General features: G+C 38.4%; 1 protein-coding gene and 1 long non-coding RNA gene across 3 annotated transcripts; one reads left to right on the top strand and one right to left on the bottom strand.

The window, feature by feature from the left end:
• Positions 1-40,013: 40,013 nt before the first annotated feature.
• On the bottom strand, positions 40,014-116,894 carry LOC130654847 (ELKS/Rab6-interacting/CAST family member 1-like). 2 transcript variants are annotated; one of them, XM_057457489.1, is made up of 17 exons: positions 116,754-116,847; positions 92,784-92,855; positions 91,394-92,011; positions 83,020-83,448; positions 82,721-82,795; positions 82,460-82,627; positions 62,993-63,136; positions 62,553-62,705; positions 59,320-59,613; positions 58,856-58,975; positions 58,551-58,741; positions 58,347-58,476; positions 57,812-58,104; positions 57,591-57,732; positions 43,611-43,697; positions 41,358-41,531; positions 40,014-41,288 (listed from the first exon to the last, which is right to left on the bottom strand). In XM_057457489.1, the coding sequence occupies exons 3-17, from the start codon at positions 91,970-91,972 to the stop codon at positions 41,196-41,198; spliced, it is 3,072 nt and encodes a 1,023-aa protein (XP_057313472.1). In that variant the 5' UTR covers positions 91,973-92,011; positions 92,784-92,855; positions 116,754-116,847; the 3' UTR covers positions 40,014-41,195. The 2 variants fall into 2 exon arrangements, with proteins under 2 accessions (XP_057313472.1, XP_057313473.1); XM_057457490.1 differs by lacking the exon at positions 92,784-92,855 and having other exon boundaries at positions 116,754-116,894.
• On the top strand, positions 114,562-114,867 carry LOC130654848 (uncharacterized). The gene is made up of 2 exons (XR_008984507.1): positions 114,562-114,617; positions 114,701-114,867. It is a non-coding gene; the product is annotated as an uncharacterized LOC130654848 (long non-coding RNA).
• Positions 116,895-144,179: the final 27,285 nt, after the last annotated feature.

Genomic DNA, 144,179 nt, shown 5'->3' with positions numbered 1-144,179 from the left:
TACTTCGTCTCATTACTATAACTGCTTTTAACACTGCCATCCATGTATCTAAAGCGCAAGTATTATGGAATGTGATCATTTCGTTCTCGTATTTAATTGAGCCACCAAAATTTCTTAAACGTAGAAATGTTTATAAAAAAAATAATTGTGACTTTAGTTTTTCCAAAATTAGATATATATAAAAATGTTCTTATATCGGGAAATGGAGAGCACAAAACATCCGATATACCAAGTGCAGGATAACTCATTACTTGGAATTTTTTTCTTCGCAATCTTCTTTTCATAGCACGTGGAACGTTGTCTATTCTTCCACATAGCAAATACACCATTGTTTTATAAGTTTAGTCCTTTTAACTTCCAACCATTCCTGAAATTTTTCTTCCGTGTACCTCTTTTCAATTTCCATTGTGCTGAACATAAAAACACGCGTTAAAAGTTTCAATGTAAATTTAAATATGTGCGTTCGAAAAAGCACTCGAAAAGGTCGAAATTTACCTACCTTTTCCTTTATCGAAATAACTTAAAAGGTTAAAAAAAATAATATATTAAAATTACTTGCGTTCTTCTCCGTTCTCACTCAATTATTAACAAACAATGTTTACAAAAACAGTTTCGTACGAGCCGCGCAAAAGCACTGGGGACAAGGGTGATTTGCAGGTTTTTCGCACGAAAATTCAATATGTCATTAGAATTCAAAGGTCACTACCACAAAAACCATGAAAAGGTTAATAAAAAAAAATCAATAACAATATCATACCTGATATAACCTTATTTGAATCAAAGAGATCAAATTTATACTTGCGAGCAGTAGTACCATTTTTCAAGGACATCATTGTTTATTCTCTGTTAATATAAAACAAAGTATAAAAATATATATATATGTATATATCATATTCATACTTATCATACCATTTGCATAAAATTTAATGAGATCCAGACAGGAGCCTAATCTGCTCGCCTAATTAGTATTTTTTCAAAGAGGCATCCAGATCGTAAAACGAATGTGTGTTTTTTTTAAATGACTTAAAAAAAAGAAGATATTTCAAAAAAGTTATTTTTTTATTATAGAAGTTTCATTTTTTAACGATATTCGCCGCTGTACGAAGATGGCCAGTTTTGTACGAGGATGGTCACTCTCAGCGCTGCGGCAAAAAACAAGACAACTTCGCCTCGCTAGCTGTCTTACTTTTTGATTATTTTCCTTTGTTCAAACAGTTAGTCGTTTCCTTATGGAGACAGTACCAGATCTAGACAATCAGAATATCTAAATTTTCAGAATTACCATGCTCTAAATTTAATTATCTCCATAGTGCTTCAACTATCTTCAACTATCACAATGAGCATTTTCCCCCGTTGGGTATTTTAGCTTATAATATGCAGTAATCGTGGTCAAGCTAATAAAATAAGAAAGAGCGTGATAAGCATTAATTATTATAATTAATAACCACGAGGCAATGCTGTGATTTCTTCTTTCTGTTTTGTTTTGTCTGGTCTCCAAAAACAATGACGAAGAGAATAGAAGAAAATTAAATCTAAATGGAGAAAGACTTCTTTAAACAGAACCAAAATTTCTTTCCACTTTTTGATGCCATGTTTTGCAAAGATAAAACAAGCCAAAAAGAACAGCATGGTAAACAAAGCCTACCATATTGACGATTTTATCGAACTCCATCTCAGAGCTCATTTAAAGTTAAGGCTGTTTGTTTACGTACGGTTTCACACGAACATTTTGCGACGACCCGCTTGTACGTTTTACGTCCTCAAATTTTCAGGAAAGTCATAACTCCGTCTGAACTTTGAAATAAATAAATAAAATGTATATGTTTATTTTTTTCGATAAGAGTGATTACGCGCCTTTAACTGTTCCACCAAGCGTTTTACGCCAGGTAACACAGTTACTTGTGGCTTAACCAGCATTTCTCAAAAGGTTAATTAACTAGGCTGTGTGATGTAAATTCCTAAGTGTAAATAATATTCACCTGTAAAGTTTTGTATTATATATATATTTATGCCCTGCTGGTCTAATGGCTATGACACTCCTTCAAATAAGAGATCCAGGTTCAAATCCTGGACAGGACTAGGAAAAACATAATTATCTTGCACCTACAACAACCAGGTTTTCATATAATAGGTAATATTTGAGTCGTAGGGGGGGGGAGTTGCATACTTTTATCACTTTCATTTATAGAGCCCAAAAGTGCTTTGTTTTTTGTAATAGATCTATCACTTTATGGTAAAAAGTTTTGTGTTGACATAGCTGGTAGGCACAATAAACCAAAAACAGGCGTTTTTTAATAAATTTTTTTTGCGGAGTGAAGCGGAGTGCGTCAGCGCACGGAGCGTAGCGGATTCCATAGCAGGACAAGAACGATGAAAATTTTCGTGGGTGTGTGGAGCCACGGGATTTACATTTAAGGTCAATATTAGGCAGCAAAAGGCCTTATTACAACCTTTAGAAGCCTGTGCACGTAGTTGACGTTGTTCTGCAGCTATGGCGCCAAGGTAAACGACTTCAGAAGTCGTAGTCCATTGAGAATCGAAGGACTAGACCGATGGTAACTTGCTTGTGATTTACGTGAAAGGACTTTATTAAGCGGGAATAGGCCCTATTACAGATTTTAGAGGCCCGTGCAAGTAGTTGACGGTGTTCTAAAGCCATGGCGCCAAAGAGAACAACTTGACACGTCGTAGTCCATTAGGATTTAAAGGTCTAGATCGATGAAAACTTGCTCTGGTGTGTGGAAGCAGGGGATTTACGTGTAAGATCCTTATTTGGCCAAAAGCGCCATATTGCAACATTTACAGACATGTCCAAGTAGTTGACGGTGTTCCAAAGACATAGCGTGAAGAAAAACAACTTAAGACGTCGTACTCCATTGATAGTTGAAGGGCTAGCCTGTTGGTAACCTGCTTAGGCACGCCGAACCACGTCATTTACGTGGAAGGCCTTTATAGAGCAGCAAAAGGCCATATTACAGCATTTAGGGTCCAGTGCAAGTAGTTGACGGTGTTCTAAAGTCCTGGTCTCAAGGAAATCAACTTAACACATCGTAGTCCATTGCATTGCATTGCAGTCCATTGCATTGCAGAGCATGCGATAATGCAACTTATGGAGGACATTCATCAATCTTTTAGTGATGGAAAATTTACTTTGGGTATTTTTATTGACCTATCTAAGGCTTTTGATACCGTTGATCAAATACATTATTAAGTAAACTAAATGCGTACATATCTCAATCTTTTCCTCAACCTTTGCTATTTCCCTCTCAAGGATAGCTTGTTGTCCCTCTCGGTTGCCCCGTCCTTCTGCTCCTCGAGTTGTTTCACCTTGGCCTTTGATTTGCTAATCTCACTATCATATGAAATCATCTTGCTTTTCAGTTGCTTCAAGTTACCCCTTAGCGTTTGAACTTCGAGGTTAAGCCCTCTTATTTCACGTTCGGTGAGAACTTCGTCGCCACCAAACGAAGTTTCTTGTATAAGGCTCTCCGTGTCATCTACAAATATGTTGATACCCTCTAACGATTCCATCGAAATGATATCATCAGCCGTGATTTTCTTCACGATGTCATCAACCTCTTGCTCAAGTGCCTAGGCCTCTGCCTTACCTTTGTTGGGTGTTTTATAGTCAGCAAAACCCATACCCCGCACGAGATCTGCCTTCAATTTTGTTATGATAGCTCCAGAAGATCGTAACCCACCCCTATCTTTTGTAATGGCTTCAGTAATATCGACATCGTTGAAAAAAAGACGTTTCCCTTCCAGCCTAAACTCATCGTAAGGTATCACAATAGGACTCCCCAACTTCTCCCTAAGATGATCGTAAAGGTCGTCGACCTTTGATTTTAGTATCTCTCCCATCTGTCTTGTTGTAGTGTTTTCATGGCCCCGTTGTTCTCCCGGTGTTGGTACTGGCCTTGGCGTTGCTGGGGGTCTTGGCGTATCTTCAGGTCTATCATCTGGAGGCTCCTCCCCATGTGTAAAATCATGTTCAAATATTGGATTATTTGGCATATCTTTAAAAATATTGAAAATATGATATAAATAAAAGATAAGAGTAACGTATTCAGAGATAAACTCAACCCCTACGCAGAGACGACGAACTCTTCGGTATTAAAGGGAGAAAGCAGCGCGTCCAGATCAATAACACACCCTCGAAAATCAATCAGAATAAGGACTTGTACGTAAATATCCCCAACATGCGACACAGCGAGGTTATTTTTCCAGGGAGTATCAAGCTACTGTTTGACTTGGAAGTGACGGCTACGAATACTAAACGCACCATCGTCTCGAATATCGGCAAAAGCCTGGTGCGGGACCTACGTATCACTTTGAATGGCAACGAGGTGCAAAATATCAATGACTATTCCACGCTCGCAGTCTACCAGGATCTCTGGCTACCCAAATTTGATCGTGACAAAAACCTAATTTTAGAGGGTATTAACCCCAACGACGGTACTATCCGGGCTCTGCAGGTAAAAGCTACCGATTATGCTGGGACAGACGAGAAAAAGGCCATTGTTGCCGCGTACGGTAACACCTTTTGTATTCCACTGGGCATATAGATGTTTGAAGATATAGATGTTTGAATTGATGAAGGATCTTCCTTTTTATCCGCACGGCCTGTACGATCGACTCCAGTTCGTACTGCATTTCGCACCACATAGCGACGTTTTATAACCTCAGGTTCATTTTCCAGGTCAATATCCTTCAAGTGTCTATCTTCTATGGTAACTAGCGCCTATTTTTGTCAAGTCAGCCAAAGCCGATAGCTTCAAGTACTTATCTTTGATGACCTGATAACAGAGTGGACCATACTTATTCCTTTTGACATCAACAATATGCAGTCCTAGACGTTGAATATCGACCTCTAGATCCTCGTCAATCTCCCGTCTCGCGAATGTACCCCAAGCCTTTTGACCTGACGCGACCCTATCTAACAGATCATCATCATCGGGATATTCAAAGCCTTCGTAGAATTCTCCTCCTCGAAACCTAAAATTTTCTAGGCATGTTGGGCAATAACCAGTCACTGGATTTGCATTGATACAACATTGTAGTACAGGTACTTGAATATCATACATGTTTTTCGGTTGTTGTTTCTGTACATAGACTTCCATCTTTTGATATTCCAATGGTCTTCAGCATGGGACCAAACGGGTCTAAAATCTCTATTTTTCCAAAGTCGCTACACTTTGGAAAACTTGTGTTTGGCTGGGTGTGGAGACCTGCCTACTCCGCGAGCTTTACCTCGATACATCCACGTTCTCGAAGCCAGTTATAGTGTACGATGACATTCGGGGTCTCTGCTAGTACGAAAATCTCAACTTTGGGTTAGTCAACAAGCTTGTTCCGTATTTGTTGTGCCACATACCCCTGTTGACCACAAATGGCAAGGTATGGAAAGGGGTCGTTGTTGTTTTTCTGGATAATGACCATGCCGTTATCTTTTCCAAGATCTTCGAGGTAATGCATGGTACGTTGCTGTAATGTTCCCACTTGGTCCTGTAGCGCTGCAAGTTCATCTCCCAGCACCACAAGTTGTTTGTCTCTGTCGTCTAGGTCATCCTCGAGGATGGCAACGGCAATATCCCTGTCCTTGATGGTCTAGCGCTGCTCCCTGACCTCATCTTACAATTTTTCGACACCTTTTCGAGCTAGCCATCTGGTAAGTTCTACAGCCCTGGTTTTTTTCTAATCTGACCACAATTTCTAGCGCGCCGTCTAATGCAACGAAGACGTCATACGGATTTTTCGTTTTTCCAAAGGGGAGGGTGGCACCCCCTTCACCTTTTCCCATAATTTCTTGCCCTGTTATAGTTTCTTCGGCCAAATATTGAAAATCGCTTTTTATATCAGCAAACCCTAAAAATCTTCCTAATGAGGCACGCTTGAACAAAGGCTGGTTTTGTTCATCGAACAGAGTTTCGATGGCCCTAACAGCTCTTGTAATTGTCGATTCATCACCACTGAGTACCCATCGCTGATACGGAGCCTGCAGTAGCCATTTTTAAGTACAAAAAGCTTAATCTTGTCCTCTGTTTGGCTATTCACAATAGTCGCAATATCCTCTATCCTGTATAAGAGATAGGAAAATGTGCGTTCTAGCGCAGTCGACGACGACGACGACGACAAGGGAAATTCCCCAAATTCCCGAAATCCGAAATCACCCCGAATTCCCCGAATCCGACAATTCCGGGAATACTAACATTCTCGAGCATGCGCAATAGCGACTAACGGGAATAATGCTGACATTAACAATAATAGAGATTGCGCAATTGAGTAGGGGAAAGTCCCTTACTCAAAATACGACTGCGCTAGAAATTTTGTTGATTGAAATCAAAAATCTATATAATAGATATGAATACACATACTGTGAAACAGTTACAAGCTATCGCGAAAACCCGTGGGCTTATGGGCTATTCCAGGCTACGCAAAGCCGACCTTATTGATTTATTAGAGGCACACCCAGGACCTGTTCCTGCGCCAGAATCAAGGCCACAAGCATTTACACCAGATGTCTTGGATGTATTCGAGCGTCAAGAGATGGCAAAAACCAGTCCAATTAAGAGCAAAATTAAACCTCGACTCCCCACACCCAAAACCATGAATGTCTTCGAGCGCCAAGGGATGACAAAGACACGTCCAGTAGTAAAGAGTAAACTGCGAAAGTGGTCTGACTGGCTTGTGAACTATGTACCAGAGGGTATTAGAAAGTCGGTGCAAGGTATATATGAATCAGCAAAAAATCGCATCCTTGCTCTATATGATGGGGCAAGAAAGACCCTGATGGGTGAAGTTGAAGAAGAGACAAAGGAGGATCATGTTGAAGATAAGCAGCAACCGAACCAAGATTTCACGCCTCAAGAACATAAGAATGCTCACCATAGAACCTTCCGAAGTTTCCGCATCCCCGGATAGACGGTACGGATGTCGATGGGTACTTGGGGATGGTGCGATCACACGTAAAAACCCTGGTTGAGAAGCAGGTTAAAGACATGGGGTCTGCTAAGGTGCAGTGTTCCCCCTCGGAATTCTATTGAAGAAACCAGTGGAGGGTACCAGCGAGGATGATACCAGCAAGTTTATCGAAATCAATAAGGTCTTCCACAGCAACATGACACCGGTTTTTCAGGGTACCGTCGTGGACGAGGTGCTAGACATGATGTTTGCCCAAGACAAAACATCCTACATCTTGACGTGGACTTCCACAAGCTCAAATTGACGAGAGGCTCCTCATACATTGAAGCACCAAAATGGATAGCCACCAAAAAGGCCATCATTAATCCACAGAACAACGATGAAGAGGGTTTCAAGTGGAGTATCATAGCAGCGCTACATCATGAGGAAATAACCAGGGATCCACAGAGAATCAGCAAGCTAAAACCTTATTTGGAACAGTATAACTGGCAGGGCATCGAGTTTCTCACAAGCATCAAGGATATCACCAAATTCGAGAAGAACAACCCAGACATCGCGGTGAACGTCTCGTACGTGACGGGGAAAGCGATTAATATCCTGCGTCGATCCACACACAATGGACGCGAGAAAACACAATGGACGGACGATAAAAAGAGTCATTATATAGCCATCAAAAATCTCTCACGGCTCCTGGGCAGCGAGACATCAAAGAATCATGCAAAGATGCACTTCTGTATGAACTGTATGCAAGCCTTTCCAACAATCGAATCGCGAGACAAGCACTATACCTACTGCAGGGATAACGAAGCGGTTAAGATCACGATGCCAAGCGAAAAGGAAAAGTGGCTATACTACAAGGATGGTCAGCAGCAGTTCAAGTACCCTTTGCCATCTACGCGGACTTCAAATCCCTGCTCGTTCCCATGACTGAAGTAAGACGGAGACCAAGACAAAAAAGCTGAACAAGCACGTGCCATGTGGCTGGTGCACGTATAGTACCTTTTGCTATGGTGATATATCATATTCCTTGCAGAGATACCGTGGTAAGGACTGCGTGAAGATGTTCGTTCAACACCTGGAGGATGAGGTAAAGCGGGTCTACGCTACCTTCCCACAGCATGACATGCTGCCCCTAACGGAGGTGTTACAAAGAGAGCACGGAGCGGCAAAGACATGTCACATCTGCATGAAGCCCTTCGACGACGACCTGAAGAACCGCAAAGTTCGAGACCATTGTCACTACACAGCCCTATACAGAGGTGCCGCGCACAACACCTGTAATTTCAACTACAAGATACTTAGCCACGTGCCCGTGATCTTCCACAATCTTTTGGGGTACGACGCCCACTTGTTCATTCGAGAATTGGGGGAGAAGTATGATACCCAAGACATTGGTTGCATTGCTGAAAACACTGAAAAGTACATCTCCTTCAACGTAAAAATCAAGGTACCCATTGCAGGCATTGGGTACAATGATGGTGAAACGTGTAAAAAGATCGAGATCAGATTCATAGACAGCTGTCGCTTTATGGCATCAAGCTTTGAGAAATTAGCTAATAATCTCGATGATGAGCAGTGCAAAAATCTCCGTTGGTTTTCGCCGAGGATGACACCTTTAAACTCATGCGAAGGAAGGGTGTATATCCCTATGAGTATATGGATGGCTGGCGACGATTCAAAGAGACTGAACTACCTCCAAAGGATGCTTTCTATAGCAAGCTATACATAAAGGGGATTAGCGATGAAGAATACGAGCTCGCTCAAAAAGTGTGGAACGTAATCAATCCAAAGGGTGATGAGGTTAATATGGGCGACTACCACGACCTATATCTTAACACGGATGTCCTTCTACTAGCCGACGTGTTCGAGACTTTTCGGGGAGTCTGCCAAAATCAATACAAACTCGACCCTGCTCACTTCTACAGCGCACCTGATCTCGCCTAGAAGGCAGCGCTGAAGGACACCGAGATCAAACTGGCGCTCCTAACGGATGTCGAGATGCTCTTGATGTTTGAAAAGGGTATTCGAGGTGGTATAACCCAGGCTGTACACCGCTACGCGAGACCGAATAACAAATACATGGGTGATCAATATGATCCTGAGAGGGAGTCGTCCTACTTGCCGTACCTTGACGCCAACAATCTCTATGGCTGGGCTATGCGTCAAGATCTGCCCACGCATGGGTTCAAATGGCTGTCGAACGTTGAGACCTTTACGGAGAAGCGCATCGGGAAGCTCGTCGCTGACAACAAGCATGGATACATCTTGGAGGTTGACATTGATTATCCAAAGAGTCTGCACGACAAGCACAACGAGCTGCCTTTCCTGCCGGAGCGCAAGGTGGCCCACAGGGTCGAGAAACTAATCCCAAATCTCGAACATAAGCGGAAATACGTGGTACACATCGGGGCTCTTCATCAAGCCGTGAAACACGGGCTCGAGCTCAAGAAGCCTTGGCTCCGTGACTATATAGACCATAACACGAGGCTGAGAACTACCGCCAAGAACGACTTTGAGAAGGACTTTTATAAGCTGATGAACCTCTCGGTCTTTGGGAAAACCATGGAGAATATCCGTAATCATGGGAATATCAAGCTAGTCACGAATGAAGCTGCCTATACGAAGCTCGTCATGCAACCAAACTTCAGAGGCGGGAACCGCTTTAGCGAGAACCTCATGGGTGTTGAGATGGGTAGAACGGGAATCAAGATGAATAAGCCCGTGTGTATTGATCAAGCTATTTTAGATCAGCCAAAAACCGTCATGTACGAGTTTCACTACGACTATATGCAGCCCAAATATGGCAGCAAGTTACGGATCTGCTATATGGATACGGATTCCTTCGTCTATCACATCAGAACGGAGGATTTTTACCGTGATATTGCCGATGATGTAGTGACACATTTTGACACGAGTGCCTATAGCAAAGATGATGGTAGGCCTCTCCCCATCGGCAAGAACAAAAAGGTGGTAGGTCTAATGAAAGTGTACTCTGAGTACATTCAACGTGAGATCCAGGAAAAGGGTACAAAGACAGCCAAGCCACTGTCAACCCATGCGATAAGCATGTACACGAAGGCTATAAGTAACGTAGTGGCCCTCGATAGCCCCGAAGGCTTGAGGCAAGATATCGATGAGGACCCCATCATCAGGGATAGTATGGCTGACTTGGGGATTCTCATGTACTCAGCTTTTGGTATGCTATTGACACCTCTGCTTATTGCTGCGCACACGATTAATCACACCCAGCTCTCAACGTCCAAGGTAGTTGAAGAGAAGGTTGATGAAGAGCAACAAAAAGATGAGCAGCGCGTGTAGTATTATTATCAACCAACAAAAACAACAAACCGAGATCGTCGAAAAAACTGTTGAAGTACACAAAAAGCACCCGGTAAGGGTTGCCCAGGGGCACAGACTAGCGGCACTGATGAGGGAGAGAAAGCTTGGAAGAGCTCCGCCCAAGAAACAACCCATGACGTTTAGAGAGTTCTTAGGATATTTTGAGAGAGATTTAAACACTCCTGAAGCCATACTCACGGGGATAAAAGGGACCATGGACCTATAGAAAAGACGTTTTCCTTGCACTTTAAATCTATCATAGGGGATCACATGGACTTCCAAAGCCATCACCCTAGGATCCTTTCTAATTTGATTATATAGATCGTTGACCCTCATTTCTAACAGCTTCTTGCCAGTATTAATGCCCGTAGCCGTGGTGTCTTCATGCTGTTGTTGCCCCGATGCTGATGGAAGTTGCTGCGTTTCAGGGAGTTGTTGCGTTGATGGCCAATCGTCCTTATCATTCCTCCTGCCACCCTTATCCTCCTCAATAAGATCGTGATCAAATACTGGATAAGTTGGCATTTAATAGAAGATTTCCCCTATATATAAATAAACATGAGCATATTCGGAATAACCCTAGACCCCTATGCTGATACCAAGCAACTCCTAGCTATCAAAGGCAGGAGACAGAGGGTACAAATTAGCCATATACCAAGTACTATTAATTAGAACGAGAACCTCTATGTGGATATTCCCAACATGCCCCAGAATGATGTCTTTTTCCCGGGTAGTCTTAAGCTCTTATTTGACCTGACACAAAACACAAAACGTACGATCGTATCCAATATAGACAAAAGCATTGTAAAGAATCTACGCATTACCCTAAGCGCCAAGAAGGTCCAGAATATATCAGATTACAATATCCTGGCAGTGTACCGAGATCTCTGGCTACCGAAATTTGACCGTGACAACAACCTAATCCTCGAAGGCATCAATCCTAATGATGGTACCATCAAAGCTCTGCAAGTCAAAGCAAGCGATCACGTCGGGACAGATAAGGAGAAAGCGATAGTTGCGGCGTATGGCAACACATTTTCCATCCCATTGAGAGATTTACCATTTTATCCGGCTGACTTATACGACAGGTTGCAATTTGCAATACATTTTGCGCCCCACAGCGATGTGATAAAAGATGTTGGGACGCAGCCTCGGGGTTTACTGCGGCCAAGGCAGCAAATTCAACCTACAAAAATACCAACATTAAGTTTGACAAAATCACTCACGAAAGCCTGGTAAGCGCTATGATGTCAAGATATAGCCGTATCGCTTTTCCCTACGGCGGATACCTGCTATAACCTCCAGATTGATACTTCTGCCAGGTCCTTGAAGGGTGTCTTGCTACTTTTCATAGACCCTGGGAAAGTTAAACCCTAAGTAGGCGTTAATGAGGTGTTCTACAACCCTAAGATCGCGAGTATTAATATAACCATTGAGGGTGAACCTAATGAACTCTATAGCCATGCCATGTTTCCCAAGGATCACATACAAGAGATTGTCAATATTTTCGGTGCCCATGACTCTAATGCGACCATAGGCCAGTCACTCAATGAAAGTTATGTCCTATTTGTAGACTTCCGGGCCTCCCCCGACGATGTTTTTCATGGCTCTCGAAGACCCCTGGAGAGGCTTAGTAACGGCATCACGTTACATATGACGAAAAGGGCTGATGGATTTTAGGTGTTACGTGTACTTGTTTCAGGATGCGCAAATGAACATCCTGGATGGTAGGCTCGATGGTATGATGTATTGAAAATAAAGAGACATGGCGACAATAGCTGTACTGGTAGCAGGTGCGGCGATCAACGTCCCTTGCATTTTCGGGGACCAATTTTCTATTTAGCAAGCTCTCGGAGCACGGCGAGGCGGAACAGAAACGGCACGACGAAGCTATGGAAAAACTCAATGCAGCTCAGGCACAGTGGATACGGGATCGACAGACTAAGCTTGACTGGTTTAATGAGCAACGCGAACTGCAGCTCAATGCCGGCAAAAGCCTAAGAGAATTAGACGATAGTATGTATCAGTATTACATTGCTTCGGACAAAAAAGCCCCGCAATTGAAGGATTTTTACGTACCTTCCAAGCAGCAACAGGATGGGGAACTCACATTCATCATTGGCTTCCTGTACCTGCTAGGGTTCGTGGTACAAGTATCTGTAAGAACGTTTTTGACATATAATTAACATGTCAAAAGCATCACATATCGTTACGGAAGAGGAGGCCGAAAAGCTAAGCCAAATTTACTATATGACGAAACATCTGTGGAGCGGACGGAAATCTATTAAATTACCCGCCGCAGAAGCTGGCCTCTCCAAAAAGAAGGTTACTCATTGGCTGAGTAGGCAGCTGCTCTGGCTACGACACATTTTAGGTCCGAAAAAGATGGATTATCCACACTTTACCATTACGACACCGAATGAAATGCATTAATTCGATCTATTGTACATGCCCCATGACAGGCTATATGGTAGTGCATATAAATACATAATCACAGGGACTGACGTAGCTTCAAAGTATAAGGTAGCGAGGCCTCTGCGTACCAAAAAAGCCGGCGACATGGTCAAAGACATTTACAAAGCCGCTCCCTTACACTACCCCAGGAATTTTTAATGTGACAATGACTCCGAATTCAAATCGAATGTGACGAAACTGTTAGGGGACAAGAGTGTAGAAATTAGGCGGGCCACCACAAAAGTACCACCAAATATTCACGGCCTTCGTGGAATCTTACAACAAGGTCCTTGCGGAAAGGCTCTTTAAGCCTCAAGATGCCCAGGAGCGGAAAAAAGAAAACTCAGAAAACAAGTAAAAGTAAAAAAGTAAAAAATGAGTAAAAGTGTTATGTTTTTTTGTATTTGTATTTTTGAAAGTTTTATCATCACCAGCTAGTATTCTCTCATGAGTTCTGCAGCGCCGCGCGTCACCATTATTATCAAGGTGTCAAAACAATGAAATAACTTCTGAATAACACATCATCAAGCTGTTGTGAGTTTTGATAAAGTTAGTTGTGTTGTAGCAGGTTATAGAGAGGTTTATAGCATATTATTAGCATAAAAGATAATTTATTACTTACATCAAATAAACTTGGTTTTTTGGACGAGACTGGATAGGATAAGATTTTGGATATCGGCATATACTTAATTTAACGGATTTTGATTTTAGGAATAGTTTTTGGACCAGACATGTTTTGCAAATTTCTTATTTTGATTTTGTTATGGAAATTAAGGTTCGTATTGTTGTTAAGTTACATTCATCCAATGCGAGAAGACGAGTATGAGATAATAGCGGAGTTGATAATGACGATGGACAATCCATAATCCCAGTGAAAAACAGGACTGCCACTCACAGAAGCGCGTACATCAAATACTGGAGATTAAAAAATGATCTGAAAATAGATTCGAATGGATTAATTTTTTTTCAAGGTAAACGAGTTTTGAAAAAAAGTGAATTAAATAAAGTGGTAGCGAAAACATTCGAAAAAAGTAAATCCGCTGGATATAAAAAAACTAAGGAACAGAGCTGCGAACCGATATGCGGGAATCAGTGGCAGAAAAATTCTCAGTATAACATCAAATGATGCTGAGTTTAAAAAATTTACTGTGAAATTCAGCAACAAAGCAGTTCCTAAACCAGTCACTGCAAATGAGGTAGGTTCTATTTATACTGTATTAAATGTAAAGGCATGGGGAAGAAAACCTCGCCCTCTAGTTTATTTGTGACGTTTGGTCCCCCTTTCTTATCATCAAAACTTAAGAAAACTGTGATCAAGGTTGCTGAATTGATTTACATAATTGTGAAATGACGTTACTTTGTATTTTTGTATTACCTTTATCGTTATCGACAGTTGACTTGTGTTAATTACGCTAGATAATGAGACAATTTAAAAAAAGTATTGTTTGCATTTCAGGTTCATCATATCCATCAAATCGATCTGGTCGACATGAAAAATATGCAAGTTGAATATCAAAGAAAAACGTATCGTTATGTACTGTCCTTACTCGATGTCTTTTCTGGCTTTCACTGATTAGTACAACTGACTTCAAAACATGCAAGCAAGGTTAGAATGGAGCTTGAGAAAATTTACAATTTACATGGGACCCCTAGTATTTTACAAAGTGACCAGGGTAAAGAGTTTTATGGATCAGTTCAAAGGTATTGTCAGAGGAAAAAAATAAAAATGATTAAAAGCAGACCTTACTACCCTCAATCACAAGGGAAAGTAGAAAGATCGCATAGAACTTTACGAAAAAAGATATCATACGATCTCGTAAGTCAAGGTCGTGTTGGTGTAAACTGGGTAGAAAACCTTTCAAAATATGCAAAATGCTTAAATAACGACAAGCGAGAGGAACTTGGATGGAAGTCAGCATTCGAGGTATATTATGGACGGAAATCAAATTCTAAAACGAAAACAGCGTATCGAAAAGACCAGGGATAAGGTGAAAGCAAACAACAAGAGAATTGGTGATAGAACTGTAGCTTACACTTTCGTAAAAGAAATAAGTGTTAACAGTATTATATCGGCGATGAAGTGTTGGTCAGACATGGAGAAAAACGAAAAGGTAAAAAAGCACCCAAGCATCGATTAGTTCTGCATGGAAAAGTGTTGAAGGTGGGTAAATACAAAAATAGGTATTTTGTGGAAATTAAATCACCAAAGACTGACAGGAAAGAGGCCGAATGATTTCTGGTGGAGGACATTGCAGTTTCAAGAAATGTCATAAACGAAAGAAAAATGGAAAAAGTCTGAAGCAACTTCATAAGGAACAACAAAAATTATATCAAAAGAATTTGTTAGTACCACTTACAAAGCAAGATCGTTTGATGTTTTTCAAGATCAAGGGTATTCCGTTTCATACGACCCCCTTGGTGATGGAAATTGCCAATTTAGTGCTATAGCGCATGCGCTGACTCTATATGGAATTTTCAGATCTGCCCAAACAGTTAGAGCCAAAATTGCGAGGTTTTTAGAGGAAAATCCCTATGATAGTCAAGGGTGGCCACTCGAAATGTACGTTGAGAAGCCGTTTAGTGAATATTTAAACAGAATGTTTTCAAATGGGACATATAGTGATGAGGACCTGAAGCTCAAGTTACCATAACACTAACAGACTTTTGCCCTTTTAGTAGAATAACATTAGGACATTTTGCCGAAGAATGTGGAGAACACTATGTTGTCTTGAGTGAAAATGAAAAAGAGACAGTTGAAGGTGGCGAAGAGGATAATGAAACATTTGAAAGGACAGAAGAGGTTAATAAAGCGTTAGAAAACAGGGAAGAGAAAAATGAGACAGATGAAGGTAGCGAAGGAGGGACTGTTACTTTAGGTAAGAAAGTATCGAAACTCTTTTGTGTGTTCAATAAAATCTTATCAGTCATTGTGTTTTACCTATAAAGTGAAAAGAATGGTAAATAGTCTTATTTTCCATATTATAAAATTCAATTCTGAGTTTATTCAACTTAACTTTTGGTATAATAATTTCCCCTAGATCGTCCACAACGCGACACAAGAAAGCCTATGATGCTCAGACATTCAATTAGAAGTCCGAGCTTATCTTACTGGACACGGGAAGGGAAGCACATTCGTTATTGCATCATTTTGTATTGTTATCCTGTAACAGAAACAATATATATTTTACAAAACATATATATTTTATTCACACTTTAGTTCGCAATTTCAACTTCGATGATTTGCCACCAGAAATTATAGAAACAATCTTGATGTTAGTATTGCAATGCAGCGATTACAATTGGCCCCTCGCATATCGTTGCCACATATGCACAATTGCGAAACGTATGTAAATTTTGGAGAATTGTTTGTGATTCCGAAAAATTACGCAAATTTTTGCCAAGAGTTTACGTACCGTATAAAAAGATCCTTCCACAAAAAAAGCTAGAATAGCATCAAATTCAATCCGGGTGGGCATGCAAAGGATTATAAAAAGTGCCGGCTCATTCTCTGGAATGGTGATAGAGCTGAATACCATCCTGAACCATCCGAAATGGAACACGGCATGGCTAAATTTACAACTGCTGGCCTATGGTTGGTATATAATAGAAAACATTGTGTGGAAATCGAAGAAGTGATTTTTAGTCTTTTTTTCATTCCAGCTTTTATTTTCGATAGTCTTTGTTTATGTTCTAATGTTTTTTGACAAGTAAATTGCTTCCAAAAAATCACACAGGTAGAAATTGTCGTATCTTTGTTCACATTTTTTATCTTTCTTTCATTCTATTTAGAAGTAGTGCTTTTTTACCTGAGTTTGATTTGTAGATATACCCGAGGTGACACGTTGCTTGCTGTAAAACAGGTCACGTTGAAATCCTCGAACTGATTAGTCTGCATGTTATGTTAAGATTGCTACAAGTTTATTTCTTATGTTATGTTATGTTATGCAAAAAACACATTACCTACTGTTTGTATTATATTTCTGTTATGTTATGGTATGAAAACACTTCAGCTAGTACATTTTTTCACAAAAAGAAAGCCAGTGCTATAATGTTACAACGCTTGCTAATAAAAATTAAAAGTAATCATTCTACTAACGTGTGACACGCGTTTCATTGCAAATAACAAGACAGAGCATCCAGAACACCGATAACATAACAAAAGATGACGTCATAAAAATTGCATATTGGTCAGCATGCGAAAAATCGAAAATTACAAAGTGGGGCAAGACATTATTACAAAGTGGGGCAGCTCCGAAAATTACAAAGTGGGGCAACAATGAATTGCAAAGTGGAGCAGCTCCAAAATTACAAAGTGGGGCAAAAGTTATTACAAAGTGGGGCAGGTATTACAAAGTGGGGCAAGATAATTACAAAGTGGGGCAGATATTACAAAGTGGGGCAATTATTACAAAGTGGGGCATAACAACAGTTTATAGTTTTTGTTGTAAAAAATATAGGGAAATGATCGGAAATATCTGTTTGAATGATGCCCGAAGTAGTATTTTCAATTAAAAAACAATTTAGGAAAACATGGTCAATAATTGTACTGGAACTAGGTGTTACTCGTGTTGGTTTATTAATTATCGGTATAAATCCACCAGAAAATAGAGTGTTGAAAACATTTTGAACGTTAGTGTTTGTGTCGTAGGTTAAGGAATCTATGTTAAAATCACCTGTTAGGAACACGTGTTTGTTTTCACGATTCATAACATTAAGCATTTTTGTTAATATGGAATTAAATTTGATGATATTTCCACTAGACGGCCTATAAATCACGCCAAGTAAACCATTTTCTTTCTTTTGTTTTCAATATCTAAGGAAAGGATTTCATTGTCATTATTAGAAACTGAGAGATCCTCTCTAACTTTGAATGAGAGGAAATCATGCACAAACGCACATATTCCATCACCTTTTTTGCCTGTTTTGCGCTCAAAATGGATGATTTTATAACCAGTGAGCTGGTAGTTATGATCACAATTAAAGGATGCGTTAGTTAACCATGTTTCTGTTAAGACAATGACCTTAAATGTTTGATTTGTCTGTATAAGAAAATGTCTAAAAGACTCAAAAAATTTTTGCATGCTTCTGATATTTAAATGGAGTGCGGAAAAGCTGCCTGTCGTGATACTAGAGTCTGAGCAAATTTGTTCCACATTATAATGCGGTGTATTAAGACGCTCTTTATTTTGGTTTTCAAAAAGATTTTTTTCCGCATCTAGATTGTCTGAATGCGTAAGAGTGACATCATTAAAAAATGTTGGAAATAGTTTTTCATATGTGGTCACAGATTCCATTGTAAAGAGAATGTTAATTTATGTATCATCTTGAAATTTTTTTAAGAAAATTTGTGTAAAAGTACAAAATATAAAAAAAAAATAAAAAACTCTGAAAAACAAGTTCTTTCTCAGGGTAGCAGCGAAAATGGTCGAAGATGCAGCGAAGCACTTGTATATGGCAATCGTAGCCGCTGTTGCTTTTGTGGTGGCCTACGTTGGTAGGAGAAAATAAGTCTAACATGTCTAAGAAACACATTGGACCTTACCTTGTTTTGGTATCCTCATGTTGTTCCCCTTGTAAGGGATGTTTAGGTGTAGTATGCCTGGGAGGTGTTGTATGCCTAGGGGGTGTAGTATGCCTAGGGGGGTGTAGTATGTCTGGAAGGTGTAGGTGGTATAGTATGTATAGGAGGTGTAGTATGCCTAGGTGGTGTAGTATGTGTAGGGGGGGTTGTTTGATGGCCCGTTCCGTAGGCTTTGCAATAGGCTTGTTATTCACATCAACTTGGACACCAACGCTTACGTTGGCAGGTGCTATGAGGATGTTGTTGTTATACCCCTTGATTTTACCAATACGCAAGTTCATGTCTGATGGCACCATGTACACGCTGGGCATGACGGCAAAATTAACAGAAGTTCGGGCATATTGAAGCACTTTCTGGAATTGTGTGATGTCTTGGCCCACATTCTCGTCCCTCCTCAACATACTTAGAAATTCTTGCAACAGAATTTGCCTTGCCGTATAGTTATCTGCACCGGAACCGAGTAGGGATGCCTTGGCTGCCGCCTGCGACCCCAGCAACAAGACCACGTAGACGTGAATACTCTCACTTAGCTTTGTCAGACCTTCCGACGTCAAACCCTGGTTTGTAGGCATGATAAACTTTGCATAATCCCCAGTAATTTGGGGCCACCACGATCCATTTGTTAATGAGGACATTACAGCCTTACATTTGTACAAATCGTTAGGATTCGCACCGTATTCACGGCACACTTGTGCATATCCAGAGGTTGAGTAGGGATTTTTGTACTGATGAAAGCCATCCTCATACGGTATAGGTGCCTTCATTCTTGCCAATATACGATGCATGTGGTAATAGACGTGGAATTTAAAGGTTGAGTTGACAAGGGGTACGGAGCCCGTCATGTGCTTGGCGGAGATGCCTAATGCCGTAGTTGCACAATGGGTACCAAAATTAATCTGGATATTCCAGTAGTCAAGGCTTGTCCTGTCCAACCCACCTGAACGGGATCATTGAGGTAGGTTATTGCAACTTTGATGGGGTATTTGGTAAACTCAGGGAATGCTATAGGAATATGTAATTCTGTAGAGACATATAGATCCTGATGTTCCAGGTTCTTAATACCAAGGGGTCATTCTCCCCTGTTGGACTTGTACTTTGCCTTGGGGTTGTATGAGTATATGTTCATCCTTTCTTCTAAGAAAGGATGAAGCAACTCTACATCACCGATATTGAAAAACCTACGATATTTGAGGATTACCTGGGACAGGATACTAGGATTGCCTTGAAATCGATAAGTATTCGGCCTATATGGTTGAACCTTTACAGCAATAATGACTTCGTCATCCGTAAGACAGGGCCTGATCAGAGGGTTACTCCAATTGAGATCATGAACGGTCTGTACAAGATCGAGGATTTGTCGTCTATTGTGAATAGTCAGGCAGAGTACAAGATTAAGCTGTTTGTCCTGAAAAATGGACTCTGCAAGCTCCGTGTCAGTGACGGGTATGCGGTGGTGATTCATCGACAACTGCAAGAGCTATTAGGCCTACAATACGATCCTAGTAAAAAGTACTATACAAAGGACGACTACGATGCCTTCTACAAGACTGACGTCTACCACAGATTGAGACTTGTTTGCACCCAGTTGGATGAAGACGACTGCCTACTGGATGGGAAAAAGTCTAAAATTCTCGCCTTGCTTTCCATCAAAGAGTTAAACGCTTGGGTGGACATGTTGACCTGGAGTTTTGATACTCCGATATACCTTCCCCTGAAAGGCTCCACGGATCGTCTTGAGTTCATGCTAACAGACGAATATCACCATAACAAAAATGTTTCCTTTACTGGCATCACGATTCATTTGCTTATAGAATAAATGAATGATGTGAGTAAATTATATCCGAATTTACCAAGTGCGTCCGCGGAGGACGATGCCCATGAAAGCCAGAAGTATAGACTTGACAAGATCGGAGAAATTGAGAAATATCTTCGAAGTAAGATTAAAGAGCGGGATGGGCTTTCGAAAAAGTTCAAGATGCATGGTACATGGGTAAGGTATTGCGACCATCGACTGTTGAGCGTATTATCACATCGAGTATTGGAATAGGAGCATTAGCCACGGATCTTGGTGCTCCTCTCTGTATCGCGATGGGGGGTATTACAATAGCGATAGGGTTTGGACAGGCGGGTCTTAGAAATGCTTCAAAGCGATTAGGTGTAAAATCCAAGAAACATAAGAGGCTACTCGTTGAAAATGCCGTCTTCAGTGACTATGAGTTTAGTCTCATTATGCAAGAGAAGCAACGGTATATGTTGTTAAAGGAGCAAATACGTCAACGCTTTAAGCGGCTTGTTGACGCCATCAACGAACGAGAACGTGCCCATCTAGTTGCAAAAGGTCGGAAGGAGGGCAGAAATGACGTTTTATAAAAACTTCAATCTGTACAGTATGCCAGCGGTACCTAGAGTCTCCACCTGCTTACGAGCCTTAATTTTGTATACTTTATAGGTCTTGTGGGACCTATAAAATGTATGGTTTTTTAATAATCACTCAGCAACCATTCAACTTTAAAGTCCTTGTACCGACATTCCACAACATGTACCTGAGGGTAGTAGTTTTTGCCCTGCATATATACTGATGATATGACCAGGATGGCACTGACTTGGCAGGGTTCATCGTAGGGTACTCCCATACCATGGAATTTAGTTGTTATCGCGTCCTTGTATTATTTGAGCTTGGCGTTGATGTAACGGTCTTTCTTCACAGACTCCGTCGTCAGGTTTTGAGAGATCAACTCTTCAATTTTGTTCCAGATTTGACGATACTTCGCAGCCCAATCGGGGTACTCTTCGAAATCAAGACTCATCGCTGCTACTGCACTAGTGTTGTATCGGCTGACCCCATTCGGGGACCAGATCTTAGGCGTCTTTACCCTCAAAGCAACTACGAGATCCCGTGTATGATACCCTACGATGTACCGATTGTCCTTGCCTCCATTGGCAGGAATGTGATCTGATACCGTGAGGTAATCTATGTTGATATCATTGATATCTGTAAACGTAGCAGCAAAGTTGTAGAAATTTCTGGGGTTGACAAGCTCATTCTCAAATTTCAGCATCTTCTTTATTGAATTTCAAACGACTTCAGAGGATTGCCTTCCTCGTACATACGCAGCTGCCACCGTTATACGTGATATACTCCTGATAGCAATACCAGCATAGCATTTTAGCTTTCACCACAAACCTTCGTCCACAGGTACATCTATCATATGCATCGAGTACCCGTTCACAGTCATTACATTGTTCCATTTATCTTAAAGCCCTGGGGTATGCTAGCTATTCTAAGGCATGAATACGATCCTCTAGCTCTGAAATCTTTGTTTATTCTCCTTATCCTTCGATGATTCTTGCACTAATGCTATGGCTATCAGTGGTAGGAAGATATCAACGCTGGTTATAAAGATTATAGCTACTACATTTTCGAAAAGCTCGAATTTTGATTGTGTGTTGCACATTTATTATAGTTTTTTTTTTATCTTACAATCCTTCAGGGTTGAAGGATAAACTTGGTTTCAAACCAACCCCAAAAATTCCTTTGCGTCAAGTCACCCCCAAATCTTCTGAGGAGTCTCCAGTCTGGGGCGGCCCTTCCTTTGTAGCGCCTTTTCAACAACCACAGCGACATTTCATATGCGCTGTCATACACCTTTCGCTCCTCCACGTAAGCCAAGCAACACGCATTTCCACAAAAGTAGCCCTCGTACACGTACTCGCCGCCGTCGTCGATATGGGCAGCCATGTTTTTTTTTGACAGGAAAAAAGTCAGATTTCGTCGTATACTTTGTACGCACCTGTGGAGGGTTGTATTTCATAGGACACCTGACTTTGTCACACAGTTCTACAGAGCACCAGTAACAAAGTACCATCTTCTATATACATTTCAACAACATCTAAGGATTTCACCTACATATTGGACACATGTTGCTGCGCATGTCCTGCGTTTAGAGATAGAGAAATGTTCGTTCTGGCGAAGCGCACGCACATCAAAGGGAAATTCCCTATAATGCCAATAACCAACACAAAATAATATGAAATGATATATACCAGAAATATAATGCCAATAACCAACACAAAATAATATGAAATACCAATAACTAACACATAATAATATATATGACATCATCAGCGCAATAGCATATATATTATATATTCTATTATACAAAATATGAGTAAAAAATTATCATGACCGCGCCAGAAAAACTGTTGATTGAGATTAAAAAATATATAATAAATGAAGAGAACCATTAAAGAATTGAGAGCAATCGCTAAAGCGCGAGTCCTACATGGATACTATAGGCTACGTAAAGCTGACTTAGTTGCTTTATTAGAGACGCAGTCTACCCCATTCACGTCTGATGTGATGGACATTTTTGAACAACAAGAGATGGCAAAGACTCGTCCCATTAGGAGTAAGATAGAGCCACATGTACCCACGCTTGAGGAAATGAACGAGTTTGAACAACAAGAGATGGCAAAGACTCGTCCAGTAATCAAGAGTAAGCTGCGGGAGTGGTCAGAGTGGCTCCTCGAGCATGTACCGGAGAGTATCAAGAAACCAGTGCAGGAAACATTTAAATCTATAAAAACACAAATACTTTCACTATATGATGGTGCTAAAAAGACACTGGTTGGCGAGGTCAAGGAAGAAGCGAGGGAAGGTCATGCTTCTGAGCAAGCAAACCAAAATATTGCGCCCCAAGAACACAAGCATGCATTACATAAAACATTCAAGAGTTATCGTATAGCTGGCATTGACGGAACAGATATTAATGGATACCTGGGCATGGTTCGATCAAATGTAAAAACACTCATTGAAAACCAGGTGGATTACATGGGATCTTCGAAAATTCATTGCTCCCTATGGATTTTGTGGAGAAACAAATCGATGGTACAAACGAGTTTATTAAGGTTGATAAGGTGTTCCACAGCAACATGACATCAGTATTTCAGGGCACCATAGTGAATGAATCGCTGGATATGATCGAAAACCCCGCACTACCGAAAAGTGGCTTTAGTATCGGTCGTATTCAACACCTAGATGTTGATTTTCATAAGTTGAAGTTGACGAGAGGCTCTTCATATATCGAAACACCTAAATGGATCGGTATGAAGAAAGCTATAATTAATCCGAATAACAACGATGAAGAATGTTTCCGATGGGCCATTATAGCCGCATTGAATCATGAGTATATAGTAAAAGATCCTCAAAGAATCAGCAAGCTGCGACCTTATATAGATCGATACAACTGGCAGGGTATTGAGTTTTCTACTAGTATTAAGGATATTACCAAATTTGAAAGAAACAATCCAGACATTGCCGTTAACATTCTATATACAACAGGGAAGAGTTTTAATATCTTGCGGCAATCAACATTTAATGAAAGAGAGAAGCATGCTAATCTGCTATTGCTTACAGATAATAAGAAAAATCACTATACAACCATCAAAAATATTTCGAGATTATTGGGTAGCGAGATATCGAAGAATCACGGGAAAATGAATTTTTGTCTGAGTTGCTTGCAGGGGTTCCAAACGATAGAATCTCGGGATAACCACTATACCTACTGCAAAGATAATGAAGCGGTAAAGATCACGATGCCCAGCGAGAAGGAAAAATGGCTATACTACCAAGATGGTCAGCAGTAATTCAAGGTACCATTCGTAATATATGCGAACTTTGGAAACTTGCTGATCCCGATGAATGGGAATGCTTGAGATATCAAAACCAAGACGCTGAACAAACATGAACCATGCGGCTGGGCCACATACTCTACTTTCGCATATGGAGAAGTGCCGGACCCGTTAACAGTATATAGGGACGAGGACTGCGTAACGCGATTTGTCAACCACCTGGAGGATTAGGTAAAGCGGCTCTATGCTATATTCCCACAGAAGCCTATGATGGAACTAACCCAGATGCAGAAGAATTCATATGATGATGCGGAGAAATGCCACATATGTATGAAGCCGTTTAGCGATGAAAATCGCAAGGTTAGGGATCATTGTCACTATACAGGGCTGTATCGAGGAGCAGCACATAATAATTGCAATCTTAAGTATAGGATACCTAATCACGTACCCGTAATATTTCACAACCTATCAGGGTACGACGCTCACTTGTTCATCCGTGAATTAGGGAAAAAGTACGACACTCAGGATATAGGATGCTTTGCTGAGAACACGGAAAAGTACATATCGTTTAATGTAAAAATCAAAGTACCCTTTGCAGGCATGGGGTATGGCGATATTGAATTTTATAAGAAGATTGAGATCAGATTCATAGACAGCTGTAGATTCATGGCATCAAGCTTGGAGAAATTGGCAAGTAATCTCGTTGGTACAAACGCTGCGGGTATGAAATGTCAGCAGTGCGCAGATACATGTTTGGAATTTCAGAGCATTAACGCTGAGTATATAGCAAGATTTTGGTGCAAAAATTGTGACTCTAGTACCACGAAGCAGATAGACAAGGATCGAGTGCAGACCAATACACCAGCCATGAGCTACTACTTTAGCGACGATGATTTCTTCAGACTGATGCTTAAAAAAGGAGTCTACCCATATGAATACATGGATAGTTGGCGAAAATTTAAAGAGACTCAGATACCACCTAAAGAAGCATTCTATAGTACCCTTAATATGAAGGGTATTAGTGACAATGACTATGAACATGCTCAGGAAGTATGGGATGCTATCAATGCCAAGGGGGATGAAACTACCATGGGCGATTACCACGATGCGTATTTGGTGACGGACGTTCTGTTGCTTACCGATATCTTTCAGAATTTTCGCAGTACTAGCCACGCGAACTACAAGCTTGATCCCGCTCACTTCTACAGCGCCCCAGGCCTAGCCTGGAAAGCCGCCCTTAAATATACGAGTGTAAAGTTGGAGCTCTTAACAGACCCCAATATGTTATTGATGTTTGAAAAGGGTATTAGAGGTGGTATAACCCAGGCTGTACACCGATATGCTAAGGTTAATAACAAATATATGGAGGACCAATACGATCCCGATAAGGAGTCGTCATACTTGCAATACCTCGCTGCCAACAACCTATACGGTTGGGCAATGCAACAACCCCTTCCAACTCATGGATTTAAATGGATATTAAATGTAGAGGTAATAGATGAAAAGAAGATAGATAAGCTCGTCGCTGACAACAAGCATGGATACATCTTGGAGGTTGATATCAACTACCCAAAGAGCCTATATGATAAACACAATGAGCTTCATTTCTACCAGAGCGCAAGTTTGTACATAGAGTTGAGAAGTCTATACCAAATCTCGAAAATAAGGGGAAATACGTGGTACACATCGGGGCTCTTCACCAAGCCCTGAAACATGGGTTCGAGCTTAAGAAGGTACACCGCGCTATACAATTCAAACATACTGCATGGCTTAAGCCATATATAGACCATAACACGAAGCTGAGAACTGCTGCCAAGAACGACTTTGAGAAGGACTTTTACAAATTGATGATATGCAGATAAAGTGTGGTAGTAAAATACAACTGTGTTATATGGATACGGATAGCTTCATTTACCACATCAGAACGGAGGATTTTTACCGCAACATTGCCGATGATGTGGAAGCACGTTTTGATACGAGTGCTTATGACAAGAATGACAACAGACCTCTCCCGATTGGTAAAAATAAGAAGGTAGTAGGTTTGATGAAGGATGAGCTCGGTGGCAAAATTATAACACATTTCATAACTCTGAGACCCAAAGCCTACGCATACAAAAAAAGCCGTCCTGTCAAAAATCGCGCTTAATAGAGCTGATGATGAAAGGATTGTACAAGCTGATCAGATCACCACATTAGCCAGAGGTCATTACCGGTTGAAGGAGAAATAAAATGGAGGATGTATTGCTATTTATCGCTATATTGCTCCCATACGTATTAATCCTTGCTTTCCTCTATCGATACAAACATATAATAAATAGTATGTCTTCATTATATGAAATATTCGACGATGTTACCAATACTCCAGCAGAGGCTGTTGAGCAACCTATAGATACACGTCAAATCCTGAAAGATATACGAAAGATCAAGCCACCTTTACTGCCTAAAAAATGTAGCGATAGCTTCATCGATAAGGCATCAGATGAAATAGTCGAGAAAATACACGTCGAGGTAGTTGAACGCGACCTCCATGAGAAAGGAGAGAAGACTGCAAAGGCATTGTCAACTCACGCCCTTGGTATATAAAGCAAAGCTATCGGTAACCTTTTACCACTTGATAGTTCTGAAGCCCTCCGTCATGATTTAGAAAACGATCCTATTATCAGGGAGAGCATGATTGATCTTGGTATATTGGTTTATACAGCCTTTGGTCGATTCCTCGCGCCTTTGTTGGTAGCCGCTCATACAATTATTCATACAAAATTGTCTAAACAGTGTTCTCCCGAATCGGAGGAACCGATTGATACAAGCTCTCCGTCATAAAAATGGAAGTGATTTTGTAACTCCAAAGAGTTATAAAAAATGAGTGAAGAACCTAATCAAGTAATTACCAAGAAGAATGAAGGTCGTTTAGCAGCTGTCAAAAGACTTGCTGAATGGAATCGCAAGAACAAGGCCGACTTGGAGAAGAACATGGGTAAAAGTACCTCCCAAGAGAGTCAGGTTCCTGCAGCAGGTCCCTCCAAGTCCATGGGCAGTAAAGCATATATTGGTGGAAGCCTTATTATCCTCACATGTATTGGAGGTGTCCTATATTTTACTTGTAAAAAATCCGCGAGTACTCAGCAGCCTTCACCAGCGGTTTATCAACCAATCGCGAGGAAGGAGCCTAAGGAAAATATTGATATTTTTCACATGCGATAGGGTATAATAAAACATGAGCAGTAAAGAATATCAAAAGGAAGTTATTGATAGCCTGTGGGAGTCCGTAAGACTAGTGTCATATACTATCCTACTAGCGCTAGGTGCGAAAAAAGCGCTAGGGGTTTCAAGACCAGGTGCGAAAATGGATCTTGAGGACGGGGTTAAACTAGCTGGATATATGACTGGTGCGATCTTATTTGACGATTACGCAATAAAGCAAGGCTGGTACAAGCGTTCGATGATGCCTCCAAAATAGAATAATAGTCCAGCGAAAATTTTTGTGTACCTGGTGGTTTACACAAAAACAACATGGAATAGGCCAAATGCTCGAGATGTAATCACTCTTTATCTTTAAGCAATTTCAAGATCAACAAGCGTAATGGGCAACGGACGAAATATTGTATCAAATGCCTGGATAAAAAGAAGGAAGCGCAAGAACGCAGTAGATGCATCGAACATGGTAGGCGGTTATCCCGCTGCAAGGGCTGTGGAGGTGGATCTATATGCGTCGAACATGGTAGGATAAGATCAACATGTAAGGACTGTGGACGAGGAGGTAGAACCAAATGTCTGCATAAAAAACGGGGGAACAATTGTCATATATGTGATTTCCCTGGGTATCAATATCACCTCATTCTAAATAGGATTCACTATGCTTTAAACCATGATACAGAGTATCTCGGTTGCGATATCGTTACCTTCATGAAGCATATCCAAACTCAATTCAGGGATGGGATGAACTGGGGAAACCGTAGGAAGTGGCAGTTTGACCACAAGGTGCCACTAAAGTATAGGGAGAATGGAGAATATCCCAGCGATGAAGTACACTTAGCGAGGCTCCACTACACTAATATGCAACCCTTGTGGGCGGATGAAAACATGGTAAAAGGTCATCGACATATCTCTGAATAAGCACATGCAAATTTCGTATATATACCCGTGGTATATATACGAAGAATAAAATGCTAGATATTGTCAAGGAACCCCATACGGCTATTTTTACAGGACCCATAAGCTGTGGCAAGACGCAGCGTGTTCTCGATCTTTTGGAGCATGAATACCGACACCATTTCCATTAGATCGTGTTTTTATGTCCAACGATTAAATACAATCGGACATATCTCGATCAAACTAATCTCTGGCAAGACCCCTATGTATTTCTAATTGACCCAGGTGATCAGTTGTTTGAATGGATCGATCGATTATCGAATATCCTCGCCGGTGAAGAAACATTATTTATCGTCGACGATATCATATCGGACAAGAGCCTGGATAAACGCAGGCAACCCTTGCTTGAGCTCGCAATACCTGGGAGACACAGGAAGCACAGTCTCTGGCTCCTCACACAATCCTACACAGCTTTACCTAAAAATCTGAGGGGACAAAAGAAGCAGTTGTTCCTTTGGTACCCGCATGAGAAAAGTGATCTTGTTTTGCTGGATCAAGAGACCAACCTGATAGACGACTGGAATCCAATCAATAATCAACTCAGGAGATCCAAGCACACCTGTTTGTTTACTCGTTTTGAGCATCCTCGGACTTGGTGTATATTGAAATAAATGTCATATATCAGAACATTAGAAAATCAATTGGAAAATTGTCACAATGAGATGGACAGAATACCCTATCTAGAGCGGAGTCTGGAGGCCCTTCAGGAGGATCTAAGGGATGCACTGGAAAGGGTAAGGTATCAGAGGAACACCATTTATTTTTTCGGATTCATGTCTGTCCTAATGATCACCCTGGTTGGAGTAGTGTAAATAATAAAATGTCATTACGAGTTTTGGATACAGCTATTGAGATATTATTAAACAATCAGGGTCAACCCATGTTTAAGCGTGCTGATTTGGGAAGATTTCTGGGTATTGTTGATATAAAGGCGACATACAGATACGTAAAAACCACGTCTCGTCATGAGATAACAGGGAGTGCGTCTAACGCACCCCCAAGGAAGTAACCGGAGACGATGCTTTCGTGACCCTGGATGATGCATTGGAGATTATACATAGATCTAGAAAACCAAAAGCTATTGAGATTATGAAATGGCTTGCGATGGAGGGTATCAAAAAATTACAAAATGAAATTGAAGAATATCGTCAAGCCCTGGCAATACTCAACGATGATCTCTAAATGATCGATGATCAGGAGATTATGGTACTATGGCAGAGATACGTACCTACTGGGTATCCATACGATATTGTGATATGTGTTATTGACAAGAATTATCCTAATGAATGTGGAAAAAAGGGCCAACACCCTCATTACATTATTCGTTGTCAACGTCGATCTCTAAAGGATCAGCTTCGTACCCTACGGGATCTGTATCCAGATATGGTAGAAAGAAATCCAATATGTGACGATCCCAACGCCGTACATGCATGGAATAGGTTCAGGGATAATAATCTTGGTATAGAGAACTCATGGCGCAATCATTTTAGTTTACCAGATAACGCCACGCGTGAGCTATTTGAAGGGTTGTATGATATCGATATGTCATAATGTGTTTTTGTAACTCTTATGAACCACAAAAATTGAGAAATATTACCAATTTTTAACGTGCTCTGGCGGAATTTCGACGTCCTCGGGAATCAACATTAATTCTTCCTCCACAAAACTCCTATCAGGTCCATCTGCCAAGTAGTATAGGAGACGGGTACCAGTTACGATCCTATCCAACCTTTACGTACGCTTAGACCACCAAAAGTCTGTCGCACGTCTTTTCGAATCCGTGTGTTCTTCCCCAGGCTGGAGCAAGTACAGATATAGGCCGTCGTCGGGTAGAGGCTTTTCATCGGGATACTCCTCGCTTTTAGCGAGTGGGACTTCATCGAATTTAATGGCCTTTGAAGGTTTCATACCAATCATGGTAGTTTTGGTGTTGTTCATAGTTTTCACAATATTGTATAAGTGTTTCACCCAGGTGGTACTCTGTTCGTCACTGACCAGCTCCTGCGCATCTTGAGGCTTGAAGAGTCTTTCCGCTAGCATTTTGTTGTAGGACTCCACAAACTCCGTGAAAGTATGATGGTATTCGGTAGTTGCCCGCTTGATTTCCACTCCTTTACCTTCCAGGAGCTTTGTCACGTCCGATTTGAACTCACTACCGTTGTCGCATTGGAAAGTCTTTGGATAGCGGAGGGGGCCGGCTTTGTATATATCGCGGATCATATCAGCGACTTCACTAGCCTTTTGGTTCTCAATGACCGAGCCACTTTGTAGCGAGAGGCCACGTCAATGCCCGTCAAAATGTATTTATACACTGTATCATGTGGCATATAGAGCAAGTCGAATTGATGCATCTCGTTCGGCTTTGTAATGGTGAAATGCGGGTAATTGATTTTTTCGGACCCTTGATATGTCGGTTGCCAGTCGATCTTCGCCTGACGATCCCGCACCCACTGTGCCTGAGTGGCTTGGAGTTGTTCAATAGCTTTATCGTGTCTTTTGCGCTCTTCCTCACCATGCCCACTGCGTTTGCTGAAGAGGTAGTTACTCCCCGAGAATGCTAGAGCGTTAATTAACGCTCCTCCTGCCATTAGTGCTAAAGTAGCCATGTTTATCTTAGTATTCTACACTGTGGAACCTGCCAGAATGTTCAACTGAGCGTCTTGGATAAGAAAGACGTAGCACCTAATATCTTCATTGCCATCCGCTTTTTTCGTCATGTGCAGGGTTATACCGTCTGATAACCTTTGCAGAGGCCTTCCGCTACCGTGTAGGCTGTAATCGGGTGTTGCCCTGAAGTGGACAAAAAGCCCATACCTCTCCGTAAAGAACTGGCCAATGGTCACGATGCTATTATGGGATCCGAAGAGCCCCGCTACCTGTTCCATGTGATCCTTTGGCAACATGGCGTGGCTATATAGTTTGTTTGGAGACCCCTCCACGACTATGCTTATTTTCTCGATCTTCGGGCTATAATATTTCTCGTTGTTACCAGAATATGCCTTTACCACGGTAGGATCCTTAAAGAATAGGAGGATTCCCTTCAAACTTTTTGAGGGCGTATCGATTTGCAAGTGTTAACTCGTGTCAGCTTTCTTTATGCTCACCACCTTACTTCTAAGGATCCTTTCGTAGGGTAGGGCAAGACGGGAATAACAGCTCATCATCACACTCGCTAATTCTTCGTTAGTAACCTTGTCAAATTCTAGGCATATGTTGCTGATGTTATAAGCACTATCTGCTGCCTTCGCTGCGGTAGAATCAGATGCTGGGGTACCGGAGTCCTTTATCACGTCACCATAGGGCGCGAAATGTAATACGAACTGGAGTCTATCGAAGCCCGCTTGATAGAAGGGCAAGTCTCGTGTCAACGAGAACATCCGACCCAGTGGAATAGCAAAGGTGTTACCATAGGCCTCAGCGATCGCCATTTCCTCGTTATTGCCTACATGGTCGCTGGCTTTGACTTGGAGGCTCCGAATCGTCCCATCGTTAGGATTGATGCCTTCTAAAATCAGATTGTTGTCCCTGTCAAACTTTGGGCGCCAGAGATCTCTATACACCCCGAGTATATTATAATCAGCGATGTTCTGTATTTCATTGCCGTTCAACGTAATACGTAAGCTCTGTACCAATGCTTTGCCTATATTTGACACTAAGGTACGCTTGGTGTTATTTCCATTCAATTCCAAATCGAAAAGCAACTTTATTGAGCCGGCGAAAATCACATCGTTTTGACCAAGGTTGGGTACATCAACGTACAAATCTTCATTATGGTTGATTATGCTGGGTATGTGGCTGATCTTCACCCTTTGCCTTTGAAATAAACTATGGATAACGAGGGTTATACAGATGACTTTACGCCGGAAGAGGATATTCCGGACAAAGCCGAAGAGTTTAGTAGTGAAATTCTTCGACCCGAGGACCTACCAAGCACTACGCCCGCAACACGAGGAAGCCTCACTGATACCACGACTGCAAAGCATGAACTATTAACATCAAAAGTTGATAGCCTCTACGAAGCTCTTAGTGAGGAGCTCGGTCAACCAATCGCGAGACATTATGATGAATTTGAAATGGATGGGAACCGGTTTTTTTCGATGGGATAGAGCTCACGAAAAATAATGGTGAGTTGAGGGCAGTTGGAGTGATAAAGGAACGCTTAGGTGTTGGTAGGTTGCGAGCCATGGGGTTTACCAACTATACTACACCACACAAGGGTAGTAAAAATATGGCGCAGGGACTTCTTAACAAGATTGTTCACGTTGAAGAGAAGGCTGATGACATCGAAATGTTGCCGCTACTCGAGAATGTTATAGATGAAACGAAGAGCCTTATGGAGGATACTTCCTTTACCGAAGCCTTAGACGAACGTGAAAGAAGGGGGCTTAACCGCGAGCTTCAGACTCTCACGGTAACCTGAAGACGCTAGAAGCCAAAATAATACTATATGATTCTCAGATCAGAGATAGAGAAGCAAAGGTGAAAGAGCTCGAGAGCAAGAAGGCCACACCTGGAGCATCCGAGGAACAGCTAGCCATCTGAGATAAGGACATTACCAAAGCACAGGAGGACATTGAGCGGCTTAAGGGTGAAAAGGAGTTAAACGGCAGAAGCCTATGGTTTACTATCCTCCAAGATCCACTGTCAGCTGAAGGTGATTAAGGAGACCCTCATGAAGATAGCTGAGAACGACACATCCCTACGGGAAAAGCCGAACATTTTGTTCGAAGAGCAGGATATAACGATTGCCAGCATTGTCTCAGCCGTGGGCTTAATGATATCAACCTTGGTCCTGGCGCTCACAGGTGGTAGTGGGGCAGCAGCAGGCGCAGCAGGAAGTAGTGCTGCAGGCAAAGGGTTTGTTCAAAAGCAGCTGGAGAGATTGGGAAAATTCCTGAAGTACCTTCCGGGTAGCTGCCAAGGTTGTAGAGTTTGTTGCGAGACATCTGTATTTGGCCATCGCAGGTGCTGTGGTTGTTGCGTATATAGGTAACAGGTGGAGTAAGGGTAAATCGCACTGAGAGTCTAGTATTTTGAAAAAACATACTAGACCTATTTCTTCATCCAGATGATAGCGAGTATTAGTCCTACTTCGACCGTAACCAGGGTGGCTTTGGTATCCTCGTGAACAGGAGCTTCCTTGGTATCAGGCGTGGTTTTCTTGATATGTTGCCTAAGAGGTGTGGTGAAGGATGCCTCATGCTTGACAGCCATGGTATTCAGATCTAGCTCCACACCTATGCCTACATCAGAGGGCGCTATTATAACGTTGTTGTTATACCCCACAATCTTTCCAATGCAAAGATCCATGTTTGAAGGAATCATGCAGACTCTGTGCATGACGGCGAAATTGACTGGAGTTCGTGCGTACTGTAACACCTTTTGAAACTCGTTGATGTCTTTACCTACGTTCTCGTCACGTTGAATCATGGCCTCGAATTTTTGCAATAAGATTTGCCTTGCTGTATAGTTGTCCGCACCAGAACCGAGTAAGGATGCCTTGACACTCGCTTGAGATCCTAGCAATAAGACAACATAGACGCGTATACTTTCACTCAATTTTGTCAGGCCCTCCGATGTCAGACCTTGGGAGTTTGGTATGATGAATTTGGCCCAATCCCCATCAACCTGCGGCCACCATCTACCGTTTGTTAACGACGACATGACAGCCTTAAACTTGTAGGGACTATTAGGATCTGCACCATACTCGAGCATACCCCGAGGTGGACTAAGGATTCTCGTACTGAGAAAAGCCTCCTTCGTATGGCATAGGTACCTTCATTCTCGCTAAAATACGTCTCATGTGGTAGTACACGTGAAATTTTAAGATCGAGTTAACGAGGGGTACGGAGCCACTCATGTGTTTGGCAGAGATCCCCAACGCCGTTGTCGCGCAATGACAAGCAAAATTTACTTGGATGTTCCAATATTTCAAGGCTTTTCCTTCCCAATTTACACTCACGGGATCATTCAACAGGTTAGTAGGAACTTTGATAGGATACTTGGTAAACTGTGGGAATGCAATGGGAATGGGCTGAGTCGTACTCACGTAGAGGTCTTGATGCTCCAAGTTAGTTATGCCAAGAGCCCACTCGCCTCTGTTGGACCTTGTCTTGGCTCTCGGATTGTATTGGTGTATATTCATTGTTTCTTTAAAGAAACATGAGACAGTTATATATAACCGACATATCAAAGCCAATAACCTTTGACGAATATCTGGGGCAGGGAACGAGGATTGCCCTGAAGTCGATCAGTATTCGACCTACGTGGCTGAATCTTTTCGAAAAAAAGAACGATATCAAGATTTACAAAGCGACGCCTGGGTCGACCAAAGATGGGGACTTTAGCGTCAGGGATTTTGAAACCCTCATCACGATCGAGAAAGGTGTATATAGAATAGAAGATCTCGCTGTCATAGTCAAGGAGTATGCGGGAGGAAGGATCATACTTTTCGTACTCAGGAACGGAGTATGTAAAGTCAGAATAAGTAAGGGATATGTTGCGATAGTTGATAAAACATTAACGGATCTTATTGGATATAATTTTGATACCAAGTCAATGTTCACTGAAGGAGATCACGACAGCTTTTACAAGACTGATGTTTACCAACGAATGAGACTATTTTGTCACCAACTAGATGAATATCATTGCTTCCTGAATGGGAAAAAATCGAAAACTCTCGCGGTGCTACCAACAAAAGATAACACCTGGGGAGATATGCTGACCTGGACCTTTGACAGTCCTGTATATATCCCCTTGAAAGGATCCACGGATCATCTCGAGTTTATGCTGACGGATGAGTATCACCAAGATAAAAATGTTTCATTCGTAGGAATTACCATGCATATTCTGATACAATAAATGAATGACATTACAAGCTTTACCCTAGCTTACCACCAAGTGCGCCTGAGCAAGAGAATAACGAAAGTCAAGTGTATAGACTCAAAAAAATAGAGGAGGTGGAACAATATCTACGTAATGAGATTAAAGAGCGGGACAAACTCGCCAAAAAGTTCAAAATGCATGGTACGTGAGTTAGATACACCGATCATGGTCTGCTGGCCGTAAGTGTTATCACATCAGGTGTTGGCATTGGTAGCATGCTATCCGGAATTGGTGTACCATTGGCCGTAGCCATGGGAGGCATCACCTTAGCTATGGGATTAGGTCAAGCAGGTCTGAAAAATGCTGGTAAGAGGTTAGATGTTAAAAGCAAGAAGCACGAGTGTATAAGGTTGCTGGCGGAGACCAAACTCAACTCGCTGTGGAAAATGGGGTTATTAGTGATTATAAATTTAGCTTAATTATGCAGGAAAAGCAACGCTATATGCTGCTCAAAGAGCAAACACGTCAGAGAACCAGAAAAATCGTAGAGTCGCTTAATGAACGAGAGAAACAACAGCTAGTCGAGAAGGATCGCGAGGAGGGCAAACAAGAGCTTATGAAAAAACTTCAATCTGTTCAACATGTAAGCGGTATCTAGACGAACCATCAGCGTATTCATAATCTAATGTATATTAACAATACATTAGATGGTACCAAGTACTTCACCAGTAGTTGCATCAATCATTAGGTCACCTTCATATATAATGGTTCTCTTTTGTTTCGCTTCCAAGCCTTTGATATACTGCTCTAGAATCTTCATACCCGCAATATCTAAACATGGTTTGCAATGAGGTCCAATGGTTTGTGTCGAAGCGTCCTTATACTTGACTTTTCGGATCACTTCGAGTAGGTCGGCCCTCTTGAGAGTAGAGTATCCACGTATACCGAGTTTCCTGGCCTCTTTTTTCAAATCGTTTATGTTTATTACACTACAACAAATGGTTCCTCGTCATCTGAATCAAGGTGTCGTGTCCTGGATTGTTGAACTGGTTTATACTTACACTCCTCGAGCATAACCTGCATATAGTTCTTATTCTCTTGCCGATAGATACTTGATAACTTTAAAATGCAGATGCAGTCGCAGGGCTGCTTAAGTGGTACTGGTTAATCATGAAAATCAGTATTAATCTCCCTATTCCATTTCTTTACTTTGGTACTAACATAACCTTTTTCAACTGGTGGGGTAGTGAATTCACTACCATATATATTTCTCAATTCATGTCAATATGCTTTTGTATTTCTGAAGCCATTCTGGATGCTTCCGTAAGTTAAATGACATTGTAAGTGAGGAACTATCATCATAACGAGATGCTCCATTGCTATATAGCCCCCCTCCCCCTGGTGTTCTGATTAGTAGGGCGGTAATTCTATTATCATTTTTGTAACCTATCACAAATCTAGCATCCTTGCCTTTATTGGCTTGTATTGGATCGCTAAGTACAATGTTTTCGATCTTTATATCAAAGATGTTAAATGCAGCTAGGTTGCTATAAAAAGCCGTTGTTTCAATATCATTTCCATAAAATTTAAACATTTATTTATGGAAATTGAACTCCAACTAAGGAATTTTACAAATACACCACCCACCGTTGTAGGTGATGTACATCATGTAATGTTGCCAACACAAATTTTTTCCACATATAATTAACCTCCGTCCACACTTATCGCATCTGTCATATTGATCGAGAGCAAATCCGCATTCTTCGCAATATTCCTTGGTCATATTTATTTGATATAACTCTGGTAACTGGCAATTTTGGAATTTCCCTTACTCAATTCTAATTTTGTTGATGTCAGCATATATAATATATATGTCTTTGCGCATGCGTTGATGACGTCATATATTTCTATTTTGTTGATGTAAGCATATATTACTATTATTACGTGTTAGGATTAATATTTAGGGGAATTTCCCTTTACTCATATTATGTATAATATAAGTACTATTATACATATTATAAGTACTATACTATTATATATCATTTCATATTATTTTGTGTTGGTTATTGGCATTATAGGGAATTTCCCTTTGATGTGCGTGCGCTGCGCCAGAACGAACATTTCTCTATCTCTCGTTTTGAACTTGCTTGGCACAAGCCTTAGCAAACAGGCATGATATTCAACGGCCTTGTTGCACATGTCCTGCGTCTTAAATTGATCCGGAATAAACCAGAACATCTCATGGTCCTTTAGGAAAGTCTCGTTGCCCATGTCCTGTGTCCTGAACCGGTATAGTACATACCCTAGCATGTCGGGCATCTCTCCGACAGCCTTGTTGCACATGTCCTGAGTTTTGAATTGATCTGGTACATGCATGAGCGCCCAGGGCATATCCTCAACAGCCTTGTTGCACATGTCCTGCGTCTTGGAATGGTGTGAAACCAAGTCATCTTCTCTCTGCGTACACAATTCAACCTTGAAGGGTGGACGTTTGTCAGAGCGTTACTGCGCATGCGTTGATTGTCAGCCGTGTGCGGGGGAATTCACCTTCATATGCGCTAGAACTTTTTTTACTCATTTGCTGCATTATTTGATGTGCATGGATAAACACAGCATAATAGGGACTTGTGTTGGATGATGATGACTGTATAAGAACTGATAGGGAATTTGTTGTGTTTGACTGTGCGTGCGCGTGTGTGCGGTGTGCGTTGCGCCAGAACATACATTTCTCTATCTCTACATAGTTAGTATAGAACACAAATATTGAGTTTGGGCTTTGTAGTCACTGGTGTTTTTTCACCCTCAAACGCTGTTTAAAATAGGGATATGGGGCGAGACGCGGTCTGATTTGAACATAGTCTATGACTAATGACTATGACTATGGTTGAAGGTGCAGAGACTCCAAACGTTTTGGATATTGTAGAAGAAACATTTGAAGGTGCAATAAGCATTATTTATTTTTGTATTGGTTTATTTAGCTATGATAAAACCCTTTATAAGTTAAGATTTCTACGTAATAGAATTTAAACACACTTAAGGCCTGAAAAACGTATGAGACTTATTAATAATTTTCGATTTGTAGCAGTTGACTTTAGAATTAATTTTCATTCTTGATTTAATTCCCTTTGTTATCCTTAATGTTGTCAAAAATCCACATATAGACGAAGAAAATGATATTGATATGGACGAAGAAGAGGATGGTTACGCATCATGTTCCAGTGGAGATGAATCAACCGATGACGAAGAAGACAATGACGACTAGACATTGCAAGAGGTAACTTTGATTACACACAATATTATTTAAATTGATTAAGCTTTAAATAAAGAAATTCATTCTTTTCAGCTGCCATAAGACTATGAAATAAAAAGTTTTGTTAGTGTAATATTTTATGTAATTTTTCTTTTTTCAGATTTCGATTCACAGAAGCATTGCACTAACAGATATCAAGAGTCTTCTACGTTTCCGACTGACATCACCATAAAAAGATTATTTTACCTAATTTGTTCTGCTTATAATGATTTTTGACGATCATATGTTAAACTGAATTGATTTGTATTGATATATTCTGAATAGTATAGCATAGTATTGTAAAGATATAAATTTCATAAGCTTTTTACATCCCGGAAAACCATTGTGAAAAATTTTATTCGTATAACCAATGGGGAAAAAGTAAGATCGGGTTAAAGCTGGACATGAGCCTCGGAGTTTTTGGTAAGCTTTTGTGGTTTTATGACCTCTATAGCTCAAAGAATAACTGAAGAATTTAATTCGTATAACTTATGGAGAAACTAAGTGGCAATTTTGGGTTATTTGGGGACGAGTAAGCAGGGTAAGAGCCTCGGATTTTCTGGTATGCTGACGTATTTTTGTACTCTCTATATATATAAGTACATGATTCAAAAGTTTCGTCTATATAAGTTATGGGGTACATAAAATGCAAAATTGGGCAATTTAAAAGGCCTATAAGTCTTTAAAGCCCCATAGATGACGCAGCTGACAAAGTGATTTACTACTTGTTAGAGTAGCAGATTCAGGGTATTGAAAATTCTATAACTAATGGGTGTAATCACCAGTAGTCAGCCCCCAGACTATTATTTTACAACTGAAAATTATTTACATGTGTTTTGAAATTTCGCATGTCGAAGTCACGCGATTAAGTATCCATTATCTTTTACAGAAACCAACTGGGAAAAAAGTAAAGAAAATGTAATTATATATATTGTAAATGAATAAAAAGCGAAGCAAACGTAATCTTTTTATTGCCATTTTTCTACAGTTTTCCTCAGGTTACTTAAATTTTTGTTTAATGTTACTCCAAGTTGCAAAGGCTACTACCACATAAACAATTAACCATATAACTTACGAAGTAAATTTCCTACAAATTTGAAGATGCTATCACTAGCATAAAAGTTACGTGATTTGACTTACAGTTCCCCCAAAAAATTGTGTTAGTTTTTGTCCACTGTTGCTATCTGAATAAAGGCTACTATCGCAAAAAAATTCAGCCATAATGGGTTTCCCCGAAAAAAATGTAGCTTTTTGTCAAGATCCATAGGTATTGCTCTTCCTTACTTGTTAAGGTTTTAAATATGTAAGTTACGAGGTAATCTGAATGCGTTATTCTGCCCCATTCCTTCTTATTTAAGCAGATAATAAACGATTCTACGACCACGGTGAAGCACTTAACAAATATAGCATCAGCAACCTTCTGTACAAAATGAGGTAACCAAATCCGTCTCTCTGGCTAAAAGCATTTTTTGGAAAATGCAAACAAAAAACATCCGCACAACCTTTCAACCTGGTGAAACTATAGTTTCATTTAAAAACAGAAGCTGATAAAAAGTTGCACATAGTTGGAGCTCAAAAAGGCGATTTTGCGTTTACTAGTCGTTAGCCCGTGGAAAATCCACGGGTTCGCCCGTCACAGTTAAGCTACCATTTTGCGTGACAGACAGACGTATACGGGCATTATAATATAGACTAGCCGTTAACCCGTGGAAAATTCCACGGGGTCGCCCGTCCTTTATATATCGCATTTCGTGTTTCCGCCACGGGACTCGCCCATCGCAGACAGACAGACAAAATACGGCTATTATTAAAGAGATTACAAACTGAACATTTCTGCTGACTCAGCAATTTAGATAATAAGTCAAAAATCCTTTTCATACGTGTTAAGGTCCATAATTTCGAGTAATAGTAAAGAAAATTTATATATATATATATAAAACACTGAGTAAATAATCCAGTTATTTGGACAGCTAAAAAAGGGTTACTGCCACCTTAATACCTAAAGGGCCTCCAAAAGCGTTGGCCCTGGAGTGACTAGGGCTGAATAGGAATCTAAAAATAATATTAAGTTAAAATTAATAAGTATTACATCTTTTCAGACACTCAGAATTATTTTAGCTCCGAACTCGACTAGGAATCAAATTTAAACCTTCCTAACTGCAAAGACTGCTGATCTCGGGCCCCCAAACTTCGGATCTTTTATAATTCTTTCTACCAGCGCAAAATTTTGTAATAATTCTTTTACAATTTTATTTTTATGAAGGTCGTAATCAAAGGCATATCTTTTAATCCGTGTTGTCTTTTCTCATCCGCAAAATTAAATCCCGTTAATTTTGTTTCCTCCAATTTTCTTCACGCCAAAATTTATTCATATATAACTCTGATACAAATTTTAAAACTAACGGTCAAAATACATTAAAAAGAAATTTCCATGGAAGCATAACAAAACGACATAAAAACAACCATTACAAAAACAACGAACAGCAACAACAAACGATAATAATAAGTTATTTAAGAGTTAGATAAATTACCTAAGCATATAAATACAACTTAGAGCTCACTGATGAACACAAAATTTCTACTGTACATGCGAAGACTTTGCTGACAGAAACTTTCCAGAATTTGGACAAAATTTGCAAAGCTCAAGAAAGTTTCAGCACTTCTCCAAAACAAGAAGTGCTGTAGCAAAAAGTAACAAACAAACAATCTTGTAAAAACACAAGAATTTTTTTAAAACTTTAGAAGAGCTTTAATGGCGGTAAATATGCTTATTTGTTTTTAAAATGAATAAATAATGCATTTTTTTACAAAAATTACATGGGTGCTCGCGCATAGCTTGAAAAAACCGTTGAATATGTTAGTATTCTAAAGAGAACAAAATAGAGAACTTTTTTTATAAAAGGTTTAAAAAAAAATAATTCGCAGAAACAATACTAAAATAGCAATAATTTAAGAAATAACGCTATTAAAGACGGCTCAAAAATTCTGAAGCGGTTAACGTAAATATCACGCTGGACCCTCCAATTTATCTAGTAGCGATTCTACGTATTTCTTTAGTTGCACGCTGTCTTCCTCCACAAATCGCAATTCTTTCATTAGCTAAATAAATTTGTAATAGCATAAACACGAGAATCGTATCTTAATAAAGTACAAAATACTAATGCATACTTCATCCTTCGAAGAATTTTTTAGTTTTCCAATAGAGCGTGCTTTCTTACGAGGAACATTAAGCATATCTTTTAATAACTCCACATTTTTCTCGCGCAAAAATGACATCAATTCCTCTATATAAAACTCCAATTTGCTGGTACTGTTCGATAGATGGCGAATCGCTTCATAGACCTGCAAATACGATTGGTGGATTAGAGAAAATGTGATTAATTTTTTTCCTCGACAAAGTAATTTTTATTTAGTAATTTTGGAAGTAATCAACCTCGTTCCCAGGGCAATTTTTCGCTTTCTTGATATCCGAGACGAAGAAATGACCCTGGGCCAGGCTGGTTAAAATCAGCACGATTCGTGCTGATTTTTAATTTATGCAAATTTTGGTCATTTTGTTAAGAATTGCAAGCGGACCGCCGAGAATACCGTATTGCTATAATTTATGCAAAACAATCTTGGATCGAAATCAAGGATAGAGTTTTATTTTGAATCAGAAACAAGTTACCTAAAGTGTTTTGAGTTTTTGCTTCAAGAGAACATGATTGCAGTGTTGCCTTCGCTTTTTTTGGCTACGAACAAATTTTAAAAATATATTTATTTTAAAGTTTTCAGCCATCTATGCTAGCTAGCTAGCAAAGGTTCAAGACGTACTTTTGTAGCTACAATGGTTGTGCAAACCAAGGTAGCTTGTTATACACTTTTTTAATTATGATTTTTAGATATCTTTATTTCATATTATAGTTAAAAGTTAAAGTACTTTTAGCTAGCTACAAAGCCACAGATATCTCAGAGTGTTTTGTGATTAAAATTACTGAAGATGCCTATTATTATTTTATTATTGAAATTATTTACCCAAGATAGCCTCTTCAGTTCATGTTGGTACTGCTATCAACAAAGGTCCTGCGAAGGAAGTCCTAGCACATTTAAAGCCATTTGAGCTACGAAAGTTGTGCAAGCACAGCAATCGCTCAACTAGACAACCGCCTAACAAGTGGTAACTCAATATCTTTCTTTTTCATCCTTTTTTATCATATTGCAGTTTCGGTTTTCACGAAACGGGTCCCTGGAAACTCATTGACAACTAAATGGCCACTATGGTCAAACCAATTGACCTTTTTCAATAAATTTATGTTTGTTGCGAAGATTAAAGTCATAAATCATAGAATGTTGCATTTCATGCAGTCAGAGAAAATTGTTATTTAATCTGTAAAATCGATTGTTATTTAATCTGTAACCGATTTAATTAAGCGTATTCTTAATCCAGTTTTTTCAACCAAATCAACAGCATATGATTTTATTTTTTTGTTTATGTGTTCTTCACCAAAAGAATATTAGAGTGTAAAAGAAGGTATGTTCGGGAGAAATAGGATTTGTTATGTATACCTGTATATACCTTGTGTTGTATTTAAGCTAGCTAGATAGCTGCTAAGCATGTCTTCAAGGAAACCTTCATTGTGTTTTTTACTACACCCTGTGCACAAAAGCTAGCATAGCTAGCTTCAGAGTCTAGTACCTACCTCCTCAAATGCACTGCAAAAAAAAAACAGAAGCTTACTTTAACAGCCTCTAACTAAAAGCTATTTAATTTTGTTTGCACCTTAAGCTATTTTACCAATGCCAAATATTTTATTTTTCACAAAAATAAATTCAGTCCAGAAGAACAAACATTCCAGCGTCCCTTCTGCACATAAACTTAGCCGCCATTATAGTTTTTCTGTTATTATTCAATTTTTTAGGCATAAATTAATTTATCTTCATAATTAACGAAAACTTGAGAAACCAATCAGATCTCAGAACTGACCAGTGTGGCCCAGGGTCATTTCTTCTCGCCGTCCGAGATTGTCAGAAAGAGAAAAATGGGCCTGGGGACGAGGTTGAGAAGCAATAGAACTAGAGATGTTGTCCCTTAGAATAAAATATTGGGAAGATAACGCGTTGAGACTGCAAACTGACGAAATAAGACGTTTATACGGAAGACCTATAGAAAAAAATACTACAACGCTGGACACAATATTTGTAGAAATGGACTACTTACTACGTCGCTGTGAACATTGACAAGTTTGGAGTGCGTATTATTTACATCTATAGCTACATATTACATATCTATTTACAGCTTTCTCAATTGCTTGTTGTTATTAATTTTAAAAATCCCCGCTCCTTTTTACTAATTTTTGTTCAGGGATGTAGCACTGAGATAATTAGGAAATTCCTTTATAGACACATTTCTACAGCCCGTCCAGCGGGGTATTCAACACTTACCCTTTCGGCTGGTGCATCTTTTAGCTCATTTATGATGAGATGTTCTTTGTTTTCTTCATTGTTTAGCATGGTCATTCGAACATTGTTCTAAATTAATCAGCGATGCAATGAGAAAAGTATACTTTTATAAAAAATTAAGAAACGTTATAAAAGTGTTTCTGAATCTTTTTCCTCCTCATAAATAAACAAGAAGCCGAACCTGTTTGAAAACCACGCCTTTTCCAGTGCTGCGAAATACTTTTCCTTATAGAAAACTGGTTTATTTGTACTCTAATAACTTTAGCGTTTCGCGTTTACTAAAGGATAACACAAGTCTTTGTATAATACGAAATTATATTTCTCATGTTGTTCCGCCTCTATTACCCTGTGCTTTTCGTGCTTAGGGCTTACATGGCTCACCTGTGGTGGGTGATGTTAAGGGATCACGTGGCTCACCTGTAGTGATTCTGCGGAACTGATAGTAGAGATTATAATTTTTAGGTTCTGGGACACCTCAATCGAACTTTTAATATCCCACTGTCCCAGCACTCCTTTCACTATCCCGGCACTCCTTCCGATATCTAAGAACATGATTTCGGGGTTAAAGCGAAAAACTCTCAACTCTATGGAGATCCGATGGATATCCGTATAGTTTTAAAATTAAAGTGTATGGTTGTTGGTGTTAAAGCGTAAAATCCCCCGCTTCTCTCTCTCTCCCCCCATCTGCGCATGCGGAAAACCTTCAACGATCTTCGACAGAATGTGACGTCATCATACGCCAATTGAATCAGGGAAATCCCCTGATTCAAAATTTTTTGTCTCATTTTTTGTCCATCTTAAAAAATTTTTTTGATCAAAAAAAATATATAATAAAAGGACAAAATGAGTTTTTTTAGAAATGCAATCAGCGAATATACAATACTGTATCAGCACCGGTAGCATCCACTACCAATGCCCTTACCGCTCGACTGAAGAATGTGCGGGATATCGTTGGCGATTATTACAAGAAAATAAAGGATGAAATAAAACAACAACTTAGTTTTCACGATGAGATCGAACAGGAAGCGCAGGAGGACCACATCGAAGACGTTCAGGACGACCTATATGAAGAGCCAGCTGACCTCACTCATCAGGAACATAAATATGCACTCCACAAAACATTTCGTAGTTTTCGAATAGCCGGTGTTAAAAAAGCTGATGTTGATAGCTATTTAGCACTGATTTGACCGCATGTGGAGCAATTGATTATTGAACAGGTGGAAGATATGGGTTCTGACAAAGTGCAACCGTCAATGTGGATTATGTGGGGAAAAAAGATCATGCTTGCTGTCCAACCTAATGCAGAAGATTTCGATAAAGGAGCGGAGGATTTATACAATATGTATGCGAACATTGATCAATACGCAAGAGTTGAAAAGCCATTTAATAGCAGACTCATGCAGGTATTTCAAGGCAATGATGTTAACGAGCTGCTGGATGTTTGCTCAAATAAGGATTCATGTGGAAAATCCAGCGCTACCACAGAGTGGATTTAAAATCGATCACTTCATGCACCTGGATGTAGATGTTCATAAATTGCAGCTCACAGAGGTTCATCCTATATCAAATTACCTAAATGAATCAGTATAAAAAGGCAATCATCAATCCAAAAAACAACGATGAAGAATGTTTTAAGTGGGCCGTCATAGCAGCATTACATCATGAAGAAATCGATATTCACCTAGAGCGCATCACTAAATTACAAAAATATGCAGATCAATACAACTGGGATGGATTAGAATTTCCACTTGACATTAAAAAAATAATAAAATTTGAAATAACAACCTCAATCTTGCGATCAAAGTTTACCTCGGGAAGCAACAGCATCAATATTTTGCGAAATCTGATTACAATGCAACACGCGAAAAACAAATAAATTTACTGTTGATTACAGATGATGAAAAGACGCACTATACCTGCATTAAAAGTCTCTCAAGGGTATTGGGTAGCAAGAATTCTGAAAATGAAAAAGCAATGCATTTCTGTCTAACTTGCTTGCAAGCCTTTAATTGTGTAGAATCCAGGGACAAGCATTATAAATATTGTATAGATCATGAGGCGGTTAAAAAGAGGATGTCAAAGGAAAGCGAAAAATGGTTGAAATATCCCGTTTGCAATATATGCCGATTTTGAAAGTTTACTCATCCCAATGGAAGAAGATCGCAGAGAAAGCAAGACCATAAAAATGAAGAAGCATGTACCATAGGGTTGGTGCACATATAGTAAATTTGCCTACGGAGACGTATCAAATGCACCGACAACATATCGTGGCAAGGATTGCGTGGAGAAATTTATAGGGCACTTGGAAAATGAGGTGAAGAAGCTATATGATACGTATCTACAGCAGCCGATGACGGAGCTCACAGAGGTGTTAAAAAGAGAATACAATGAGGCATCAGAATGTCATATTTGCATGAAGCCATTCAACGATCTATTAAACCGAAAAGTGAGAGATCACTGCCATTTTACAGGTCTCTACCGAAGAGCAGCCCATAACAATTGTAATTTGAAATATAGAATTCCTGACCACATCCCTATCATATTTCATAATCTGAGCGGTAACGATGCACATTTGTTCATTAGGGAGCTTGGAAAAAAATATAACATTGAAGACATAGGGTGTATTGCGGAAAATAAGGTGAAAAATATCAGTTTCAACTAGCAGTTGTTACTAATTCTAGCGGAGAGCAGGTATTGAAAAAAATTGAGCTTTGATTTATCGACAGTTTTCGATTCATGGCATCAAGCCTGAATAAATTATCAAGTAATCTGACCGATGGTCAGTGTAAAAACCTTCGTCAGTTTTATCAGCAGGATGATATACTTAAACTCATGCGAGTAAGGACGTGTACCCATATGAGTATATGGATGGGTGTAAGCGTTTTGAATAGTCAGAGCTACCTCTAAAGGAAAAATTTTACAGTAAACTGAACATGGAAAATATAAGCGCCACAGATTATGAGCATGCTCATAAGGTCTGGAATCGTATCACACCAGAGGGTGATCAAGTGACGCTCGGTGACTATCATGATGTATACCTCGCCATGGACGTTTTACTGCTGGCTGATGTTTTTAAAACATCTCGTGATGCATGTATGAAACATTATAAGTTGGAAACCATAGCAGGTCCGAATTTAATGAATTTTTTTGTTATGCTACAAGTGTTATTCAAACAATTTTAAAAACGAAACCCACGTGCGGTAAATTCTTTTCTGTATTATGAAAATGACAGTATAGTCATGCATACTATTTCATATGTGTAGAAAAGGAAGTTAAGATTAAGAGAGTCGCTACACGTAGACGCTCGATCATCGCGCTTGGGGATTTAAAACATCCCCCACTTTTCTACCGCACAACGAATGCGCAACATCGCAAGCGTAACATCCTTTGCACGTGCGTTTTACATCGCACGTGTTACTTGATTCAAATATTTCTGAAAAAGACTGATGCGTGGTATGATCTAACTAAATAAGTAGCTAGCAAGATTAGTAAGTTGGAAAGAGTACTTTTATTTTTGTGCAGTCTATAAACCACTACGGCAAAATTTTGCCGTCGTGGAGGTCGACCACGACGTCATTCACGACGGCAAAAGCTGAATGCCGTCGTGGATTCAGAAGGCTGAATGATCAGTGTGAAGCGGTAAAAACTAATCCAATGTGCTTGATCAGCACACTAGACAAATAAATGGAATTTTGTTTATTTTTTGCAATAATTCTACCGTATATAATTGTACTGATGTTATTTCTAAAATTTCGACATTTAATAAACTAAATGAGCGTGCTTGCAAATATAATTGATGTTGTCGATACCCCTGCAGCAGAAGCGACAACAAATAAGGAAAAGCCTATCGATAAACGTCAAGTTTTGAAAAATGCAATCCGGAAGGATAAGGCACTCTATTACCGAAGAAATGTACTGAAAGTTTTATTGATAAGACGTCAGATGTTGCGATCGAAAAGGTATATGCTGAATATGTTCAACGTGAAATCCATGAGAAGGGCGAAAAAACGGCCAAGGCACTATCGTCTCATGAAATTAGCATGTACGCCAATGTTGTAGGTAATGTTGTACAACTTGATAGTGCTGAAAATTTAAAAGAAGATAGTGAGGAAGACCCAATTATTAAGGATAGTATTAGCCGATTTAGGGATCCTCGTGTACTCTGCATTCGGTAAATTTCTAGCACCTCTTCTTGTTGTTGCACATACTGTGAATCATGTTAAAGTTTTGTCAAAACAAAACAAAAATGAAAACGAACAAAATCGAGAAGAAATCAATGAGTGAGAACAAGCAAGAACAAAAGCAAGTTATTACTAAGAAAAATGAGGGCCATGTTGCTGCTGGGAAGAGACTTGCCGAATGGAATAGAAAGAACAAGGAGGACTTGCATAAGAACAAGGATCAAGTAGAGAGTAGTACTTCGTCAAGTAGTTCATCAAGTAGTTCACCAAGTACATCAAGTTCTACCGCAGTTTTAGGAGGAACGGCAGCGGTTGGTATTATTGCGATAATGGGAGGGTTTACCGTCTATTATAAATTTTTCAAACAACATACAACAGCATCAGCCTGATAACAAATCATCAGAGCAGCCGCCTGTTGAAAAAAAAGTTCAACAAAAATTAGATATACTAGTCGGTTGCTCGTGGAAAAATTTCATACCGCCTTCAGCACGTCTCGCTACTTGGGGTACCATTTTGCGTGACGTGACGTGACAGACAATCAAAAATTGATTGGTACAATAAACAAAGAGAATTGAAAAGACAGGCTGGGGAGGATATTAAAGAGTTTGATGAAGGGATGCGTGAGTACTATATTGTAAGGAACCAAAACTATCCAACATTTATGTACCATCCAAGCATCAACAGGATGGCGAAATCACGTTCATTGTTGGATCCTTAGCCCTTCTGGGGGTGGTTGCGTATAAATATTTGTAATGAAAAAATACAATTTTTGACATGTAAATAAAAGAACATGTAAAAAAAAAAACATCGTTACAGAAAAAGAGGCCGAAAAATTAAGCAGTATTTATTACAACCCTGAACTTCTTTGGGTTGGACGAAAAGCCGTTAAATGGACTATCCAAAAAGAAAGTCACACACTGGTTGTCTGGGCAGCTCCTATGGCTTCGGCATATTAAGGGTCCAAAAAAGATTGATTATCCTCATTTTACCATTACAAAACCGAACGAAATGCACCAGCTTGATCTACTGTAAATAGCTCATGACAAGTTGTATGGAAATACATATACAAATATATTTTGACAGGGATCGATGTAGCCTCGAGATAAAAAGTGGCGAGACCTTTTAAAACGAAAAAAGCAGCTGCAGCGTGATCAAGGATATATATAGATCAGGTCCTTTAAGGTACCCTACAATTTTCAATATGATAATGGGTCAGAATTTAAATCGGATGTGACAAAATTGTTAGAGGGTAAAGGGGTGGAGATTAAGCGTGCAACTACCAAATATCACCATACCTTTACAGCCTTTGCAGAATCATGTAACAAAGTGCTTTTGGAAAGACTTTTCAAGCCCCAGGATGCACAAGAGTTGGTCACTGAGGAGACTAGTAGTACATGGGTTAAACACCTGTATGCCACTGTGAAGAATTTAAATAACACCAAGACTGTAATGATCGGCATAAAACCATCAAAAGCCATGAAGTTGGAGGATGTACCACTTGCGAAAAGTGAAGAATACGCGGAGGAAAAATCTTTGCGTGAAGATGGTCTGTACCTCTATCTTCTTCTACCGGGGGAAGAACATGGAGACCAAAAAAGATGTGCAACAGATGCATTTTGGAGCAAGAAAACATATAGGCTGGATTGTATTGTAGCAGAACCAAATAGTCGGGTTTTGTATTATTTAAAAGAAGGGCCTGAGTGTAGTTTCGTCGCAGAGGAATTGATGTTGATTCTTGAAAATGCCGAATTACCTCCAGAGCATGTGAAGAAGTTGTAAATTTTTTTTATGGCTTTGATCTCAATCATCTTCATCCCAATCCTCGTCATCTGGACCATCTTCAGCCGGATCACGTAAATAATTATAAGAATGTAAGGTATAGAACGGATATCCATAGACGATTCCTTTAATAACATTTGGCTCACTATCAAGGTCGATGTCAACCAACTGTCTATCTGCTATGGGAAAGTCTAAGATGCCTGTTAAGTAACAATAATGACTTACTTTGATTGTCTCACTTGATTACTCAGCGGTATCACAAACACAACCAGCAGGAACACAACACAACTTGATCCGTAACACAACAACACACCTGGATATTAACACAACTGCACAACCACTTGAGGCCCCACCAAGATTATTCACTATTGTTTACAGTCTATATTATGGAGACAACTTATTAATATCAACAATCTCCCTTCTCTTTCCTCAATTAGTGAATGTTGGTGGGAATCTGTGTCTTCTCATTTTTATTAGTCTTTTTCATTTTCCGTAAATCAACTTAATCATAATTACAAACTTCTTCACTTTCTCAGCTTACAGCCGAGCCTCTGCAATTGCTTGCAAAAGTCGACTTGACGAAGCTCCATTCTTTGCCATTTGGTCTTTTGTTGTTATCCAACTAAGTTTTGAAATTTCTTTCTTTTCTATCATTTCTTTCAAGATGGCAATGTCGACTCTTAATCTTCTGTCCAAAATACCTTTACTGGAATGTGCAGCATCTACCAAAGACTTCCAATCTGTATAACATATCATCGCCTTCTCCATCAAAGACAACATCTCGAATAATACTTGACAACCAGTATGACGATTCTGCAGCTTCTATAAGAGCTAACGTTTCTGCTGATAGTGTACTTTTGACAACTCGTCTAACTCTTTTTGACTGCCAAGCTAAGGGGATAGTAATTAACTTATCTTTGTTACTTAGGAAGATAATTGCCTCATCTTTGTCTTTTCCTCATCACTTAAACCGTCTGATTTTGACCTCTTTTTAGGTAGGTTAATTAATCGGTCAATTAAATTGGGTAGCTACTCAGACAAGACCAGACATATTGTTTGATTGTTGTCAGCTGATGGGAATTGTAAGCAATGATTTGGACAATAATCTCTTTTTAGGTAGGTAAATTTCTTGGATACTATTAACATATATCTGATCTAACATTATTTCATTATCTTTACAACTGAGGTTTATACCAAGGTATTTGAACGCAACTGATTTTTCTATAAAAACTTGAAAGATTTTTCTTATCTCTTCAATAACCTCTCTCTCAAAATATTCGCTCCCTCCCCAGCAAAAATCATCAACATGGGTAGAAATAAGACCTGCTAGTTTACCATTGTGGTGCTAATAAAACAAACCGGGGTCATATTTACACACTTTAACATTCAATTTGGTAAGTTCTTCATAAACCTTAAGATACCAAGTCCTTGAAGCACCGTTTAATCCATAAACATATGTCTTTAATTTCCATACTGTTCCCTCTTTGTAGGCTTCCTTGGGTGGACGTATATATAATTCTCTGTCAATAGGCTTCCCTTGAAGAAATGCTGTTTTAATGTCGATGGAATGGCATGTCCAATTCATGACAGACATAATAGCAAACATAATCCTAAATGACTCTTTACAGCAGGTCGGAGAATCGGTTTGTACATCTGCTTTATCTTCAAATCTTGCTACTAACCTTGCTTTAAATTTGACCAAACCAGACTGGTCACATTTCTTGGTAATCACCCATTTTGTCGATATCAATGATTGCTTAGACACTGGAACCTCTTCATAAACATTGTTTTTGATCCAATTTTCCAGCTCATTCGTTTTTGCTTGCTTAATTAATTCAGTCTCTGTGCTGTCAACTAACAGTATCTCTTCACTATTTGATGGACTCATTTCTTCATTTATTCCTTCTATTTTTGATATTTCCTTTTTCATATCAATACATTCTGTAAAGCCATCTTTATGGCAAACATTCCCTGAGCCTTCCCAACTTTTCCAGCTCTTGAAATTACTTCAACTTCTTTTAATTGCAAATTTTCATTTGCTGCAATGCGTATTTTCATCTGTGGTTTTAACTTAACAACATCATTTTCAGCATCATCATTTTTATTGTTAGCATTGACATTCTGCTGTTCGCTTGCATCTTTATTGTGTTCCACATTTTCTAATTTGCTTACTTCATCAATAGGATTTATACTATCAAAGTCATCATCATTTCTCCTCATTTCTTCTTTTTCAATAGTATTTTCAGTATCTTTAAAGTATACATTGTCCTCTTCTAGTGTAACAGCATCTACATCATCCTTATCATTTTCACTGTATACATCATCATCTTCTAGTACAAGATGTTTCATAAACTGTTCTGTGTTTGTTTCAGGTTTCGATGTGTCATCAGAAGCTATTCTCTCTTGGCCTTTCTCATGCATTAAATTACATGGATGCACACGAATGTATCGACTTCCATGTTTTACCAAAACTTGCTGACTTTCAAAACCTACTATAACTATACCTGGACCATGCCAATGTTTGTCGTCTTTTCTCCGATAATAGACTTTATCGCCATACATGTATTTCACATTTCCAGAAGGTCTAATTTGATGTCTCAAAGCTCGTCGTATCTTCTCTGATGACTCGTTTTCGATATATGCCTGTCTTGCTGCATGCATACCATTTAATTATTCCGCTACTACTTGACTGGCAGTTTTAATTTCCATTGCAGGTGGCTTATTTGTCAATATGCATGGTATATTGGGGTTCTTGCCAAAAAGTAATTTGTTTGGACTGTAGCCATTGTAATTCGCAAGTGAGTTCATTGCACTAATTGCCCAACTTAAAGCCAGTTCTAACTCACAGTTTTGATCATTCATAATTTTTCAAACAGTCTCTCCAATGATAGCATTATGCCTTTCAACTATTCCGTTAGTCCATGGACTCTCTGCAGCAGTGGTGACAACCTTAATGTTAAATTTTTCACAGAAATCAATGAATTTACTGTTATCGAACTCCCCTCCATTGTCAACCATGAACTTTCCTGCACAGCCAAATGTTCCTATCCAGATTTCAAATATCTTCGTGACAATCACTTCTTTTCGTTTGCTATGTATGACAGTAGCAGCACTATACTTCGTAAAAGTATCAATTAAATGTAAGAACCATGTTTTTGTATTGCCATCTGTCCACTCTTTTAGGTCTATTGCTACACAGTCATTAAAGTCATTGGACATATGCAAATCCATCACAGGTCTTGGGGATAGTTTTTTGTACTTGAAACATGTCTCCCATTTCTGTGATATATGGTCAATCAATGTATGCAACTTCTTATCCTCAACACCTGCATCCCGAAGTAACTTCTTTAAACGTTCCGGTGGCGGATGACTAAATTGTTTATGAAGTTTAACAATGTCTTTTACTTTTTCGGTTTCATTTTTCATAGCGAAACTCTCTGAATGCAGGACTATCTCTTCCGCACCTACACTTGAAATATCATCAAATTCAAATTTTATTTTGCCTAAAGGGACACAATAGTGTCCTGAAGATGTGAGCAACACCTTTTGCTTCATTACCAGTAATCTTTAACTTTCGCTGGATCTACAAAGAGCAGTAAAACTCCCTTCAAACTTTTTGCTGGGGTGTCGATTTGTAAATTATAACTGGTATCTTCTATTATATCGTAATCACCTTGCTGCAAAGGACTCTTGCGAAAGGCAAAACAAATCGACTATACCGTGATGCCATAGCACTTGCAAGGCCCTTGTGATTTACTTTATCATATTCCAGTACAATATTAGTGATTTTATAGGTAGCATCTGCTGCTTTGGCTGCAGTAGACCCTGAAGCTGCTGTACCTCCATCTTTGATAACATCCGCACATTTTGCAAAATGGATTACGAATTGCAATCTGTCGTGTAGGCCAAATAGATAAAAGTTGATAGACTAGTTCAAACAATTTTTCAAGGGGTATACAAAAGGTATTACCATAAGCTGCGACAATCGCTTTTTCTTCAATATTACCCGCATGATCAGTAGCTTTTGCCTGTAGGGCGCAGATTGTACCATCATTTGGATTAACCCCTTCCTGGATCAGAGTGTTCTCACGTTTAAATTTCGATAGCAAGAGATCGCGATAGACAGCGAACACTCTATAGTCGTTAATGCTTTGAATTTCATGACCATTGAGTACAATTTCAGGTTCTGTACAAGACTCTTGGCGATATTTTTACGATAGTACGTTTTGTATTGGTGCCAGTTAGTTCCAGATCAAATAATAGTCGAGGACTTTCGGGAAATATCACATCATTCTGCCTCATATTGGGAATATCCACATAGAGGTCCTTGTTTTGATTGATTGTCGATGGAATGTGACTCACCCTCACAGTTTGTCGTTTGCCTTTCATGGCAAACATTGTTTTGGTATCAGCGTATGGATCGAGTGTTTTTCCAAATATGTTACTCATAGCTAGTTTATTATTAGATAATTTTTTGTTAAAATAAAATGGCTTATAGTCCAGGTTATGAAGATGACGGCGGTTTTACTCGTGAGGGGGGATATTAATGATGATGATGATACTGTAACTTTTAATAGACCTGAGGACATTGCAACGCCATCACCGGAAGAAATAAAGATGCCGGGCACCGCACTAAGCCAGAGAGAAGAGCTCAAAAGGTTGAAAATCGATTGTCTCTATAACTATCTCGAGGAGGCACTAGGGCAGCCAAATGTGAAACATTATGATGATTTTGAGGTACGAAGGAATCAACTTCTTTATGCTGGTATAGAGATTACAAAAAAGAACGTAGAGTTGCGATCTTCTGGGGCGATAATAACAAAGTTAGGAGCAAACCGTCTGCGAGCTATTAGGGTTCACAGAGTATACTACACCAGCAAAGGCATCAAAAATTCAGAAATTATATGCATAACATCCGTGTCAGGAACACGGATGAGATAGAAATGATTCCAATAAGCGAGAATGTTTTTGATGAAACTGAAACCATCATAGACACTTCCTTTGTTGGTGAATAGCCGTTTACGAGGCGTCAAAGAAGAGAACTAGGAACCATAAGGGGTAATTTGAAATTATTAAAAAGTAAGATGATCTTCTATAATAGTGAAATTGCTAAGGCAGAGGATAAGGTGAGGAGGCTTGAGGAGAAGAGAGCAAAGCCTGATAAGGAAGAACTAGAACAGATCCAGAAAGAAAATGAAGCCGTACAAAAAGAGCATGGTTTACTATCATCCAAAATTCAAGGTCAGCTCACTGCAATATCAAATACTCTGATAAAAATCATGGGAGATGATACATCGCTGGGTGAAAAACTTAAAATTTTATTCAAGGAACAAGGAAATACTATAGCGAGTATTATTTCCGCTATTGGTTTACTTATATCTACCATTGTGTTGGCAGTAACAGGAGGTGGAGGAGGGGCTGGTGCTGTGGCGGCAGGAAGTGCCGGTGGGAAGGGCTTTATACAAAAACAGCTGGAAAGGTTGGGAAAATTTTTAAAATAGTTAGCAGGAAAAGCATGTGCAGCCCTTCCTGGAATCATCGGCACAGTAGTATCCTTCTTTTTCAGAGTTGCCGCAAAAGTTGTTGAAGTTGTTGCTAAACATTTGTATATGCGATTGCAGCTGCCGTTGTTCTTGTTGTAGGTTATATCGGTAGGAGTAAGGGCAAACAGTCGTAAATAGCTAGCGCAGTCTGCAACTTAGTCTAATTTGTTGATCAAACACACTAGACTCCATTCTTACTTACCTAAGCCAGATGTAAAACAAAATAACACCTATCTGGTTGTAATCAACACAGCCATCGTCATCGTGTTTCTCTGCCTCCATTACACTATGCTTTTCGTGCTTGGTGGGTGTTGCTGTCACTGTCTCTGGCGTATGGTTAGCCACATGTGTGGGATGCTTCATGATAACGTGGCTCGCCTGAGGATGGTGGCGCTTAATATCAACAATGTCAGCCCGCTTTGCGTTAATCTTAGGATTAATACTGATAGAGAAATAATCCTTACTAATTAAAATTGTATTTTCAATAGCTATGGGGATCGGTCAGGCTGGCCCACTGAATGCTTCGAAAAGATTAAGAGCGAAATCACAAAAACATGAAAGTATTAGTCTGCTTGCTAAATCAAAGCTCAATTCTGTCATTGATCTCATTTCGAAAGCAATCACCAACGACGTTATTGGTGACTATGAATTTAGCCTGATCATGCAAAAAAACAGCGATATAGTGCTAAAAGAGCAAATACGCCAACGAGTTAGACGCATCGTTAATAATATCAATGAACAAGAACGTGCCCAGTTACTGGGAAAAGGTAGACAGAAAGGTAAGGATGAATTTTTAAAATTCAATCTGTACAGTATGCCGCCGCTACTTATAATATATTCCTACACAACTACATGCTGCGTGTATATTCGATCTCGCAATCGATCACATCATCAGTATCAGCATTGATCCGTAAATTATTGGTATTCATCGGTATTGTTAGGGGGAGAGAGAGATGAGAAGCAGGGGATTTTATGCTCTAACCCTAAAACCATACAGTTTAACCCCGGATATCCATCGGATCTCCATAGAACCGAGGGTTTTCCGCTCTAAACCATACATTTTTACTCCAAAAATATACGGATATCCATCGGATCCCTGAACCCTGAAATCATGTTCTTGGATATAGGAAGAAGCGCTAATGTTTACAGTATAACTCAAGGCAAGTGTAAAAAATATCATCTCTAAATAACATTTTCATAACCTGATATGTTGATATTTTGGAAGCTCTTATTTTTCTCAATTGAGTGATATAATTTTTTTAGAAAAATATTAAGGTCGTTTGAAGGTTAGCTGTATACAAAATTTACCCTAGTCTCTCCCAACTGATGTTTCTCTTACAAAACGGCTGAATTTTTTTTCAAAATTTGTTGACCATTCTTCCCAGCTGGAAAAAGGTTTTTTATTATTTTATTCAAAATTTTATAGTTTTTTTACATTTCATATTCTTCCAAATGCTACATTTTTAACTTGTTTTCTTTCACATAGACGGCTGTAAAAGAAGTTAAGCTTGTTTTTACAAAAAAAATAAAAACAACCTTTTTAGATACATTATTTAGCTTTATTTTAAAACAGCTATCCTACACAAGCGTTATTTAGTTTTGTAAAAGAAAGTTCAAATGTAGATACCATTTTATCAAAAAATAAACACTGAGAAAAAGAGTTTAAGTTTTGACGTTTTTACTCACATGCGGCTTACAGCAATGAAATTACACTTTACAGGTTTTTAATATCAGCTCTACAAAATAGTTCTTGTTTGAAGGAAATATGCGCACGTGAGCACATGAATAAGAAAAGTGGGAGTTGTTGGTGTGGAATTTAAAACTAACATGGGAAAAATAGAAAAAAGAACCAAAGTCTTGAAATTCATTATTAATTCAAAATCACAATGATACTAAAGAAAAATTGATTGAAGATGTTTTATTGTAAAAGTTCCATTCAATTGCGAGATAACACCTCTTCAGTATGATACAGATAGAGTGTTACAAAGATCATCACAGCGTTGTTAGTGGGTAAACATAAACAAACAAAATAAACAGAGATACATCCAGACAGAATTTTTTTAAAAAAAATTCATAATTAAAAAGTTTAGTATATTTTGCCCTAATTTCACGAAGAAAAGAACATAAACGAAAAAAAAAATCATTTTTTCCTTTACACTCGCCTTAACAAGCACATGGTGCTATATTCAGCAGAAATAATTATTTATTTACGTTTTGAGTTTAAAGAGGAATTGTTGAAGCTGGGCATTTTAAGTGAAAGATAATAGAATTATAGCTATAAAAATAACATTTAGTAACTAATTAGAATTTCAGACGGGCTACTGCCACCTGAAGAAACCAGTTTTCTTATACTAAAAACGCTGTCAGGTGCGAACAATGAATATAATAGCTGATAGTGACAGCTGTAACACATAAAAACAATTATGTTTCACTTTTCCTTGTAAAGAACTTGAACTTACTTGTTCTTTCAGTTCTAAAACGAACTTCTCCTTTTCAGCTTTCATTTTTTTAATTTCTTGCCGCTTGGTTTTAGGCGAAGATAATTCCAGATGAGCTATTTGCGTGTCTTTTTCCGAGATTGATACCAACAATCCCTCTTGTCTACAAGTTCAATAAGTGGAAGTTAATTTTATAATAAACACTGCCGCGAATAATACATGAACGAAGAATGGTGACTTACTTAATATTGAGAAGTTCTTCAATGTGTAGCGTCTTTGTCGCCTTCATAGAAGCGATCAACGCATCACGCTCGCTCAGTGACAAAATCAAAAACGCATTTTTAATATTTGTAATTGCTTTTTCCACAACTATGCGGTCATATTCTCCCTCAGACTCGGTGAGTTTTTTGGCAGCCTCCTCCGACATTTCAACATGGCGAGCTAGTATATCCTCTCGTTCCGCGGCTATATTCACACTTTCTCTTAGAGCATCCTCAAGCATCGTAATCCGCGTAAGCCTTTTCTCATTCTCTTCCTAAAAGTATGTGTTTTGCATCACAGATATACAATAGAGCCTTCTAATTTCAGTGGAAGTAAACTAAAATATTTCGGTAGTTTTTCCGAATTTTGCAGAATAATTTGGGCACAATAAAAACGTAGGAAATTTTTGAAATAAGAGAATGTCTTGCAACGAAATTTTATTCACAAAAATTGTTAATTTATTGATAAAATTTGTTTGTGTTCAATGACTACTATAACAATAAAATAGCTACAAACCTGAAGCTCATGGATCTGAATTGATAATTCCGATTTTTTGCTTTCGTTAAGCTTTTGATGTTGTTTTTCTTTTTCCAAATTTTGAGCTTTTTTCAATGTTGTGATTTGTCGATTTTTTTCTTTAATTTGCCTAAAGGAAGAATACATGGAAATGAAAATTATATGCAAAGCCGACACAGTCACGATATATAAAAAGTTATGTACTTCTCAAGTTCTTCAATTCTTGATTCTTTCTTAGAAAGTTCGTCCCAAAGATGCTTAGTCGTTTTGTTATCTTTCACAGGTGATACTGAACGTCCTTCGGACGCTGAACGGGTCCGATGCTTCTCGATCTCTAACATCTTTTGCATGCTAACATTCAATTCTTTTACAATTTTGTCTTTTTCAATTTGAAGCTAAATATATAAGTAGGACTAAGATTGATTTTTCACAAATTGTTGAAAGAAAAGGGGAATGTTTATTCCTTTGATTTGTTCCAAGCACGTAGAAGCAAAGCATTAAAATCTAACCTTATTTGTACGTTCTTGCTCTTCTTGCAATTTATCTGATTGAACGGTTACATCATTTTGTAAGGAGGTGATTAAACCGTCTTTCTCTTTTATCCTTTTGTTTATTTTTTCGAGTTGCGCCTAACAAAAACATGCATGTTTCACAATTGTTTTGTACTGTTTGGAGAGGTTTAAACTGTTCTAAATAAGGGTGACACTGGTTTCTAACTTCAATGCAGCAGATTTTAAACAACGTCTTTATAATTCTAATCTTTGCATTTTTAGCATCCTTTAGCAATGCTTGAAATACCCAGCCTGCTTGCAAGCTCTTGCTTTTGTAAAAAAAACTTATAACATAAGCTATCTCTAAGCTCCAGTATTATGCTGGTTAACAAAATTAACAAATTACACTCTTACCATGCCATCCCTAATTTAATAATGAAAATCTGAAAATTGTCTCAAAATAAAAGAAATGTACACTCAACCTGGTAGCTTTGCACCGCTTTTTCTTTCTCGTCGAAACTTTTCTGGAGTTTTTCATTCTTGTTTTTCAGCTCATCAAAAATAACAAGTGACACTGTTTCTTCCTTCGGTGCACCAAATCTATCTTTTTGTTTTTGCAAACGATCAATCAAAGCTTTTTGTTCATAAACTTGATTCTCTAATTGATCTTTAATGATATTAAAACTTGAGCATTTAGCTTTCAGTTCTTTTAACTCATCCCGAGAATGTTCCAGGGCGACTTCTCTTTCTGCTAAATACTTATCAAGTTTTTCGTACTATAAAACAAAAATACTTAAGGAAAGCCAACATAGTTACAAACTTAATTGCCACATACAGGTATTCCAAATGTTGCTAGGAAATGTTACTATAATTTTGATACAGAAGGGTCACAAAAAGTTATAATGATTTTTCTTTCTACATATTTTAAAAGCATCTATCTATATACAATATTTCATATATTTATGCTGTAATTCCTAAATAAGTCTGACAGGACAAAAAAAAACAGTTTTGTTTGTTAAAAAAATCCCATACAAATAGAGCAAACCTTTTAGTAAATATGTTGGTAAAAGTTGTTTAAACAATTCTTACTTGTCCTTTTTCTAGTGCATTAACAAACAAATTGCCTTAAAATTAAGATGATTTAACAGTCGTGTATTTTCAGTTTTCAGTTTTTAATTGAAATTGTTATTTAAACAAGGAGAAATTGTTAATTCATTATGCATATTTATCTCTATTAATACCTGCATTCTGTCTGCTTGTGTGCGAGAAAAAGGTTGTGCTACGAAAACATAAAATGCACTATATAATGGACGAACAAACCTGTGGATTTATCAAAGGGCTACCGACTAGTCTCTTTATGCTGTCTGCTTGTGAACAAGAAAAAAGGTCGTGTTATAGATACACAAAATGCAGTATATAAAGAAGCCGTGAATTTATCAATAGGCTACCGACTACAATTTCGAAAATCACAACCACAAGCAAATAAAAACGGCATTTCTATCTAAATAACATGCACTGCAAACTTGACAATGTTCACAGCGGACTCAGGATCTTGGGTTAGATCCAAAATCTTAGTGTGCTGATGTCAGCATCCTATAATTCTATTTATATTTATATTTCAGGCCTTTCCGAGTTGTTCTATAATGCTATAATGCTGACAATGTGGAAAATGCAGCTAGCATATATTTGACAATGGTCATTCGGCCCACACCCCTGCAAATTAGGACTTATGCAGCCTACTAGTTGATGAAGCTCTTTCGCCATGTGAAGAAAGAGCTGAAAAACGGACAATTTATCAAAAATTATTTCCAGGGTTGTAGTCTTTATGATAATAACTGTATTAAATGGCAGAAATAATTTGCTGATGGGCAAGCCTGTGGATTTTTCCATGGCTTAACAACTAGTGTACTTTATAAACCCAACAGGATTTCCAGAAATTAGTTAGCAAAATGTGTCAACAATTAGTCCGTAAAGAGTGACTATATTTTGTTCGAAAATGACTAACATTTTAAGCAAATGAAAATGTTTACCAACCTTTTTTGGCGATTTTTTAAGCGATTTTTTAGACCCTTTGTAAAACAACAAATATATAATATTCTTTATAAGAAAAAACATATATTTAATGTATCTTTAAGAACCTCAAAGCAATTTTATTGAAAATCCAAAAACTACTTGATGTAAATTTTTTTCACATTAGAATCTATCATCCAGAAGTTGTCTCATTTTTAAAGACACGTTCAACATTAAAAAAAGCAGTACTAGCATCTTCATTAATGGTGCACCAGTAGTGTCCTTAAAAGTATTCCAGTTGTTTACTCTTATCTTTTAATTTTGCTTATATCGCTTTATGTTATCAATTGTTACATCTTTACTTTGGTAGATACTGATTTCGTTTTCACATCAACAAAAGATACATAAGTAATAACACTTATAAAAGCAAAAAATAAAGAAGCAAGATATAAGATTTGGACCAAATGTTATGGAAAATTTGAGTGGTGTAGAGGTTTCCCAAGGTTTTCTGCATTGAGCAAAGGGCTCCCATGATAAGTTGGAACTTAAACCACAAGCAAAGCATGCAAAGTGCTTTTTAGCACACTGAAAATGATTCAGGCTTCATTCCCCAGTGCAATGAATTAGTTTTTTATTTTTATATAGAGGTTATTACATTGTCAGGCAAAAAGTCATGAAACTGTAAAGCCATAAATCTACTGATATGCAAAAACATGCGAAGTTATACTATAAAACTCTATTCTCCACTATTGGAAATGTTGGGGCCTAATTTTAAGTTTTTAACTTGGGTAAAAACATGCTGCATTAAAAATCAATTGCAGCTAGCTAGCTAAGAATAACGGACATAAAGCTAACCAGTGCTAAGCAAGAAATTATTATAAAAATTTAACTTTGAATTACTATTTCAAATTGGTTTCCCACATAATTGACTTCCATAACCTTTTATTCCATAACAGAGTTATATTTTCTTGGCAATTATACCCAACATTTTTTCCAACCCATTTACCAAAACTATCCACATTCTGCGCGGTACACACAAATCAACTACACAACACTACTAGTTGCCGGAAGCCAACCAAAAAAAATAATCAAAAACAAAAAATAATATAACTCTGTGATAGAATAAAAAACTTTTGGATTCTTACTTTTTGACTAATGATCAGGTTGTGTGATAATTAAAGCCTTTCTAATTATTGCCTAGGCGCATCTTGATGAGTTAACAGTGTAACTTAAATTTAAAAAATTTTTGCTCTCATTTTTGTTTGCAGACGTGAAGCAGGCAAGTAGCATTTCAATTCGTCGAAAAATTGCTGACATGAAATATATTGCATTAGAAAGACTGCAAATATGAAGCAATCGAGACGCAAAAAAAGAAGAAAGAAATCGACAATTTGCACTGCTTGCCATTACAATACACATTCGCACACACAGGACCGACAATGATGTCGCTCACTTACAAGAGGTCAATTAAGTTTGTATACACCATCTTAATACAATTAACATAAGCTAGCAGAAATAAAAAGAAGGAAAACTATGACATATTGTAATGTTATTGCATTTTTAAATTGACTGATTTCAACCAAAGATCTTCTCCCCACCTATTCATAGCCTTTTACTATAGCCTTTTTTGCCTCCTATTTATACGTATGGATGCCCCACCCCCCTTTCCCCACCACTTATAAGTTATAACAGTGATAAATTATACCTTCACCGCGACGTCATTTATATCTTTTTCCTTTTGTAAAATGATTTCCCTCAGTTCTGTTGCGGAATCACTCGCCTTTAATTTCTTTAACTGCTGTTCGAAATTTTCACTTAGTTTTTCAGCATCTTGAAGTTTTCCTCTCATTGTGACCAACTGAATTGTAAAAGTATTTCTAGAAGTTTCCTATTACTTTTGACAATAAGAGCTTGTAAGTATATATTAATAGATTACAGATCCCAAACTCCAACATCATCATTTCTTCAAACAAACAACCTTTCTACTTAGGAAGGAAAGGGGCAACTATGGTATTCTTTCTGTCTTTGGGTGAAATACACAGGGCACAAAAAGGGATTTTTACTTTAATTTATGGACCTCCATAAAACACAGGTCTTAAACGACGTAAAACCACACAAGAAATAAAAAAATAAAAATCATCGAACCTTCTTCTGAACAGCACATAATTCTTTTTCTTTTGATTGCAATACATCTCGAAGCCATTCTATCTCAGCTGGTGTAGAACTCTTTCGTTCACTGTTTAGTTTATCCATCTCATTTTCTTCAAACTTTCTTTCCAAAGATTCTAACTGGATAAATCGGGAAAAAATCAGATTTACTCCAGTAGTAGTAAGGAGTGAATATATACAGTTTTCGCTCCTTCCACACCTTTACCCCTAAAAAACCCCGCTTCCACCACTTCCACCACCACCTCCATCCCAAAACAAGTAAAAACTAAATCATATGCTGATACTAACACATAATAATATATAAATGCCAATAACTAACACATATTCATATCAATACAAATAATAATAATATATATATGACATCATCAACGCATGCGCAATAGCATATATACTATATATGCTAGTATACAGAATATGAGTAAGGGAAATTCCCAAAATATTCAATTCTTGACCAAACAAAATTTTCTGGTTGAAAAGAAAATCTGTATATAATAAAGCAATGAGTTGGTTCAAAACTGCAATCAGTAAACTATATGATACAGTATCAGCACTAGTAGCGGCAACTCGCGAAGCTCGCGCTAAGCAACTAAAGAGCGTTCGGGATACCGTTAGTTACTATTATAACAGGGTCAGGGATCAATTTTCAGGAGCACCAACTCTCCACGATGAGGTTCAACGGATCACCATTGAAGATGAATACCAAGGAATTGAGGACCTCAAACACATGATTGGAAAAGAATCGAAGCATGCCACCAATACTGATGTAATTGAGGATATACATAATATTTTTGATGATGACGCGGAAATGATAGAAGACGGAAACCGCATCAAAACATGGAGGTTCAGCAAAAACCTTAACCAGCCATTGACGGACGCTATCATGCGAAAAATCACCCCCCATGTAGACATGCGTGTGAAGGTAATATACAGCTTAGGCTGCGAGATTTACCGAGGCAGGGGAGATGTTGCGAATTATCACAAAACCAAGAGCTCAAGGTCACTTTCAAACATGGCTGACATAAAGGCTTTTATCGCTGAATGAGAAAATAAGGGACTTGATCTGGAGGATGCAGAATTTTGGGTCAAAGCCTATTTACCACCAGACAGAACTATCGAGACACCAGGAGCATACGAGGGCAAGGTAGTATTTAGACACGTTTAGATCAAGATAATTTCTACGAGGGAACCCCTACTTGGATGTGGACCATTACCAGATTGGCTGCGCGGAAAAAGATGTATCTATGCCATAGACGGTGAAGATGCTAGAACGGACAATCTATGCTTCTGGAGGTGTCTAGCTGTAGGGAAGAGAGCGGATGTAAAAAGAGGGACAGAGTTCCTCACAAAGACAGCCCTCAAATTAGCTCGTGAATACTATGACGAACCTAAATTAAAGAGGGAAGAGGTAAGGGCTACGAGGCTCGTGGACTTAAAGGGCATTGCCAAAAAATTCAAAATTAACATAAGGATCTTTGAACCAAAGACCCTTATGTTAATGCTAATGTTAATGCTAAGGCCCCATGGAGTCTCGTATATGGACAAGGCCAATACAAAAAGGGTTTGGGCACAATCAACATTGGTATGTTAGGTGGTCACTGTTTTTATATCAAGAAAATGGATGTATTGACGCAGCATTGGGAATGCGAGGTTTGTACACAAAGATTCAACAGATCGGAGAACCTCGCACGACATAAACAGAATGAATGCAAAGGTATCAAGACCAACATTATTTGCAGAGGTGAAAAGATCGAACGGATGCAGAGTAGCTCGGAGAAGGTATTCTACCCCGATAAAGGTTTCAGTTACGCGGCATGCCAATGGATTGAGGCCATGTCAGAGCAAACAGGTAGGCATATACACCACGCACTCTGTGGGCATGGGGGAGAGCGTGTGATACGTGAGGGTAGTAAGGCTGTATACAAGATCGATGGGTATGAGCCCCATACAAAGACAGTGTACGAAATCACGGTTGCAAATGGCATGGGCATCCATGTCAACAAAAGCGAACAAACGTAGATAAAAATAATTTCAATCGTACCAAATTTAAAGAAGACCACATTCGAAATTTAGGCTACAATCTTGTCACTGCATGGGAGTGTGAAAATCCGCTTAAAGTTAAGAGGGTATTCAAGAAAAAATTTCGACCATATCCCTATTTTATAACATTTGATTTCGAGGCCCTGCTGGCATCATTGAATCAGCAGCCTGATTTAACATATATCTCCGAGCATATACCTGTAAGTGTAGCCATCCAGTCTGCAGGAACATCCAACATTCATCATGAATGAAGACCCAAAGGTGCTTGTGCAAAAATTTGTTGAGCAACTGGAGCAGAGACAAATGAGGATTGTCCAAGAAGTCGAACTGATATATCCCAAGCCAGATGATTTCAATATGCTCCCGGAACAAACTCAAAATGCTTGGCATGAATGGATAAATCAAGTGACGGTGATAGGCTTTAACAGTGGCAAGTACGATATCAACATGTTAAAGCAGTATTTTGTCGAACGAATTGTGCGGATGATGATAATATCAAAGTAGCGAAAAAGGATAATGATTACATGTTTCTAACTACCTCGAGGTTCAAATTCATCGATATAAAAAATTTCTTCGCACTAGGCTTGAGTTATGAAAAATGGTGCAAATCATTGGATTGTGATCTCGAGAAGCTTGTGTTTCCGTACGAGTGGTTGTCCTGCTACGAAAAATTGAACCATGTGGGCCCAGTCGATCATAAGGCTTTTTATAGCACACTCAGTGGTAAAAACACCCTCTCACCCGAAGATTACCAGACGTTCAGAAATGAGTTTTTTAATGGAGAATGCGTCACGATGCTAGATTGGTTAGGTGAATACAATATGGCAGACGTAATACCATTTATCGAGGCCGTCGACAAGACCCGCAACACGTAATACGAGGATGAGATTGACATTTTGAAAGATGCTGTTAGCATTCCGGGTGTGTCAATGCGGTATGTACTGAAAAAATCCTTGTGGTTGAACCCGGATATAAAGCTTTATGCTCCGGGTGATCCGTGTAAGCATAAATGCGAGGCTTGTTGTATCAAAGCCTTATGCAAAGCATGCAAGGATGTTCAAAACGCTTGTACAATATGTACAAAGAACTCCTCCAAACAGGCATGGTAGGTGGTCCAGCTATCGTATTTTGCAGGTACCATGAGAGTAATGTGACGGGTATTCGCTCACATATTTATAACGAACCAAAAAAATGTAAGACTATACTCGGGTATGACGCAAATATGCTCTACCCTAGCACCCTGCTGCAGGACTTCCCTTGTTGTAAGGAGAAGCTGATCAGAATGGCAGACCCTGCTGAAAAAATAGATGATCTGGTGCGAGACATTCTTGATGGATTGCTCTTCGGGTTTCCTCAAGTTGATACTGAAGTCCCTACTGAGTTGTACAACAAATTTAGCGAAATGTCACCGTTATTTGTGGTTAGAGAGATCGCTGACAATCAAATTCCGCAGCATATGCAAGATTATTTGACCAAGACAGGGCGAAAACGTATACCAGGCACTAGGAAGCTGTTGGGAGTGATGAGAGCTTATAAGATCCTGCTTTGTACGGACCTGCTTAAATGGTATCTTAATCAGGGTTTAAAAAATACGGTTTGCTACCAACTACTCAAATTCAAACGCGGTAAACCATTCGCTTGGTTCCCGGAAGAAATCGCGAATGCGCGGCGTCAAGCTGATAAAGACCCCGACAAGTGCATCGCTGGCGATACAGCAAAATTGCAGCTTCTACGGAAAGATGATCGAGGACCTGGCGGGGCATAACAATACCACATTTACAAAGGATGAAAAGGTAGTAGATGCCGCTATGAGGAGCCCATACTTGGACGATCTTGAAGAAATTGGAGACGCGTACGAAGTAAGGCGGCTTAAACAAGGCTTTTCCATAAATAGGGCGTATCAATGTGGAATTCTAGTGTATCAATTGGCTAAATTGCGTATGCTCGAATTTTACTACAATTTTCTCGACAAGTACGTAGATCGTCGAGATTTCGAGTACATTTACATGGATACGGACTCTGCATATTTTGCGATTTCTAGAGATAAACTACGTGATGTTGTTCGTCCTGAATTACTCGAGCAGTACGATGAGGATGTGGCTCATTGGCTCGTTACCAACAAGCACTCGAGTCGCACCGGAGGTTTGTTCAAAGAAGAATTCATCGGATCCAGGATGATAGCGCTGACGTGTAAATGTTACTTTGTCGAAGGTCAAGATGGCACGGAATTCTCGTGTAAAGGCATGTCAAAAAGACAGAACGAGATAACATGGTCTAGATATATGCGAGCACTTAATGGAGAGTTGGATAATGCAAAAAATCGGGGGTTCCGGGTACATAATCAAGGGATGGTCACATATCAGCAAAATAAGCTAGGTCTATCAGCGTTCTATAATAAGAAAGTTGTACATGAGGATGGTGTTCATACAAAGCCATTAGAATTATAAGTGATGACTCTTGTCCAAAGTTTGTATATATTAATAGTATATACAACAAAAAATGGAGGAGACCAAGTGCTGTTCAAACTGTAAAAAAACTTTATCTTTTGATAATTTCAAGATCAACAAGCGTAACAGGCAACGGACAAAACAATGTATCAAATGCTTGGATAGTCATAATGCGTCACGGGAACGTACCAAATGTCCGCATAAAAAACTGCATGGTCATTGTAAGGATTGTGATTTTCCTGGGTATCAGTATCACCGCATTCTAGCCAGGATTCGCGCTGCTCTAAACAATGACACGGAGATAGCCTCCCAGCAGTACCTTGGATGCAATATCTGCACTTTCATTGGCCATATCCAAGATCAATTCAGAGATGGGATGAGCTGGAGCAACCGGGGACAGTGGGAACTAGATCACCAGGTACCACTCAAGTATCGAGATAATGGTGAATATCCAAGCGTAGAAGTTCAACTCGCACGACTCCATTACACCAACATGCAACCAATGTGGATCGTGGAGAATCAAAAGAAAGGTTGTAGATATATCTCCTCTTCAGTATGAGTCGGTAAAAACAAGAACAAACTCATTTGCCTCATCCATTCAGAAATGATAAACATTTCTCAATAATCAAGAGGTTTTCTGTATGATGCGTAAACAACCTAACCAGTGATGCGTGAATTTTCACACAGGTAATACTCAAGGTGATACTGAATAGTTATATACGAAGCTTGATATATAGTAAAATTGTGGTAGCAGGCTTAGACCTGGCTGAAGGGTACGGATGGGCGGGAGAGACCATGCCTTACCTGGAGGCGGCCGTCTCGCCCCGGTTTCTACCACACACTGTGCCAGTCGGGAAAAATTGTGCCAAAATGCTGGTTAAATGTCAGTGCTAGGAACGGCCTCTGAAAGTGCTCACTTAAAAAGATGGGTTTCGGTAATGCGTAGTACAAGCACGACATTCTGTATAGAGTATAAAGAGCAAGTACGCTAAGCCTGCAAAGCAGGACAGCACTGAAAAAACACCTCGGATATGGAAAACCAAATGCTCTGAGTGGTATACTTGCAGAATCAAAAACCCTCTGGGTTCAAACAACAACAACAAAGCACCCAGAGGGTTCCCTTACGAGGGTTGTGGTTTGAAAAATAAACATGCTATGCGAGATATCCCTATGTCTCGCTGTACTCCTGCCGTACGTATTGATCGTGTTCTGCTTTTGTAGGTATAGAAAGCTATTAATAAAGATGTCAAATCTCGTTGATATTTTTGATATCGATACACCAGCAGAGGCTGTTGATGAACCTATAGATAAACGCCAGGCTTTAAAGGATGCCCGAAAATCCAAGCCTCGTTTACTATTGAAAAAATATACGGAGGTGTTCCTGGACAAATCTTCACCTGAGGTCATTGACAAAATTTATAATGATTTTACTGAATGCGAGTTGGTGGAAAAAGGGCAGAAGACTGCCTTGGCCCTTTCAACCCATATGATAAGCTTGTACACTAAAGCAATAGGAAATATTGTACCCCTCGATATCTCCGTCATGGTTTAGAAAATGATCCTATTATCTGCGAATCCATGGCTGATCTTGGAATCCTCGTCTATACAGCATTCGGGAAATTTCTTGCGCCTTTGTTGGTAGCGGCACATACCATTAATCATACCCAGCTCTCAACGTCCAAGAGTGGTGAAGAGCAGGTTGATGAAGATAAAGAAAAGAATGGGAAACAGCCTATCGAAGATACACACGGGTAATCGTGAGTTGGTTGAACGGGTAAACTTGTTACTCACAGGCGGAAGAACAGCCTGCAGGTATACAGATATTGCAGCCGTTTACGGGGACTGTGCACATGGTATAGAAATCCTGACACCTGCAGGAGATCGCTTCCCACCACAAGCATATGATTTAGTGGCAACCAAACATATGAATAGGGTTATGGTCGATGGTAGAAACGGTTTAAAGGCCACCAAGAGGAGGCCTTGTATGTTATGAAGATTAAGCTAGAGGGAAGTGATTTTTATAACTCGTTGGAGTTATAAAGAACTGAGCATTGAACAGCCACAAGAAGAGAGAGTTATTACAAAGCCAGTAAAGCATCCGGGGAGAGTAGCACAGGGTCACAAGTTGGCGGCACTGATGAAGAAGAGGAAGGAAGATCTGAATCAACAAAAGGGTGCTGTACAACCTCCAGTCAAAACCTCTTCTGGAGGCACTTCTATACAATCAAGCAGTGGTGTATACATTGGTGGAAGCCTACTTGCAATCGCCTGTATTGGAGGTGTCATATATTTTATCCGTAAGAGACCTGCGGGTACCCAGCAGCCTCCACCAACGGTTCAGCAAAAACCTACCACGAACCACAATATTGATATTTTTAAGATGCGATGAGTCTTATAATAAAGCATGTCTACAAACGTAAGCCCACAGCAAAAGTAAATCATCGATATGATCTATGAGACAGTTGTGGACCTCGGGTTCACATTTGCATATGCCATGGTTGGTAAGAAGTTCCTTGGGATCTCGAATCCTTCCACCAAATTGGATACCAGCGATGTTATGAAAATGGTAGCATATTTTACAGCAGGTCAAGGAAGTCGTGAAATGGCTGTAAGCAAGGGCTGCATCCCAGCGAGTATAGTCCCAAAACCCAAGTAAGCACCTTCCAGGTTTCGTTGTCTGCCCATGGCATACCACAAACATGAATGTTGTTAAAGAACCCCATACACCGATATTCACAGGCTACACAGGATGCGGAAAAACGCAGCATGTTCTCGATCTTTTGGAAAATGAATACAAGGGTCACTTTCATAATATTATAATCGTTTGCCCCACGATACGTTTCAATAGAACTTACCTCGATCCAGCCTCACTGTGGAAAGACCCCTACGTATTTCTAATAGAACCCGGTGACCAACTCTAAGCATGTGTGTTTGTATATTAGACTCGAGCATCCCAGAGCCTGGAGTATATTGGATTAAATAAATGTCATACATAAGAACATTAAAAAATCAGCTGAAAGCCTGTCATGAAGAGCTCGAACGCATACCCTATCTGGAAAGTCAACTGGAGGCCCTCCAGAAGGAGTTAAATGAGGTCATGGAGAGGGTAAGGTATCAGAGGAAATATTTTTTCATAACCGTCCTACTCATTGGGACCCTTGTTGGAGTAATGTAAATAATAAAATGTCACTTACCTTATTTAACACATTACCTACCATTGAGATATTGGTAAACAATCAGGGACAACCAATGTTTAAACGTGCTGATTTGGGAAGATTTCTGGGTATTGTTGATATAAAGGAGACATACAGAGATGTAAAAACCACGACTCGTCATGAGATAACAGATGGTGCGTTAGACGCACTGTCCAAGGAAGTAACCAGAGACGAGGCTTTCGTGACATTGGATGGTGCATTAGAGATTGTACATAGATCTCGAAAACCAAGGGCTATTGAGGTCATGAAAAGGATAACTAAAAGAGGTGTGGAAAAATTACAAAATGAAATCGAAGAACATCGTCAAGCCCTGGCAATACTCAACGATGACCTTCAAGAGCGAGAGAAACAGCTAGATCTACGAACCTTGGAAAATGCGGAGCTTCGTGATCGGTATGTTCCTAGTTATCCCTATGATAATGTACTCTGTGTTATTGACAAGAACTATCCTAATGAATGTGGAAAAAAGGGCCAACACCTTCACAACACTATTCGTTGTCAACGTCGATCTCTAAACGATCAGCTCCGTACCCTGTATCCAGATATGGTAGAAAGGAATCCAATATGTGACAATCCCAACGCCGTACATACATGGAACAGGTTCAAGGATGATTATCTTGGTATAGCTAATTCATGGCGAAATCATTTTAGTTTACCTGATGACGCCACACGCGAGTTATTCGAGGGGATGTATGATATCAGCATGACATAATATGTTTTTGTAGCTCTTATGAACCACAAAAATCGAGAAATTTACCATTTTTTTACATGCTCCGGAGGTATTTCAACATCCTCTGGAACCAACATTAAATCTTCCGCCACAAAACTTCGATCAGGTCCATCTGCCAAATAGTATAACAACCTCGTACCAGTTACGATATGGTCGAGTCTGTACGTCTTTTTGCTCCACCAAGTATCGGTCGTGCATCTCCGAGCATTGTTGTGTCCCTCGCCGGGTTGAAGCAAGTACAAATAGAGCCTGTCATCCGGTAGAGGCTTTTCCTTCCAGTGCTGCTCATTTTTCGCAAGCGGAACTTTCTTGAGCTTAATCGCCTTACTCGGCTTAATAGATATCATCGCGGTCTTGGTGTTGTTCATGCTTTTCACAATATTGTACAAGTGCTTGACCCAGGTGGTACTTGTTTCGTCACTGACCAGCTCCTGGGCATCTTGAGGCTTGAAGAGTATCTCGGTGAGCACGTTATTATACGATTTGACAAAGGCGGTGAAAGTATGATGGTACTTGGTAGTTGCCCTTTTGATTTCCACTCATTTACCTTTCAGCAATTTCGTTAAATCCGATTTGAATTCACTACCGTTATCGCACTGGAAAGTCTTTGGATAGCAGAGAGATCCCGCTTTGTATATGTCCTTGCGCATCTCCGCGATCTCATGAGCCTTTTTGGTTCTGAGGGGCCTCGCCACCTTGAATCACAAGGTCACATCGATGCCTGTTAGTATATATTTGTCATGTTTCCATAGACCTTATCATGGGGCATGTACAAGAGATCAAACTGGTGGATCTCATTGGGTCTCGTAACAGTGAAATGCGGGTAGTTGATCTTTTTCGGACCCTTGATATGTCTGAGCCATAACAGCTAGCGACTTAGCCAATGTATGACTTTCTTTTTGGAAAGACCAGAGCTCTCAACTAGCAATTTGATAGCTTTTTTTCCAGTCCATAGATGTTCTGGTTGGTAATACATGTTGCTTAATTTTTTCACTTCTTCTGGATTAACAACATGCTTTGCTTTTGACATATTTATTACATATCGAAAATGTTATTACATATATTTGTACGCCACAAACACCAAAAGGGCTAAGGAGCCAATAATGAACGTCAACTCACCGTCTTGTTGCTGCTTCGATGGGACATAAAAATTGGATAATTTTGGAGCTTTCTCAATTGTAGCGATGAAATACTTCCTCATTCCTTCATGCAATTCCTTGAGACTTTGACCCGCTTGTCTTTGTTCCTCCCGCCGTCGGTTATACCAGTCTTTTTTTGCTTGTCTATCGCGCACCCACTGAGCTTGGGCCGCTTGCAATTTTTCTACAGCCTCGTTATGACGTTTTCTTTCCTCTTCACAATGACCTGAGAGCTTACTGAACAAAAAATTTGACCCACTGAAGGCCATTAATTATTGCTCCACCTGCGAGTACTGCTATGCTTGTCATTTATTTTGTAGACCCAAGGCCTACAAAAAACAAATTTTGATGCTTTTAATATTCGACACTGTGAAACCTACCATCCAAAATATTCAATTGCGCGTCCATTACAAGGAATACGTAACACTGTATATCACCCGTGCCGTCGGCCTTCTTGGTCATGTGAAGAGTAATGCCATCGCTAAGCCTTTGCAGAGGTCGTCCAGACCCGTGGATGGTATCGTCGGGACTTGCTCTAAAGTCGATAAACAAAGCATACTGTTCTGTAAAAAACTGGCTTATGGTCACTATGGAATCATGCTGACCCATGAGTAGAGCGACTTGCTCGAGATGATCCCTGGGTAACATGTTATGGCTATACAATTCATTGGGGCTACCTTCAATGGTGACAGAGATCTTCTCAATCCTAGGGTTGTAGAATTTTTAGTTATTCCCAGCATATGCCTTGACAACGGTAGGATCCTGGAATAGGAGTAGAACACCCTTCAATGATTTAGCGGATGTATCCAGTTGGAGATTGTACGATGTGTCAGCCTTGCTCCTTAATATACGCTCATATGGTAGAGCAAGACGGCTGTAGCGCGACATTATAGCACTTGCCAATTCTTCATTGACCACCTTGTCAAATTCTAGGCAGATATTGCTAATCTTATAGGCAGCATTGGCTGCCTTGGCCGCAGTGCTTCCAGATGCCGGGGTACCAGCATCTTTGATGACATGATCGCATCTCGCAAAATGCAAGACAAAAGTTAATCGATCGTGGAGCACGGCTTGGTAAAAAGGGAGATCTCGTGTCAATTCAAACATCCGACCCAGGGGAAAACAGAACATGTTACCGTAGGCCTCTGCGATCGCCTTTTCCTCGTTATTACCCACATGGTCGCTGGCTTTGCCTTGGAGGGCCCTCACGGTGCCGTCGTTGGGGTTGATGCCCTGAAGGATCAGGTTGTTATTCCGCTCAAACTTGGGTAGCCATAGGTCCTTGTATGTTGCAAAGATATTATAGTCGTTGATGTTCTGTATTTCGTTGCCATTCAGGCTGATTCTAAGATTTTACACCAGGGCCTTCCCGATATTTGATACAATAGTACGCTTGGTATTGGTTCCCGTTAATTCAAGATGAAAGAGGAGCTTGAGAGAGCCGGGAAAAATCACATCATTTTCCCCCAAATTCGGAACATCAACGTAGAGATCTTCATTCTGATTAATTGTTGATGGTACGTGAGAGACTTTCACCCTTTGTTTTTTCCCCTTCATTCCATACATGATTTTCAGTTCCTTATGAGGATCTAATTTACCAAAAACACTCATTTATTTATATCCATGCATCGATTGAAATAAACTATGCATAATCCGGGATATGATGATTTTACGAATGAGAGGGATATTCAAGACGAACCCGAGGAGTTCAGCAGCAAGAGTGAGATCCTTCGACAAGAGCCTGATGTCAGCCTAACACCAGGGAGGTGCGCGTAGGCGATTGGATGTTGGGATTGGGGAACAGAATTTAGAGGAAACCGTCGACGATCTTTATGCTAAACTTATCGAGCATTTAGGATTAGGCTGTCAACCGATAAAAATTATCATTATTTTGGGGTAGATGAAGGTAAAAAGCTTGTTTTTAGGGCGGTTACGCTGGGGAGTAAAGAATTTAAAGAGATAGCGCTTACGACTGCGAGCAGTGAGTTAAGAGCTATTACAGCTATAGAGACGGCCTTAGGACCTACGCGTCTGAAGGCCTTAGGTTTTGCCGACTATGTTACACCGAATAAAGGCGGCAAAATGAGAGCTCAAAAACTCCTGAATGATATTGATAAGGTCGATAACAACCCTGGTGACATCCAGATGCTGCGGCTACTAGAGAATGTTCTAGATGATGCGAAGAGCCTCACGGATGATACTTCCTTTGGCGGGGATGTATTCAATGAACAAAATGAATACATCCCCGTATTCATTCATGTATTCAATGAAAAAATTTAAAAAGTAATCAGTACCATCGTATCATTCTTTTTTAGGGTAGCCGCTAAAGTCGTGGAATTTGCGGCAAAGTACCTCTATTTAGCGATTGCGGGAGCTGTGGGGGTTGTGGTGGCGTACGTCGGGGCTAAGAGGGGAAAAAGGTCGTAAATTCACGTCTAATTTGTTGATCAACAGATTAGACTTACTTCCACCAAATATATGCAAGGATCAGTCCTACTCCCACCATGATAACGATACCCTTGGTATCATCGTGTATCTCTGCTTCCGAGGAGGCTGCTGAGGGATGTGGCACCTGGGAAATATGACGTGGATGCTTCCTTGGTATGGGCTTGGCAACAGCATGCGGAGCGTTAATATTTGGATTGATACCAATCTTGAAATGGTCCTGACTAATAAGAATTTTGTTGTTAAATCCAGCCACATTTCCAATCCTCAGTGACATGGCTTATGATCATGTAAACGCCATGGGCAACACTATAGTCGACCTTGCTTTGTGCATATCTGAGTACATTCTTAAACTCTGCAATTTCTCTACCTGTACTCGTAGGTCTAATCACCAATTGTTCGAATGTCGTCAAGTAGAGTCTTTGAGCATCAATAGATGAGCTATCATTTCCAATAATTCCTGATCGCGCATTAGCTTGGGACTCCAAAATCAAATACGCGTAGCATCGTACAATTTGCAACACTCTGATTTCTCCATTACCCACCTACTCCATGAATTTTCATTAAAATATGAAGAGCCACTGCCAGGAAAATCTTTACGTTTGGCTTGCCACGAACTGAAAATACCCTCATTTTTCCATTCTTGCTCATTTGAAGATACACCAAATTCACGGGCCAGTTGCCTGAATTTTTCCATATTGAACAGATTGTTCGTGGAATTAAATCGGGCTCTTTCCGGTAAAGAGATCTCAGATCCTCTAAAATTTTTCGAATTTGAAAATACACATGGAATTTGTACACAGAGCGAACCATGGGTAACGAGTAGTTTAGATGTTGTATACTAATACCACATGCAGAGGTCGAGCAGTAAACGGCAAAATTCAATTGCGTAGACCAGAGGCCGAAAGTGTGTGTTTTCCATTCATCAACCGGAGGGTTAGCATTGAAAACATAGTCCACAAAGATATCGGGAAACCTTACTTTAAATGATGAGCCCTTTGCGTCTATTACTATATCTTGTACCGTGAGATCTTCACCTCTTAGCTGCTCCAGGTATTTCCCATGGCTAGGGGTATATTTTGCTTTTGAACTATATGAATATATGTTCATTGTTTCTTAAAGAAAGATGCGACAGTTATATATAACCGACATTTCGAACCCCCCTAGGGCAGGATACGAGGATAGCCCTGAAATCCATCAGTATTCGACCTACTTGGTTGAATCTCTACAGCAACAACGATTTTACTATTCGTAAGGTAGGGCCTGATCAGACGGTTACTAGAATTCCCGTCATGAATGGCTTTTTGTGCTTAAAAATGGACTATGCATGCTACGTGTCAATGAAGGGTACACGGTGGTGATTCATCGACAACTGCAGGAGCTCTTGGATCTACCCTACGATCCTAGTAAAAAATATTATATGAAGGGTGATTACGATTCATTCTACAAAACTGATGTATACCAGCGACTGAGGCTTGTTTGCCCTCAATTAGACAAGGATAATTGTCTATTGGAGGGTAAAAAGTCGAAAATTCTTGCGGTACTACCAACAAAAGAAAACACATGGGGAGATATACTGACATGGAACTTTGAAACCCATGTTTACTTACCCCTGAAGGGTAGCACGGATCGCATAGAGCTACTTTTGACGGATGAATATCACCACGATAAGAACGTATCATTCGTTGGAATTACTATACACCTACTGATAGAATAAATATGACAGATATTATGAAATTATACCCGAGCTTACCACTGAAATATATCTACGAAATGAAGTTGAACAGCGCGAAAAACTAGCTAAAAAATTTGGAATGCATGGTACCTGGATCCATTATATAGACCACGGATTACTTGCCATTAGCGTTGTCACGAGCGGTGTCGGTATCGCTAGTATGCTCAGCGGCATCGGAGTACCTCTGGCCGTCCCGATGGGAGGGATCAGCATTGCCGTGGGATTAGGACAGACTGCTTTAAAACAAGGTGGGAAGAAGCTGAATTACAAACGCAAAAAGCATGATAGTATAAGATTATTAGTGGAAACAAAGCTGAATAGTATTGTGGACCTTATATCAAGGGCTATTGAGAATGGAGTGATAAGTGACTATGAATTTAGCCTGATAATGCAAGAGAAGCAAAAATATCTCCTATTGAAAGAGCAAATACGTCAGCGTACCAAAAAGATCGTTCAGACGATTAATGAACAAGAGCGACAGCAATTAGTTGCGCAATGTCGTGAAGAGGGTAAAAATGACCTTCTTAAAAAAATACAATCTATGAATTATGCCAACGCTACCTAGAGGCACCACCTGAATATTCATAATGTATTGTTAACAATACATTATACAACACCAAGTACCTTACCGGTATCTTTATCAATCATAAAATCACCTTCATAGATGATATTTTTTTTCTGTTTTGTCTTGAGGCCTCTGATAGCTGTGATTTCTAAGCATGATTTACAATGAGGCCCAATGGTTTGTGTTGCAATATATCTATACTTAACCTTATTAATCGCGGCTATAATTTCAGCCTTCTTGAGGGTTGAGTAACCTGGCTTCTTTTTTAAGTTCATTCATGTTTATTAGACCACAACGAATGGTTCTTCTTCATCTGAATCAATAAGGTGACAAGTTTTTAAATGTACTTGCATGGGCTTGTATTTGCACTCTTCTAATAGGACCTGCAGGTAATTTTTAGATCCCTGTTGATAAATGCTGGATAGCTTGATGATAGCCGTACATTCACACAGCTGCTTTTCAGGTACTGGTTTGTTATAAAAATCAGTGGTTATTTTACTATCCCATTCTTTGACCTTGGTACTAATATATCTATCATTTTTAATAGGTGAGGTTGGAAATTTACTACCATATATTTTCTCGATCCTAGCCAGAATACACTTGTATTTTTCAAGCCATTCTGGATGATCACCAACATTATATGACATGGTAAGGGAGGATCCATCATCGTATCTGGATGCACTGTTTGAATACAGCCCCTTTGGCGTTATGATCAATAGTGATGATATCTTATTGTTATGTTTATAACCAACGACAAAGCGCTCATCCTTGCCTTTGTTGGCTTTAATTGGATCACTAAGTACGATATTGTCAATTTGAACCTCATTAATATAGAGCACAGTTGGTTCATTGAAAAAATCCCTCGTCTCTACGGAGTAATTATAGAATTTGAACATCTTTATTATAATAACAGCATTTTCCCGCATATAATTAGCCTCCATCCACATTTGCATCTATCATATTTATCAAGATCAATTCCACATTCATCACAATATTCCTTGGTCATATTTATTTGATAGAACTCTGGTAACTGACAATTAGAGATTTCCTTACTCATATTATATTTTGTTGATGTCAGCATATATAGTATATATGCCTTTGCGCATGCGTTGATGATGTCATATATATATTATTATTTGTATTAATATGAATATGTGTTGGTTATTGGCATATTATTATTATGTGTTGGTATCAGCATATGATTTAGTTTTTTACTTGGTTTGGGATTGAGGTGGTGGTGGAAGTGGTGGAAGTGGGGTTTTTGGGGGTAAAAGGTGTGGAAGGAGCGAAAACTGTATATATTCACTCCTTATTTCTACTACTCCACCAAATATAGGAATATAGCATCTTAGAAAACTAATGTTTTCATCTTTCAATGCCAAAATAAACGTTCAAAAATATAAAAAATAAAAAAAATTAAAGAAATTTTAAATTTTTAATTTGAGCAAAAGTTTTAAAGCAAGAACAAGAGTTTCCAACTTTAGTAAGTGTAAACAGAATTGCTCCTGTCTTTTTCTTTCATAAATGAAGAAGTTTCAAAGAAATCTTGTTATTTTAAGGAAACAGTCGGATTAAACTCAGAACTTCTAAGGGTAGATATGGCTGATCAATCATTAGTAGAAATGATGAACAATGATACTGAATATGAGTATAATAAATATAACAAATACATAAGACAACTTGATCATCATAGATATCTTGGAAAAATTGGGCAAAAAGTCGTGAAAATAACTGCTCCAACAGTATTTAAGGTGGCAGTAGCTCTTTTTTACCTGTTTAAACAGCTGCATTATTTACTCAGTGTTTTACGTCTATAAATTTTCTTTACTATTTTGATAAAATGGACCTTAAAGGGATCCTGAAGTACTTTTAAAGTTGCACTTACCTGAAAGATTTTCATAAGAAATTCCCAATCACATATTTACTTTTTGTTAAAAGTTCATGTAACCCATTCATGTAGATATTGTTTTTTAAATATTTGTTTTTCTTGCCGCCTTGATGGCTGCTTCGATCTTCTTGTTTGTTAAAAATTTCACACTAGCTCCAGTCCTTTTTAGTGGCATGGACCCCATTACGTAGTATTTCAGAAGCGCTCACAAATTAATGACTTTTACTAGCTATTTATAATGACTTTCATAGCCGAAAACAATTAATATACTGTCGCAACAAAATTAAAATAATTCAACATACTTTCCACATCGATCTCTGTATGAATGATTTTTTTTTTTAAATAATTCAACATTGATTTACTAGTCTAGGCAATAAAACAAAAAATAATATATTAGCAGCAGGTGTGTGCATGATTTCTTTAATTTCAAATTTAAAAGAATTTATTTCAACAAACAGGTTGTAAAAAATACTGATCTATTACCTGTCGACCTAGGCAGGGTATGATGCTCAAGTGAGCATTGCCAACCTTGTTCTCAACAATCTTTGGGGACGAGGTTGCCTAAGCTACTCAGTAGATGGATATATTTTTTATTAAAAAACTAGTTGTTAGCCCGTGGAAAAATCCATGGGTTCGCCTGTCCTTTTTATACCGCATTGCATGTGTCTTGCTACTTGCGGAGCTAAGCTACCAATTTGCATGATAGACATATACAGGTATTTTAATATAGATATTAAAAAATCTATAGAAAAGAATACTACTTTAATTCATCCCACGATACAGAAAGAGCCAGAATTTACTGACTAACTAAAGTTTGTTTTCATGAAACTTCTTCCAATATGTAGCGCAAACATCAACGTAGTCTATTAAACTAAACTCATCATTTTTCCCTTTTGCAATAGCCCGCTAAAAAAGCAGGGTTACAAAAGCAGGACAGACATCGAAGAGAGAAAGCAAAAAAGAGAGACAGGTATCCTGTCTAACATAAACGCTGCTCTGCACCTCCATGATTAGACCTTTTAAAAGCATACATCATACATTAATGTCCAACGAAACCCACATAATTCACCATTTTTAGCCTTGACAAAAAACTGCTGTGGCTATCTTCGCACACTGTGGCAACTTATAAATTTTTAAACTTAACAAAACACAAAAAATGACTTAGCTACCTCCTAAAAAAAATATCATTTTTACCAGAGAAAAGCAAAGAAAAATAAGAAATAAAATAATAGTTAATTGCGTAAATATTAAAGTTCACATAGAAAAAACGGCATTTTATTATTTATATTTTAGCGTTTTCTGCAATGATTTAATCAAACTACATTGGTGACAAAACTGTTTTTAATGATGCAGTTGAAACGCAAAACTAACTGTAAGAGTTTGTTGTTCGTGCATTGGCGCAGGAGGCAACTGAGCTATGCTCTGGAAAAACAAATACTTTTTTCCGTTGTTATATCTTAGGCTACACGTCCGATCGCATAAGGCCTAGGGCTTTTTATGTGCAATTTTACCAAATAAAATAATTGCCAACGCGGCGGTATATGTTTTGAAAATATGTCAGTAATTACCTCGCAAATCCCAAGTGCCGTCTCAAATTACAAAGGTTGTAACCGCCCTTAATCCTATTCGTGCTGGAGGGAGAGGGGTGATGCAGCCCCCTCTCCCTTCCCTATTCAACTTTTTTCATAACTTTTTATGGGCTTATAGTCGCACCTTAATATTTTATTTGCCCTTCAAAATATATCCTTTTGAAATACATAAATACACAAATGTGTGACATGTTGAATATTCAGTAACTTTCACAACTTGCGTCTCAAATAAAAAGTCCTTTGAAATAAAAATCATGCACATTATGTGAGAACATATGCAGAATTATTTCTATTTTTTTTTAAATAAAATAAACGTTCGTAAAGAACTTTATGCAGAATTATTTAAAAAAAAAAAATTGTTCGTGGAAAGCTTTCGTTTACTTTGCTGCGCAAAGGTATATGTTCCGGCTTATGCAGTAATAATTAAAGCGCTACTGAAATAATACGTAACAGGGTCACGTGCCACTAAAAAAGACTGGAGCTAGAATGAAAATTTTTAACGAAGAAGAAGGTCGAAGATAACCAAGATGGCAGTCGAGCGACAAGAAAAATAAATATTTAAAAAGCTATATCTGCAGTTACATGAAGTTTTAACAAAAAGTAAATATATCATTTAGCATTTCTCATGCAAATCTTTCAGATGAGTTCAACTTGTAAAAGTACCTTGGGATCCCTTTAATTTTAATTTTGACTTTTTCTTTTATCTAAATTGATGAGTCAGTAGAAATTTCCATTTAAGAATGTGTTCAAACTTTTCAAGAGTGTGAGAGTATATTTTTCTAATAATAAGCCTTTGTTTTTATTTTTTAAAAAAGAATCAAGGGTAGCAATCACTGTCAAACACTGCTTAACAAAGGAAATTTAGAAAAAAAATATTTCTGCACATTCTTTTCATAGCTGCATAATTTATCAAAACCAATTACTGTAATAGGTTTTTTTGCGAGATATTATCTTGGCGAGTCAGTGATTCACAAAAAAATGTGTGGATTTATTTTTATGAATTTTAAGCAAAAAGATTGAACATTTTTTATTTGAGTCATAAAACTAAAATATGTTAAAATAAAAAATGCATTTAATGCGAAAAGTTAATTGTAAGTGAATAAGGATTTGTGTATTTGATTGTTTGTATTTTAGCGAGTCATCAACTCCTTGACGGTTTTCCAAATTTTCCCACCAAAAATCGCAAAACTCGCAAAAATTAATCATCACAAAAAAAACAAATAAGGTATTATTATTTCAAACAGAAAATGCTATCAGAAGTTGGAGCTAGCAGGGTGCAATACTATACAGACTGTCATAGATTTCTACATCTTTGTCGTTATTAATGTTTCTTCTTCATAATTACGCAATCTTTTTTGTATAATTTTAGTCCGTAGTACTGAAGCTATATTTGACAGAAATAATTAGTTGTGACGTTTTGAGTTTAAAGAGGATTAGCTGAAACTGAATATTTTTGGTGAATTATTATAGCTATAAAACCATGACATGACAAAATCATGTTGTAGTAAAAAATATAGTTTACACAGTCAGCAAATTACTTTTAGAACTTTTTTTTGGATTTTAAAAAAGTACTGCCACCTTAATTGCTTTTCTACACAACTTGTTTAGTAGGAGTACATACCATTAGTTTAGTAGTTAACAAAATGTATTCACCTCCCCTTGCAATTTATCATATTCTTTATCCTTAACAAGAAACAATTCTTCTAATTCATTTATGCGTTCTGTGCTTTCTTCATCCTTTTGACAAAGTTTTTCAATCTCAATTTTTGTGATTTCGAATAACTGCTCTTGTTTTGTAAGTTTATCCTCCAGATGAGCGACCTGAAGTTATGGTTATCATTAAAAATGGAGAAATTCACAACAAACAGCACTGAAGAAAATATATCTAATAGTAATAAAATACAAACTCCTTACTGTTTCGCTTAATAAAGTAATTTCTTGTTTATACTTTGAAACATTCTTTTCTTTATCATAGTCATTTTCTCCAAGCTACAAAAACATCAAGTTTGTGCTATTATTAATTCCACAACTGTGAGTAGAAAGTGTGGCAGGGAAATTATTTTTTTTATCAAAATCATTTGCTTAAAAGTTATTATTCATGCTAACAAAACAGGATCACTTGAATTTTTTCTTAAAATAAAGACAAAAATTAGACAAATTGTAATAAAATTGCGTTATAAATGCTTTAGGAGCAAAGATGAAAAATGTGAAACCTTTTGAAGTCTTTGCACCTCCTCCTGGTATTCCGAAAGTTCTTTTTGCAAATTTCTAAATTCACTTTCACGCCTACTAATAGTTGTGTAAAGTACTTCTAGTTCTTTCTTATTGCCCTCATGCTCTTTTTCTTTTCTCTCCTGTTCAACAAGGATAATTTCTAAGTCACTAATACATTTATTTTTGTCATTACAATCTTCTTCCAACAGTTTATATTTGTGTTGTAATTCATCAAGAGTGCTATTTAGAATTGTGATTTCTTTTTCGTGATTTTGTTTCTCTTCAGCCAAAACATTCAGTTGCTCTTCTAGTTTTGCAATAAATTCCTTTTCATCTTTTACATTTCGCAATTCTTTGTTCAACATATTAATTTGCTGTTGTTGCGACTTTAATTCAGATTCCAGATCTTCAAGAGTTTTTGTGTATTCCTGTTAGTAAAAAAATTATACATAATCCATTCCTTAAGCATATTTTTGCATATTAATTTGAGCATCATTTTTCATCAGCATAAAAAATGGCAGTTGGAATTACCAATAATCTGAGTCAGATCAACATACTGCATATAATAAAGGCATATCCTTGAACTCTTAGTATCTGCAGTATGTTGAGACATGAATGATAACTCCTTGAAGGGTTTCTTTTTTTATTGATAAGAGGGAAAAAAATGAGGAAAAATCTTTATCTTTCATTTCTTTTAACAGTGTGCTTAAAACATGTCAAACGTTTGAGATTCCTTAGACATTTTTACAATTATATGAAAATTAAAGAGAGTAACCAGAAGGCTTGATTTTTCACTGTTATCCAATTACTTTAAGTCAAGTGAATACAATTAAATAATAACAATAAACTTGACCCATTATCTTTAATGTTTAATAAAATATTTGTTAGTTATTAATTATTTATAAACATTAATCAGGTGTAACATTCCTCCCTCATGTTTTTCAACAAGTAAAAGAAAAAAAAAATTATTTTCTTTTTCTTTAAATGGTAACAGTCATAACGGTATATTTTTGTCAAACATTCCCCTTCATTTTGTAAAATTTTTGTGATAGTTATCTTTTTTACATGTTTTTATCATTTAATAACATGTTATGATCATATACCTTGTTCCAGGAAATTAGCAAGGCACAAAATTAACGTAAACTTTAAAAATTTGTGTTAATTAAATGCTCCTATTAAAGTTTAGCGTAAAGATCTAGGACATTAAAGGGGTTAAAGGGGAACAGAGGTTCGGAAAATTTTATTTGATTTTTCGTTCAACAACATTAGTATTACTGTGGAAAGTTTATCATTTCTTGAACATGAAAGTTTAGCAGGTGACGTTTCGAGAGATCCTTCTCCCATCATCGGGCAAAGTAAAATGATGTTGCGCATGTATTTATATAATTGCAGAGAATCGAAATTTATAAAAAATTAGTCAATCAGAAACGAGCTGATAATTACAGTTAATTACGGTAATTAACATTTTCGGACCTAGATGTAGGTAACTACTTCTTCTGTAGGGCTGGTAACCAAATCTCAGGAAGTTGATACGAGATGCTGCTTATGTGTTTGTTACGTTCTACACTGTTAATGGTTTCTTTAATCCTCCTGGCCGTTGTTCTGGATTCTTTGTCATGATTTTCTTCTCATCCCAATTAAACTGATGACTTCTACTCCAGCTGTGGTCCGCAATTTCCTTTTCTTCACATCTCAGTTTCTCAATGCGCGCATATGTTCTTGTACTCGTTGCTTAAACTTTCTTTTTGTTTCGCCTATATACACTACATCACAATCCTTACACGGGATTTAGTAAACAACATTGCTTTGTTCTTCCAGTTTTATTTTGTCTTTTGGTTTTGCCTCTTCCACTTTCGCAACTACTCGCAACAAAGAAAGAAAGAAATAGTTGCGAAAGTGGAAGAGGCAATTAAAGATCTACCAAAAGAAGAGGCAGACACAGTAAGAGCTAAAGTAAGCCTCATCATCATCATCATCATCATTCTCGGCTTAACGTCCGTTTTCCATGCTAGCATGGGTTGGACGGGGTATATTAATGACCCTCTTCCAATCTGATCTAGACTGTGTTAGATCTAAACTCAACTTCCTCTCTATCAAGTCTGTCCTTATAACCTCCTGCCAAGTCTTTCTCGGTCTGCCTTTGGGCTTTGCCCCAGGAACTATCAAGTCTCTACACTTTCTTACCCAATCATCCTCCTCCATTCTTTCCAAGTGCCCCAGCCAATTCAATCTTCTTATCTGGATAACATCTTTAATTCTACGGAGACTTAGCCTGCTTCTTAGCTCATCTGAACTCTTTCCGTCTCTCAGACTGGCATTACACATCCACCTAACCATTCTCATATCATTCCTTTCCAAACGGTCAAGATCTTCCTGCTTCACTGCCCATGTCTCACTACCGTACAACATAACACTTCTTACACAGGCCTCTTACAACCTACCTTTTACCTCAATTGACAGGACTCTGCTAGTCAATAAAGGAAGTAACTCTCTAAACTTTTTCCAAGCAGAACCTATCCTGCAAGTAACCTTTCTTCCAACACCCCCTTCACTGCCCAACATATCACCTAAGTAACAGAAGTTCTTAACTATCTCCAACGAGCCACTGTTGTACATCATTAAAGCTGGAAATACTTCATTCTCTATAATCTCACCTTTGCAACGCTTGCATACAAACTGTATGTTAGCTCTTAACCTTCCACTAATACTACTGCACTTCTTATGTACCCAATGCTTGCAAGTCTGACAAAAAATTGAGTTACTACCAACCCCTTTCCTGCAAACTCCACAAGGCCACTTTCCAACTACAAGGTCACACTTGGCTGCAATGCTACTTATCATGACTTTAGACTTTGCTGTGTTTACATTCAGCCCTTTCTCTTCTAGTCCTTTCTTCCACTTCTCAAACTTTTCAACTAATTCTTCCATCGACTCTGCTATGAGAACCAAATCATCTGCATACAATAACTCCCATGGACAACCTGTTCTGAACTCCATCGACAGCGCTTCTTAGACTAGAATAAACAACAAAGGACTAAGTACAGAACCCTGATGTACACCAACATTTACACTAAATTCATCACTAAGTGAATCGTTAATCCTGACACGACTTCTAGCATTGCTTACATAGACTATACCATCGTAACTAGCCACTCATCCACACCTAATTTTCTCATAGCCCACCAAATAACTTTACGTGGCACTCTATCAAAAGCTTTCTCTAAATCTACAAAGGCAAAATGGAGATTCTTTCTCTTTCCTAAATACTTTTCCTGAAGCTGTCTGAGTAAAAATATTGCTTCTGTAGTGCCACGCCCTGGAACAAAACCAAATTGCATCTTATCTATATCAATTCTTTCTCTAAGTAACTTATCAATCACTCTTTCAATAACTTTCATTACTTGATCAACCAACTTCAAGCCTCTATAGTTACCCCTCTCTAATGCATCACCCTTGCCCTTGAAACAATTCACTATTACACTCGACTGCCACTCACTCGGAATAGCACCATCCTTTATAATCTGGTTAGCAAGACTTGTAATAAGCTCAACTCCAATATATCCAGATGCTTTTACCATCTCTGCAACAATACCTGATACTCCTGCAGCCTTGCCAATCTTCAATTTCCTAATAGCCTCCACTACCCATTCTGTCTTGATCTGCATAGCTGGTCCTTCTACAACATCATCATCAGACAAATTATCCTCGTCCCAATCAAACTCAGTGTTAAGCAACCTCTGATAATGATTTTTCCAAGCTACCCTTTTCTCCTCCTCTGTGCTAGCCAAAACACCTTCATCATTACGTATACTTCGTACCTACAATATCTTGATTAGTCTTCTTCATTTGCTTTGCTATCTTGAATACCTCATTGCGCTGGTCTTTCCTTCTTAACACATCTGAATCTGTTTCTCTCTGCTTCTGATTTTGCCTTATACACTGCTGTACGAGCGCGACGCTTAGCTTCTCAGTAAAACACACTCTTCCCCCGATATAACTTTCACATCCTTCACCACTTTCTTGTCTGACTTTCTAACCAGGAAGTAATCTATCTGTGTCTTACAACCACCTGACTCATATGTTATCAGCCTACTCTGTCTCTTACTGAATGATGTGTTGCAAACTATCATGTCCGTTGCCATTCCAAACTCAAGCAATCTCTCCCCTTCCTTATTTCTGCTCCCAAATCCATAGCCTCCATGCACACCTCTATAACCTTCGGATGACTTGCCAACATGACCATTAAAGTCGCCGCCCACCATGACAAGTTCAGTGTCTTCAAACTTTGATGTGACTGCTATTAACTCATCATAAAACTTATCTTTATCTTCCTCACTGAGTCCACACTGTGGAGCATAAACTGACAGAAAAGTGACAATCCTATTACCTATCAAAAACTTTATCACTATAATACAACTATTAACACGCATAACATCTATTACTTTTTCTACCCACTTCTCTGCAACGAATATGCCAACTCCTCCATATCCATCACTATTACCAATCCAAAAAAGCTTATACCTTGCCCTCCTACTTTCCACAAATCTCACCGAAGCTCCTCTCCACCTAACTTCCTGAACACAACAACACATATCAACAGATCTACGTTCTAACATTTCAACTACTTCACCTGCTCTACCTCTCAGAGTACCAACATTTACACTAGCCATCCTCAACCTAGTGTTATCTACCTTGTGATGTGATAGCTGGGTAACAGTCTGACGATGCTCACATCTGACATCTCCCGTGCGCGACACCTTCACTCCTTAGAGTTCCAGCCCCGTTTACGCAGTTTGTCTGATCAACTATTTTTACGGCCATTAATAAAGAGTTTTGGCATTGTTTTACAGCTGGATGCCCTTCCTAGCGCCAACCGTTCACAGACCGGACTGGGTGTTATTTAAAGTGACACCATCACTATGTGGCATTTCATGGGACTTCCACAATCGCCCCTTTAAACTAAGGTATGGTGGAGGACGTTCAACTCCTCTCTTGTCTCTTAAGGAGACCCTTCACCCTTCACCTCATGCTACAGAAAAGCAAAACACCAAAGGACAATTTGCAAAAATCTGAAAGACTGTCATTGAAGAATCTAAGGAAGGACAAAGATATCATAATCCTACCGGCAGACAAGGGGAGAACAACGGTTATCATGAATACACCTGACTACATCAACAAGTGCAACGAACACATCAACAACGGGGCTTACAAACCTCTCAAGAAAGATCCCACAGAGGTCATCAAACGAGAAGCGAGGAACATCTTAATGGAGTTGAAGAGAAAAGAATACATCGACGATAAGCAGTATTACCGACTGTAACCTTGTGACGGACCACCACCACGATTTTACGGACTAACAAAAATTCATAAACAGGGAAATCTAATTCGACCAATAGTCTCCTGCACTGGAATACCGTTATACAACCTATCAAAATTTGTTGATTCCATCCTCAGCAAATTCACAGTAAGTGACCACAGCAAAAACTTAAAAGAATTTTCGGATGCAAGGTATCATTTGATGTCACATCACTCTACATAAATGTTCCCATAAAAGACACCTTAAACATCATTAAAGACCTTATCGAAAACAATGCTGCATTCGGTGAAAAGACAAAGATTCCAGTACCGGATTTTCTGCGTTTGGTCGAACTTGTTCTAACCAAAACATGGTATCTGTTTAATAAGAACTTCTACACTCAAACAGACGAAGTTGCTATGGGAGGCCCTGCATTATCAGTAGTCGCAGAAATATACATGCAAGCACACGAGACAACAGCATTAGTCACATCAGGAAGACGTCCAAAGGTTAGGAAAAGATTTGTTGACAACGTATTCACCATAATCAAAAGATCTCATCTAGAAGAGTTCCATAAACACATCAACAGCCTACATCGACAAATCAAATTCACTGTTGAGGTTGAACACGATGGAAGTATCGCTTTCCTGGACACTTTGGTCAAACGCAAGAATGGTTCCATTTCAGTTTCAGTGTATCGTAAACCAACACACACTGACCAGTACCTTAACTTCGAATTAAACCATTAGAAATCTTGCAAAGAAAGTGTCATATCTTCATTACTGATTCGTGCCAACAGGGTAGTCAGTGACAAACAGGAAAGGAAAATAGAAATTCGACGTGTAAGAAATACATTAATAGCAAATGGATACAGTCATAAAATCATCACGCAAGTAGAAAATAAAATGAAGAGAAGATGCAACAGAGACAACAAGGAAAGATCAGAGGAATTTATCGCATCAGCATTCCTACCCTTCGTACCAGGTACCAGCGAGATCCTTCGTCGAGTTTTAAGGCAACACAAGATCAAATGCATTCTTAACTCTAAAGACACCCTAAGAAGCACTTTGTCTAAACCAAAAGACAAAATAAACCTGGAAGAACAAAGCAATGTTGTTTATGAAATCCTGTGTAAAGATTGTGATGCAGTGTATATAGGCGAAACAAAAAGAAAGTTTAAGCAACGAGTACAGGAACATATGCGCCCAGTGAGAAACGGAGATGTGAAGAGAAACGAAATTGCGGACCACAGCTGGAGCAGAAGTCATCAGTTTAAATGGGATGAGAAGAAAATCACTGACAGAGAATCCAGAACAACGGCCAGGAAGATTAAAGAAACCATCAACAGTGTAGAACGTAACAAACACATAAGCAGCATCTCGTATCAACTTCCTGAGATTTGGTTACCAGCCCTACAGAAGAAGTAGTTACCTACATCTAGGTCCGAAAATGTTAATTACCGTAATTAACTGTAATTATTTGGTTAATTTTTTATAAATTTTGATCCTTTGCAATTATATAAATACATGCGCAACATCATTTTACTTTGCCCGATGATGGGAGAAGGATCACCGGTAATGTCGCCTACTAAACTATCATGTTCAAGAAATGATAAACTTTCCACAGTAATATAATACTGAACAGACAAACCGAAATAATATCTTCAATAAAATTAGTATTCATATAAAAAAGAATTTTCAAAAAGTAATGTAAATTGACTGAAATACAATCATTTAGAAATTCAGATCACATACTTGCTATTAGTATAACAAGGGGAGCCTAACGCAACTATGACTTTATAAACATTGAAATTTTAAATTGCTCTTATTCAACATTACAGTAAAAATAGATAATAAAAAACTTTCATTTCAACCGAAAAAACTACACCAAAACTTTGACCTCTGTTTCCTTTTAATAGTTGATTTAAAAACAATGATTAAATTAGTATCGTCCTGATACGATAATGTGTTAAGGCAGGGTTTTTCTCTGTTTTGAAAAAAAAACAAGAAACTGGGTGCCAATAAACTAATTCTTGAAATAAAGGTATCCATCAGATTTTGTAGTTTTAATTTCCTGATTCACGTTATTTAATGCTTTTTGTAAATCAGTAGAGCTATAAATCGTGTTAAATAATTCTTTTTTATAAGTTGTTATTGGTATTTACGATAGTTTTCTTTGTGTTAATTTCCTATTTTTTTTCCGTTCTTCGTTATCTTCCTGGAATAAGGTGACTTTCATGCTTCAATATACTGAGCTTGTCTCAAATACTAACCATATTTTACATGTATGCATTAGAATGGAAGGGAAATTGCTTGAATTAGAAACATAAAAGAAACGGATCAGAAAGGATTTAACTTGGATGTTTTAACCCTATTCAGTCCAAGGCAGATTCTGCCCTCCCCCCTGCCCCCAAAACGTTTAGCATGCTTGTCCAAGATGAATCAAGCTTGGCACGCTTATAGTATGTCATGAAAGAAACAAAATGGAAGCAGTAAATTTTCGCTTATATTAGCACTTTTACTGTGACGTCATTGAAAGCTTGAAATTTGTCTATCACTATCTGCGTAAAATTCAATTATTTCCGTTAGGGAATGTATTTTTGCAGCAGAGTCCCCCCTTCCCATGGACTGAATAGGGTTAAAACAACCAGAGGTTAAAGAATGGCTTTTTAACCAGCTAGATCAATAAAATGGACTTTTAAGGCTTAATTTCCTTTTCTTCAATGGCTACAACAACGTTCAACGTTGAGTTTTTCTTGTTTTTTGAAGGATAAAAATTATTTTGAAAAACAACTTTGAAAACAATGAAGATAAAAAAAGCAGATCCATTTATTATTATACATTATGCCCTATCTTTAAATATATTTAATTTGGTGACAACTTGGTGATAACAGTTAAATGAAATTTACTAAGTGATACACTCAAGTAAAAATCAAAAGAATCTTTTCAAATTTGCAAGAGAAAGGTCAGCGGGTCTGACTACATTTAACTTGCCCAGGGACTTAAGGACAGATTTTATCCAATAATGTGAAATTGAAAGACGCCTAACTTTCCTTACTAAAAAATAAAACAGCACACCTCTATCTGTGTATTTGATATTTGATATTTTTCTTTAAGTAAAATGTACTTTTCAGTTTCTTCTTTCCGTGCTGCTCGTTCCTTTTTTAATTCAGGACTCCAAAACTGTTTTATACTTTTCATGCTTGAACTAAGCTTAGCATCTTTGGCTTCTATATCTTTTTTTAAGCTGGAAATTTCTTTCTGCATTTCCAAAATTTTATTTTCTGGTGATAAACTTTCTTTTCCACCAGATGTTGACAGGCTATAAGATAGTGGTGATGATGACAGTGCAGAACTACTACTCAATCCAATGCTTCCAACTTTTTTTACACTTAATGAAAATGGACTAGGACTAATTAAACTTTTAGAAACTGTTGGTTCTGATGCTTCGGATGATGCTGTTGAAGGTGTGGGTGGCATATCAAAGAATGTGGTAGTTTCATTACCTGCTGGAACATTTGCTGGCAAGGACATAATTTTCAAGGGATTTTCCTTTGTTTTAGTGAGCTGAAATGGTGAACGCATGTGGGCATCGCTTTGTTTTTCATGATTTAGAATTTTTGCACCACTGGAGACATTCTCTGATAAAGTTGCCATCTTCTGTTTTCATTACTTCCCAGTACTGAATTTATTTCTCTAAAAAAATTCCACCTAGTTACTGCAAGTTAACATTAAAAATCTTCCTTATTCACTTACTAATAAATGACAAATAACAATGCAAACAACAATGCGTGTCAGTTAGAATAACAACATAAAAAGCTTTTAAACAGGACATATTTTTTAAAACTAAAGTTTGCATAAACATTCGTTTTTACAGAATTAAATAAAACACTCAGTGTGTTGGAAACAAGAAAAACAAGAAAACACAATAAAAACTATTTCTACAAATGAGAATGAGTGAGAAAAATCTACGAGTTTGTTATAAGAAAGATATTATAAACTAATGACAAAATAACATCATCAATTCAACACACACATTGTGTAACACAAACAATCAATATTTATCTAAGTACATTTAATAAACTAATTAAAATGTTTAATAACTTTACATAAAAGAAGCACTGTTATCCTCTTAAAATGTAGTTCTTGCAAAAATTCTAAAAATAAATTCCACAGCTAAATGGCTAATCAGTGTTTCAAATACAGCACATCCGTAAGGGTGACATTCCTTCATACTTCAAAGTTAATTATATGCAAATCAAACAAAAATTGGATGAATAAAGTTTCGTTTTTTATAATCCAAAGGACCATATTTTAAAACAGATAATAATGGCAAAATGAAACATTTTACAAACACAACATATATTTTAACTGCATTCAGGGAAATAGGTGTGACATTTTTGGAATAAGCAAGTGTTGGGATCACTGTAAAAATGTTAGGCTAAAATTATAGATATTTTTCACTTACAGTTAAACTGTTTCAGAGGGTAACTCAGGGGAGAAGATAAGTGGCTGTTCAAATCTTGCATCATTGGCAGTCCTGGAAATAATATTCAAACATTGAACATGGTCCAACCAAGACACATTAGTTTTAACCTGTCATTTTGTCTGGCAAGTTTAAAAACTTTAAAAAAAACGAAGATTGGAAATGCATAATAACAAGATAATTAAAATTTTTTTTTCATGCAATATGTTCTTTGCCTGTCTGCTTAGTTAACACATGGGCATTCATGTCATCAATTAACCAACGCAAATTAAAAAGGTTGATATTTTAATCTACTGTACATTCTGCATCATTTATGTTTCCATGTGCCATCATGAAAGCTTTATAAATCATGTGCGTAATGCATTCTGGTATGTGTATACCAGAATGCATTACGCACCATTATATAAAAAACAAAGTAAAGCTGCTCTAGCTAAAAAAAGACAATTAAATAGCAAATAATGATATTGCCTAAATTCAGACCAGATCAGGAGACGAATGCATTAAAGTCATAAATTTCCCAACTTCCCATCTTTATACCAGCCAACGTAAGGCATAGATGGACTAAATCAACTCACTGTATATATTTAATTTCAAATCTATTACATTCTTTTATGTATGTAAAATAGAGATAAATAAATAAAAAATAATGATCAGCCTAGTTTGAGTGTGTACTATGAACCATCAAATTTTTGAAATCGTTTCCTTTAAAAAATAATTTTAAAAAAAAAATCTCTGGTGACCCCATTAAGTTGCTTCAAATATGCGCAAACTAAGCGGCTATAGGTTTTTTATTGTGATCAAATGTTCTTTTAGCAACTGACCTAAGTCATTTAGTCATCATCATCATCATCATCATCAACATCATTCTCGGCTTAACGTCCGTTTTCCATGCTAGCATGGGTTGGACGGGGTATATTAATGACCCTCTTCCAATCTGATCTAGACTGTGTTAGATCTAAACTCAACTTCCTTTGTATCAAGTCTGTCCCTATAACCTCCTGCCAAGTCTTTCTCGGCCTGCCTCCGGGCTTTGCCCCAGGAACTATCAAGTGTCTACACTTTTTTACCCAATTATCCCTCTCCATTCTTCCAAGTGCCCCAGCCAATTCAATCTATCTGGATAACATCTTTAATTCTACGGATACTTAGCCTGCTTCTTAGCTCATCTGAACTCTTTCTGTCTCTTAGACTGGCGTTACACATCCACCTAACCATTCTCATATCATTCCTTTCTAAACGGTCAAGATCTTCCTGCTTCACTACCCATGTCTCACTACCATACAAAATAACACTTCTTACACAGGCCTCATACAACCTACCTTTTAACTCAATTGACAATACTCTGCTAGTCAACAAAGGAAGTAACTCTCTGAACTTTTTCCAAGCAGAACCTATCCTGCAAGTAACACTTCTTTCAACACCCCCTTCACTGCCAAACATATCACCTAAGTAACAGAAATTCTCAACTATCTCTAACGAGCCACTGTTGTACATCATTGAAGCTGGAAATACTTCATTCTCTATAATCTCACCTTTGAAACGCTTGCATACAAACTGAATGTCAGCTCTTAATACTACTGCGCTTCTTATGTACCTAATGCTTGCAAGTCTAACAAAAAATTGAGTTACTACCGACCCCTTTCCTGCAAACTCCATAAGGCCACTTTCCAACTACAAGGTCACACTTGGCTGCAATGCTACTAATCATGACCTTAGACTTTGCTGTGTTCACCCTTAGCCCCTTCTTTTCTATTCCTTTTCTCTACTTCCCAAATTTTCAACTAATTCTTCCATCGACTCTGCTATGAGAACCAAATCATCTGCATACAATAACTCCCATGGACAACCTGTTCTGAACTCCATCGACAGTGCTTCTAAGACTAGAACAAACAACAAAGGACTAAGTACAGAACCCTGATGTACACCAACATTTACACTAAACTCATCACTAAGTGAATCCTGACACGACTTCTAGCATTGCTGTACATAGACTGTAACGTAACTAGCCACTCATCCACACCTAATTTTCTCATAGCCTACCAAATAACTTTACATGGCAAAAGCTTTCTCTAAATTTACAAAGGCATAATAGAGATTCTTTCTCTTTCCTAAATACTTTTCCTGAAGCTGTCTGAGTAAAAATATTGCATCTGTAGTGCCACGCCCTGGAACAAAACCAAATTGCATCTTATCTATATCAATTCTTTCTCTAAGTAACCTATCACTCTTTCAATAACTTTTATTACTTGATCAACCAACTGCAAACCTCTATAGTTACCTCTTTCTAATGCATCACCCTTGCCCTTGAAACAATTCACTATTACACTCGACTGCCACTCACTCGGAATAGCACCATTACTAGGCTTTAAAAATTAGCATTGTTTGTGGTCACAGACCAAGTAGCATATACCACTTTGATGTAAATTAAACAACAGAATCGGATGTGTTACTATTGTGAATGTATTGTAGTTGCACCTTTGTAATAGCAACATAGCTTATGCAGTTTTTGCATCTTGTTTATTTTTAGTTCGATTATATTGGAATAATGTGTGTATGGTGGTTTGAAATATCAAGAAGAGGTTAATTCAGTCTTATTGTAACTTTTAAGTAAGTGCTTAACCTAAAGGTATATAAATATTATCTGCTTATCGGGTGGAAAATATTTTTTGGGTCACTGTTACAAAAATTTTGCAGATCGGGAAAGGCCTGGGACGAGCAAAAGAGTGTCATTTTGTCAAAAAAAAATTATGTTAATCAATTCACCTGTATAATATCTATGCATTGATAAAGTTTGAATGCATATCCCTTAACAGGTTTGAAATTACTGATAACAGGAAATATCAAAATTTACTATTACTTAAATATGAAATCATAATTTATGGAACAAAATTAAATCTGAAATTCTTTATATGTAAATATCTTGAAAACGAAAAGAGCTTTTTAAAAAATTTAAAAAAGACTTGATAACCAACTTTTTAGGCTCTATAATATAAGCGCAACATCATTTTATACCTCGGGTTCCCTTTACGTAGTTAGTTAACAGACCTGTGAACGTTCTTTTTTTGTGAAAAATACTGATTGTGGTTAATTTGAAGAATAATAAATGACAACATCAAGAAACAATAATTTTTTAGAAGTTTGCTTTTCCATGGTTTTCCACAAAAAGTAATGTTAGGGTGTCTCGTGTTAATATAATCAAAAAACAAAATACCATCATTTACATTTCAAAAAGCAGAAAAGATATATTCCACATATCTGTGGTAGAATAACGGTTCATTACCTTGTAATGTAATTATTTAACAAATTTTTTTTATAACTCATGAAAATTTTAGCTAATGCAGAAGCCAGAGGTGAGCCTATTGCCATACCGCCTATTTGATTACAATATTGGTCATTAAACAAGAAATAAGTTTAAGCAATACAAAAAAAAATTAGTTTTTTCAGGTCATATTTTAAAATTTTATATTACGATTTTTTTCAACCACAATGTTCACTGTGATATCGATAGTTTCATGTAGAGGGATTTTAGTAAATAGGCCAGCTACATCAAATGATACCAAAAAGAATCAGAAATATTCACCTGGCTTACATCCTTCCTAAAAGTGAATGAATCTTTACATGTGTATCTAGTATGTGCGGTGACAAAAGGTTGCATAAAATCTTAGCTAAATCATAATCATATGTGCCAATAGATGGAATGATAGGTCTGAAAAAAAAGTTGAAGGGGAAGATGGAGAATAGCTTTTGTGAAGTTTAGGAAGATCATATATACGTGCTGAAGAAGAACCATCACCATAATTTTTTATTTTCTTCTCATCTTAAATCTTGTGTAATTTATAAATTTTCTTGTGCGTCTTGTAAAGCTAGCTATATTGGTGAAACAACCAGACATATTCACACATGCGTTGAAGAACAGCTTAGAAAGGACAAAACTCACACATTTACAAACAGGTGCATGAAAATCCCATGTGCCTGGAAGAAGCTAACGAGAACTGTTTTTCCATTCTAGATATAGTCTCAACAAAGACGACAACTGAACCTTAAGGAAGGTTTGTTTATATAGGATAGGAGAACCCTAACCTAAATAAACAGGTAAAGTATGTTAACAATCAATATCTTATTATGTCATTCATTTTTCTTCTTTTTTTTCTTCTCTCTTCTCACCTGTTGATTCCTTTCTTTTATTCGCTTTTCTCTATCTTTCCCTAGTGTAATTAACCCTTATGGTGCAGACCAGTTTGCTTAATGTAGTAGTATTAGACAAAGCACTTTTGAGAATGTTTTTTTAAATATAATTTCACTTTTACAACTTAATTGCTTTGGGTTCCAGAATAATAACACAAAATTTATAGAAAACAGTGTATTTCTATTGGGATCAGTAGATACAACAAATTCAGTTTGCATTGAACTATTTTGTAAAAATCTTTGGGAAATGGGTAGGAATGTAGGTGCCTCGTTCATGCTTCGTAAAAAGCACAAAAATATAATGCATATCCTGAGCGTCTGGATAAGCATCAGGTACATGAGACAGATGAGATGCCCTGAGCATAAGGTGCATTGACATGTCTTGAGCATCAGACACATGCTAATTATGGTGTTTTTATTCATACCCTGAGCGTCAGGTGTATGAGAAATGCCCTGAGTGTCAGGCACATCAACATATCCTGAGCGTCAGGCAAATGCTAATTAATAGGGTTTTTATTCATACCCTGAGCGTCAGGTGTATGGCAGATGCCCTGAGCTTCAGGTGCTTGTTTCCTATTCAAGTGCTGCTGATCGAGATACACTGAGCGTCAGGCGCACCTCAATGAGCATCAAGTTTGTTTCCAAGTGCACAACGAGAACAGCAAATATGGTGAACACATGTATACATGCCCTGAGCGTCAGGTACAATGACTTGTATCAACATCTTACTTGCCTAAACGTCTGACGAAGAAGGTCCAACATACGGAAAGGAACAACAAGAAGAAATACATTATTTGCTATAATTTTCCAATTTGATGTGATAAAATATAATAACACTATAATAACTCCACATACATAATCGCTGGCACTGCCATATTTTATTGCACCAACGCTCAAAGCTAATATTACATAAAACAGTCATTAAAAAATGTGAAAAACACTTTGTGGATTAATTTGAATAAAGAAACTGTTAACGTTAAATAATATCAAGACAAATTAATTGCTTTGGGTTCCAAAATAATAACACAAATTGATAGAAACAATGTATTTTTATTGAAATGAATACATACAACACGCTCAGTATGCGTAGACTATTATGGAGATTTTTGGGAAATGGGTAGGTATGAAAGTGCCTCCTTCGTGCTTCGTCATATACACAAATATATAATGCATATCTTGAGCATCAGGATATGCACAAATATATAATGCATATCGTCAGCGTCAGGATATGCACTATAGGCGTCTTCCTGCCCTGAACGTCAGGTGCATGACACAGATGAGATGCACTGAGCGCGTCAGATGCATCAACATGTCCTAAGAGTCAGGCACATGCTAATCATAGTGTTTTCTTCTATACCCTGATTGTCAGGTGTATTAGAGATGCCCTGAGCGTCAGGGGCATCAACATGCCCTGAGCGTCAGGGGCTTCAACATGCTAAATACTGGTGTTTTTATTCATATCCTGACCGTCTCGTGTATGAGAGATGCCCTGGGCGTTAGGGGCTTCATCAAGCCCTGAGCGTTAGGCGCATGTTTCTTATTCACATGATGACTACACTAGAGATGCCCTGAATGTCAGGCGCATCAACATGTCCTGAGCGTTGGGCACATGCTAATTACTGGTGTTTTTATTCTACAATGTTTCTACAATGACTTGTATCAACACATTACTTGCCTAAACAACTGACGAAGGAGGCCCAACACACCCACCAATTAAATTAGAGGCTACCTACAGTTTCTCTGGACTAAAACACTGACATAACATGAGCCAAAAGAAATGCCAGGGAAAGCTTGAGGCAGAAGCAATTTGTCTGGTTGTGTTGTGCTGCGTGACACCATAACAGTTGTGATGCAGTTGTCTTTAGTTGCATTGGATGGTGATGTCCATGATATTTCGATTTTGATTCCATTCCATTGCACCACAGTGATAAATTGAGTTGGTATCTCACATCAACTATTTGTAGGCGTGTTGATGACATAAAATAAAGAAAAAATAGGTGAAAAAATCGATATATAAAAAGGGTGGGAGGGTGGATAACTGTAAGGTTTCTGAAGAACTTGTGCAGTGTAGGTGTTGGGTTCTTCGATCCATGGGTTCTTCTGTTAAGACGCTGTTATAACACGGTAATAACGCTTCCACTTTAGCGTTAATTTAAAACTTTGATCTTCATTTTTAAAGTGTTAAGAACATTAAGCGTTAAGAAGCATAGTCTATTCATATTTGGTATTGTGTTATGACCAATAACGCTCTCACATTGGACTCCAGTGAGATAAACTTTGACCATTTGACCATTAACGCAAGGTGGGGAGCAAAGATTCGAAAGTTAATACCTGAAGGGGAATTAAAGGTGTTGACAATTTATAGCAGAATCTTTTGTATACACGGAAAGCAGAGTTATAAGTTAATCTGGTGTTTGCCAAAAGCGCTGAATTTAAGTTACATTTTAATCGGCCAATAGGAGTTCTGACAATACTGGAGGAGTTGTGTGGGTACCTTGTCTGCTTCTGGACTCAACTCTACAAAACAATATCATTTCATCTGTTTATCACATGACTTATTGTCAATACTTACATAAAATTGTTTGTAAATTTTGCTTCTGTTTATTCCTGTACTTATATATTCTACCAGCTTTAAGTAAAATATTTAGACTGGAGATGACATTAGAGTAGGTCAAAACATGCATATCAATTAAAAAAAAATGTGGACTTTATTAAATTTGTAGTTATTATTTTTATAATGCAATGAACATCACAAACCATAGCACAAGAATGGTGTAATCTAACAATTTTGGTAAAAGAGGCATCAAAGATGGAATGCCAACATGATAAAATGTTTAATATACATTCCCTTTTTTTTTTAAGAACCCCCCTTCTCACTATTCAGTTCTTATGAACAGGGGATGCAGCCAGAATCATCCAGATTGATCCAGAACCATTCAGAATGAGTATGAACCAACCAGAATGACCTGTTCCTTTTAGATGTTCTTCGTTCTTTTCGTTTGGAATTGAAGAGAGAAGAGGACTCTTTAATAAAAAATAACTTTAACATCTAATAAATTTCACATTATTCAATCTTTTAGATCACAATAATGTAAGATCATTATCCTATTTTTTTCATACTTTTTAGCTTCATAAAATCAGTTCTGTGTTTGGTGTTTTTGTGTTTGCAATCAGCTCCCCAATGCCATGTTCAGCAGCGTGTTGAAATCAAATTCATCTGCTGTAAAATTGGTGAAATGCTGACTATGCAGGGAAACATTGTTTACAAATGGTATTCTTGGCATAATATACCCAGAAAAAGCGCGTGTTTGTTCTGGATGTGACAACTCCCTAGAAAATTGTGTTATGATAAGTGTATTTTATTTTTTATTTTTTGCTATATCGATAAAATAAGTAATAAAACATGGAAGAGGGTGAAGGAATAAAAAAATGAAGAACTTTTTAAAAATGAGCGAATGCCTGTTGTTGAATAAAACTAGGAGTGGAATGATTATGTGTGTCCCCACACATTTTTGTTTTTAACCAATCAATTTTGTTTATACAAATCAAAACAAAACAAAATATTTTATAACATACACCCCATTTTTGTTTTTAACCAATCAATTTTGTTTATACAAATCAAAACAAACCAAAATATTTTATAACATACAAGCAAGATGGCGAAAAGTCAAAACGTGCAACCAAAGCAAAAGCTTTCTGATGAAAAAAATCAAACCTTATCAATTTTTATACGTCCACTTTCGGAATAAAGAAGAGAAATATGTAGTTAAAGAAGATTTGATCCAACTTTTTGATGAAAAACATACAGAAACTTTCCTTGACAAAAACTTCCATGCTCTTCATACCGCTTTTAATCGAGAGTCAAAAATATATAAAGAGAAAGAACCAAAGAGGAAATGGAAGCTTTTTGAGCAACTCTCCTTTTTAATGGAAGAAATTGAAAAGTAGAGAAAAAAGTTATATTTGATTCAGCAGAGAAGGAAATGTTGATTAACTCTTTCAATTTAAATCCACTCCTTTGGAACTACCACCTCACTGAATATAGAGATCGTAATTTGCAAGATTCATTGCTTCAAGAAAATTGGTTGATCAGTTCGATGGAAAGTTTTCAAAAGGAGATATCAAACGTGAATGTCATAATTTGTAAACAGCCTATAAAAGGAAAAAGGCAAGATAAGATGGTTAAAAGGTTTCAGGTTCGGGTTCCTGTTAAGTATATGTTTCTATGTGAGACAGAGCTGGTTGTTGTAAAACAATATGCTTTCTCTCCTCTCCACCCAATCCATTTGGAAAATGCCATATCTTCATCCACTCTTTTGTTGTTTTTGGCGTTTTAAAGTAATGTTTTCTGAAAACATGGATAAGAGCAACACACACTTCTTGAATTATATAAGATACTGCTTTCTTACTAACCCGGAATTGGTATTCCAAGGATCTGAATGATTCTCAGCTTGCAAGGTGTCTTAAGGTGATGCAACACATCTCCTCAGGTTTTTTACATTCTCTCATGTTGGTATCTTACTTTTGCAAGATTGCGGCCAGAAGGTGAATGAACTCATTAAAAATGTTTAACGTCCATTCTAAAATAACCTTTAAAACCTTGTGAATCTTCTTCTTTTAGCTCTTTAAACAAATTATGACAATTTCCATCAATTTGTCAGCGAAGCAAACATCTTGTCCAAATAGAGCGCCTTCATGCAAAATTGTTTCATAAACTAGCACCCTTGCAACACGAGTAAAAAAATCATGTGCTTGAAGCAAAAATTTTTTTGTTGCAATTGCAAGAAAAATGTTTCCGTGTCCCCAAATCGTAAATCAAAGTACAGAAATAATGAACATAGTGAAGCTGATAATAGTGATTTTGACACTGCCATTGGTGTAAACATTGGTGTAAACATTGATATCACTGATTTTCAAACTGATGTAAGTTTATATAAATATATGAAATTTATGTTTTTCACTCTAAACAAAAATATTTATACTTTACCTACTTACCTAGCCTTTTTTAACCTTTTCAAATAATTTATTCCAAAATTTATATTTCTTTATTTTTTAGAGTTGTAATCACCACCTACATCTGTGAGTGACTTGGATGGAAACATCAACAATGAAAATGCTCACAATAATAGTGTAGGTTTTATATATTTTCGTACATGTACCAAAACAAAAAACCTAAGTGCATTAGGTTTTTTCAGTATGCTTTTCAATTTTGTATAATTTTTTATGGTTTTAGATTCTGCTATCACCATCTGAAAATAGTGATTTGAATGGATACATGAATTTGAATCTCAAAAGATTTTTATCTCAAAATATTACTTTTTTTTCAAGGGAATTTTCTTTTCAATATTTTACTGTATTTTTTATTGTTTTGTGATGCCGAATCAGACACTGTGAATATTAATGATAGTGATGGTTTTGAAAATAAGGCTAGTTTCATTTTTTTTAATATTATTTTTTTTTTTAACTATGACTTATTAGATATTTGTTGGAAGTTGTGTACAATCTGTTTTTAACTGTATTAATTCAATTTTCCAATTCAGTTTTTATTATTTTTTCCTGGTTCCATTTGCATCATTCAAGCATACACACTGTTCTAATATTTCTCATGTATTTTTTATAGAGTTCTACCAAGGCAGTTTTAAGTAGCACAACTATGTGAAAATCATTCTTCAAACACCTCAGCCTAAGATGTTATAATGGATAACCATCGCCACCGAAAGGTGTCACAAAAAAATGGCTTATTCATGGTAGATCTTCTGCGATACAGTTTTGAAGACAATACAGCTGACGACAATGGTGCATATATTCACGAAGGGTCACCAACGAATCATGTTTATTTTGACGGAGATAATACATTCAAGGCAAGATGTTCTAATGAAGGAAAATGGTTGGTGAAAAAAAAGAAAGGAAAGATTTTTTGATTTTGAGGTCCACCCAAAAGATGTATTTACTATTAATCGAATTTATAGACGACATAAAACAGTTTCACAAACATCATGTGTCTTGTTGAGCATGAACTAAACAACAATTTCCTACAGTATTCAATTGTTTCAAGTCAATGGGATGGACAAGAATCTAAAGATTTTTCTAGGCCTTGCCATGGGAATTTAAAATCTGCCAATTCATTAACTCAACCATACATACATACTGCTCCTTTTAAGTTAGAAACACTGAAAAAACTAATACAAATTAGGAAACGACCAGCTACAATATACAAAGCTGCTATTCAAGAACGTGGTGGACCATTTCAATGTTCATCACAAAGTGAAGAACCAAAACTAGAAATTAAAAAAAAGGTTGCGAAGCATTACGCAAAGTTGCAAGCAAAATTGAAACTAGCCAATAGTTGTCCCTAGTGTCTTTCTTTCTCTTTGATATAATGCGGCGAGGAGAAATTTAGATCGCGCGAAACTAAACAGAATTTCCACAGAATTATAAAATTAAATATTAATAATAATCACAATATTGTCACTGTTGGCCGACGTAAATTCATTCTGAAAGAAATGCAATACATCGAGTTGTACAATCCGTAGTGGTTGAAAATGTCACAAATTAAGGGGATGCGCGTCGTAAGGTACACTCTTTCAACCGGAAAATAACACTCGGAGTGCACATAATAATAGACTTTCGCGTTAACGACTTCGGAGATGAGAATATTTTCTAGTGGGTTTCTAGTGGGGGGGGGGGTACAGAAGACAGGGGGTAGGGGGGTACAAAGCCTATTTATTGGCATTTTTAGATAACTTTTATTGCAGCTACTCGGTCTAAACTTATTTGTTCTATTAGACAAAAAAATAACCTACCTTTCGTGAAAAAGTATCAGTCATATTTCCTTACGCTGATTTTATATGATTTTTTTTCTATCGAAATTTTGAGAATCTCAATAATTCTCTTGGTATACTTCGCGTAGCAAACGTGCTCCACAATTTCGCTTCGCTCGCGAAGCTCAATTGCTTCGCAAAAAATTTTTTTTTTAAATTAAATAAAACAAGTGTGTTACAGAATATATTCTGAGAATTGTTGTTATTTTGTGCTTGGATCTGTAATAAATGTCTTTCAATTTTACATCCAAAAAACAACAAAAATAAATGATGAACAGCCGAAGAATGTAGATGATATAAACAGTATCATATCCGTCATGCAAGATGAGCAAAATGAAAATGTATTTGTTCGATTCATCACTTCACAACATTATACCATACCATGTTTTACAGAGTGACAACTGACAAACATTTCAAAGTTTTGTATGGCTGATGATAGTATTTAGTTAATAGATACAACATTGTTAAATAATGATCTTGCTCATCCATGGATATTTGGTCCAATAATTCTGCACATGTCAAAAAAAGAAGATGTGTTCAGACGTTTATCATTAGAGATGATTGCTGTGAAACCCAAGTTACAACAATTGAATTTCTTAGGAACTGATATGGAAAGGGCTATCTATATCTCGGATTCAAATCAGTTATGCCAAATTTACGCAATCTTCTCTGTGTTAAGCATATGGCAGACAGAGACAAGAAAAAGCTGTCTAAACTAAACACAAAAAGACCTAAGGTAACACTTGCTGATCTATGGAACAACAGAGTGGTTCACAAGACAACTGGGTCTTGCTTCAGCCTCAGGGGGAGTTATGTTTGAAAGTTTGCTGAAATTTCTGAAAGATAAGTGTCATGATCTTGCTCCTGGGTTTCATGCCTGGTTTAACTGCAAAAGAAAGTCACAATTTTTAAAAAGTGTGATAGAGAGTGCAAGGTTCAGGTGTTGAGGGACTATTCTATACCAACAACCCTTTCTAATCCTTGCACAGTATATTAAAAGAGAACAGAAAATAAGAAAACGTCTTTGAAAAATCTTGTGGAGATCATTAAGAAATTGATTTGTTGCCAAGAAACTGAAGAAATAAGAGCAGTATACAAAGCAGGGAATTACAGACTCAGCGAAAAGTACAGGCATTTCAAGGTATAATACTCATTATATAATTAAATGCATGAATATTAAATGATTAGTAACTGACTTTAGCATGTTCTGTTCACATTGCTATTAGAGAATAAGTTTCGAACGTAAAAAATGATGGATGTTTTTTTTGTTTTACATTTTTAGGAATAGAATGAAAATATGTGTATGTTATGTGATATATACTCAGGGCATCTCACTCAATGTACAAATTTCCATTCATAGGTTGATCCAGTCACTTGGCACAAATGGAGCTAAAGTACTCGTAAACGGCACATAGAATCCTTAATAAAAAATTCCTGAGATGTGGATCTTGTCTATACAGCCTGATTGGCTTTTTTTTTCCCACACTTGCTGGTTTCTTCTTCTTCAAGGAATCACTGGGTTGTGAAACAAACTTCATAGAATCCTTCTATGTGCCGTTTTCTTATTTGTACCAACGGAAAAATGGTAATCTTTTTTATATTCAGATGTGCATCGCGTGATTGTTTTGTCAAAATAAAAAAGATGACTACAAACCACTGGAGTGCACAAATTCACAGATAAAAACGGTACACGCCACAAGAAGGAGGGATTGCTTTATTTGCATTTTTGGAGAGCTGTTTGAAGTCATCCATATATCCAGGCAACCCTGATGGATGATCTCCCTTACACACACTAAAGTTCGTCTTTTGCTACAGTTCTTTGCTGAATGCGCTAAGCTTGATGGTTAATAACATGAGAAGCAAAGTGTACTTTTAAATAGGAACCTTCTTCTTTCATCTACTGTTTTTCTTAGATATATAACACAATCATCAAGGTTATGATCCAGTAAACATAATGGACAAGTACTTTTATTCGTTGAAAAAAGAAATACCTTATTTTCTTTCTTACATATGTTCTCACTGTTGATGTCTGTGTCTATGTTTGCCTCCCTCGAATAGACTGGGTCACAAATGAGATCAACTTCTTGTTGTAGCAACTGCATAAAATTTTTAATTTTGCTTTTGCACCAGTAGCCTTTATCACTGGTAGAGCCTGTCTGTTCCATCTGTCTTGCAAGTAGATAGGTATAACTTTGAATGCAAGATCTGAATCAAGTATGAACTATCATACGAATTATTGCCACTGTAAGTTATTGTAGCCTTAAACTTTACAAGAAGGTGTAGAATCTGCTAAGACTTAATGAGTTGTTCTTTCTGCTAGTAGTGATTTGGCTTGTATATAGCAAACGTTTATAGGCAAGTAGATACAACTACTGACCAAGTCTTATGGTTAATCTGATAAGTATTTTAACAGTCTTAGTCTGCCTCTTTCATCTTGTATTTTAGTCTCAACAGCCTCAACAAGGGTTGTAATGAAAAACATATACTTTAATGAATCACCAGTAAAGATATCCAACTCTACATCTGGAGCTTGCAAACGACTTACTAAATCCGTCAGCTGATCAACTTGCCCACACATATTGTTTTATTTCCCTTCTTGAAATAACTCTACTTTTTCACTTCTGTTGCCTTGTGGTATTTGCTGGCTAAATTGATCCCAGTGTTCTAAACAATCTTGTTGTTGGTTGATGCTTCGAACATAATCACTAACTGTTTTCATCTTACCTACTGGAATGTCAGGTAATCCAATTTTTTCAACTTCTGTTTCTTCTAATTTCGTTTCTTCTGAGTATATCTTCAACTTAGCAGATGCTTTTGCCATGTCAAGCTGAACTTGTACTTGCTTCTTTGTTAGTTCTGCCTCTTGCTGTTTCTGTAAAAAGCCAGCTTCAATTTGTATCTCAGCAATCCTAGCCTTTTCTTCTTTCACTTTAAGCTCAATGGATCTTTTAGTTGATGATGATCTCATACTGGCGCGAGAACTTGGGAGCGCCCACAAGATGTTCTTCTTCCATATAACTATACACTCTCCTCGAAGGGCATTTATTTTTCTGTCAACCTCATCAACAGACCTACCATCAGAAACTCTACCTTCCTGGTTCATCAGTATCAAACATTTTGCATGGGTACTCATAAAATTCTTAAAGAGCTTATTTAGAAAATTAAACTTATCCATAAAAAAATTCGTTATCTCCATTTGACCTCACAAGTGCTTCTAACTCACTTATCTAGAGTCTAATAGACTTTTTCTGGCTTTTTCTCTTTTCCCGGAGTAGGCCAATCTCATACTGTCTACCCTTTTCGGTTAACTTTTGAGATCTTTTCGGAGTGAGGACTTCATAGACATGCTTGCACATGTCTCTGTTGTCTGGCTAAATAGTGGTTTACTATTAGTGTCGCAGGCACAAACAAGTGGACACTATTTGCTTGGTTCAAACGGAAATGAACTAATTCAACATGCGATAGATAAAAATATAAAAAGAGCAAATAATAAAAAGAAAGCAAACAAGCACGTATGCACAAAAACCTCCATCTTCCAGAAACAAGACTAAACAAAGAGCCCATATACCCAGCACAACAAACAAGATGGGAATCAAGTGGGACATTGTGAGACTAAAAATAAACATATATTAATAGAAACATATAGAAACAAAACATCTTACTAAACCACTTTGACTAAACCACCACCAAACAACATTTTACACAAGCAGCTATACACAAGTACTAAGTAACAATACACACATGAATGCACTATTTGCTAAAAATGTAAAGCGCAACAAACTAATCATATAAAAAACAAAAGAACTTTACAAGTAACACAATGGGCCTTTACCAGCAAAGGAACAGAGGAACAAGTCAGCAATAACATTACATTAAAATGCCAACATGTACTCAGGCTACTTAAGGCCAGTCCTTTTTAATTCGAGAGTCATTTTCAATATCTCAAGTTATAAAGAATCTGGCATAATTTATTGGCCACCATATCATTATATGAATAGTAAAACGCAAAATTCAATTTTTCCGAGACATTTTGATGATGTCATATGCCAAAAACGCACTTTTGCTGCGCTTTTCTTCAAGCGATTTTCCGCGTCCTTGAACAACTATAATTTTTGGTCTATTTACAGGATAACCCTGCTGTAAGTTTATATAAATCGCCAAAATGTCAAAAGCGCGCATTCTAGTAAATCTAAAGCTATTTTTTGAAATTGACTACGTCATATCTTCGCGAGAGGTAAATAGTTCAATTTGATACAGAGTATTCGAAAGACACTTCATGCCAAGACTTGTGTTTATGCTACTTCCGGCGAAATTAAAGACCCTTTAATGGTGCAGAAAACCCCTTAAAAAAACTGCGGGTAAAACAGGTTTATGACATCAAAATTTTTCACAAAAGTTGAATTCTGCGTTTTACTATTCATATAATGATATGGTGGCCAATAAATTATGCCACAATCTTTATAACTTAAATTATTGAAAAAGGCCCTGAAATAAAAAAGGACTGGCCTTAAGTAGCCTGAGTAACATAAAGTTAGTGATGGGTAACATTTAACATAAAACTTAAAGCTAGGAACATACAATGGAAATAAAACTACACACAGACTACAAAATAAACATAATTTTCAGTGATGCCTGGAGGCTGGCATTGCTGTGCCTCTGCAGCAGCAACATATATAGATGGTTTCTCCTATGCAAAGCGCTTTTAGATGAGGAAGAAAAAGGATTAATCCATTGGTATCAAGTTTTACTATAGCTATAGTATATAGTTTTCTTTTCAAAGTTATCCTTTTGTATATACTGTTCTGGCAAAAATATTATTGTAGTCGTAATCCCTGTTTTGTTTTGTAACGTAAGCCTAGCCTTTTGGGTGAATGTCTCATTTGATTATTGCAATTTGTGTAGATATATGAACAGAAGTCAAATTTTGTGTAACATTCTCCTCCCGAGAGCACTTTGGGATATCAAATTTCAAACTGCCAAAAACATGTTTGACGTCCCGCTCCTATACTGGACCTCGGTGATCTGGTCTGATATCTTCAGGCTTTCAATGTTTGTGTGATACACCCAACTGGAAAAGGTGCTAGGAAGGAGGTTGTGATACATCCAAAGTCATAGTCATGAATCGTTTTTTTTGTGTTCACATATACAGCACTGGTGTGCAGTACTGTACCGACCCTAACTTTCACGATAAAAAAAAAATAATAAAAATATCAATAAACAAACATTTTCTTATCCCATCTAGTAAAAAAAAAAGATTATGAATGTCGTAACACCCTCCTTCGTTATGATTAATATATGTTTAAAATTAAGCTGCTTGCTAAAATCTTAAATTTCATAGTCGATATCATTTAGGAAAAATAATTAATATCATTAAATCTTTTTCAATGATATTAGAAAAATAATTAAAACAACATAAAATACGAATGTCGTAACACCCTCCTCCGTTATGAAAAAAATAAATAATTTTAATGTTGTGAAAGACTTTAAATATTGTCAACTAAACTATAGTCAGTGAAACTTTTTTGCACTTAAATATTCATTTTCTTATAAGACTGTGCAAAAAACATTAAAAGAACACTTAACTTTTTTATTAAAATAAATTTTGTGTTTTATTATTTTAAATGGGAATATAAAAACTTGTTGTATAAATTTCGAAAAAGCCTAAGTATAATCTGCTGTATATCTTTCAAAACAACACAGGCATATTCTGTATAACTTTCGAAACAGCACAAGAATAATTCTTGCTGCACAGCATTCAAAACAACACAAAAAAAACTTGCTGCATAACTTTTGAAAACAAGTTTTTTATCTTTTCACCTTATAGTTACATTTTTTTAGTGAGACAAATTATTATTATATTTCCTTCGTAACTAAAAAATATAAACTGCGTGCGTTATGCAAAAATACATAGAAAGCGGTTGTTGTAACACCCTCCTCCATTGTTATTTTTTATTATTATTTTTGTTGTTGTTGTTCCGACCATACATTCTTATTTTTCCATGAACTTTCATTAAATCGGACATTCGCTAATTGAACATTCGCTAATAAAAGCAAAACATACATAGAAAAATATTCTTGTCATAACACCCTCCTCCGTTGTTGATGTTTATTTTTTTGTTGTTCCGACCATTTATATATACATTCTTGATAAAATTATTTTTATTTCGCTGACCGACAGACCATAAACTACAATCTACTTCGCGTGTAGACCAAGTAATTAAGTTGGAGTCACCTGATTTCTAAAATCCAATTTCTAATAAAAATACAAGATGCAAAAGAATTTTTAAATGTAAAAAAACAAAGACACAAGATTAGCTATACACATCTATTGTTTAATATATTTAATGTTATTCAAGATCCATCATGCATCACGATTAATAGTGACGATCGCGATAGCATCATTATTTTTTTATGGGATGGTCACGATAGGATCGCGGATCGTTGATGTCGCGCATGTTAGGTGTCCTGATTCCAGTACTGTATATATAAAGTAGCCTCTTGCCACACAGTAAAGTTAAGTGGCCGATGTAAATCATTGTTCCATCCAGGGCAAACTTCCTGTTCAATTTAATCGTAGGTCACTGAGTGATTCTAGTTCATTCTGAGTGGTTTTGGTTCATTCTGGATGGTTCTGGGTCATTCTGGATGGTTCTGAGTCAATCCCCCTTTCATCAATACCGCTCCTATTCCAAAATGCCTTACTCTGCTAACCAGGTTGTTCAGAAAAAAGTATGCTATTAATGCTATGCTAGGGCCCACAGTTGCATAAGACATGCCCTTTGCCTTGTATAGTTTAAAAGTGGCATTGCCTTAACTCTTCTAATATAAATAGATAGTAAATAGTATATATGAAAAAAACTGACCTGGCTACATGCAATGCTTCTTCTGATGAAATATCCAAAGCTTTTCATCTGATCCTCCTTATCCTTAATTGCTGTAGTTCCCAATAAAAACACAAACTTGGAGTAGAAAATTTATTTCAATTTTGTAAGAATAAACTGAGGATAACTTGGCGGAATCGGGTGAGGATGCTAGGTTGAAGAGAAGATATTGTCTCAAGCTCACGTGCGTGTTCCCAATAAATTCGCTCTTCTCCACTACATCCGGAGCTCTTCTCCTAGTAGTGTTTTCTGGCTTAACTAATCTCTCAATCACGTCCGGAGCTACTCTCCTGTGATTCCATTTCCTTTATCATACCTCACAAGAACCTACTCTTTATGAGCTCTAGCTTCTTTTGCATTTCACACCTGTTATTACCTCTTGGTGCCCCACCTCTGACTGTCAGCGCCGCATCCCCCTGCTGCTATTTCCCCAGTCACCTGTCCTGTTCGCGTGGTGCACCGTTGTTCATCTCCTCGCACCTGTACTTAATTCACCATACTCTTCCAGGGGTACACGCACATCTCTACACTTTGTGGCTGCCCAGGGCACCCCAGCACCTCCAAATTCCCCAAATGAAAATTCATTATCTATGAGGCAATATTTTTGACAAGAACTACGACGAGATAATTCAACATGCCATAACAGGCTTAACAAATAGACATGAAAAAGAAAACTACATAGTTATTGCTAATACTGGTGAGAAGCTAAATCAGAGTAACTCTCTCCTATTTATAGGGCCCCTGGATGGTTGATTGGCTAACTTAGAACCTCCTAATATGGACTGACTATACCCAAACCTTTAGTCCCCTACTCAAAAGTATTAACAACAAGAAAGTTGCTTCAAGTTATGACACATAGCTTTGATTTGGTTAATTGAGACAAAGATGCCTTGGGTGAGCAAGACAACCTTGTGTACCCTTAATGATTCATTTGCATAGCAACTATCAAGTATTGGGAACTGCAATTAACGTGAGCTAAACTGTGTTTAGCTCCATTATAGATAGAAGGATGATGACTAGATAGATAGATTTGGCTTTGCAACTGCTGCTTGAGATTATTGCCTTAAGTAGTAGAAACTTGTAGCTAGGTATCTAAGAATGTCTTAAATCTTAAAAGTCCTTGTCTTTCAAACCTAACTGTAAGCTTAAGGTACATCTGAAGAACTTGTGCAGTGTGAGGTGTGAGTTTTATATGCAGTCATTAATAATCAGGCCCTGAAAACGGTCCAGTTCCTTTGCAGGCAAGTGAGACTAATATTCCTGGCACCCTTCACGATTGGGTCTATAGGTAAAAACCAACTCCCATAGTGCAAGGCTCCACCAGAAATCCTCAATGACTAAGATAAACCCAATGTATAATAAACACAACTGCTAAAGATCTGTACTTCTGTCACCACAATTAACACGAGCAAAACTCGTAGTTTAGCTCCATAAAATTGAAAAAAAAAAAAGAATTAAAAACAAAAATTAAAACGTTAAATTAAATCTCCATTAGAATTTCCCAAATACATTGGAGATGGAAGTCTTAAAAGAAAGCAGACTTTCATTACAGGTCACTTGGTCTGGAAGATTAATCCACTCTTTTGCTGGTCTAAACGGGAAGGCTCTTTGACAAATTCTGTGTTGACCAAGGGAAAAGTGAACCTGTTTTTAGAAGCTCTTCTTGTTTCGTGATTGTGAAAACTAACATGGCAGCATTTTTGATGACTATATAAATTATTCAATGAATATTCCCTCTCTTTCCTAAAAAAGTATGTACGCTTTTGCTAAAAGTAATTTTAGAATTTACAGAATAATTGCGCATCTACATTTTGTATAAAATGCGGAATTTACTATTTTCTTGCTAATTTGCGCAAATCTTATAATACTCGCAAATACATTTATACTGCGCTAAATACACGCAAAAATTTAAATAAAAATTTAATTTTTAATTTTTTGGAAAAAAATGATTTCGCAGGCAGGCCATGTGGCCTAGGCCATGGCCTTTCCTAGAACCTCCTTTGCCATGCCAAGGAGCAGTTAGTTGAAATATGACATGACAGTGCAAACCTTTTAATTAAAAGGTTTTTGATGTAAGGTGTTAAACAAGATGCAATACAGTACCGCTTGAATGTAACTTTACATGTTTTACGACCTCATGTAACGATCTTATGTCCACATAAAGACTGTTCATTTATTTTTTGTTTATACACAAACTTAATTGCTTTCTATTGTTATCATTGTGCGTGTCACATGTAACACATTGTTTAAAAGAACGAACATAACATGTTAAAAGCATTTCTATCGGCATTTTTCGTTCTTAAATTTTAAAACATAATCTAACGTGCGCGAGTCATAACAATAAGATTTGATGAATCCTTTTGTTGTCACATGTAGCATGCATGTTATTGTTTAAAAGTGTTAAAGATCACGAAGGCTATTGAAATATATTATTTTAGAAAAAAGAACGAACACTTAATATTTAAAAAAAACTAATGTTGTTACTTTTTAAAACTTTTAGTAATAATTCTTTATCATCGAAGCATATTTTTTAACATGCAAAACTTTTAAAAGTTCTCCTTATAAAAAGCAACGTTTAACAGCGCAAACGGAAAAACCCTACTTTCAGGACTTTCCCCTTTACGATAAGATTTTGAAAACAAATTAAATTTCAATACCAAAGAAAGAAAAATCTAAAAATCTAACTTTTGACGTTCTTGACAGATCTAATTGTGAGAACATTTTGTTTTACGATGCGATCTAAAAAAGCTTTTCTATCGCCGTTTTTCCTTCTTAAATTTTTAAAACGCGATCTAAAAAAGCGTTTCTATCGTCGCTTTTTCGTTTTCAAACTTTTAAAATGGGATCTTAAAAATCTTTTCTATCAGCGTTCTTTGTTTTTAATCTTTTAAAATGCGATCTAAAAAAGCTTTTCTATCGCCGTTTTTTCGTTTTTAAACTTTCAAAATGCGATTTAAAAAAGCTTTTCTATCGCCGTTTTTCGTTTTTAAACTTTTAAAATGCGATCTAAAAAAGCTTTTCTATCGCCGTTTTTCGTTTTCAAACTTTTAAAATGGGATCTTAAAAATCTTTTCTATCAGCGTTTTTCGTTTTTAAACTTTTAAAATGCGATCTAAAAAAGCTTTTCTATCGCCGTTTTTCGTTTTTAAACTTTTAAAATGCGATCTAAAAAAGCTTTTCTAACGCCGTTTTTCGTTTTCAAACTTTTAAAATGGGATCTTAAAAATCTTTTCTATCAGCGTTTTTCGTTTTTAAACTTTTAAAATGCGATCTAAAAAGCTTTTCTATCACCGTTTTTTCGTTTTTAAACTTTTAAAATGCGATCTAAAAAACCTTTTCTATCGCCGTTTTTCAATCTTAAACTTTTAAAATGTGTTCTTAAAATCTTTTCTATCGCCGTTTTTCATTTTTAAACTTTTAAAACGCGATCTAAAAAAGCTTTTATTTTTAAAGTTTTAAGTAAAATTAGTAAAAACAATAAACCTTTGTTAAATTTTATTTTCGTTCGTGGATCTCTTGACGACTGTAGCAATTAAATACAACAATGGGACACACACAGTTCACATGAGCTAATTAAATTTCGCGCACAAGACATGAACTCTATTGTTTTCAACATGCAAAAATAGCTCATGTATTTAACAATAGGTTAACAATAACAACGAAAGTTCTAAGGCTACCGAAAGCTCATGCGAAGGTGATAACTATCGCGTACATGTAAAGTTACATTCGAGTGGTACTGTACACCTTTTCACACTTTAAGTTGTTCGCTCATTTTCTGTATATATTTAAAACGGAAGTAAACAGTGATTTTAATTAAAGATACATGATCCTAGGTTAAGTAAAGCTAGCCGTACCTAACAGCCGCACCTTAGCCGTACCTTAGCCGTACCTTAGCCGTACTTAAGAAAATTCGTAATTAGCAGCTCTGTGTAAGACCACTTGCTTCTAAGCTTAAAATTAGTAGTTAATGTATATCAAAGTTAAATTGTCTAGCTTTTATTTCGTCTTTTAGGTGAATATCTATGCCGATAAAAATGATGCAAAATGGAGCACTCCATCGTCGAGCCCCAGTAACCCCCAGGGAATCCTCAATGATGAAATACCGATAATAATATATCTTACATGTATTATAATTTTTATAAAATGATTTTAATACAAATACAAAAGAGATTTTTAAAATTGAATGTATGAAAAACATTAGTAAAGTAAGATTGAACATTATTACGCTGCGGACAATATTAGAGCTAGCGCTAAAAGTGACTACAGCTGGCTAAATTTAAATACGGTTGCCAAAATAAGGTACGTCACACAATTTTTGAACACGTTTCTAGATAATATTAAGGTACGGCTGGGTCTTATCATATAAGAAACAATTTCAAATGCTAAAAACGTTCAATAAAAACGAAAATATGTTAGGTACGGCTAGCCAAAATAAGTGTGACTCTTAACCCAATTGCCAAACAATTCAAAAAAATACTGGGTAAGAACTTGGCCAGGGCTTCCTTCCTTGACGCTGCTAATGACATTCTCTCCATATTACTTCGATATTGTCGACTTCTGATGATAGTGGCGATGATTTTATCGAAGGTTTCATCATTGACTGTTGCACAACAGTTGTTTCTTATATGATAGGTCCCAGCCGTACCTTAATATTGTCCAGCCGTACCTTATTTTGGTTAGCCGTACCTAACTTAATTTTGTTTTTATTGAACGTTTTTAGCTTTTGAAGTTGTTTCTTATATGATAGGACCTAGCCGTACCTTAATATTTTCCAGCCGTACCTTATTTTAGCTAGCCGTACCTAACCTTATTTCGTTTTTATGGAACAATTTTAGCATTTGAAGATGTTTCTTATACGATAGGACCTAGCCATACCTTAATATGGTCCAGCCGTACCTTATTTTAGCTAGCCGTACCTAACCTAATTTCGTTTTTATGGAACATATTTTAGCATTTGAAGATGTTTCTTATACGATAGGACCTAGCCATACCTTAATATGGTCCAGCCGTACCTTATTTTAGCTAGCCGTACCTAACCTAATTTCGTTTTTATGGAACATATTTTAGCATTTGAAGATGTTTCTTATACGATAGGACCTAGCCATACCTTAATATGGTCCAGCCATACCTTATTTTAGCTAGCCGTACTTAACTTAATTTCGTTTTTATTGTACATATTTTAGCCTTTAAAGTTGTTTTTTATATGATAGGACCCAACCGTAAAATATATGTTGTCTTATAATTTTCATATTTTTCCTCTCTTTTCCTTACCTATCCCCTTTATTTTTACTTTACTTGATAAGTCGCATTAAAGTTCTCGGCTCGTACTAACCACCTTTTTATTGCCAGCCGTACTTAATTTGTCGATTTGGGAATCACCTTCCCGCGCTCTCCCCCGTTTGGTTTCTATAAGAGCAAGATGTTTCGTTAACATTTTTCGTATTTTGCGGGTTCATTGGCGATTGAGAAACAGAAATTCAGTGACACAACAAATTTACCACTACGATTAGCTCAGTTTTTTCCATTAAAATACATTACCTCACCTTAAAAAGAAAAGTGTAGTTACGTACGGCTAAGGTACGGCTTAGGTACGGCTGTTAGGTACGGCTAGCTTTACCTAAGCATGATCCTATACTTTTTCTTGATCAGTGTTTATAGATCTATACAATGAAGGCATTAGCTAGATATGAAACATTTTTAGGGTGTTTTTTGCAGGTCTTTCCGCTGACATCAGCAAAATTTTTAAACCCTTATTATCTCCTCGGGCGTTCATCGAAAACATATGAGAAAACCTCTTATTGCAGACAACGAATAAACTAATTTTGCCAACATCTAAAAACCTATTTTTCCATTTTTTTTTTTTTTGCCTAAGTGGATTTTTCCACGGGCCTTAGCGACTAGTATATATATAAAGATTTTTCTATTTATGTCATTAATGTTCTCCTCCCTTGCATTTTTTGATCAAATATTACCCCAGCCAGAGCCAGGGTTGTTAACTATTCCACTTCAGGGTGTCAATAAATTGAAATGGGCTGAAATAACCCCTGCGAGAAACCCATACTCACGTATTGTCTTTCTTTCTTTCCTTTGCAGGATCATTGTGTTGTTCTTTTCCTTTTTCCTTGTTTTGGATGTTCCAACCCGTGTTGTCCTCTGCACCATTTCGGGTAATATTTAGGGCGAGTCTCCACGGGAGGTTTTTTACGACGATCGTCATAAATACTCGAAATTGGTCGCGATTTTCGTCATGACGAAAAGTTGAATTAGCTTCTACTTTTCGTCACAACATTCGTCGCGAATATCGTCCAGTGGAGATTCGACTTAAAGCAAATTTTGGTCGCTCTCCAGTCTCTGACAATCCGGGTGGGCATAAATCTCCATACCTTATCGCCGGGGGGGGGGGGGGGGAGTGACTAACTTTTTTGCAAGTGACTTTTAATTTTTTCCCAAAATTTCCCCTGAAATTTTTCCCCGACTTTTGCCCAATTCTTTATACCCGACTAAGAATTTACCCTGACTTTTTCTTTTATCATGAACTTTTTTTCTCATTGTTACCACCTTAATAAATTGCAAGGAAGATTACAAAAAAGGATCGGGGACAAAAAAAACCTAATGGAAACAAAAAGAAACAACATTTTGTTTTTAAACAAACATGAAACAATCATGCAACTATAACATCAGTAGTTCGTTTAAGTCAATCAACAGCCTTTATACGATTGGAACTACACTGGATAAGTTGAAGAAAATCAGGAAAGTGAAAGCGTATAAATTGGCGGTTCTGGGCCAAGGCGAACGCGCACGTACACAATCCCTAACTTACTTTGCGCATATTCATTAAAGGTACTTTCCCTAACTCACTTTGCGCATGCGTTGAATTTATTGAAAGTAATGAGGTCATACTTACTTTGCGCATGCGTCGAATAAGGGAATTTCCCTTATTCAAGTTCTGTACCAGAAAATTGCTGTTTGGAATTAGAATTTATAATAAAGATGAACAATCAAACCATCAAGGAATTGAGAGTCATCGCAAAGGAGCGAGGCTTGCGAGGGAATTATAAGCTCAAAAAGGCAGAGCTTGTTGCTGTATTAGAGACTCCAGTAAGGCCTCCGAGCAGACCTGGACAAAGGAAGCCTCTGGGTTAGGTGGCAATACTCCCTAAGCCTGAAGACATGGATACTTTTGAGCAGCAAGAGATGATGAAAAACCGATCAGTGGTGAAATCTAAGTTCAACGAGTGGTATGACTGGCTTGTAGACTATGTGCCAGAGTCTATCAGAAAGCCAGTGAGCAGCGCTTTTTCAAAGGTGAAGAATCGCATTTACGGCTATATATGAGAGAGCCAAAAAGACCTTGAAAGGTGAGGTGGAGCAGGAAGCTGAAGAAGAGAATGGCGAGGAGAATGTCGAAAGCGCTGAACCCGTAGAGCACAAGCAAGCGATGGAGCGAGGTAAGACTGACATCGACAGTTATATCGAGCTTGTGAAGCAGAAGGTTGAGAGCCTTGTCAAGGCGCAGGTGAAAGTGTTGGATGCTGCTAAATTTCAGATGCACCTGTGGGTGATGTGGAAAAAGAAAGAAGAGGTAGTTATCGTGCTAGACGACAAGGAAAGGAGGGTTACTCACGAGGTGAAGGTAGAGAATGTGTTCAACAGTAGAATGACAGAAATTTTTCAAGGCAGCGACGTCGCAGAGCTATTGCAGGGCATGTTTGTGCACCTCAAGACTTAATTCGAGCATCCAGCGTTGCCAAAAAGTGGCTTCACTCTAGATCACATCATACACTTAGATATCGAATTCCATAAACTGATACTGACGCAAGGTGCTTCATACATCGTGGATTGCAAAATAGAAAGCGGTAATCAATCCAAAGAATACAGATGAAGAGTACTTCAAGTGGGCTGTGATAGCATCATTGTATCATTAAGAAATTAGTGATCATCCGGAGCGTGTGAAAAAGCTTGAACCCTTTGTAGATCGATATAACTGGGAAAGAGTTTCCAATGGCCCTGAATAAGATAGGCAAGTTCGAGAAGAAGAATCCTAAGATAGCGGTGCACGTGCTTTTTGTCAATCAGAAGAGCATCTACATTGCTCGCAGGTCCGAGTTTAATGGTAAGCATAAAAAGCAGGCCAACTTGCTCATGATCACTGACGGTGAGAATAGGCACTACACAGTGATAAAGTCTCAGTCTAGATTACTGAAGTCGATGAATTCAAAGCATAAGGAAGCCTATCACTTCTGCGTAAACTGTTTAAACGCCTTTAGTACAGAGTCTGCGTATGGAGACGTTCCCTAACCGATAAAAGCCTATCGCGGGGAGGACTGCGTAGAGCAGTTTGTAGAACATCTGGAGAAAGAGGTAAAGCGGCTGTATGAGCTCTATCCGCAGCAGCCCATGACAGAATTGACAGACGTGTTGAAAAGAGAGTATAAGGGGGCAGAAAACTGTCATCCCTGCATGAAGCCGTTTGGTGACCCTCAGAACCACAAAGTCAGAGATCATTGTCACTACACAGGACTCAATAGAGGTGCGGCGCAGAACAACTGCTACCTGAAATATAGGATACCGGATTTTGTACCGATCGCATTTTACAACCTGAGTGGGTACGATGCGCACTTGTTCATCAAAGAGCTCGGCAAGAGATTTAACAAAGACGACATCGGAGTCATCGCTGAGAACACAGAAAAGTATATCAGTTTCAAGGTGCCAATTCTAATCAAGCTTGCAGGCGTGACGGATAAAGATGAAAAGCAGGTAACCAAGAGGGTTGAGCTCCGGTTTATCAACAGCTGTCGGCTCATGGCGTCGAGTTGGGACAAGCTGGCTAGTAACTTGGATGACGAGCAGTGTCAGAATCTCCGGCAGTTTTATCGGAACGAAGAGCACTTTAGGCTTATGAGACGCAAAGGTGTATATCCGTACGAGTACGTTGACAGCTGGGAGAAATTTGAAGAGACGGCGCTTCCACCCAGGGAGGCTTTCTATAGCAAGTTGAATATGAAAGGAATCAGTGATGGAGACTACGAGCACGCGCAGAAAGTGTGGCGTAGAATCAGACGAACTGAGGGTGAAAAGGTGACTCTAGGAGATCATCACGATGTGTACTTGGAGACCGACGTCTTGTTGCTGGCAGACGTGTTTGAGACATTTCGTGAGATGTGTTTGAAGTACTATGGGCTAGATCCTGCGACATTTACACAGCTCCTGGATTGACGTGGAAAGCAGCATTGAAGCATACAGGAATTCAGCTTGAGTTGCTGAGAGACGTTGACATGCTGTTGATGTTTGAACAGGGTATTAGAGGTAGGATTATACAGGCTGTGAAGCGCTACACAAAGGCAAACATCAAATATATTCCTGATTACAACTCTGAGGAAGCCAGCACCTTCATCCAATACTTGGAAGCCAACAATTTGTACGGCTGGGCGATGGTGCAGAAGCTACCGACGCACGGCTTCAGATGAATATACAAGGTCGAAAAGTTTGCGCCTGATTTTATTGACAAGCAGGTGAAGAAAGACCGCAAGGGGTACATTTTGGAAGTTGACGTTGAGTGTCCTAAAGAGCTACACGAGTCTCACAATGAGTTGCCATTTTTGCCGGAGAGGATAAAGATTGGGAAAAGTGGAGAAACTGGTACCGAATCTCAACAGGAAGAATAAGTACGTTGTTTACATCAGAGCGCTGAATCAAGCGCTCAAACATGGCCTGGTTTTGAAGAAGGTGCACCGACCGATCAAATTTGAACAGAGCGCATAGCTAGAGCCCTACATCATGAAGAACACGAAGCTTTGGAAAGCAGCGAAGAACAAGTTTGAGGAGGAGTTTTTTAAGCTGATGAACAACAGCGTGTTTTGCAAGACCATGGAGAATATTAGAAATCATAGAGACATGAAGCTGGTGACCGACGAGTAAAAGTACAAAAAGTACGTCATGAACTCAAGCTTCAAGGACAGCGTGTGCTTCAGCGAGCATCTGATCGGCGTGGAAATGGCCAAAACTGAGATCACGATGAAGAAGCCCGTGTATCTGGGGCAATCCATTTTCACTACGACTACATGAAGCGAAAGTACGGAAGCTAAACGTAGCTCTGTTACATGGACACGGACAGTTTTGTGTACGAGATCGAGACAGAAGACTTTTACAGAGACATTGCGGGAGACGTTGAAACAAGGTTTGACACGAGTGGCTACTCAAAGGATGAGAACCGGCCACTACCCATCGGAAAAAACAAGAAGGTCGTTGGCTTGATGAAAGATGAGTTAGGTGGAAAGGTCATGACCGGGTTTGTTGCGCTTAGAGCAAAGATGTACGCGTATCGCAAGCTTGACGAGAGCGAGGAAAAACGCTGCAAATGGACCAAGAAGTGTGTAGTGGCGGAAACGTTGACCTTTGTGGATTACAAGAAGTGCTTGTTCGATGGCGGAACGGTGTATAGAGAGCAGATGTTGTTTGGGCACAAGAAACACGAAGTTTTTACGGTAAACAAATGCAAGATTGTCTTCAACAGAAATGATGACAAGAGAATTGTTCAAAAAGACGGAATATATACGCTTGCTCTAGGAAGATAATAAATGGAATTTTGTTTATGTTTTGCGATAATTATGCCGCACGTCTTGATCGTGCTCTGCTTTTTTCGCTATAGAAGGATGTCTGCAATCTCAGAAATATTTAACAAAGTTGACACACCGGCAGGAGCTTTTGAACATCGCGAAAAAGTGATAGATAAGCGCCAAGCTTTGAAGGAAACTCTGCGAAAAGGCAAAGCACATCCATTACTGAAGAAATGTACGGAAGACTTCGTAGACAAGGCGCCAGATGAGGCGATCGAAAAGGTATATTCCGAATATATTCAAAGTGAGATCCATGAGAAAGGACAGCCAGCCAAGGAACTGTCTTCTCATGCAACTAGCATGTACGCCAATGTAGTGGGGAACGTTGTTCAACTCGATAGTGCTGAAAAGTTAAAGCAAGATATTAAGGAAAATCCAATTATTAAGGATACAATGGCTGATTTAGGGATCCTTGTCTACACTCCGTTTGAAAAATTTCTAGCGCCACTATTGGTTGTTGTGCATACCATAAATCATGTTAAAGTGTCAAAACAAAACAAAAATGAAAACGAACAAAATCGAGAAGAAAAAGAGTGAAAATATACGTTATTTTATAAGTCTCGCGACTTATAAGAAATGGGTGAAGAGTTTAACCAAGTCATAACCAAGAAGAACGAAGGTCGTGTTGCTGCTGGCAAGAGACTAGCAGAATGAAATCGCAAGAACAAGGAAAACTTGCGTAAGAACTTACGTGGTCAGGAACCTTCATCAAGTCGTCAAGTCCCGCACAAGTCAAACGATATCTACATCTACGGTGTAGGGGCGCTTGCCGTACTTGCGTGCATGGCAGTTCGAGTCTATTACAATTTCCCACGTAGGCAGCATCAGCCTGAAAAGGAGCATGAGCACCGCGCTAGAAAAAAGGTTCAAAATCAACAAAAGGACATTTCTAGGATGGATTTAAACATATAATAAATGTCAAACATTACGCCTCAGGAAAAAGAGATAATTGACATGTTATACGAGACTGTAGTAGATCTCGGTTTTACTTTTGGATATGCACTTGCGGGGAAGAAATTTCTAGGAATTACGCGACCCTCTGCCAAAATGGATACTAACGATGATCACACACTTGCATTTAGCGAATCAAATTTTTTATTCAGCAAGCTGTCGGGCCACGGGGAGGAGGAACGAAAAAGGCATGATAAAGCAATCGAACAAGTGCAAGCTGCTCAGAGAAGGAAGCAGAAATATTGAGCAGTATTTACTACAACTCAGAACATCTTCAAGTTGGACGAAAAGCCATCAAATTCCTCTGTTCAGAGAGTGGACTACCCAAAAAGAAAGTCGTACACTGGCTGTCTCGGCAACTTTTATAGTTGCGGCATATTCGGATCCAAAAAAGATTGGTTATCCTCATTTCACCATTACAAAACCTAACGAAATGCATCAGTTTGATCTCTTGTACATGCCTCATGACAAGCTGTGTGGAAATACGTACAAGCATATTCTGACAGGGATCGATGTAGCCTCGAGATATAAAGTGGCGAGACCATTGCGTAGGAATAAGGCCAGCGAGGTTGCAGACATGATCAAGGACATTTATAAAGCAGGACCTCTGCGCTATCCCAAAACCTTTCAATGTGAAAGCGGCTTGGAATTTAGAGCGGATGTGACGAAGATGTTAGAAGGCAAAGGGGTGGAGATTAAGCGTGCAACAACCAAATATCATCATAACTTTACAGCGTTCGTTGAGTCCTACAACAAAGTCCTTGCGGAGAGATTATTCAAGCTCCAGGATGCACAAGAGTTATTCACTGAGGAGACTAGTAGTACATGTGTGAAACACTTGTTTTCCATAGTGAAAAATTTAAATAACACCAAGACTGCAATGATCGGTAAGAAGCCCTCAAAGGCTTTGAAGTTGGATGATGTAACAATTGCGAAGGATGAAGAATATCCTGATAAAGTCCCTTTGCGTGAAAATGGTCTGTACCTCTATCTGTTACAACCTGGAGAAGAACATGGTGATGCAAAAAGACGCGAATCTGATGCTTTTTGGAGCAAGAAAACATATAGACTTGATGGCATTGTAGCAACACAAAATAGTCGAGTGCTGTATTATTTGAAAGACAGGCCTGATCGAAGTTTCGTTGCAGGGGAATTGATGCAAATCCCAGAGGATGTCGAAGTACCTACAGAGTATGTGACAAAGTGGTAGATCAGATAGTTTTTGTGGCTTAGCAAAGCCACAAAAAATAAGTCCTCATCAATCACCTTCATCCCAATCCTCGTCATCTAGATCATCTTCATCCCAATCCTCGTCATCTAGATCATCTTCAGCCAGATCTCGCAAATAATCATAAGGATGCAAGGTATAGAACGGATATCCATAGACGATCCCTTTAATAACATTTGGTTCGCTATCAAGGTGACGATATCAATCAATCGTCTATCTGCTATAGGAAAGTCGAGGATGTGGCCTATTTTTGCCAAATGACCTAATAACAGATAACACCGTATTTGTTCACATCCACACTAACCATATGCAACCCAAGACGTTTTATATCATTTTCTAAGTCCATGTCGGTCTCACGTCTTTTAATTATTTTGTGACTCTTACGAGTCACACAATTATCGCCTGCTTATGTCCTAGTCTTCTAGTGCTGGAACACATAAATCATACAAGTCATCTCGAGTAAGATCCATAAGCCTGAAGTGGCATCGGTACCGCTGCATGTTCCCTTCCTCTTCGAATATATTAAAGGCGTGCATACCGTTGGGATTATCGATTACGACAATCTATTCGGATTTTGGAAAGTTGTTTTTGAACGATCTCTTCGTGGTGGGAAGAACACGTATTTGAACACGCGCACAGTAGTACGGAAGATGATGATACTCGTCGTCGTTCTGTGTGGTATGCTTGCGATAGATCGTTATCACATTATCTTTTCCAGGATCTTGTGCACATGAAACAAACCTTTCTCGAAGCCTTACATTTCCCTTGCTCTGTACTGCAAGTTGTCGATCTTTATCCTCTAGATCGTCCTCCAGCACCATAAGTTGTTTATCCCTGTCTTCGAGATCATCTTCAAGGATCGCCAGAGTCGTATTTTTTCCTTCAATGACCGCGATTTTTTCTTCGATAATCCCAGCAAGCTTTCGCATTTCTCTAGGTAACACCCCCTCAGTAACCCAATCCACAAATGGTTCTGCTTCAGGTTGATAACACCTCAAGAGGAAGGTGTGAACACCAGGTTCCGTCAGTAAAACCGTGTCTGGGTGAAGGTACTTAGATCTGAGTACCTTGTTGAGGTTAGTGAAAGCGTTACCTAACCGCATTTTATACTTCTCGGGAATATGTCTCTAAATGGCTTGTACCCCAGCCCTTCGTTTATATCCTACAGCTCTCCAAACATCAGAAGCAACAATACATTGACCTTTATTCTGAACATAAAAAGATCGAACTTGTTTTCCTTGGAAATAATCAATTACAAGAGGCATTTTTATCTTGTAATTTTTTGAAAACCGAATATTTTTTTTCTTGGACAGAAAACCTCGGCGATGTTGTCGGAAGCGTCAACGCCCGGCTTCGCCAAATGCCCGTGGTTCGGAATAGGCCTCGAGTTGTCTGATGTGCGTATGGGAGAGATAGTTGTGGATCTTAGCAGAGGCGAGTGCATCGTCATTGTTGTGTTTGCTTAGAAACACATTGTTCCCAAGTTGGGCCAAATTATCGAGTGTGGCGCACGCGAATTTGCCGCTCAAAATTTGGAAATTATATCTTTTGACGAAACTGACGAAAAGGTCGCGATAAGATTTGAAGGAAAGTCCGAGAGTGGCAGCTATGAAATTACGCTATGTCAATATGTTGACCATAGCGCCTTTCCACATTTTTTCGAGGGTTATGCAAAAGGTATTACCGTAAGCTTCGGTGATATTTTTTTCCTCGTCAGTTCCTACATGATCACTCGCCTTAACCTGTAGAGCCCTGATCGTACCGTCATTTGGATTTATGCCCTCCAAGATCAAACTATTGTCGCGTTCAAATTTAGGAAACCATAGATCTGTGTAGACACCGAGCACTCTGTAGTCGTCAATGCTTTGAATTTTATGACCACTGAGTACGGTTTTCATGTTCTGTACCAGACTTTTGCCGATATTGCTGACGATAGTACGTTTTGTATTTGTCCCCGTAAGTTCTAAATCAAATAATAGTCGAAGGCTTTCGGGGAATATCACATCGTTCTGTCCCATATTGGGAACATCCACATAGAGGTCTTCGTTTTGATTGATTGACGATGGAATGTGACTCGCCTTTACACGCTTTTTCTTAGCCTTTATTCCCCTCATTGCTTTGGTTTCCTGGTATGGATCTAGTGTTTTTCCAAAGATACTCATAGCTACTTTATTATATAGATGAATGTGGTCGAATTTTCTTTTAAAATAAATGCCGACAAATCCAACGTATGAACCATACGGGGAGTTTACAGAGGAAGACAATATTGATGATGAGACCGATGGTGGATTTAGTAGACCTGAGGATCTCCCCGCTCAGCCTACCACTAGTTCAATATCTGAAGAACGACAGGGAGACACCGTACTAGGTCAGAGAGAAGAGATCAAAAAATCAAAGGTCGATAGTCTCTATAATTGTGTAAGGGAAACACTAGGGACGCCAGATGCGAACCATTATGATGATTTTGAGTTGGAAGGGAATCAACTTCTTTATGATGGTATGGAGATTACGAAACAGAACGGCGAGTTGCGATCTTTTGGAGTGATAATAAGTAAGTTGGGTACAAGTCGCTTGCGACCCATGGGCTTTACAGGTTATACTACGCCCAACAAAGCCAGCAAGACAATGGCTTAGAGACTCCTGGACGAGATTGTTCATACCGGGAAGGCTGATGATATAGACATTCTACCATTGCTCAAGAACGTCCTAGATGAAACGGAGAGCCTTCTGGAAACTTCCTTTGGCGGTGAAGAAGAAGTTTTTACCGAACGCGAGAGAAGAGGGGTCAACCTCGAACTTCAAACATTAAGAAGAAATTTGAAGCACTTGAAAAGCAAGATGATCTTCTATGATAGAGAGATAGCAAAAGCAGAAGCCAAGGTGAAAAGACTTGAAGCGAAGAAAGCTGCACCTGGAGTATCTGAAGAACAGATAGGGATTTGGAAAGAAGACATTACTAGAGCTAGGGAGGATCTAGAAGGACTCCATGATCAAAAGGAAGCCGTACAAGCAGCGCACGGTTTACTTTCAGCCCAGACTCAAGGTCAACTTACCGCCATTAAGGAAACGCTGATAAAAATCGCACTGGTTGAAAAACTTAAAATTTTATTCAAAGAGCAAGGGATCGCTATATCAAGCAATGTTTCCACTGTTGGCTTGCTCATATCCACCTCGTACTCGTAGTTACAGGTGGAGGAAGAGCGGGTGCCGCAACGAGAGGAAGCGCTGGAGGGAAGGGCTTTATACAAAGACAGCTGGAAAGACTTGGAAAATTCTTAAAGTACTAAGCAGGGAAAGCAGGTGCAGCATTACCTGGAATCATTGACACTGTAGTATCCTTCTTTGTCCGAGTGGCGGCAAAGGTTGTCGAATATGTAGCCAAGTACCTACACATAGCGATCGCTGTCGCTGTTGCTGTTGTGGTGACATATGTCGGAAGGAGAGGCAAAAGATCGTAAACAGTTAGCGTAGTGCTCATGCTGAGCCGCAAGGCGATCTGCGACTTAGTCTAAATTGTTGATTTTACGGTTGGCGCTGCCACGGGGAGCCGAGTTTACTGAATCCTAATATAGTTAAAAAAACTGTTGCCACTGCATAGCCAGGCTAGAGGCAACAATCCCGTAAAGCCCGCCATGGTAGAGATGGACGTACTTTATTCTCAGAGCTTTGATGATGTGGACTTTTTGATCCAGAGTGGCCCGTTGTCAAAATAACCGGAAATGGCGTACCCATACGTTCTAAACCATAAGATAGCAGTATCCTTGACGCGAAACAAAATCATAAAAAAGCTTTGTTGTCGCTTTTATCTTGTTTTGTTGGATAAGCAACCCAAGTTACTGCAGAATAGCAAGCAGTCGTTCTAAAATCGCCGTTGGTAATGGGTTTGTCATTAGCGTCAACAGAGTTTTTCATTAAAATCGAATGAACGCGCTTTACATTATCCAGCGTGAAAACGGATTCGTTCGACAGGCTCTGTTTCGCGTTAAAGTGGCGAAAAATTGGATTCCTTTCTTGATTGCTAAATCTACCATCAGCGTCCCACTTTTCGTCCGCAGTACTGAATGTGTCACATTTTTAAAAGTAGTTTCGTACAATAATAAAAGTGTCGCCATTTAGATTGTTCGGAAGCGTACCTACTGGCGAGTTGCTCCTGTATAAAAATCTAACCATGCTGTCACTTGCAAACTCTTTCATGAGAGATGGTCCTTATAATTTTTATTATAGTCGTTTGAAAACTCGACATATCGACAAGTTGCTGCGTGATCATCTGCGCTCATCCGTGGTAGTTGTGGTATTTTTGCATCCATTTATTTCAGCCAAATATGCAGTAAAATAACGCCTACTCTGGTCGTAATCAACGCAGCTTTAGTATCTGCATGTTGTCCCGCTTCCCTGTGTTTAGGGATCACGTGGCTCACCTGTGGTGCTCCGGCGGAACCGCTAGGGGATGGACGATGTTTAGGGATAACGTGGCTCGCCTGAGGAGGGCGGTGCTAAATATCAACAATGTCAGCCTGCTTCGCGTTAATTCTAGGATTTATACCGATTGAAAAATAATCCTTGCTAATCAAAATTTCATTCGTGAAATTCACAATATTTCCAATGTGAAGGTTCATATCACTTGAAATCATATAGACGCCATGAGCAACACTATTTTTTTTTTTTTTTTCAATTTATTTAAAGTCGATTATTCACATATTTACAATAGTTTCCAAAAAAAAAGTAATTAAGAAAACTAATCTAAATCGACTAAATTTTTTTTGTGTTTACAATTAAATAAAATCATTTTTTTTATATATATATAAACAATAATAACAACAAAGTTCTATAAAGGGACCTTACATTCATCACAGTTACATTTAGATCCGTCCCACATTTTAATCATGCTTTTAAAAACTTTAAGGTTGTCACATCGTTTCAAATGTGATGGTAGGTTATTCCAAATCTTTGGTCCCAGGGCTGATAAGCTATTAGTTCCAAAAGTCGCGGTCCTTTTCCTTGAGACTACCAAATTATTTGTATTTTGTTCTCTGACTGTCCTACCGTTATCATTTAAACAAAATATATCTTTCATAAAAAGAGGGCTGCTGTTATTTATAGTTTTAGAGATTTCTATACACAATGACCGTAAGCGATTTACATTCATGTGACTCTTGCTGGAATTTTTAAGTAAATTTTCGTATGTACTTACCGTATCATTATACAGAAATCTTAATGCTCGTTTTTGTATCATTTCGACTTTAGATAAAGATTTAGAAGAAGAAAAATGCCATATAAGGGAACAATAATTGAAATTTGCGTAGATAAAACTTTGAACTAAAATATATTTTGCTTGAAAGGATAAGAAACTTCTAAATCGAAATAAAGCATTTAGTTGGGCTGATGCTTTGCGACACAAATCACTAACGTGTCTGTCAAAATTTAATTTATTGTCTATAGTCACACCTAGTAATTTCACGTTATTTTCACTTTCAATAGTTTTATTTCCTATATTAAATTTTAGACCTAAATTATCTGCCTTATTCTTTGTCAGAATTATCGAGTGAAACTTTTCAGGGTTTGCAATCATTTTATTCTCTTTTAACCAGGAGAGGGCAGTTTTAGCTTCGTTTTCTAAAGTATTTATCAAATTAGGAATAGAATTTGAGAAGTTGGATATTGTGTTATCATCAGCGTAATTATGTAGCTTATATTTTTCTATAAAAAGAAACAAATCATTTATAAATATATTGAATATGATAGGTCCCAAAATAGAACCTTGTGGTACACCAGATAAGATAATTTGAAATAGACTATAGATCCCATTTATTTGAGTGGCTTGCTCTCTATCAGTAAGATAAGATAGAATGAATTGAAGAGACTTATTGTCAAATCCATAAGCAGCTAATTTCGCAATTAGTAAGTCATGTGGTACACGGTCAAAAGCTTTTGAAAGATCCATCAAGATCGCACCCACCACATAATTCTTATCAAGTTTACTCTTCCATTCCTCTATTAAGCGAATTAGTACTTGTTGGGTACTATAGCATTTCCTATAGCCGGAGAGAAAGGTCGACAATTTTGATTCCATATAAGCGGTTATTTGTTCTTTCATAACCCTTTCGTAAAATTTAGAAAAAACATTTAAAACACTGACAGGCCTGTAGTTTGATATTTTAGTTTTATCTTTTCCTCCCTTATCCAATGGCGTTACAGCAGCTCGCTTAGCTTTGCTTGGAAATTTGTTTGAAACTATGCTACTATTTATAGCATCTGTTAGTGGCGTTACTAGGTGCCTTTTTGCTAATTTTGTCAGCTTTGATGGTATTGTATCTTCACCTGTTGATACTTTGGTGTTTAAATCATTAAACAGTTTAGAAATTGTATTTTCATCAACTTCTTGGAATGTGAAGTTCTCATTGTTGTTAGAATCATTGATTTCCTTTATTTTAATGATACTTGGATGATTTTCAAAACTATCAACAATTTCTTCAATCATTTTTGACTTATCATTTACATTCTTATATTTTATAGGATTTGGTTTCATGCCACAAGAATTTTCTAAAATATTGATGTAGTATTCGTTGAAAAGTTTGGTTGGCTGTTTTTTATCAGTAACTAAACTTTCATTTTGAACGATCGCTATATCTCCTTTGCTTATTTCACTTTTATTTGATATCAAGGGTTTAACAGTTTCCCAAAACGTTTTTTTGGAAATAAAACCTGATTCTGTTACCCTTTTGAAATGGTTTTTGATAGCCTTTTTGCGTAAATTTACACACTTGTTTCTCTGTTTCTTGTACGTGATTTTGTTTTCAGAAGTAGGATTTTTATTGTATTTATTTTTGAACCTAGACCTTGTATATATTGCCTTTTTTAACTCTTTTGTCATAAATGGTGCCTCGTTTCCACGCAGAATTTTTTGCTTCTGTGGGGCATGCTTTTCTATGATAGATGTGAAAACATTGATGAGGTTTTCATAATTCAGTTCAGGATCTTTACTATTACAAATAAAATTTGCGTTCTCAACATCACGTAAAAAGTTGGCTTCATTAAAATTTTTGTAACTTCTGTAAATAATTTTTTTGGATGCTAAGCGTGCTAAATGAGATTTTAAAAATGTTGTTACCATTTGATGAAATCCACCTTGGACCGCGCATATTTTAACACATTCTGGAATTGACCAAGAGATAATAAAATGTATGTTCTGGGACAGTCGGCGGACGACGAAGACAAATTCCCGAAATCCGAAATCCCGAATCCGATATAATCCGACAATTCCAGGAATACCGATAAAATCCTACGATAGCATTATTCCCGTTAGTCGCAATAGCGACTAACGGGAATAATGCTGACATCAACAAAATGTCGAGCATGCGCAATTGAATACTGTCCCAGAACTTTTAGTTGAAATCTATATACAATAAAGATGAATACACACACCGTGAAAGAATTACACGCTATTGCGAAAACCCGTGGACTCACGCGCTATTCCAAGCTGCGTAAGGTCGAACTTGTTGCACTCCTGGAGGCACAACCACAACCCGTTCCTGCTCCAGGAGCATTTACACCAGATGCCTTGGATATATTCGAGCGTCAAGAGATGGCAAAAACCCGTTCCATTAAGAGCAAGATTGAGCCCCGGCTCCCCACACCCGAAGCCATGAATGTCTTTGAACGCCAACAGATGGCGAGGACTCGTCCAGTGGTAAAGAGTAAGCTGCGAGAGTGGTCTGACTGGCTTGTTAACTATGTACCAGAGGGTATTAGAAAGCCGGTGCAAAGTATATATATACATCGGCAAAAAATCGTATCATTGCTCTTTATGATGGGGCAAGGAAGACTCTGATGGGTGAAGTTGAAGCAGAGGCAAGGGAGGATCATGCCGTACGAGAGGTGCAACCGGACCAAGACCCCCAGGAACATAAGTATGCTCACCATAGGACCTTCAGGAGTTTCCGCATCCCTGGCATAGACGGTACGGATGTTGATGGGTACTTGGGGACGGTGCGATCACACGTAAAAACCTTGGTTAAGAAGCAGGTTAAAGACATGGGGTCTGCCAAGGTGTAGTGTTCCCTCTGGATTCTATGGAAGAAGCCAGTGGAGGGCACTAGCAAGTTTATCGAAGGTTTTTCACAGCAACATGACACCAGTATTCCAGGGTAGCGTTGAGGACGAGGTGCTGGATACGATGTTTGCCCAGGTCAGGACGCATGTAGAGAATCCCGCGCTGCCCAAAAGTGGCTTTACAATCAGTCGAATTATGTACCTCGACGTGGACTTCCACAAGCTCAAGCTGACGAGGGGTTTCTCATATATCGAAGCACGCAAGTGGATAGCCACCAAAAAGGCCATCATTAACCCCGCGAACAAGGACGATGAGTGCTTTAACTGGAGCATAATCGCCGCTCTACATCATGAGGATAGCGGTGATCATCCGGAACGCGTGACCAAACTGAGACCCTATGCGGAGGTCTATAACTGGCTGGGCATCGAGTTTCCCACAAGCATCAAGGATATCTCTAAGTTTGAAAAGAACAACCCCGACATCGCGGTGAACGTCTTGTATGTGACGGGGAAGACTATCAATATCCTGCGTCGATCTACACACAACGGACGCGAGAAACAGGTTAATCTGCTACTCCTCACGGACGACAAAAAGACCCACTATATAGCCGTCAAAAATCTCTCACGGCTATTGGGTAGCAAGACATCGAAGAATACGGCAAAAATGCACTTCTGTCTGAACTGCTTAGAAGCCTTTCCAACAATTGAATCGCGAGACAAACACTATACCTACTGCAGGGATAACGAAGCGGTTAAGATCACAATGCCAAGCGAAAAGGAAAAGTGGCTCTACTACAAGGATGGTCAGCAGCATTATAGTACCTTTGCCTATGGGCCGGGGCCAGACCCACTAACAGTCTGCAGGTGTGAAGACTGCGTGAAGAAGTTCGTCGACCATCTAGAGGATGAGGTAAAGCGACTTTACAGCACCTACCCCCAACAACACATGTTACCACTAACGGTGTTACTATAGAGGGAGCCCGACTCCACCACGACTTTTCACATCTGCATGAAACCCTTTGACAACGACGAATAAAGCCGTAAAGTTCGAGACCACTGTCACTACACGGGGCTGTATAGAGGTGCAGCGCACATGATTTGCAACCTCAGATACAAGATACCAAGCCACGTGTCCGTGATCTTCCATAATCTTTCAGAGTATGATGTCATATAACACATATTATAAATACGTGCATTGAGAAAAAATGCTTCCCGTGTCAATGGAAAGTGGCAAGAGTCGCACCTATTCCAAAAGTGAATGTTCCTACATCAATAAAAGAACTACGACCGATCTCCATCCTTCCTATTTTATCCAAAGTATTTGAACGTCTTATCCTTACACAAATGATAATCTTTATCGATGAGAAATCTTTATATTCCGAAAAGATGTCCGGGTACCTAAAAGGACACTCCTCGACTACTTTGTTGATGAAACTTAGAACGGATATCAAAGAAGCAATGAGTAAAAACGAAATCAGTCTTGTAGTATTAGCTGACTTTTCGAAAGCCTTTGATACTGTTCAATATGAAACTACAATGAGGAAACTCAACCAAATCGGTTTTTCCAAAGAGTTTGTTGAACTAATTTTGAGTTACTTGTGTGGCAGAAAACAAATTGTGCGAATTAATGATAAGACCTCTGAATTTTGTAACGTCACATCTGGTGTGCCGCAAGGGTCAATATTAGGCCCTGTTATTTTCAATTTATACGTCACTGACCTGGAAATGAATTTGACAACGAGTACGTTACAGTATGCTGACGACACCACTTTGTTTACGTCCACAAAATTAAATAATCTTGCGAAGGCAAAGGAACAAATAAACGGAGATATAAGTCAACTTCAAAGATGGTCTACTAATAACAATCTTGTCCTGAACAAGGAAAAAACAAAGTTAATGGTGTTTTCAACATCACAAATGTCAAAACGACACAATCTCAACGACCTCGATTGTACTGATATCAAACTGGATGACTTCCAGATTGAGAGAGTTCCAACATGGTCTGTATTGGGTGTTAAATTAGATGAACACCTAAGTTGGAATGATCATGTACAGAGTGTAGTATCGTGTTGTCATGGCATCTTATCTATATTACGTAAACTAAAACGCATGGCACCATTTAAGTTACGAAAACAATTAGCTGAAATGCTAGTCTTGTCAAAATTAGACTTTAACGACACTGTTTATATTCCATTAACAGCCATCCAAATTCGAAAGCTGCATAAAGTGATGATACGTGCAGCCAGCTTTGTATGGAATAAGTACAGCCATACTGAAGATATAACACGTTTAGGTTGGTTACCTATTAAACAAAGACGAGAATGGCATTTGATGATCACAGCCTTTAAAAGTGTTCATCAGAATAATTGGCCAAAGTATTTGAAAAATGAAATTGTTGTTCACAAAAGAACTCTTCGAAATGCTGACGAAATTCGATTAAAGACATCACTTCGCAAAAACACTTTCGAAGATGTAACAACTACGTCTTTCAATCGACTTCCTAAAGACATTCGCTCGATTTAAAAGCTGATAACATTTAAAAGAGAGACAAAATTATTTTTACTGAAAGAAATTTAAGTAAATTTTTGTGGATCATTCTGTTGTTATGCGTTAATTGACTTTTCCTTACTCAAATCGCGCACTTTCTCTTCTGTGTTTTTGTTTTTGTTTTTGTTTTCTCGTCCGTTTCTTTTAACAATATTATTATTAGTATTTTTTTTTTAATATATATTAGAAATTTCTTTTAGTGTAAGCATAATGTATATATATACATATATTTTAAATTTTATTAATCTCCTTGTTTAAAATTTTCTGGATGAAGAGCTATGTATATTTGTATATGGATATGCCAGAATATAGTCTTTTAATAATAATAATAATTAATAATGTCTACTTGTTCATCCGAGAACTCGGAGAAAAGTATGACACCCAGGATATTGGTTGTATCGCTGAAAACACCGAAAAAGTACATCTCCTTCAACGTTAAAATTAGGTGCCCATTGCAGGCATGGGGGGGTGGTGATGGTGATACGTACAAGACTATAGAGATCAGGTTCATCGACAACTGTCGATTCATGGCATCAAGCCTGGATAAAATGGCAAGCAATCTTATTTGTACAAACACAGCAGGTATGAAATGTCAGCAGTGCATTGATACATACCTGGAATTTCAGAACATCGACGCCAAGTATGTGGCAAGCTTTTGGTGTAAAAATTGCAACTCGAATACTACGAAGCAGCTAGACAAGGAGCAGGTAAAGGCAAACGTACCATCCATGACCAAATTCATCGACAAAGATGATGTCTTCAGGCTGAAGCTTCAAAAGGGTGTCTACGAGTACATGAATAGCTGGCAGCGATTCAAGGAAACGGAACTACCACTCAAGGAGGCTTTCTATAGCAAACTGAACATGAAGGGGATTAGCGACAACGACTACAAGCATGCTCAAAAAGTATGGAATCGCATCACTCCAAAGGGTGCTGAGGTCAACATAAGAGATTATCATGACACGTATCTGTCCACAGACGTTCTGTTACTAACCGATATCTTCCAGGGCTTTCGGGGAGTGTGCCAGGAGAACTACAAGCTCGACCCTGCCCACTTCTACAGTGCATCTGGTCTCGCGTGGAAAGCAGCGTTGAAGTACACAGAAATCAAGCTGGAGCACCTTACGGACCCCGACATGCTCCTGATGTTTGAAAAAGGTATCCGAGGTGGTATCACTCAAGCTGTGCACAGATATGTCAAAGCCAACAACAAGTATATGGGGGACCAATACGATCCGGAGGTTGAGTCATCATACTTGCAGTACCTCGACGCCAACAATTTGTACGGCTGGGCTATGCGTCAAGACCTGCCCCCGCATGGATTCAAATGACTATCGAACGTTGAGACCTTTATACAGAAGCGGATCAAGAAACTCGTCGCTGACAACAAGCAGGGCTACATCTTGGAAGTTGACATCGATTATCTAAAGAGCCTGAGAGATAGGAAAAGGCCGATGTTAGGACAGCGATTAATATGTTGTGCCATTCTACGTCAAATTATAGACCATCCACGTCAAATCAACGATAGAGGAGTCAATAAATCCGTTAGCACTTTACCACTTTACGTCAATTTATAGATCATCACCGTTAAATCAACGATATCTGTCCAAAACCCTCACCCCTGTCGTGTCCCCCTGGCCCCTCCCCGTCCCATGGGTCCCTACCCACCCTCATCTGTCGTGCCTTATAATTTATAGTGTTATGTGTGTCTATAATGTCCTCTTGCCAGTGTGGTAATACCATCTTCCAAAATTATGCGTTTATCATCATCGGCATTGAGCGCCAGTTTATTTGTTTTTATTGTGTGAACATCATGCTTAATAGATCGAAATGTCATTTGGGTTCTGTAAATGGTGTCACCCTCAAACAGGCATCTCTTATAATCAGTGAAACCTATGGTCTCCCTTACCACACATTTCTTCACCCCCTTACACCTCTTATCCTCCTTACCACATAGTTGTTTGTATGCATAGGTCTTAGCTCTTAGGGCTACAAACTCAGTCATCACCTTACCAACCAACTCGTCCTTCATCAGCCCAATGATCTTTTTATTCAAACCTAATGGTAGAGGTCTACCATCTCCCTTATCATACCCCGATGTGTCAAATCTCGCAGACACATCATCGGCGATATCTCTGTAAAAGTCGTTGGTTTTGATGTGGTATACGAATGAATCAGTATCCATGTAACACAGTTTCACGTGATCACCATATTTCGGTTTCATGTAATCATAGTGAAACTCGTACATAATCATCTTGGACATGTCCAGAATTGCCAGTCCCAGGTAGATTGGTTTATTCATTTTGATCCTGATCTTGGACATCTCTACACCCATCAGTGTTTCCGAGAACCATGTGCTACCCTTGAAGTTCGGCTTCATCACCAGCTTCTCATACTGATCCTTCTTCGTAGCCAAGCGTATATCCTTGTGTTTACGCCGATTCTCCATTGTCTTACCAAAGAACGAACTGTTCATAAGCTTGAAAAAGTCCTTCTCAAAGTCATTAGTTGATTTAGTACGCAAATCAGTGTTAAAATCTATGTACGACTTCAACCACGCACTCTGATTAAATCTCAAGACTCTATGAACCTTATCAAGAACAAGACCGTGATTCAAAGCTTGAGCAAGCGCACGGATATGGATGATGTAGTTTGTCTTGTCTGAAAGACATGGTGTCAGTTTCTCAACACCATTAATCTTTTTCCTCTCGGGCATGAAAGGAAGGTCGTTATGAGAATCATGAAGCTCCCGTGGATAGCTAACATCAACCTCAAGGATGTACCCCTTTTCACCGTTTTCCACAGCTAATCGTGAAATCAGTTCGGGTGTAAAATCAGAAACCATTATCTTTCCCGTCCTAGGAGAGTTTACCACACGATTGAAAGTGTTGGTTACAGGATCGTGAACAACTTTTCCACTATTAATAAGACCTTGGAGAAGTGCGTTTCTAAGAGTTGGTGTATATGGATTTTCCTCTTCCACCTCTTCCTCTCCAGTGCCTTTATACAAAGCCATGATCTTATCCTTCATGGCTTTGAAAGCTTTGCTCGCTTTCCCCTTAATGGCCTTAGGTACATGATTTATTAACCAGTCTCTCCATTCAATCAACTTGCTTTTTACAATAGGTCTGGTTTTACTCATTTCTTCCCGCTCGAACATATCCATGTCCGTACTGGATCTCGAGGGTGCCGGTACGGGTTCGGGTAATTTACCAACGTCATCAACCCACTCAAACCCTCCGGTGGGCATCTTCTGTATCATGGCCCATCCATACAGATTGTTAGCATCAAGATACTGCAGATAGGTTGTATCTTTTGAAGTATTATACATATCGCCCATATATGGATTGTTGGCCTTGGCGTAGCGGTGGACAGCCTGACACAATCCGCCCCTAATACCGCTTTCAATGACCGTGACCATCTCAATATCAGACAATAGATCTAGACTAACCCCGGTCTTTTTCAGACATGCTTGCCAAGTTAATCCGGGAGTTGTGTAAAAATGCGCTGGATCTAGTTTGTAGTATCTCAAACACGTCTCTCTGAATGTCTCAAACACATCACTCAGAAGTAGAACATCCGTCTTGAAATAGATATCATGATAAACGCCCATATTTTCAACTTTCATGTCCTTCCACACCTTCTGGGCATGCGCATAATCGGCATCGCTGATACCATCCATGTTCAACTTGCTATAAAAGTCATCTTTCAAAGGAAGCTTGGTTTCATTAAACCTATCGAATGAATCAACATACTCATATGGGTATACACCCTTCCTTCTCATTATGTTGAATTGCTCATCATTGAAGAATTTTCTAAGGTTTTTACACTGATCATCGGATAGATTGTAAGCCAAGGAACCTAAGCCGCTAGACATAAATCTAAACGAATCTATGAATCTTAGCTTTATCTTCCTGTCCTTAGTCTCACCATTTTTGTCGATGTATTCACCAACCTTAACATCGGTCGAGAAAGAGATATATTTCTCCTTATTCTCTGCGATTACACCCATACCATCCTCTCCGTACTTCCTTGCAAGCTCCTTAATGAATAAATGCGCATCATATCCGCTCAGATTGTGGAAGACAACCGGGATATAATTAGGTACCTTATATCGCAGATTACATCCCTGATGGGCGGCTCCGCGAAACTTACCAGTGAAATGACAGTGATCCCTAACCTTGATGTCATCATCACTATCAAATTCCTTCATACAAATGTGGCAAACCTCGGATCTATTGAAACCGTCACGCTCCTCATCCGTCAGTGGATTCATTTCTTTCTGAGGAAACATGTTATATAACCTTTCTGCCTCAGAAACCACATGATCTACAAAGCGCGGAACACAGTCCTCACCGCGGTAAAGCTTCAGAGGGTCCGGCACTTCACCGTGAGCATATTTACTATAACAACAGAATCCGGTTGGGACATGTTTACCGACTTTGTCAGTTGATGATCCGCCTTTTCTCTCATCCTCGGGCAATTCTTGTGTAAAAGCTTCGAAATCGGCATACATGATGAATGGAACCTTGAGCTGAAACTTACCATCAGTGAAGGTTAAGGTGCTACCCTCCTTAGGTAGTTGAACCTTAGCAGCATCATTATCCTTGCAATACTCAAAGTGCTCATCCCTTTTCTGTTCGCTTGGAAAACCAGAGAGACAATTCAAGCAATAATGCTCTTTATGTTCATGCTTTGAGTTGGCCTTGCTCAGGACACCGCTCAGGTTCTTAACAGCGATATAATGCCTCTTATCCCCTTCACACAGTAAAAACAAAACAACCGTCTCATCCCGGTCAAGATGCTTCGACTTTCGACACATATAGACACCCTCTATGTCATCTTTTGTCAAAACATGCACAGCGATATCAGGGTTCCTTCTCTCAAACAAATCTATCTTGTTTAGAGCCATTGGGAAAGTTAGACCACCCCAATTGCACTTGTCTTCAAACTTCTTAAGGTTTGAGATTCGTTCAGGATGATTATCAATCTTATCATGATTGAGAGCAGCGATAACGGCCCATTTGAAGCATTCTTCATCCTCGTTATGTGGGTTAATCACAGATCGCTTTCCACTGAAATTCTTGGGTAGCGGTAAGTAAGAACTACCTCTCGTTAATTTTAGCTTATGAAAGTCCACATGCATATGCAAGATTTTATCGATTGTGAACCCACTGGCGGGTAGAGCAGGGTTTTCAATCTGCTCGATTATCTTATTACGGATCCGATCAAAAACATTAGAAATGTCATCGTTGGAATGTAATACCTCCATATAGCTATTGAAAGCTTTATCAACATGTACACGTGGGGCATCGGTCGAGCTGGCGTCCTCCTTTACCCATTTCACCCACAGGGTCGACTGAGTCTTCAGCGACTTCTTTTGACCTAGCACGTCACTCATCAACCTCTTGACGACATGCTCGACCTTTTCGAGAAAGACCCTGACATTCTTCCCACCATACGAGTTTATTTTGAAACGTTTGTATGAACGGTCAAACGCCTCCTCAATGGGGGTATAGGGGTTTTCTTCCACCTCTTCCACCACCTCCTCCTCTCTACTACCCTTTTTATACAAAGCCATGATCTTATCCTTCATGGCTTTGAAAGCTTTTGTTGTTTTCTCCTTGATAGCCTTAGGTACATGGTTTATCAGCCATTCCTTCCATTCATTCAACTTGCTTTTTATCTGAGGTCTAGTTTTAATCATTTCTTCCTGCTCAAACAGATCCATGTCTTGTTGGCTAGTATCGGGTCTCGAGGGTCTTGGTGCTGGTACAGGTCTAGGCATCGGTATTGGTCTAGTGGGTCTAGGCGCTGGTACGGGTCTCAAGGGTCTCGGCATGGGTACCGGTCTAACCGGTGCTGAAACGGTAGTTGGTCCCAATAATTCGATAATCTCGGCCTTTCTGAGCTTTGCATAGCCATGTAGGCCGCGTTCCTTAGCGAGTTTTCTTAATTCAGCAAAGGTATTTCTCGAAGTCATGCTTGCGTATGATATACGAATACAGAATCTTTAACCCTTTTTTTAAAAAAATCGTAAACCGTGTTGGAGGGTCATGAGTGTCCTAGTTTGTGGTTGCCACACCGTGCTAAAATTGTAGTAAAACACGCTAAAACACACAGAGCATCGATAGACCGTGGGTACCCACCCACTAGCACCTCGAGGGTCGTGAATCACATTTGTTACCCGCTCGAGTAACAAAAAAATACCCAATCACTTGGATCTTTTCTCGTTATAACGTTTTTGAGCTTTTAGATATGCCTCCCTGTTTTTCGTCCTCCACCTTGAATAGTATCCGTACCGTTGCCGTTTGGTATCCGGATCGATGGTGTAGGATGGGTCGAGATCATTCTTCTCAATCACCTCAACCAGTTTAGCCTTTCTCATACCCACGATATACTTAATTCCGCGGGATTTAGCAACCTCTCGCAACTCTCTCAGTTTCATCAATTTATATTCCGGTGTGGTATCCATGTCTGACATATTAATATAATATAAAAAAACTTTAAGCACTTTTATCGTACCACATCATAACAAAAAAGGAGATAAATAAAGGTGTGCATAAATAAAACATATCAAACTATAAACTTCAAGAGACTTACTATCAACCTCAAAATTTATGGAAAGGACAAAAGGCTGTTCAGAATTTAAGAGGATTCGGTTTCAAACCAAAGGAGATTAAGAAGTGGCTATCAAAACAAGCATTTTGGCAAGTACATTTACCCGCCCTAAAACATGTTGAAAGACCACATTATGAAGTTACCACCCCTAATGATTTACATCAATTCGATTTATTGTACATGCCCGGTGACATACTGTATGGTAATAAATATAAGTACATTTTGTCGGGAATCGATGCTGCTTCCAGATACAAAGTAGCCCGACCTTTGAGGACTAAGAAAGCCAAGGAGGTTGCCGCTATGATTGAAGACATCTACAAGGCAGGACCATTAACTTATCCGAAAACTTTCCAATGTGATAACGGTTCGGAATTCAAAGCAGATGTGACAAAGCTGTTGGAGAAGCATAAGGTTGAAATTAAAAGGGCGACTACAAAATATAAGCATACGCACACAGCTTTTGTTGAGGCGTTGAACAAGATACTTGCGGAAAATTTATTCAAAATACAAGATGCTCAAGAACTGAATGATTCGGAAAAGGTATCATCTACATGGGTTAAGCATCTGTATAAACTGATTGATAGGCTAAACGATACAAAGACGCAGATGATTGGTATGAAACCAAAAGATGCTATTATAATGAAAGAGGTGCCTCTGGTTAATCGAGAGAGTTATCCACCTGAAGTAGAATTACCTAAAGATGGCCTGTATAGATATCTACTACAACCTGGTGAAGAGCATGATGATGGGCGGAGACGGGCAACCGATAGAATATGGTCGAAAAACACATATAGATTGCGTGAGGTAATATCGCAACCTGGTAACCGTGTAATGTACTATGTTCAAGACGGACCCGGACGGGCTTTTGTAAAAGAGGAATTAATGTTAATACCCGAAGATACAGAATTACCTCCTGATTATGTGCAAGGTTGGTGAAAAAAGGGGGACGATACATAAAAAGTATCTTTACCTGTATCTGGTAAAGATGATGCCGGGGATCACACAGGGCTGTCGGCAGATATGGCCGTTATGGCTCGGGACGATCGCGCCACATAATGTCACAAACCGCCTTACTTTCAAATATTAATTTTTCAAATAGCACACGAAATATGTGAGCGGCGTACATGCACACATCACTAACCTTGTTCCTGATTTACCGTCTTTCTGAGGCTTTGAACCTCTGCCATTAGACTTTTTTCAAACTGGTTGCGCGTTTCGCTCTCCATCTTTCTGTCAGTTTTCGTCATCTTGTCCAGAGCTTCGTAGTATATACCACACAGGGTTTGAAATTCAATGTGACTAATGTCATCATTATTCAGCGCCCGTGAGAAGGAGTTTTCAAACACGGCGATGGCAGACGTCGCAACATCATATAATTTCATGACTTTGTCAAGTTTGCTCTGATATCTTTTTATCAAGGCCGCGATAATACCGGTGGAAATAGAGCCAGATAGGGCCACACCACCCAATCCGACAGAAACGGGTATCCCAATGAGTGTAGCACCTGTTACCACCGAACCTATGCCGGAAGTGATGGTTATGGCCGTGGCACCGGCATTTAGAATCACAAGTCTGTGTAATTTCTTGTTGTATTTGTCCTCCTTTGACTGGAATTTACCTTTTAATTTTATAAGCTCCTCAAGTTGAGAGTTCACGGTATTAGTATTAAACTTGTCCCGCTCGCTCGAATACTCAGGAGCCGTGGGTAGCTTCGGATAAATCTCTGCCATTAGTTATTACAAAGAAAAACTTTCCTCTAAATAACCTATGGCTTATCTAGTTTATCCAGATCCTCGAGAGTTCTGTGATATGTATCACACAAACTTTCAAAATCGGCTCTACAGATGTACAGGCTGTTTGGCATCGTTTTATCGAACACATCGATGGCATTTTGTACAACGTGACATGAGGCTCTGAGTTTGTTAAGTTTCTCCCGATATATCTTAACATATTCGGTGGTAACCGCACATGAAGCAGAGCTTAATAGACACATACCCGGACCCCAAACTGCGCAGCCTTTTTTAATAATGGCCGCTGCGGTCGCTATCGAGCTGGTAACGGCCACGATTCCGGACATACCCTCCATAAACATCAATATAATCAGAGATCCGCCGTATTTGCCTATCCTATCTCTGAACTTACCTCGTAATTTCACCAGCGACTCAAGTTGGGAATTGGATATATCTGTTTTAAACATTTCTCCGGGACTAGAATGTGATGCCATTTCTATTATCTTAAGAAAAAACTATCCTCTAAATAAGATAATGGCGGACATTGATATTGATCCGTTTGGTGAACATGGTCAAACCGACGAGGGTGCCGATGAAACCACGCCCCTGGTACCGAAGGAACGCACACGGGTACAGATACACACACCCGATGAAAAGGAGACATCATTCGGTGGAGGCTCCTCTCAACGCGCTAGAGTTACTAGTGAACGGGTTAAATCACTCTATGAGGTGCTACTAACTAAATATCCAAACGAGGACCCTAGTGTGATACATACCGACCTGTTTGAGATTCGTGGTGGTGAATTATACTACAAGGGTGATAACAGACCGCTGACACATGGTGGATCTCTAAGGTCTACCGGTACCATTGCAGATTTACTGGGCAAGAAAAGGCTGCGCAGTTTGGGGTTCGATATACCGAAAGGTAGTATAACCCCCCGACAGGCCGCTGGACTAAACAAAATAGAAGAGAGACTACCGTCACCTGATAAAATAGAAACGGCGACCGATATAGAATTAGAAAGAATATCTGGAGATGTGGAGGACCTGATATCGCTGGTCGATGATGGTACACTGAGAGGTGAATATCCCGCGGGTGATATTCGTGGATTGGATAGTTCCGTACAAAAAATTCGGGGGGGGGTCTCCAACTCGCGACCGCTAAAAAGGTAGATATCGAACACAACATCAAGAAGGAAGAAATGAAGTTGAAGGAGTTGGAACATCCGTCGTACACAGATGAACAGAGGGAGAAGGTGGCCAAGGAGTTGGAAAGGCTAAACGATATGTTGGAGGCTAACCAGAATGGTATCAATATCCTCAAGGGTAAACTTAACAGTCAAATAAAAAGCATCAAGGAGACAATCGCCAAGGTACTTAGCAAAGATACAACATTGGGTGAAAAGATACGAACTCTATTCCGTGAGCAGGGTATCACCATCGTCAGTGTACTAACGGCATTTGGTATGGTTATCGGCCTTCTAGTTGAAGCTTTGACACCAGGGGGTGGGGGGTCATCCACCGGTAATACAAAAAATCATGAAAAAACCGAAGGTGGTGCGAGGGAATGGATAAAGAACAAGCTGAGCGCACTAGGATCTCTCCTAGGTAGATTAGCCAGTGCCGCGGCCGCATCACTACCGGGTATACTTGGATCCATCGTATCGTGGATCCTCAATAGAGCAAAGGAGGTCGTCAGTTGGTTGAGTCAAAACCTTTGGGCTTTGATAGTTGGAATCGGAGGTCTGA

The sequence above is a fragment of the Hydractinia symbiolongicarpus genome, chromosome 8 (assembly GCF_029227915.1).
Source record: "Hydractinia symbiolongicarpus strain clone_291-10 chromosome 8, HSymV2.1, whole genome shotgun sequence".
NCBI lineage: Eukaryota > Metazoa > Cnidaria > Hydrozoa > Anthoathecata > Hydractiniidae > Hydractinia > Hydractinia symbiolongicarpus.
Note: the sequence above shows the minus strand (reverse complement) of the source record. Positions and strands in the feature narration are given on the sequence as shown.

What these genes read in the sequence shown, in the direction of transcription:
- LOC130654847 (XM_057457490.1), bottom strand. Translation starts at nt 91,972, where the DNA reads ATGGCAACTTTATCAGAGAATGTCTCCAGTGGTGCAAAAATTCTAAAT. An exon ending in AGCAAGAACGTACAAATAAG is followed by an intron (nt 58,742 to 58,855) that starts GTTAGATTTTAA and finishes TTATATATTTAG; the next exon opens with CTTCAAATTGAAAAAGACAA. An exon ending in AAAATTCTTCGAAGGATGAA is followed by an intron (nt 41,289 to 41,357) that starts GTATGCATTAGT and finishes AAATTTATTTAG; the next exon opens with CTAATGAAAGAATTGCGATT.